This window comes from Tachypleus tridentatus, chromosome 4, assembly GCF_004210375.1.
Source record: "Tachypleus tridentatus isolate NWPU-2018 chromosome 4, ASM421037v1, whole genome shotgun sequence".
Lineage (NCBI taxonomy): Eukaryota > Metazoa > Arthropoda > Merostomata > Xiphosura > Limulidae > Tachypleus > Tachypleus tridentatus.
Window position 1 is genome coordinate 72,325,306 of NC_134828.1, and position 126,160 is coordinate 72,451,465.

At 33.1% G+C, this 126,160-nt stretch overlaps 1 protein-coding gene across 1 annotated transcript; it reads left to right on the top strand.

The window, feature by feature from the left end:
- The first annotated feature begins 2,430 nt into the window (after positions 1 to 2,430).
- Positions 2,431 to 119,527, top strand: LOC143249416 (cell adhesion molecule CEACAM5-like). Its single transcript, XM_076499235.1, has 15 exons — positions 2,431 to 2,542; positions 28,492 to 28,628; positions 62,641 to 62,982; positions 63,400 to 63,510; positions 65,713 to 65,916; positions 76,880 to 77,176; positions 77,430 to 77,720; positions 79,130 to 79,417; positions 80,227 to 80,526; positions 82,163 to 82,294; positions 94,408 to 94,438; positions 100,771 to 100,859; positions 111,064 to 111,188; positions 115,492 to 115,641; positions 119,082 to 119,527. The coding sequence occupies exons 1-15, from the start codon at positions 2,505 to 2,507 to the stop codon at positions 119,127 to 119,129; spliced, it is 2,583 nt and encodes an 860-aa protein (XP_076355350.1). The 5' UTR covers positions 2,431 to 2,504; the 3' UTR covers positions 119,130 to 119,527.
- The last annotated feature ends 6,633 nt before the right edge of the window (positions 119,528 to 126,160 follow it).

Consider the following 126,160-nt stretch of genomic DNA (forward strand, 5'->3'; position numbering starts at 1 on the left):
GTTATTCAATCTTTAAAACGTGAAATCAGTCATTAAAGATTGTACTATTCTTAAGAAAAACTGTAAAAAAATAATTCTTTTGAGGGGAAGTATTACTGTGTATTCAATATCATACTGGTATTAATACTTTTCGATATTTATCTTTTTGATAGAAAAATTGTATTTACATGCTTGCTCTTGAGTAGAAAACAGGTTTTGCAATGAGTTTATTCATTTTTTTTGTCCGATAATACAGCATGATCGTGTGTTTATATGTTTTACAACGAAATGCCTTATAAAAGATTCAGTATCGACAGGTTTATAAAACAAACACAAAACTACATTAAGAGTTATGAACGTCTTATAAACTTACTACTTTGTCATGAATTCTCTTATGATAAAAAGTTTACAATTTCTCGTTTAAAATGCTCACTCGTTATTTTTATAAAGTATTCATAAATAGATAATTATCATCAGAAAAAGATAATATAACATTAAAAAGCAGCAAAGCAATCTTGAGTCATAAATAAATAATTATCATCAGAAAAAAGAGAATATAATATTAAAAAGCAGCAAAGCAGTCTTGTGTCATAAATAAATAATTATCATCAGAAAAAAGGAGAGTATAACATTGAAAAGCAGCAAAGCAATCTTGAGTCATAAATAGATAATTATCATCAGAAAAAAGATAATATAACATTAAAAAGCAGCAAAGCAATCTTGAGTCATAAATAGATAATTATCATCAGAAAAAAGGAGAGTATAACATTAAAAAGCAGCAAAGCAGTCTTGAGTCATAAATAGATAATTATCATCAGAAAAAAGGAGAGTATAACATTGAAAAGCAGCAAAGCAATCTTGAGTCGTAAATAGATAATTATCATCAGAAAAAAGATAATATAACATTAAAAAGCAGCAAAGCAGTCTTGAGTCATAAATAGATAATTATCATCAGAAAAAAGGAGAGTATAACATTAAAAAGCAGCAAAGCAATCTTGAGTCATAAATAGATAATTATCATCAGAAAAAAGGAGAGTATAACATTAAAAAACAGTAAAGCAATCTTGAGTCATAAATAGATAATTATCATCAGAAAAAAGATAATATAGCATTAAAAAGCAGCAAAGCAGTCTTGAGTCATAAATAGATAATTATCATCAGAAAAAAGGAGAGTATAACATTGAAAAGCAGCAAAGCAATCTTGAGTCATAAATAGATAATTATCATCAGAAAAAAGGAGAGTATAACATTAAAAAGCAGCAAAGCAATCTTGAGTCATAAATAGATAATTATCATCAGAAAAAAAGGAGAATATAACATTAAAAAGTAGCAAAGCAATCTTGGTTCTCTCTGCAGAGAATATCTTACGAACACCGATTAAACGGATGCGTGTCGCATCTAGTTAAGTCTTACTTTCAGAATAAACCTTCCAAATATCTTCTGCACAGGGATAGTCTAAAATACATACATCTCACGGTTGTATCTTTCTTTCAGCGAACGTCTCTCCCTTCTGACATCTATTACGCAAAGAAAGGGAGTACTTACTAAAACATAATACGACTCTACATTACTGATACTTACTAAAACATAACACGACTCTACATTACTGATACTTACTAAAACATAACACGACTCTACATTACTGACCTATCTATTAAAGAAGTTATTTGTTCTGAACACTTAACGCACAGTACACAGTTGTAACCTTTTCTGACAACACGCAAACTTTTCTTCTTAAAAACAACAACAAATTAAACGTTCATATAGCACATAACATCTAGAACATTGTCATAGAGAGCAGTGTTAGAGTGGTCAGGTCACGTCACTATTTCTTGGGTGTCTTGAGACATGACCTCCAAACGTTTTTGAAAATTTAATATTATGAAATTGAATTTTGAGTCATTTTAATTACAAATACTGCATACCCACGACGTAATATATTGGATTAAAAGAAGCGAGTTTTAATACATAAGTTGTAGCTACACATGCCATGAAGTAGTGGTCAAGCCATGTCCTGACTTGCCTTACCGCTTCCTGTAGAGAGTTATCGTCTCACTACCGACCTTTATACCTATTAATTTGATATAAAGAAACGTACATTACAATCATGTACTAGTGCATATTTGTGCTTGCTCCAAAGTTTAAGAGTTTCAAATGTAATGAGCACACACACGTTTGATACGTGTGTTAGTTAGCAATTGTTAAATGACGAACTGTACACAGTACAGTAAGGGGACTCACACAAGTAACTGTTTACCTACAGTAGAGCCCTGACTCACGAAAAGGCTCTCTTTAGGCAAATTAGCTTTTGTTTTTGTAAGCTCAAATTAGTTGGGTCCTATCGTAATCGCCGACGTGTAAAAATTAATTTTAGTTTCTTCATAATATCACTAGAGGGAGTTGTAAAAGAAAACGCACAATAAGAGAGCTGGATAGAAGCTTGAAACGTACAGGAGACACCAGCAAGCTTGGTTGCATACTAGATTGCTGCTAAATGGCTTATCACAAAATTTAGTGAGTTCTTAATGTTGATATTTATTCTACAAGTGAAGGGTTTGGTTCTGTAAGTAGTGTTTTGTTTCCGATAACTATAACAATGCTTTTCTTTTAAAATCTTACATATATATTAATATACATTTATGTTAGAAGACAAACATTTCTTAATATTATTAATTAAACGTATTTCTACATCCTTTTGTTAAACTTAAAACTGGAATCAAAAGCTTAAAAATATTTCGTGTACAACAAAAACTGACTAAACTAGAGCTGTAACTTTAAGATATTCGTGGAGCGAAAACAATTTTTATCGGAAAATTAAAAAGTCAAGTACATAACATTTTCACAACATTAACAAAAAATTCATCGATTTTTATTTACGTACAGAATCACTATTCTTACAACTACATATTTTACTGTCAGTAACTAAATACTGACAGCGATCAAGAAATTATTACCTTAAATTACATTGTTTGAGAACACAATTACATTGTACTATCTGTTGTGTCCACCGAGGAGGAAAATAAGCCCCGAATTTTAGCGTTGTATGTTCGTAGACTTATCGCTGTCCTACTCGGAGACATTACTTTAAATATTTACTGTGCCTGGACCGTGGACCATATTAATGAGCAAAGTTTCGCCTCCAGGTTAGTTTAGAAATCGCATTGGAATTTTGGAAATATGTTACTTTTTCAGCACTTGAAAAACTAAAGAATAGTTAACACTAAAATCTAAACAACCGTTTTGTTTGTTAGAGTATCTTTAAAGGTTTTCTTCATCAAATGTTCTTGGCATTTTTTTGTAAATCTGTGTTACTATGTTTCGAAAGAAACGGTCTAAGAACGTTATTTTATATGTAAATTACTGTTTTTGTAATTCTTATATCTCCATGATGTGAAAAAGGTTAGCTTTTATAATATGACGATTTGTTGTATAGTGCCGATCTGTTTTAGGTTCTGTAAAATTTATATTATTCAAGATATTAATTGGCTCACAATAATATTTTACGTTAAAATATGTTTAAAATACTAGAAAGTACAAGTAAAAAGTCTTAAAAGTAACTGGAAAAAATTAGTACGATATTTATTATTATCCTTTATACGAAGAGAAATGTAGGCTAAATAAATGAAAGCAATCTCATACAGTAAGCCGAAGTCTTGAAAAAAATATAATTATTTAATGACGCAATTTGAGAATGTATTAAGTTCTACAAACAATACTGCTGTAATTGAGCATACCAATTAGTTTAAATCGAGTTCTATGCTTTAGGACAAAGCCACGTTGAGCTATATGCTGTGTCTACCGCGGGGAATCGAATCTTAGATCCCAGTGTTTGAATGCCAAACCCTATTAGCGTAATGCAGTAGAAGGTAATTTACCAATTTAAAAATGTCACAGTTAATGAAAATTGTGCAGTTTAATACAGTTTATTAGTAAAACATTTTAGTCAATTTAAAATCTACAGAGAATACTTAGGAGACTAAGTGGGCAAATAAACTCAGATAAATTTATTACCACTCTTCAGTTATTTAAGATAAATAAATAATTTACCAAAAAAAGTCAAGTATACATGAGTTCGTTCTTAAGAATATACTTTTTGTTTTTTAATCGTATGGGGAAGAAACATATATTTTGTAATAAAAACCAAATTGTTTTTAAAATATTTTGCATAAAACATAGAGACTATTAATGATGTGATAAACTTCAATGATGAAAGCAGCAACATGTTTATCAGTATTTAAAAACTTAAAACAACAGCACAAGTTTAAACCTTTCATGAACTACCTTTAACCATTGTCAGAAACTGTTTTTTGTTTTGGAGGTGATTATAAGCTTGATTCATTGCTTTTAAGGCTTAAGCCTACATTGAATCAATTATATACCTTACTGAAAAGCTTTTAGAAAAAAAGCCTGCTTTACCAAAATTAGCTTATTTTGTCAATCCGTTTCAAAGATTTCTAATTATACTACATTAGATATCAATAATTAAACTAGCTATAAGTAATTACATAAGTCACCAGAAATTAAGCTGGCTGTAAATATCTAATTTACAGATGTGCTACTTTTACCAGTGAAACAAAAACGAAAGAAATCTTTAACTAGCTTTTAGTTATTTTATATTTTTAGTCAAAACTCGAACAAGAGTTGATTTTGATACATTTTCAAGTAAAATGAATAGATATTTCGGTAGCCATCAAAAATCTAAATGTTTCTCAGGCTGTAATGAATACGCATGTTTCTCAAGCTGTCATTAGCACTACTATTTCTCAGGTTGTCATCTATGCTCATATTTCTCAGGCTATCATCAGCCCTCCTATTTCTAAGGCCTTATCTAACTATACTCACGTTTCTCAAGTTATCATCAGCACTCATGCTTCTAAAGCTGTCATCAATATTTATGTTTTTCAGACTGTCATGAGTAAACAACTAAATTATAATAAGAACAGGCTAACATTACAAAGATGAGATTTGTCATTTGGAATTTGATTCTTTGGTAAGAGAGAGAAATGAATTACGTAAGTAGAAAACGAAACACATTGGTATTATACATTACTTCTTTGTCTCTCTATTTTTACTCGATAACTGAAACACAAAATTGCATAGAATCAGAAAAAATAATGATAATGTTTATGTTCAGTGGCAAATTGATTATTGGTAAAGCATTTCACTAATACGAAGATTCAAATTGAATCATGTAGTTATAAAAGGTTTGAAAAATCGATATATTATTATTTGTTTCTATATTTAATTAGTTTTTCCACAATGTTTACACTAGAAAGTTTTAGTTGAAAACTATTAGTTGAATTTATCTTTAAATGTTATTTTATTTAAGGATAATCAGATGGAGAGTTCTACGTCTTTGGGTGATTTTTGTGCTTAGTGTTTAGGTTTGTGCTGTCACATGTTTTTGCTGCATTTGACGCAAAGCTACTGGATTGTTTGTTTATTTTTTAATTTCGCACAAAGCTACACGAGGGCTATCTGGGCTAGCCGTCACTAATTTAGCAGTTTAGAACTAGAGAAATGCAGCTAGTCATCACCACCCACCGCCAACTGTTGGGCTACTATTTTATCAACTATAGTGGGATTGACCGTTATGATATAACGTCCCCACGGCTGAAAGGGCGAGAATATTTGATGTTGCTGAGATTCGAACCCCCGACACTTAGATAACGAGTCGAGTGCCTTAACCCACCTGGCTTTGACTAGCTACAAAGCTACTGGAAGGTTATCTTCGCTAACCATCTTTAATTTTGAAGTGATATATCAGAGGAAAGGCAGGTAGTCAATACCATCTCGTAGAGGTACACTAAACAAATAGTTGGTTTTGACCGTCACTCTTATAACGCACCCACGGAGCACGACTTCTTTTTATGGCGTTAACAAAGCGTGAACCACAGAACCTTGGTACTATAGTCCGGAATGCTCTGGGCCTCTCTCGACCAGCTGCTGTTAAACGTGGAGATAATCTTGATTATGTTTCATAATTTCAATATAAAACTAAGGTCCATAACTAATAGCTAACACTATTAGTTAAGCATTTGATGAATTTATTTAGTTTGCAGGTAAATATAATCATATCTTCAGCGACGGTGTATTGTTTTGATCATCACAAAAATACCCTGTTTCTACTTAAAATATTTTACAATATCTGTTTGGCCTATTAAACTCTTATAATACAAGTAAATAAAAAATACCGAAATAAAAGAAATGTATTGATGGCTAATACTAGTCCTTCTAAAAACAATACTAGGAAGGATAGTATGAATGTCAGTCACATCATCCCTTATATAACAGTACAGACAAGAATTAACATATAGCAACATATATATATGACTATTCAATAACAGTTAAGTTTTTTTTTTTGTCTGTTAAAATTCTAACGGTCCGGCATGGCCAAGTGTGTTGAGGTGTTCGACTCGTAATTTGCGGGTTCGAATCCCGGTCACACCAAACATGCTCGCCCTTTTAGCCATGGAGGCGTTACAATGTGACAGTCAATCCCACTATTCGTTAGTAAAAGAGTAGCCCAAGAGTTGGCGGTGGGTGGTGATGACTAGCTGCCTTCCCTCTAGTCTTACACTGCTAAATTATGGACGGCTAGTGCAGATAGCCCTCTAGTAGCTTTGCGTGAAATTCAAAATAACCAAACATTCTAATATACTGTGTACCTGTTTTATTATGTGTGGTTGATGTAAATGCCATCAATACTATATTGTTTCTCAAGAAATGATTTAGTCATCTCTACAGTTACCTCCTTTTTTTAAAAAAATTTACTTATTAGATTATTGTTGTGTTTTAATGCAGTATTTCAATATAAGTAGATAAGTTGTATTTATAAGCAAATCTTAAATACAGTTAAGTTTTATTTGTGATATCTATTGTTTATCCATTTTGCAAAGTATTTTCCTATGTAAATACAATGACTACATCCTAATTTTTGGTGTAACTTCAAAGCAGGAGCAGTTATATGTTGCAGGTACGGGAAGATGTAAGTAAAATGGGGCTCGGCATAACCAGGTGGGTTAAGGCGTTCGACTCGTAATCTGAGGATCACGGGTTTGAATTCCCGTCGCACCAAACATGCTCGCCCTTTCAGCCGTGAGGGAGTTAAAATGTGACAGTCAATCCCACTATTCGTTTGTAAAGGAGTAGCCCAAGAATTGGCGGTGGGCGGTGATGACTAGCTACCTTCCCTCTAGTCTTACATTGCTAAATTAGGGACAGCTAGCGCAGATAGTCCTTGAGTAGCTTTGCGCGAAATTTAAAACAAACAAAGAAACAATAATAAAAAAAAAACACACAAGAACCTTCTCTGAGAGTTTCACTCCAGAAGCTGGTGTCCCTCAAGGAAAGGTAGTTAGCCCTATCCTGTTCATCATGTACGTGAATAATATGCCTCTAAAAGATCCAATTAATGGATACTTATCACAGTTCGCAGATGATGTAGCAATCTGGAAACGTGCACTAACACCAGCAATAGCAGCCACAAACATTCAACCACAATTAAATAGAATAAGTGAATATTGCCAAAAATATAGAATCAAAATAAACACAACTAGTAGTATTCAATAAGTTAAAACATAAAAAAGCACAACCACAGATCTATAGGAATGGAGAACTACACCAGACTGCTACATCAGCAAAATTCTTAGGACTTATGTTTGACTCAAAGCTTAAGTGGGTAAACCACATAAATAATATTAGAACAAAACTTTGGCGAAGAACAAACTATGCTAGGAGTCTAACTGGCAAAAACAGTGGAGCTACGGCAGACAATATCATAAAGATATATAAAACATGCATTAGATCCGTCATTGACTATGCAGTCCTTGTATGGATAAATGTAAGCAAAAAACTACTTCAAACAAAACTACAAACAATACAAAATACACTATTCACAACAGCTTATAAAGTACCCAGAACAACATCATCTGAATTTATGCATAAGTACGCACACGTGGAAACAATAGCAGATAGACTCCTACATGGTACAATAAACTATTTTGACAAAAATTGGAGAAAAAATGAACTAGTAAGCGAACTTGATAGGTATTTTTTGCATGATGATGATAGACCTAAGCACCTTTCCGCAGTGAATATATATTTTCTAAATAAGTTTAAAAAAAAGGCTACCTCTTAACTAGACTCCACATTAGATTAGCGATTAATTACAATACATTGAAAAGGTTTTTTGGTGTAAACGTTTTATGGTTCATACCTAACTGATGAAAGTGCAAATAATCTTTGGAACTGTAAGAGAAATGTTTTATTTGCACCAAGTGTATGTATAGATCATGCATGGACATCGCCCTGGAAGGGGCCTGAGTAAGTGCGGGTTACTCTGGCCCTCGTGTACTATATATAAATACACTTGACAATTACAAAGCCAAAATTTGAAGGAAAGAGAAAGAGGTTAACGAAACCTGACCCTCCTGGGTAGATAAACATCAATACCCAAATACCAATATAAAAGAGAGAGAGAAAACGCAAGAAAGTCAAACTTTTTGCTGTGATATTTACAGACATCACTAGAACTTATGTGTCAGTCATTATACCGATATTATTATAAAAGAAAACATTGTACAGTATTGTAAAGTTTTGATGAGCTATTGAAGAGGTATTTAAAATATAATTTAGATGAACAATTCGAGCTGTCCCTACATAGACAATTCCTACCTAATAATGGTTTGTTTTGTTTATTTTTTTTGTTTTACTTAAAATTGTTTTAAATACTGTATTCCTTGCTTGGTATGGATAATTAATTGCGCTCGTGTGGTTCAAGCAAATAATCTTAAATATATATAGGAAAACTGCTGTTTCACTGAATGTGGTAACTGATGTATCAAAGCCATTTGACGTCGCAAATTTACAACGTAGGAAAGATATGATTGTCTCCTGTCATTACGGATAAAAGTTTATGTAAAAGACTTATCCTAGAGAGAGATTTCATTAAAATTTGAAATATCAAATCTATCTAAAAACTAGAAAAAATGACTTCTATTATCCCTCTTTTGTGTCATACTGTCTCTTCATTGTAACAAAACATAAATAAATCTGCTATTGAAAACAAATTACATAGAGATATATTATCATAGTAGCTATATAGTAGCTCAACGTCATTTTATATACGTTTCACTTCTTGTTTTAGTTACTTGAGTGTTCAGTACGTTCGTAGATTAATACGCTCTAACTTAAGTTGTTGATCATTTCTCTAATTTCGCGGTTATAATTGCTTAATCAAAACTGTTAAGAAACCCAAACGTTAAAAATAATGTAAGAAAGTATTGTGTAGAACCAACATTAATAAACATGTCTGTAGATGAACTAAAGATGCAGTACTCTCTGGTTTGTTGCTGTCGTTGTTTTGTAAAGAAGTGATTTCTCGTTATGAGTAACATTCAATATTGTTTTTCCTTTGGCTTTTTAACCTCAACATATTCATTTTCAGGACTTGTAATGGAAAAATATATATCTGAGATCATTTGTATTATCTAAAGGCTGTAATGAATTTTATCTCCTTATTCGCTCGAGCTATCGCTTGAACAAAGAAGCAACTAAATTACATTTTTTGAACGCTTTGCGGGGGTTACCATCTGCTCATGTCATTCCGGTTAACCAACATGAAAATGTTCAACTCAAGTCTATTCTTTCACTTATCGTTGCTATCTAGGATTGTTGTATATCATATGAAAGCTAGGTATAACACTGCTTCATCAGTTGATGGAGAAAATATTGTGAAGAATATCATGTTATTGACAGACGGATTCCACATTTCGTTGTTGTTGTACACTTGGAAAATAATAGAACAACACCCACTTCTACATCACGTATATACACACACACACACACGTACACACTGAAAATTAATCTAAGTCTACAACGCAAACGACAAGAATATAACCAAAAACTAAACAAAAAACTCCATGTTTTTGTTACTGAGTTTACTTCTTATCTTCTTAGCTGTCTCGCCAGTAAGTCTAACAAAACAAATTTTTACCTCATATTATTGTAGGGCGCCCTCTACACCTACATTAATTTTCAAGGTATCATATATATTTGTATCTATATAAAATGAAAAAACAACTTGAAAATACACGTGACTATACTTCAGAAATATATCTTTATGGAAAGATATAATTCACTTTTTATCGAACAGACATTTAAGTATCTTTCAGACGTTTATTAGTTCTACAAGACTCTTAGTAGCTGCTGTATTTATTTTTAGGATGAAAATAGTGGTATTAGATAACATATAAGAGATGTTATAAAAATGAACAATTGAAATTTGAAATAAAATTACTGAGTCAATAACATTTTTTTTTCAGATTTTATTATTTTAAATATTTAAATAACTCTGAAACTCCTTGGTGAAAATAAAACAACGTTGAAGTTACACGTACGCATATAAGTATAATGAATCTAATTTATATGAATATATACATATAAATCCTGTTTTTATGCTTAAACTAAAATAGTTACTTTGTTCACTGTCCCGAACGATGAATAATGGTTCTTACTATGAAACAAACTTGAGTACATTTTGAAATTATAATTTTTGTTCCGAAACATTGGTGGCTGTGAAAGTTTGTTTGTTTGTTTTGGAATTTCGCACAAAGCTACTCGAGTGTTATCTGCACTAGCCGTCCCTAATTTAGCAGTGTAAGACTAGAGGGAAGGCAGCTAGTCATCACCACCCACCGCCAACTCTTGGGCTACTCTTTTACCAACGAATAGTGGGATTGACCGTCACATTATATCGCCCCCACGGCTGGGAGGGGGAGCATGTTTGGCGCGACGCGGGCGCGAACCCGCGACCCTCGGATTACGAGTCGCACGCTTTACGCGCTAGGCCATGCCAGGCCCAGGTCTGTGAAAGAATAATGGAAATTATTTAATATACGCATAAGAAAATATAAATAATACGTTTTGGTTCTTTGAAAATTTTACTAATGAAGAAAACACGAACGCAAGTATATGAAGCATTTGTTAAACGTTTTGAAGTATTCAGAATTCCATCTTTAGTAATATAACAGTACGAAACAAACAAACAAATTCAAAAATTTATTTTCCAAAAAAAGGAATCGGTTATTTAAAAAATCACTATTTGTGTAAAGTATTTTTACTGATTTTATTTTTTGAATGATTCTCAACGATTGAACTCTATTTTCATGCTACATTCTTTTATTCTAACATCTGTGTTTTCTTATAGCAAAGCTACATCGCGCTACCTGCGGAGTTCACCGAGGGGAATTGAACGCTGAATTTAGGGTTGTAAGTCCGTAGACTTACCACTGTACCAGCAGGGGACATAGTAAAATATATATTTTTTAAATTTAATACAAATACAAGAGGCCAGGTGGTTGAGGTGCTTGATTCGTAATCTGAGGTTTGTGGTTTCGAATCTTCCTCACGTCAAACATGCTTACCCTTTCAACCGTAGGGGTGACATAATGTAACAGTCACTCCTACTATTTTTTAGTAAAAGTATAGCCCAAGAGTTGATGGTGAGTGGTGATAACTAGCTATATGGCTGATATATTTCGTCAACGTTCTAACATGAGCATTGAGTCATAATATGTATATCATTTCTTAACGAGTAATATCTGATATAAAATTCACGTTTTAATAGTTGTATATAAATATTTTATTACATTAATCCGATTTGTTTCAACGTTGTTTATTAATTATGAACAAATTCAGATCTCCTATGCATGCATGCTATGACCCAAGTTTACTTGACACTTAGTGGTTGATTGCATCGGCCTGCGAATTTAAACTTCATAAAAGTTGTTTAGATTTTAATGACTAATTTTCCATGATTCAGCCACAGAGATTTCAAAATAACGTTCTTTTTTCTTCTATCACTAGTTTTTAACTAGCAGAGAAAAAAAACTGTTACTTATATCAAATTATTATTTCGTTTACCACAGTGAATATTACTTATTACTATGTTTGCTATGTTTTTGGTTCTAGAACGATCGATAAGACTCTCAACGTCGCGATTGGGCTAGAGAAATCTGTAGCCAGTGGTTGTCAAAAATTGAAGCAAAACAAAACGTAACCCGATTTCAATAAAAATGATTCATTTATGTAAAACTACATATTATATTTCGTAAAAAAATTGTACGTGATGGAGAAAATTAATATCAGGAATTACAGTAAAAAAATTACATGTGTTTTTTTAGATGCATAAATATTATAAAAGCTAGAAAAAGCGATTGTTGTTGTTATTTCGTTTCTGGAAATACTATTTTTACATGATATGATGACTTGAGCTACGCTGCCTTGTTCAGAATGTCAAATAACTTTTCATCTAATTGTTACAATACTGAAAATTAAAATTTAGATAAGCATAATCACCGATAGTTTTTATATTAACGTCCAGTGCTGATGCTAATCATTTTTTTAGAAATCAGTTTGTTGGAGAGTTAAAGATGTTAATTTTTCCTATCCAGATTTTTAATGTTCGTAGGATATAAAATCAGTACCAGCAGATGAAGTAAACTAAACAGAAAACTAGGAAAGCTCGATTGCTTAGGATCTCTTACATAATCGATATAATTCTTTAATGAATGTTTCAGTTTACGAGCTCTTATATTTTTAACATTAAATTGGACAGACAATTTTTTATCCAACAGATCTTTCCTGGCTTTCCTCCATTGCGCTGGGCATGATTCATGCTATAACTAGATGACTTTCACCATCTCAACCTTGAATGATAGAAACAAATAATTTTATTTGATGAAGTGAAACTTTCCTACTAAATACGACTTTTCCTGTATATGATAGTCCATTAGTTCATTAATAATGGAAGAGAACTAATTACGCAAGAAATAAAACCATTCGAGGTTTCTACGAGCTCTTAACTCTAAAGTTATGCCATGTAAAGATATATATTTCGTTTACTTTATAAGATAATAATTTGATGTCACTACTTCACTATAAATTTCTATATTTTTGGTTAAGTTAATCATAAATACATTGAAGTTGAACAACGCTCTATTAAACAAATACATATAGTTTCTTTAAAGCCTATAAGTAAGCTGATATACAAATATTAATCTTATTTAATCTCTTTCTTTATATTTCTTTATTAGCCTCCTTATGGCTCAGCAATAGGCTTGCTTGCGAGCTTATAACACCGTGATAAGGGGTTCGATCTCCACGATGGGCAAACACAAATAGCCCAAAGTGTGTCTTACTGTTAACAAGCAAGCAACTGTTCTCTATCATGTTAGGAACTGTTTGAACATTTTGAAACCTTCCTTCTTAAATAGAAATATATTATAATTAAGAATATTAGGCAGTACTGATATCACGACACGACAGAAAGGTTATGAAAAATTGATAATTGTCATTTCATATTAGTAAACAACCATCCATAGAAGTAAATGTTTTGCTTGAACTTACTACTGATAAACTATTGATAAACAATAACTATAAATATGTCTCGGTAAATAAGCGAACGAGATCGTAGGAAATAACGTACGAGTGGTTGAGTGAACTCGAAATGACACGTTTCAAATGGTAGCTTCACTGTGCGACCTCTTTGTAACCAGGAAAGTTCGAATTTCAGAATAATGTAGAAAGAGATGACCACAGACTACTCCATCTTGCTTTGGTTATGTATAATAGATGAGGTAAGTAACCAAGTTAAACGACACAATTCTGCGATCAGTTCTGACAAACAAGACAGGTTAAAAACAAAAACAGAAAGGGACATAAAGCAGCTCGAGATAAGAACAACAGCAGGAAGACGAGAAGGAAGATAGGAAGTTAGGCCTAGATTAGCAGGCAGGATGAAAAATAATTCAACATGGAAGGTATAATGGGAAATAAAGATCGCAGCGCCATATTAGAAGATTAGAATATCATAAAAAATTGAGATTATCCGGTTTTTTTTTTTTTTCTGATAACAACAACATAAGTATTCTCAAACTTAACGTTAGAAGACCCAACAAAACTATCAGCTTCATAAGAACAAAAGAAAAAAAAACAGGCATACAAAACCATTCAGACTTTTTATGATATTTGAAGTAAAATTCTTTATAACACCGAAGCATTTGAATATCTTCCTTATAGTTTCAAGACAATCATAGTAAACGAAACATACACTAGTTTTAGTGAAACTGTCCGTTTTAGCTCCGGAGATTTCGATATATATGAAGCTCTGTCAGTTATGATCCTCCAAATGGGCCGATATTATACAGTATTCGGAGATGAAAAAAATAGTTCTGTCAGAAACTATTATCGCAGTCTTAGGAACGATTCCTACAAGGACTGAACAATCAGTCACACCAATGCCTCAGCTTATTTCTGCACCAGTAACGTTTAAAGACTGTTGTATTCTTTCCTAAGGATCCAATCACCTAGTCTTAAACACTGGCACTTTTTGTGAAAGGTTTATCATTTTGTCATACTCAAAATGACAAAACCAGACATATATTGTCATTTTTGGTATACAGGTAAGAGTCATGGTTTATTGTCATGGTAAACATTCTGTGACCATGCTATTTGTTTATCATATAAGTTAATTGCATGCTTGTTTTATAAAGTGAATGTAAATGCATGTTTACAGAATCAAATGTCGATGTCAAATCAAGCTTACCTTTTATAGTGACGTTACGTCATAAGAACCATAAATGTCAACTGAATCTTACCCTGCATAGTGACGTTATATTATGAGTGTCAAAAATGACAGGTGAAATTTACGTTATATGTTGACGCTATGTTCTGAGAGACTTGAATATCAAGCGAAGTTGGACTTGTACACATATGAAAAACTCTAACAAGAAATGAAAATATCAAGTGCGGTTCACTTTAAAGAAAAAAACAGTTTAAGAGACTTCTGAGTGAACTGAACGTTACAGGTGAACTAATATCTCTTCTTATTATGTTATAAGGATTATTTTTGGCTTTGGTGTCATTCGATCACATTCCATAGCAAGTATACTATTTTCATGTTTCTTTTATTGTATGTCACACATTATTCTGAATGTTGTTGTCGTTTTTTATCTATTTACTTATGGTTTTTGACCGAAAACAGAAATATTTATTTGTTGAATTTCAAGCACAGCCCCTTAAGGGCTTTCAGTGCTAGTCATTCCTAATTTTGAAGTATAAGACTAGAAGGAAGGAAACTAGTAAACACCACGCGCTTTGTCCTTAATGATGGGTTTGATTTCCAAACTCGAGCGTTCTCTCTACCAGGCGAAGACTGAGAGAAAGTAGGAATAAAACAAAGATGACATATTAATGTATGTTTCTGTCAATTGGACATAAACCCATATATTAATTATGAAGTTGGAATACAAGTTAACTACTGAATAAAGTATTTTCAGTCAAGTCACACACTAATAAAAAATATCGTGAGAGGATGAGTAATATCTAAAAACAAATCAAATTTTAGCACTGATGAGTTATATAGCAGCCTATTATCGTAGCTCGGCATGACCATGTAGTTAAGGCATTTGACTCGTAATCTGAGGGTCGCGGGTTCGAATCCCCGTCACACCAAACATGCTCGCCTTTTCAGCCGTGAGGGCGTTATAATGTGACGGTCAATCTCACTATTCGTTGGTAAAAAAGTAGCCCAAGAGTTGGCGGTGGGTGGTGATGACTAGCTGCCTTCCATCTAGTCTTACACTGCTAAATTAGGGACGACCAGCGCAGATAGCCCTCGAGTGACTTTGCGCGAAATTCAAAACAAACAAACAATTTATAGCAGTGTGTAAATTATTTATTCAATTAGGAGACTCTTCATTTCCCTCCCTGTGGCTCAGTAATAAAGTTTATGGGTTTAAAATGCTAAAGTTTAGATTTTATTCTGTTGTAATTAAAAAAAATTGTATTTGATTCTTTGTTTTTAAACCATGGATTAAGAGCTTTCAGTATAAAAATCACATTTTAGAGGTTTATACAGAAAACCGTGATGTTGAAGTTTATAAACTCGCCAATGTTCATTATAGTTTTTAAACAAATCGAATTGTCGGTCGGTGGTGGCTATTTTAAGAAGCTCGGGACTCTTGTTACGACCAAGGAAAATTGGACGGACCGTCTTTTCTCTCTCTCTCTCTTTTCAAACCACTTGATCCGTCTCATATGTTTTAAATTTGTAAGGCATTTTTATATACCATAATAATTTGTACTAAACATTAATGAGAGTAAAACTTGGACTTCTAGAATCAATCTACTTTGCTAGCTGATAAAATCTTGCTCTGGATTTTAAACATCGTCAAGCCTTGAACTCTTATACAATTTCTCTCTAAAGTGTTATCTTAAACGTTTTTGGTTTCATAAGCATTAAAGAATAACTCAAGTAAGTCGTGATATTTCAATATATTAGATCGACATTTGCAGATTATAACCGTTTTAATCTGTCAGTGAAAAATGGTTTACTAACTCAGCCTCTCACATAATGGAGCAGAGTTGTTTAAATTATTCATGATTGTTTATGTCTTTGTACCCCTGATGTAGCTTAAAACAATGACAAATGTCCGATAAAATCTTGTGTAACACATTTGTTGCTGTTACCTCTGACTCGTACATACGAAATATTTAGCCAGTCCATGAGATTCTACAGGTTCTGGCTAATCTATTTAGGAATACAGATATTAAATACATCAATGAAAACGATTTTGAAGCCTCACCAAGTACTTACAATTTTTGTTACCACATTCGGTTATGCTCTCTCTGATACTGTGCATCTTTGAAAATACTTGTAGAGTAGTTTCCATTTGTAAAGTCTCTGTCGTGAGATTGTCATATTCAAAGTTCCTTTCGCTCTGCTTGAATACAACAGTTTCCACACTCCCATTTCAACATTACGATAACACAAAACTCCAGGTGTTACGTCTGGCGACTTGACCATTATGACCTGGTAGAAAATGAAACAAATGACTATTCATTTCATAGCTGCTTTATATTGAAAAATTTGAAATTGAAGCTGCTTGTATAGACGTAATGAGTGCCGCTTTTCTAGGCGAAAGTCCTCTTGCCTCTGAGATTATGGTGCATACCGTTTGTTATTTGGGGCATAAGGACGGCGTATACCACTGACCTCTGTCTTCCTGAATTCTAACTTCTTAGAAACGCCGCACACTTTGTTTACCACGACTAGGGGATGACTCGTATCAGGTCTCTTTCTGAACGGTCGTGGTTTCTCAAGATGATGTAAATTAATTTGGTTTCCAATAAAATTTAGTACGAGAGATACATCCATCATGAAAGTTCTAAAACATCAACTTGCACATTCCTATTATCTGAGTTTATAAGTACTGTGCGTCGGAAGGGGTTGTAACATATGCTTCCCAATAGCGACGATTTTTTGGTGACATTATATTAAATATGAAACGTCAAACAATGCCAAATTGCAGCTCTTATACAAACCTTTAAGCTGCCACTTTATATCGATCGTGGTTCTCAAGTAGTTTGTTAATTTGCATATTAACAACAGTTTTAATACAACGTACTGAACCATCTGTAAGGTGTAATGAACACAGTCGAAAGCTGCATGTAAGAGCTCAGCAATCTTTGAACATTTTTATATTAGATGGTGTACGATTTAAGAATAAACAGAAAATATAGTTCTTTGAAAATATTAATAATTATTTTCTAACTATTATTTACTAGTTTAAATGAAGCCTGTTACAGTATTTATTTTTATTTTTCAAATAAATATTTTGTTGTTAAAATTAAACTACAGCTCAGTCGGAAGTTTGTTCAAATATAAATATACGTTGAAAACATCATCCTCGACAGATCATATTCTATAAAATAAACAATAAAGACTTCATAACAAAAAACATTTTTATTCTAAAACGCTATAATAACTACAAAATTTTCGTGTGCTGTTATACAATGAATGTAGGTTTGTGCCAATCAATAAACACAGCAATAGAGACAGCATGCAGTGTTAGTTTCCTGTGACACCGACACTAATTAAATGTTAAAGTAAACACAAAAAACAAACATAGTGTGCGATACCGCGTTGGTTATTCTTTTATTCGTTGTTTTTTTCTTTCAAGTTACTCCTCTCTTCACTATCTATTGATATTCCAAATAAAAACAGTATTAACTGAGCCATTTTTCTCTTCACTATCTACTTATATTATAATTAAAAACGGTATTGACTGAGCTACTCTTCTCTTTGCTATCTACTTATATTATAATTAAAAACAGAATTTCCTGAGATACTTTTCTCTTCACTATCTACTAATATTATAATTAAAAACGGTATTGACTGAGATACTCTTCTCTTCGCTATCTACTTATATTGTAATTAAAAACAGAATTGCCTGATCTACTCTTCTCTTCACTATGCACTGATATTCTAATTGAAAAAGGTATTGACTGGCCAAATGTGTTAAGGCGTTCGTCTCGTAATCCCAGGGTCGCGGGTTCGAATCCCGGTCGCCCCAAACATGCTCGCCCTTTCAGTCGTGGGGGCGTTATAATGTGACGGTCAATTTCACTATTCGTTCGTAAAAGAGTAGCCCAAGAGTTGGCGGTGGGTGGTGATGACTAGCTGCCTTCCCTCTAAATTAAATTAAATCTTCCGTTAATACGTATTGTGAATTTAATGTTCAATATAATATAAAAGGGAGAAAAATAATCTATGTTTATATATATATAATTACTTCCATTACACACACACACAGACATACATATGCACACACACATATATAATTGAAGCTAAGAGATGTAATATCTGATCTGGACTTGTTATTTCTTGTTTAATAACCGACGAGTAACATCCATGATCTGATCTTTGATTCAGAGAATATACAGATATTATAATAGGATGGTTGGTTATGTAATTTGCTGCCTCTAATGTTCAACGCCCTAGAGTTAGAGAACAGGTAGTTGAACAAATAACATATTCGAAAACGGATTGCTGAGAACCTGATATAAACTTGTAGAAAATAATTATTATATTTTAGAATTTGTGTTAGTAATAATGACAAGATAGTTCCTAATTTGTCATTACTAGATCACGTTTACGTCTCTTTCATTACTTTAATTAACAAAATTTCACTATAAAAAAAAACGAAGTGTAAAGATCAAACGAAAATTAAAAATCAAAATAGTAATAATTTTTGGTAAATATACCTTGTTAGTTTCGCCCTCTATTCTTTAAAAAGGTTTAACTCATATTAATTTTACTCGTGTATGCAAATATACATTATTCAATATCTGTTGCTAAGTGAAGTAAAGCAGCAGAATTGATTAGCATTCCTTTTCTTAATTCTACATGTTATATCACAGCACTGCTACTTATCTGAATATAAACGAAGAATGTCTTCCAAGCGAGTGTTCTTACTTTGTTTTCCTTTAATAATTCCTTCTCATTATAATTTTGTTGTTTGCTTAAATAGACTATAGAACTGATTAAAAGTTATTCGAGTGAAAAACAATCCCAGACATTTAGAGAACAATGAATGAATATAGGAATGTTGTTTAAATATTTTACCTGTTATTAAGATGTTTTAATATTAATTGTTTACCTATGCTGTTATAGTAGCAGGTCTGTTAATAACTCAGCCTGTTTCCGTAGAGACAGCAAATGATTGAATTCACTTTGAAGTGTTTGTTCTAATCTTTCAATTAATCTCGCTTTTTGGTAAATTTTTCAATGTTACTTAAAAGTCTGAGTTTTTCAGTCATGTTGGAGCAAGCCTTTGACTATCATATTGATTTTTACTAGGGACTGAAGCGTGTATTTATTGTTAGCTACTTGGTTTTGTCTTTTAAGTTTTTGATTTTAATCTTACGAGAGCTGTATTTTCCTGCTGTACTTGAACGGTTCAGAAGTAGTTATACACGTTATTAATTTTAAGTTATATTGGACACATATAAGATCTAAATGTGGGATGCTACTCATGTGATTATCAGATATATGTTTTAAAACGCCAGAGGAACTAAACATAAGAATAACAATAACTTTAATCAGTTGGCATCACCTGTCATACAAAAAAAAAAATAAAAAATCCTAAAATAAAAGCTGTCAAACGACCTTCTGAATTTGACTTGTAGTCTCAGAGTGATTTGTTTGTTTTCAAATTTTACTCAAAGCTACATGAGGGCTATCTGCACTAGCCGTCCCTAATTTAGAGGTGTAAGACTAGAGGGAAGGCAGCTGGTCATCATCACCCACCGCCAACTCTTGGGCTACTCTTTTGCCAACGAAGAGTGGGATTAACCGTCAAATTATAACGCCCTCACGGCTGAAAAAGCGAGCATGTTTAGTGTGACGTGGATTCGAACCCGCGGCCCTCAGGTTACGAGACGAGCGTCCTGACCACCTCGCCATGCGGGGCGTGTGAGTGTGAAACGACAAGACATATTATGCATCTCACTACTCGCAAATAACAGTAAGAATTTACTGAAGTTATAACATTAGAGTATTATGAAAACTTTATAACATTAGAGTATCATGAAAACTTCAAGACGTTAGTTTGTTGTGAATGTTGCCTATTGCTTAACAAGTGAAGATAGAAAAGTTGTATAAATATGTATATACACAAGGAGTTGTATTTAAATTAGTGTAAACAATAGGAAGTTTAAACCATAAATACCAGAAAACATTTATTGCAAATAAATTCATACTGATACTACCAATTACATTAGCTTGAAACCAGGGAGTGTATTGGAAATGATAATGGAAATGCATATGTGATACACTTAGGAGTCAAATGATTCGCTGCAAAGAAATGGTCAATTTGTCATTAATATAACGTTATTACAGATAGTATAAAATAAAAACGAATAAATTTTACAATGTGCTGTTATTGTGTATTTATACACTTTGAGGTTACTATAAGTTATCAAGTTAAGGTTACGTGATATTGTTCCAGATGCTTTGTTCTTTCTCTCAATTCAACCAACTTATTTGTTCTCCCGTTTGACCTGTTGGTTGTCATATAAGCTCACTACTTGGACGTTTTGCAAGCTAAACCATGGTTGAGAGTGTCTTATCTATCCTTTATTCCATCTGGGTATCGTTTTTGTACATTTGCTGCATGTTTAGGATCACTGTTTTGCTAGAAAGTGAATTTTTGCCCAATATGCCTTGGTTCTATAGGAATGACACTGAGGACACAATCAATTTTGTGTAGATTTTTATAACCATTAGCCGTTATGCAACTAAGTCTTGCATTGGTCATCTAGTATTCTTTACTACAGGTGTTGTGTTTTAACTATGGTATTGATTTATCCTATTGCAACATGAAATTTCCCCTCAGTCTCTCACAATGTTGGATTTCAATGCATTTGTCATGCAGCACTTCTGTTCTGACAACTGCAATTGCACTTATCTTTCATAATGTGATTGCCTACACTTTCATAGCTGTTATGCTGACGCGGCATTCTCTAGTTGGCTGGATAACAGTCAGTCACAGTGTGAACTGTCACTACGTGATTTTGATCTGTCACAATTCATTTTCTTACAATAAAGGTGGATAATCCAATAATGTGTGAATTATACCAATTTTGTTCACGGTTTACGTAATTATTTCCAATAATGCACATAAAATATCTATATATAACTACTTGTTTGTTTGTTTTTTTGGAATTTCGCACAAAGCTACTCGAGGGCTATCTGTGCCAGCCGTCCCTAATTTAGCAGTGTAAGACTAGAGGGAAGGCAGCTAGTCATCACCACCCACCGCCAACTTTTGAGCTACTTTTTTACCAACGAATAGTGGGATTGACCGTCAAGTATAACGGCTGAAAGGGCGAGCATGTTTGGTGCTACGGGGATTCGAACCTTGTAATTTTGATAAATGGTACAGATGTATAAAAGTACATGTAAAATACGTTTTTAAAAACGACTATAGGCGACGTTATGACTTTGAAACCACATTACCTATCACATAACTTTATCAAAAAGTACGATAAACAATATGAGTTTAATGTCGTTTCATTCATTTACAGCTTGATTAGCAAGAGTGTTTAGAACTAATTAAAGATGTAAAAAACACATTAAACGTAACATGATGATATGCCTCGTGTTGCTGTCTAGAGTCTGTTCCTGAAACGAAAAAAGGGTATAGTGAACGTCTAGTGTTTCCTGTAGCGATAATGCCGAATCCTTAATATGGAATATTTCATATTATATATTGTATTTCATAGTCATCTTGCATTCTCACCTATGGTGGCTTTTTTTTTTAATCAATGTGTTTCGTTTATGTTGTTGTACATGTGTACCAATTCGCAAAACTATAGGTTGTGTGATTCTCTCACCTCCTATACAAAATATATTTTGGGACAGCCCTGTGTATATGTGTGTGTATATATATATATATATATCAAAATCATGCAAATTACAAAACACTGCAATACTTTGAATAGTATGTTTCTCTCTTCTTGTTTACTTGATTCGGGACTTCAAATATTACTCTTCAGATTGTAATGTTACTGAAAATCTATAACAAAAACAAATTAAATACCATTTGATCAATTAAGCGTAACAAACCTAAATTAAATACATAGCTTTTTTCAAAATGAACAAACATAAAACACGATTCTTGTATAAATTAATAATATGTTTAGACATAAATCAAATCAATCTAAGCTCATCAAATATACTTTGTTTTCATTTAATTAATTTATCTTATGCTGATTAAATTCCATTTAATTATATTTCATATTTGTATTATATAAAAGTAGTTTGTCTCTTTAATAATATAATGCACAAGTACGTAAGTCTTACTGACTTTATTGGGGTTTTTAATATTCAAGCATAATAAACAGGTTGTTTTAAACATTTCTTTCTAAATATCTCGGCCCGTCATGGCCAGGTGGTTAAGGCAATCGACACGTAATTTGAGTGTTGCGGTTTCGAATCCCCGTTGCACTAAACATGCTTGCCCTTTCAGCCGTAGGGGCGTTATAATGTGACGGTCAATCCCATTATTCGTTAGTAAAAGAGTAGCCCAAGAGTTGGCGGTAAGTGATGATGACTAGCTGCCTTCCATCTAGTCTTACACTACTAAATTAGGGACGGCTAGCGCAGATAACCCTTGTGTAGCTTTGCGCGAAATTCTAAACAAACTTAAGTATCATCCACAAAATAAGTTTCTGAAAGGACTTAAAGGAATGCTGATTATACTGGCCTTCAATTTTTTGTTTCTGGCACATAAGGGGATTTCTCAACCGGCTTCTTTACTATTATGAGAAATAGAGATTAAGAAATGTTTTGCTTTATGACATGGAGAATCAATTCCACAAGTTGTATCATTTTTATTGCGTTATGTTTCTCTACCACACGTTTAATTCTGTAATAATTTTTGAGCGAATATCTTTTAACCGACTTCTTGTAAAAACTCTCTCATTGCTAAGTTCAACCTCATAAGAAATTTACTTGATTTTTCTTTAAATACGACTGTTAAGCCTTATACGTGCGGAAGAAGGCTTACCCTAATCAATTAACGTATAGATTGCATATATCATTCTTTGCAAGTTAACGAATCAGTTGCGTGAATTTCATGTTTTATTAATCAAGCCAAGAAGTCAGACTTAGGCTAATTTTGACACACTACTCGTTCTTAGTAAATTAACTCACTCTTTGATAACAAAAGTTAACTTTAAAAACATCAGTTAATTTCAAAAATTCAAAAATCCAGTTTGTTTGCTACTTTAGTCATAAAGAAGAGTGAAGAAAATTCAGCTAGTTCTATTTGTTTTTCATTTTTCTATCTTTTGCTGTCTATGCTTTCTACCATTTATCATATTTCCACACATTCCATTAACTCTTTTAGAACGAATTTCTCCAAGAACTTATAAAGATAGAAAGTAATGACGTTAAACAATATATGCCAGACACCAAAAACGAAAAAAAAAACACACCAAAAAAGCGTATGCGACGAGTGGGGGAAGAGACAAGAATTGTTTGGTTTGTTTTGAATTTCGCGCAAAGCTACTCGAGGGCTATTTGCGCTAGTCGTTTCTAGCTAACAATGTAAGACTAGAGGGAAGACATCTAGTCAATACCACCCACCGCCAACTTTTGAACTACTCTTTTATCAATGAATAGTGGGATTGACTGTAACATTATAACGCCCCCACGGCTGAAAGGGCTAGCAGATTTGGTGTGACTGGGATTCGAACCCGCGAATTACGAGTCGAGTGCCTTAACCACCTGGCCATGCCGGCCCAGAGACAAGAAATCAATGAAAGATGTATTCACGACAATACAATTATCTGGTCATTACTTGAATTTTAGACAAAATTCACCTGCGCTACTTTATCGACTGATACGTTATACAGTCGTGACAGACTGCATCACCATAACAACATTTTTTTCCACATAATTCTACAGGGTAAATAATAAATATGGAAAAATATTACTAACTTAAATTACAATATTTAAAAAAAATTCCGCTTTAAGTAACAATTTTAAACGGAAAACTGGTTGTTGTTCTTTTCTTTAGAATTTTCGCTTAAAACTACGCTAGGGCCATCTTAATTCTGTGGTCAACAGAAGAATCATTAAATGATTTAGGGTTATTTCAATAGATCTCGATGAATGAAGCTCATCAAAAGTTCTAAAACGAAAAAAATTTATAAGAACTGCATATCAGTGAAAATATGGTAAGATAAAACTTGTTTGGATTATACTATGTCGCTACCATACTGGGCATTTTACCATCCTTATATTTACTCTTCATTATAAAAATAACATTTTAATTTGAGATTCGCTAGAGACATCATCTTGTAATAACTCATGCATCTGCTTTGACTTCAGTGTTGCAGCTTTGGTCTTAGTGTTCTGTTAGTTTCACAAGACATTGAAATAAGTGATTTATTATATATATTCCAATTCTTCTTTTTGAATATAACAATACCATTGTGCCTGTTTTATAATTCGCTGTCAATGCAGTAATCAATTAATGAGTCTATGATTCAGCTGATATATCATATCGATTGGGAAAGTTCCGAATAATTTCTTCCCTCATCCGTCTTGTACCTACAGTTTAGTTTAATCACTACACTTAACCGATCACATTTACAGCCACATGTTTTATTGACATATTGTTCTACTTCACCTTTACATGTTACCTTATTCAAGTTTGCTCTTACTATCTGGAGTCCAGTCATGGGTCTAGTCCAACGGTCAAAACTTCGGAAATAGTGCCAAATGGCACGGCTTTATTTTGACTAATCAAAACTATCTTAATCTTTTCTGGATTGACTGTTGTTGTTTTTTGAACCATATCAGCATGTCAAGCTCCATCGTTTGTAGGTTTTAAATACAAGATTGATAATTCTTGTTTTACTTGCAAATGTTCAACTAATCCTTACTTTTTATCAACCTAGCAAACGTCATCGTCGTAATAACGGTAGCAAAACCGAGCTAATAGGCTTAATACACCATTAACTTCAATAGAGGAATTACTTCTAATACGTATAAAAATTCGTTCAGTTTACTTTAAATCAAAATACTTTGCAGTGGAAAAGACGTAAGTTTTTTAAACCAATTTCAATATAAGCTCCACAGGGATTTATCATTAATTTAAATAACTCATATCGTGTTATTTGTAAGCAGTGTTTTCAAATGAACCAGAAACATCCAAAGAAAGTAAAATACTCCTCGTTTTACGGTTTATTGACTTACTAACAAGACCTTTCTATCTGCACTGTTAATTTACAATGGTAAGATATTCTTTGTAGACACCCATTAAAAATACGTTTTGTAATTATGATAATATTTTACGTAACATTAATAATGACAAACTAAGCAACAATGTATTTTTCAGATTACGATGGACTGAGTTCTACATAACTTTACGCACCCACTCATCGTGTTTTTATTGGAAAGTTTTAACAGATCTCAATTTCGAAACTTAACTGCAGATGCACGAAAAAACATTTTGATGCAGTTATTGAAACGTCCAATAACAAACTGTAGTAACGGAAAAACATTTAGGAGTTTCCACTATAATCGATCACTAGATTAATCTAAATGTCGCGGGTTCGAATCCCCGTTCCACCAAATATGCTTGCTCTTTCAGCTGTGGGCGCATTGTAATATGACGGTGAATCCCACTATTCGTTGGCAAAAGAGTAGCCCAGGAGTTGACAGTGGGTAGTGATGACTAGTTGCCTTCCTTCTAATCTTTCAGTGCTAAATTAGGAACGGCTAGTGGAGATAGTCATTGTGTAGCTTTGCGCGAAATCCAAACCATAATGGTTCGAGTGGTAGAAAAAAGTTACACCTAATTCTCTCAAACAAATACTTCATCAGAAAAGATACTAAAGGATCTTTATAATTTAACAAGAGATATGAGCAAGTAACTCTGATTTTATTTACAAAAAACAATTCTGTATTATAACACATCGCCTAGAATTCGTTTAGAATCTTCAACACCCCTCAGTAACTCAACGATACACTCGGTGGTTACAACAGAAATAACACATTGTGTAACTATGAGCAAATTAAATTCAAGCAATATTCAGATACTTTTGTCTGTACTTATGTTAAAGTCATAGCGAACGGTATTATCAAACAACCCAATAACATCTCAACAGACTTTACAGTATATTAGTAATTCCTAAACTATTATGGATTCCTATACGAAACTCTGTAAGTCACTTTATAAATAAAAGTTATTGTGATCAAAAACGCCTCTAAAAACTATCCATTTTAATACGTAAAGGCCTTAAATACATTAAAGAATCTTTGACAAAATACCGCAGAGTTATAAAAAAAGGCATTTATATTAATCATGTAGAATTATTCAAAATTTCAAGTTTGCAATTAAACGATGTTTTCCTAACATAAATTCCATAGGTTGTACTAAACGGTAACATTTCATAGACATTTAACACAGAGATCAAATGCCTCTATCATTTCATACCTAGACTCGTGGTGTCGCTATTTAGAGATACCCAAATTTCGTCTTGTTTTTATTTACTACTAAATCTCACAACTGCTCTTTTTTCTTCTTCTCATACTTCCAGTTTTATTCATTTGTTTATAATATTTGTAATATAACCTAGTACTCATATGTATATTTCTAATCATATACTTTGCTTAACGTAAGAAATGACAAATCAGTTTCTTCGGCCTTAAGAATAAAAAATTCTTGCACTGTGCCATGACATTATTGTACAACTGATTACCTTAAGCACCTATAGAAGATCGACTGATATGATAAAGAAAAAAAAATATTAACGTCTTAATCGCGTAGTTAAAAGTTGCTAGCATTGGAATAACATTTAACAAAAATAAATAAAAATATATGTTAATAATATCTTTTACTCTAGATTAAATATAAAATAATATTTTTCTGTGTTCTGCTCACCATGGGTATTAAAAGCGGGTTTCTAGCGGTATGAGTCCGCAGACATGCCGCTGTGTCACTAGGGGGAGTATTGAAATGAATACAAACTACTGTATTTTACGGTAATTTATTTTAATTTTAAATAATCCCCTAGCGTCGTTATCTAAAAACTCTTTGGTCTGTTCTTTTCGACATAACAGAATACAAAGATCGAAAATAAAGTTTAAACTAAATTCATTTATTTTGATAAGGTTTTGTTGAGCTGAATAAGAAGAAACTTATTTACGTGTGGTTAGTGAAGCAAATTGTGTTGCTGTGGTTCTTTGATTCGAGTCCCGTTACTATAGGAAAAAAAAACACAAATGATTGCGCTCCTGACAGCACATTCAGGTCGCGAGTGTGTTATAATAGTAATGGTGAAAAACAATTATTCTGTGTGACAGCAATAGCTCAAGATTAGGCGGTGTATGTTTTTGAAATCAGCTCGAAAGTAGTTAAAACTAATGCATTTGGCCTTAATCAGTGATGTCGAGAAACCCATTTGTTGAGAAATTTATATGCAAAAACGGCTCGTTTGGGTTGAGAAAATATTTTACATAGAAGAGCGAACAACGTTTCGACCTTCTTCGGTCATCGTCAGGTCGAAACGTTGTTCGCTCTTCTATGTAAAATATTTTCTCAACCCAAACGAGCCGTTTTTGCATATACATTTGGCCTTAACATACTTTACGTGAAATCTAACAAAAAGCAACAAAAACCTTTAAATGATTAAATATATCTTATTGAGATTTATCTCTTACAATACTGTTTTGATGAATCCTAATCAAAATACTTTCATATCAGGTTAAGTCGCTTTAGGAGTTCCAGTTTAATACACTAATAATTTATATATATATGGACACCTACATTCAACTCCGCTATATTAAATTTATTCATTATCATAAAACATTTCCAAGGACTATCTCAATGAAAAATTTAGTATAATATAACGATAAAGAATGTCTAAATTCATCGTAAAATCAGATAGAAGTAAAAAATGTAATGTACACTTTATTTACATTTACATATTTAAATGGATATTAAAATATCCGTATACGTTTGTGTGTCTTTGTATTTTATAAATTAATAACTTAGAAACAATGATTATTAAATATATTTGTTACGTATATAATAAAAACTGTGTTGAAGACGCCATCTACCAATTATTATTTCCAACTCTATTTTTTAGGTGTCAAGAAATGCGGCTGATGTCAGGAACTCTGAGACCGTTTGTGAAAGCTACAGCTATAAAAACAGCTCAAGGAAAGAGGTTTTCCTTTGAAGTAACATTTATCTTACTGGTTATGGTGTGGACAGTGTTTTCTGGTAAGTTCCAATATTCAAGTGAAGTACAAAAACTAAATTCAGAACTTTCAGGTACTTAGATTTATACCCATACCTTAAGTTGATTTTTTTTATCTTTTAGGCTGACAAACGAGAGCAAGATTGTGCATAATTTATGTACAGTAGTTTCAAAACTTACTTGTAAAGTATCCAAAAGACTGATCTAGGAATGTTTTTATTTTTATCGTGTCAACTTTGGATTACATTTATTATTCTGGTAATATAACATTAGGCTCTCACCCAACGGTGGACTGGATCTTTGTTTGTTTGATTTTGAATTTCGCACAAAGCAACTCGAGGGCTATCTGTGCTAGCCGTCCCTAATTTAGCTGTGTAAGATTAGAGAAAAGGCAGTTAGTCATCATCACCCACCGCCAACTCTCGGGCTATTCTTTTACCAACGAATAGTGGGGTTGACCGTCACTTTATAACGCCCCCACGGCTGAAAGGGCGAGCATGTTTGGTGCGACCAGGATTCGAACCCGCGATCCTCAGACTATGAGTCGAACGCCTTAACCAACCTGGCCATGCCGGGCGGAGTGGATCTGACTCTCAACTAAAATATTAATAATGGTAATCTAACAATACGATCATTTAATTTTCTGATATACTTCAATTAAGTGTGGTTGTTTGTGATATCTGTAAGCAGTTGTTTGTTAAACAATATCCAAATTATTCTGCATTCCAATACTTCCCTGACGAGTTACATTAATATTAAATAAATCGTCCTTGCATAAAACTTGCAAACATTTTTTGCCTAATATACCTGAAACAATTTTCACATTTTTGTCTGTGAACCAATGTATTTTAAATTTATGTTTATTTATAAAAAGGAATTACATTTGGTGGGAGTTTCATACAGAAAAATATTTTAGTAGCATAACTATTTCAGAAACTATTTCTTCATTATTTTCTTTATAATTCATGTAACAAGCTTTCTTCTCACTATCTTTTTTCTCGTTATTCTAAACTAAACTTTCATTTCTTAAGTTTCTGTGCATAGGTTTGCATCGCTCACTTCTAACAAATTGTAAAGATACAGAGGATAGGGTACATTATATTACAACAATTTTGAATGTGCAAATCAGCAAGTCATGTGACAACCATAGTCGATATAAATTGTTTGTTTGTTTGTTTGTTTTTGGAATTTCGCACAAAGCTACTTGAGGGCTATCTGTGCTAGCCGTTCCTAATTTAGAAGTGTAAGACTAGAGGGAAGGCAGCTAGTCATCACCACCCACCGCCAACTCTTGGGCTACTCTTTTACCAACGAATAGTGGGATTGACCGTAACATTATAACGCTCCCACGGCTGGGAGGGCGAGCATGTTTGGCGCGACTCGGGCGCGAACCCGCGACCCTCAGATTACGAAGCGCACGCCTTAACGCGCTAGGCCATGCCAGGCCCGTCGATATAAAGACGCAGTGAAACGGAATATATCAGAACTACGTTTTAAAATTGTTTAGCTTTTAGAGAAGGTATGTAACATCTAACACAAATTATTCATACATCCAAGTCATAAAGATGGGTTCAGATCACGAATTTAGAATTTACGAGACAGAAATATTATGTAATTGCATTAAAAAACAAAGGAACATGGATCAACATGGGATACCACGACTATTAAAAAAAAACGACAAGCAAATCAATTCTGAGTTGATATTGTCACACCTCGCTTAAGCCAATTCGCTTGATTAGCCTATCAAGATTACTTTTTTCAGCGAAATTAGTTGATGTCCTCGTAGAATATTAACGTCCGAAGATAATTTACTGAAATTGAACACTTTGTAATGTTTGAAATCTATAAACATTCCTGGTCAAATTCTGTAGTTTTTCCTATTAATAGACGTTAATCTCAATTATAGCTTTCTAGGCCTATAGCAAACTGATCATAGCTATCCAATAATAATAACAATCCGTCTCTCGGCTAAATGCTTTTTACAAATCACGTGAGCTTATAGACGTTTCAAAATTCTCCAGCATGTTTTCGTAAAACAAATATTGTTGATTTTTTCTCTTAAGAACTTCTTACAAATTTCGAGAACAGGCAAGGCTTACAGAATACACAGCCAATAATATACGTTACATGCAAAAGAGAAAACTATAATGAAACAAGTGTAGGTATTAAAATAAGCGCATAACGGTAAATCTGTTACTAGTGGTACCTGACATTTCACGTAACTCTTTTAAAGGAAATCATGATCATCATTGGATAAGTCAGAGGTTAGGAGTGTGAGTTCAAAAGTCAAGATGGATTTGCTTACTACCAAAGCTATATTTTGAAACTCTTGTACCACAAGAAGATAACTGCTTTGTGCAGAAGTAAGGCCAACAGTGTATGAGTTCACCATGATTACGTTTCCACTCATGACTCGCATTCAACTCAACCATTGCATACCTCAAACGGCCGAAGAAAGAAATGGGTATTCATTCTATTCCATTCAAGAACATACGTACTTGGCAACTCGATGAACATAGCATATTTGGATTTTTGCTTTATCAGACAGTCTAAACTTGAAACGGGCGCTAGAAATTCGTTGTCCTTGTACGCTAGATGGATTATGGAAAATATTCAGAGAACATTACTGTGCTTTGGACATGATAATCTTACGATGGAATATTTTGCAATGAAAACAACACTGCAAGTTTGTCAACAGATATATAGTTCATTGTTGGATGTAGTGACATTGACTGTAACGACGTTACAAGATTTCAAAGTTGTTTTAACATAAGTACTCATCCTATTGAAGCACTACAGAATTAAATATGTGGAACGAATAATTGTAATGCATTAGCAAATAGATAGTCAAAAATTGACTATCATTGATATACCAGTACCTTCCAAACAAAGTTATGAAAAAAAGGTAAATAAATTTGTAATCAATACAATAATAAAATTCAATCCCTACGACACTGGCTTTGAGCGAAATTCAACAAAGAAACAACACATGTATTAAAGGATTACCTGTACAGAAAAAAAATTTGAACAAAACTGATATTCGAATAATTTAAAGACACAGTAAATCTTTTCATAATATTTTAGTATATCCAAAAGATTCTTTTAATCTTGAAAACGTGCTCTTAATGTTTACTATTTCTTGTAAAGCTTTCCCAGGCTCGTGAAATGGGTGGACGATTTTGAACAAAATAATAAAAAAAAATTTCTGTTAGAAAAACTAAGTTTATTATGGAAAATTACACATCATGTTTGAAAGAAAATAATAAAATTGTAACAAAAACACTAATTACTTTCTACATATCTTTTATAAATCGTGGTGCACCCTTAAAAACATAAGGTACGCGTGAACACAGGCCCGAGCATTTATATTGCAATAGAACACCACGTGCTATTATTATAGTCTAATATCGACCATTTCATACATGGTATCGAAATGTATGGCAAATTTTTAGTTTTTGATTTTGATTATATATTTGTCTGGTCTTTCAATAAAGAGATTTAAAAGTATAATTAATATTACTTACAATAGGTTGAAAAAACTATAAGTTTCTATTAATTTTCAGTTTATCTTTTGCTGAAAGATGCTAAAGAAATTACGTGTAGAAAATAGCTGTTTAATAATACCCATTCCTACTTTTCATCTAAATATTGTTTACTGACGTCTCGCGGACCTAAACATAACTAACTTACCGTGAAATAAAAAATTTAAATTTGTATATTTTAACCACCATAAAAGTTATTAAATGCAAACTTTACAATAGTTTTGGATTTTGTTTTGTTTACTTTTTGAATTTCGCGCAAGGCTACTCAAGGGCTACCTGCGCTAGCCGTACCTAATTTAGCAGTGTAAGACTAGAGGGAAGGCAGCTAGTCATCACCACCTACCGCCAACTTTTTTACCAACGAATAGTGGGATTGACCGTCACATTATAATGCCTCCATGACTAAAAGGGCGAGCATGTTTGGTGCGACGAGAAATCGAACCCACAACCCTCAAATTACGAGTCGAACCCCTTAACCCACTGACCATGCCGGGCCGATTTTGGAGTGATACGATATTTAGGTAAAAATGTATGCCTTTTTTCAAATTACTGAGCGTTATTTTTGGATTTTTTTTTCTGTAGATATTATTTTGTGTGTAATTTTACATTTTCAAAGAGTTGTCGTTATTATTTTATTTGTACGAAGATATACGATGAGCTACCTGGACTTTGTTTGCCATAAGGAATCAAAGACATCCGAATTCCTAACAAACGTATATTTCAAAATATCTTCATAAAAGTTAGGCTTATCAGAGGTTGTACACAGAAGCTAACTGAAGATAACATTTCCTTTGTACAGACGATTTCAAATATAAAATTTTTTTTCTTTCTGATCTCTTGTAACCATAATTATTTAAAAGATATTATTCGCGACATCACTAATTTCACAAATTAAATTATTTACAATATACTATTCAGTTCTTGTTCTATATCAAAAGAACTAGGAAAATATAAAGAATGGTACAGAGAAAGTACATATTAAAGCTATTATGTGGTACTTGTTCCAATATATGTCTTTTTTTCACTCTCATGGTTTATCTGTAAAATTTGCTATATCTATATCGATACTGCTTTTTAACATTTTTATTTATATTTGTCTTAGAGTGAGTTTTTTTTTACCGGACAGACATATTAAACGGATCTTTACGTGAAATATAAATATCCTATCTCGAATAAGAATCAACATGATCAGTTAAACATTGCACTAATTTTAGCGAAATCTAAAAGCTGTTTGTTCACTTCAGGATTTTCGCGCAAAGCTGCACAAAACCGTTCATAATGTTGACTGTAAGGAAGACAAGTAATCAAAAACTGTCATTTACTGGACTACTCTCGCTTGACCGATTAGTATGATTTGACCGTCACTTATAACACACCAAGAATAGTAAAGTACTGATTGTACTCTTTGAGCAAAGTCATGAGTCACGAACTCTCGGATTCACAGTATGAGTTGTTAAGTACAAGCCACGCTTGGCCCAAATATAAACACAACGTTTACTTTCAGGCCTCAGAATATTGGTTAACGGTATCGTTAATGGCTTTGCAAAATGTCTAAAGCGTTGGTTCTTAACGGGGATATTATTATTATCTTTAATCAATTCTATTAATTTAGTGAATAAATATCATTAATTTATCTTTATTCTTTTTAAGTACATCTTAGTAAAACTTTACTGATGTTAAATAAGTTATTTTTCTTGTATAATATACATATATATATCTGCGATAAATATTAGGTTTTATTCAAAGAATGAACACTTGACAACTTTATCGGGGATTCGGACTGGCCGTTTAAATTTCGGAGCTGCCTAACTGGGTTCGGATTCATGCGATACCATAAAATATTCCACGCACTTTAAGCAGTGGATGCGTTACATGAGTAACACCCAATTCCTACTCTTGCCAGTATTTCAAATTAAGGGGCAACGGTAGACATCCATTGTATCTTTACCAGAAATACAAAAAAACCTTTGCAATCCACAAATGTTTGTTCCCAAGTACAACGACAGAAGCAAGAAGGAAAAAAGATCGAGGAAACAGAAAATATTTTCTGCATTTTAAAGAAATAATTAACGAACAGTCAATTGTATTTGTAATAATTTCCGGCTTCTTCTATTTTTAACGCTACATATTTCATTTATTCAAAAGAAGAAGAGAGTGTAATAGGATTTTAACCTCGCTATATTCGTCATATCCGTTACTGACGGCGCCTTTTACAGAACTTATCAGGCTGTCTGCGACACAACAAATACAAAATGCATAGAAATCGGAAAGCTATTTATAAAAGCCATTTTTACAATAATTGTTATAGTGTGAAATCTTTTTTTAGCTATCGAAATATTATTATAATTAATTATATCTGTTATAAGAATTACATATAGGTTTAACATATTTTTAACACTACATTTCTTATTCAGTCTCAACGAGGTTTTTCAAGAAGAATGACAGTGTCTATAACCGAATATAATAATAAGATACCAGAACTAACATACTGGCTTATGGTCACAAAATTTAGACAGCCAAACAAGAGTCATGTTATTAAAGATGAGCTTATATAGAAAAGAACTTATTTTACCCCAGTTTTAAGTCCACGAAAGTATAAACCTGAAATCCGACGTTCGAATCTCCTCGGTGAAGAGAGCAGAGGTATCCCACGGTGTTTTTTTTTTTTTACTCTAAAACAAACAAAGTTTTCCCTCTAACGAAAGTTAGTCTAAAACCCAATTTCACAGGAAACCTATTTTCGGAAAGTTGAAAAATATAGATAGAAGCGCCGCGTCTGAGGTTGATGTCTTGTTTAAACTTTGAGGCGGTTTTCTCTTTTTTACTGTAAGTTTTGTGTATAAAAAACATGTTGCTGACTGGTGGAGTTTTTTGTTCCTGGAAAAACTAGATTCTCATAGAAAAAACATCTTACTTATCAAATAGAAAGAAATAAGAACTCTGGTTGAAACCCAAATATACAGTAGATAACACAGCTGAAACTTTAATTGAAATTCAACGTCAGTATTAGTAGGACATTTGCAATAGTTATCCATTTAACTAAAATACATCAAGTTGTATTTAGCAAAAATGTTGATATGTTAAGAGTAAATCATCCGGAAACTCAATTGTATTTTATATCAAAATTTGATACTTAGGTTTGCAGACAACGATGAAAGTATACGTTAAGCTGTTAAGTCCAGAAACAATTCTTAACTATAGAGAATGTGGTTCTTATGATACCATAACAAAAACTGGGAGATCTACTATCAGTTACTTCAAAATTACCGGAAAGTTGTATCCGGCAGATGAATCACTTTGATAGTTACGAATCTGAGGATGAAAAATATGCAAAAATAACACCTCAGAGCTGAATTTCTTACGTTGTAATAAACTGTGTTTTAATAACGTTGAGATAATTGAGTTGTTATACAATTATATGCGGATTTTTTTTATTCTTCTGTGATAATATGGAGTACATAGTTAATTAGTTGTTTTGTTGTTTTGAATTAAGCACAAAGCTGCACAATGAGCTATCTGTGCTCTGCCTATCACGGGTATCGAAACCCGGTTTTTAGCGTTGTAAGTCCGCAGACATACTGCTGAGCCACTGGGGGCCCAGTTAATTAGTAAAACCGTCCTTTGATTTAACTGTAGCACCAGCAAGCGCCGATGTGAGCTAAGTCAAACGTCAAGGGAATTTATTTAGCAGCTGAATTAATAATCTATTGTAACTACATTTATCCTAGACACATTTAATGTTCTTAAGACAGTGAGATTTATCCAGCACTGGCGGGAGAAGCGAGACAAGGCTGAGTAGAAAAATAAGACGTTCTTCACGTATACACTATATGTAATACGTCATACCGGTGTGGTGAACATATCAAAGAAAACTATCTGTACGTCTGTCTGTAGACGCATCTCTTTCTAGACGAGTTGACCAATCCAGACAAAATTTAACAGGCTGATTGAATATTCCAAATGCAAGCCGAATTGACAATAGTTTTTCCAATATACTGAAATATATACATATATATTCTAGAGAATAACTCCTATATCATTATCAAAATAGCTGTGGTAAATGGCGTTGAGTTTGAAAAAAATCGCAATTCAAATGTTGCATTTAAATTATCAGGCATTTTGGCTTGTTTCCCGTAATAACCAAATTATGCAATAATTAAATACGGCTACGTTGGAGAGAATAAAGTTATTGCTGTTCTTTACGTTTCTTGATCTTTTCTGATTAACACCATTCAATTTCTGCTTTATACTTAGCTTAGAATAACCGCCTAGTTAAAGAAGTGTTTCATAATTAAAATACTTTTTAGGATATTTCATACTTCTTGATGTATAATAAAATTTTTCATATAGGAAACATTCAAGATTATTATTATATTTCATGTATTGAATGTACCAAATGCATACAGTAGAAATCTTGACCACATCTCTACTGTGAAATAGGCTGCTTTGAACAAAAGTGGCGCAACTGCTTTACCATCTCTGTAAAATTTCTTGACTCGACTGCTACATCTGTTACTTCCGATCCACTTCCCTTGTCTTACAAGAATTTTCTTGCAGAATGAACACTACTAAAAAATCTTTATAGAGATTTTGCTTATTTCTAGCAAGTGTTTGCGTGATTTATTCAAATAACCTGTAAAACATTTAAGGTAAGACATTTAAAGTGCATTACAAGAGTTGTAAAAAGAAAAGTCATTATGGATTTAGAGTTCACTTTTACTTGTCGACTTTCACTGGATCTATTGGGTTTCAGCGAGAGTAGAACTAGGCATACAATTTTCTGCTGGAAAAATTAGTCAAATTGCGTATCTACTTACGTTGTATAAATTGATTTAACATTAGAAAATAGCAGTGCGTGAGTTGTTCTTATAGTATTAATTATAGTTCAAGTAACTATGGCGTTTGTTGGAAGGATTTCTTTAACTTCGAAAATAATTTAAGTCTTTTCTTGGTCAATGACCCAGGAGTGTCTCACAGGAATTGGAGATGGTCTTCATCCAAAGATATTAGAAGAAGAATTCCAATGCAGTTGAGAATAACTCACAATATGATCAGTTAAGAAAAAGACAAACTGCCACGCTCTAATTACTATATAAAAGCATACGAGTAGGGAAGACAAAGGTCTTTCACGTCAGTTTATATATTAAAAGGAACTTACAATAAAATACTTTGTGTTGGGCCCAGAATTTTGTCGCGAAGACCCCAATTTGTCTAACTTATCTTTATTTTTCTTTATTTTACGTCTTTTATATTTTATCATATTTATTTCTTTGTTTTTCGTAACAAATTTAATGACATTTTTCTTCTTTCAAAACCACAACTCATTAATGAATTCACCTTTTCAGATAACTGTTTGTCTCACTTCAAGTTTGAAGGATAAAGAGATGGGGGTAGTCACTCAATCATCAATGGATTTTTTTGCTCGTTTCTTTGTTGTTCAGCACAATTAGGCTTTCTGTGCTGTGCCCAACTGGGTTAACTGAATCCGAGTTATAGAATTATAAGCCTTCAGGCTTGCTGCTGAGCCTCTGGGGACACAAATTATTATTATTTTCAACCATTACCAGATAGGCCTTGATATGGCATTATGTTTTGTCTTGTTTTCTTAATGTACGACTTCACAATTACAGCTTTTACTTTCGTATCAGATTTTTATATATATCCTTTGTCTACCTCACAAATTAGTGTCCTACTTCAGTAATCTGTGTATAAAGAAATTATTTCTTGACGTCAGTGATATGCTTTCTGGAATATTTAACTATTTTCGCTTCTCTATAATTTTTATCTGATATAGTTAATGTTATCATGATCCATTAAAAACGGTACATTAAAAAGTTCATTCATTTCATTTTATTAACCGTTTTATTTTTTTACTTCACAAGTTTACCGGTTTTATTACAGATTCCATTTTATCAGAGACATTTTTATCTACTTCTAAATTGCTTTTCTGATTTCTAAGAGACGTTTTTTTTATCCTACTAGCTACATCAATGACCTTGTGTCCTTATTGACGTCTTTTGAAATGAAAAGATTTATACCACCAGCCAATATGTTTGTCTTTATGTCAAATACAGCAGGTCCATGGAACTTTGATTCAGAATCCAAACAAAGAGATGTGAAAAAATATTTTCGCTTATCTCGTTTTTTTTATGTCCGTTTAACTCAATGCTTCCTTCTTGTTTTTGGCAAAAAGAACACATTTACCTACACAGTCAATTTTCAGTTTTGTTTCAGAGAAAGTTCTAATGCACACGTTCAGTCGCCATTTTAATTGGAGGTCCTCCAGTTGCTTTAAAGTTTGGGTTTTATAATAATTTCATTAAATCATGAAAAAAATGTGCACGTTTTTTTATTTGTCAGATAGTTACATATAAAGTTAGTTCGAGCTATGTCAAGAACGAATTTTTCAATAATATTAAAAAAAGTTTATTTTCCAACGAACATACCGTGTTTACTCGCTTATAAGACGGGGATTTTTCCTCGAGATTTTGGGCTCAAATTGGGGCCGTCTTATAGGCGAGGTCTACAGACATAGAAAATAAATTTAGTTCACTCAGAACTGTGCAGATATTTCAGACAGTGAAAATAGGGAAATAAATTTAGTTCACTCAGAACTGTGCAGATATTTCAGACAGTGAAAATAGGGAAGTGAGCTATCTTGTTATTATTAGATCTGGGATTGTGGAGAACACGGAGGAATGTGACCTATACGATGATGGATTGTCCGAGGAGCAGTTTTATGAACTGTTTGGAGATAGCGACAACGAATAATTTGAAGGCTTTTGAATTTCATAACTTGCATACTGATTTGCTGTGTTCTATTAAAGTGCAGTTTGCGTAAACTCTTTTAATACTTTGAAGAAATGTGGTTTAAAAGTTAGCATAAACGTACTTTGATACTGAAATATGTTGTGATAAGTTTTGTGCGTTAGATTGTTCTTTGTTATGTGTTTTAAATATGAATATTTATCATACAGTAAATAAAATAGTTGATGAAATTCCATTAAACACTTGAACACCGAGTTTGGATTTATTCATTTATTTTCACTTTTTTATCTCTTCTATTTTTCTCCTTCTAATCTGAAATCGAAATATCGTATACGAAACCCAAAATTAGGTTTCTATTAATTTCCATTTTTTTCACTTTTCTCTCGTTACCTGCTTTCCTTCCTTCGTCTTATAAACGAGTCTAAACAGAATATCGACAATCTCTCAGGTGAAGTTGGGACCCGTCTTATAAGCGAATCGTCTTATAAACGAATAAAAACGGTATTTATATTTCAGCATATAACATAAGTTTGTTATTTCCAAACATTATATGTATTACATATTAACAACGTTAGATAACATCTCTCATTATAATTCTTAGAAGATAACATAAAACAGGTAATAGTATTCGAGTGATAAGCAGATTTCAAGGTATCTTCTATTTTATTTTTCATCTTCAGCGTATCATTTCGTGTTTAATAGTAAACAACACAGAAACATAAAAATACATTTACACTAACATGAATGTTATTATGGTTATTTATAAAACACAACACTTAGCAGACTTTTGAAAAAATTACATTCTAAAGAAATGAACTTTACTTATTTAGTAATACTACTGTGATGAACAATAAGTCTGATATAAAATAACAACATCTCCAAATCATCTAGATAAACTACAATAATTATGAATGTTTCTTATGATCAAGTTCAAACCCACGTGTTAATGCCTCGGTTGTAATTCGTTTTCGTTAAATTTATGTGAGTTTTGAAGGCACTCATTTGATAATCACGTCCTCAGTTTATATTTTATTATTTTCACACAAGGCTTGATGCAAGTAAGGACAAATTGCAGTAAAAGTAATTACTTCTGATAAAAAAAAGTTAAATGTTCACGTTAAAGTTAAACACGTGATATAAATTCAATAACAAACCTGAAAGCCAATTTAGCCAGTGTTAAATCAGATATAACTGTCAAACTTCTGGTTAGTGTTATGAAACATTTTGTAAACTACTGAAGTGTAAAGTCATACATACTTATCAATTATAATGTTTTATAGATCCATCAAATGTAAATTCTTTGTTTGTTCATTATATCCACTAACTTACAACGATAAAAACGATTTTGATACCTCTATTGTCATAACACAGATAGCCCCTTGTGTGGCTTTGTGCTTCACTACAGACAAACAATTGTTCTTTGAAAATGTCGCGTAAAACTACACAAGGGCTATCTGAACATACCCATTCTCAGCTTTGAACTATTCAACTAGAAGATAGGCAGTCATCAACAATATCCACCGCCATCTCTTGGGACACTCTTGTCTGACTGAATAGTGGGCTTTGACAGTTTACGTTAAAGTATCCCGGGCCCAGAAGAGTGAAGCGTGTTTTTATGACAACGGTTGTCGAATCATGAACCCTCGGGATTCACAGGCTGGAGTTATGCTAATAACTAGTATAAAAATACCAGTATTGAATAAAATATATATTTAGCAACAGCCTACAGCAAATATAATTGTCATACTTTGAAACGTTCTTTATGCTAGAAAAATGTTTCGGGTAACAGTTGAGAGTGTAGTGTTAAAAACTGTAATAAGTTTAAAGTAGATTTTCACTAAATTCTTTGAAACGTTCTTTATGCTAGAAAAATGTTTCGGGTAACAGTTGAGAGTGTAGTGTTAAAAACTGTAATAAGTTTAAAGTAGATTTTCACTAAATTTTCAAAATGTGTTGTCGAACGTTCGTGATTTATTCAAAATATATTCATTGTACAAGTAGTCTTCATTTGTGGGTAGGCGTATGCAGCTTAAAACGTTTAATTTACAATTCATTAGTTTACAGGTAAGAAAGAATTGAGAAAGAGATTACGAAACTTTAATATACAGATAGACATTTTCTTTCAGAGATCCTTCGCATTTCATTGGATAATGAAATGCCGTGGATAAATTGTAGATCATTTAAGAAGTATTAAGAAAACTTAACATTTATCGTTAAACATTTAATGCTTTTCAGGTTAAATTATTCTCGTCCGTAAACATTTTGACGTTTTTTGTGTGGATTTTTCCTTTTAACATGACTGCTTAAGTTGCTTATTTTTATAACTAAATTTAATAAAGTTCTAAAGTACAATATAACTTTTCTGCTTAATTGTTTTGTATATTGTTTGACTGTTTTCGAATTTCTTGCAAAGCTACTCGAGAACTATCTGCATCAGCTTTCCTCGATTTAGAGAAAATAAACTAGGAGAAAACAGCTAGTCAACACCACCCACCGCCAACTCTTAAGCTATTTTTTTTAACTAAAAGTGGCATTCATCTTCACATTATAACGCTTCCGAGACTGAAAGGCTGGGCAGGTTCGCTGACAAAATTTGAACTCGCGAACCACAGATTCCAAGTTGAGTGCATTAACCACCAAAACATTGATATTGATGCTAAACCAATCTTTTTTTTGTTTAACTAGTATGTTCCACCCTGTACTATTGTTGATTGTGTTTTTTGTATATAGGTGGCTCTGTGATAAGAAGGGTGTTTTATATCAGCATTTAGAATATTCTAGAACCTTTAATGGAAAAATCAATTAAATTAATTTACAGATCTGTTAAAATTTACTTTCATACCGCTGTTTAGGAAGGCGTATAAAATAAACGTGTTATTATTAATATTACTGTTGAGGTAATCTTGATATACGGCGTTTTCTAACCTTTGGCGCTATTATTATAGGTACCAATTATAGTATATTATATAGAGAAATATACCGTTCTTTTCAACTTTAGACTGAGTCCTGATATCTAACAGTATACAAACTGAAATTGTTATATAAATTACAGTTAGCTAACTGTCGTGGAATCTAGGAACAAGTCGTTATGCTTTAAAACACCTTCATGCAATATGTTTACCTACGAAGTAGCAAAGAAAGCAAAGTTTTTCAAATCGAATTACACTTCAATATAACGACGCCTACAGGGAAACGTTCGAATACGACAAATTATAACAAAGTAATTAAGGCATTAATTTGATAAGCATTAAACAAATAATAAATAATATACTTCCAATAAACAACTGTTTTAAAATGGAGAAATGATAAATTAAGCGTTATGTTTTGAACAGTTACCTGTCTATTTAAATTTTATCTGAAGATTAAGTCATATTTTTATTCAAGTCTGTTCTTTCTTTTCCTGAGTGACACTACTTCACATTTCTCGTCCTTTTCAAAACACTAGGGATTAATTTGGATCTTCAAACTGCCAAGTAAATTTGTTTTCTCTCATTTATTCCGCCAATCCGGATCCAAAGGAGTTGCCATGAATCTAAAGATTCCCAGTGCAGTAGCATTAGGTCTTACTTTGACATACTTCGACGGGCGTGAACTCGAAGAGTTACAACTATTAAATATATAAAAATATACTCTCTCGTAAAGTAAAAGAATCTTTCTGTGCTTAAAGGCAATATTATTAACGTATTGTTAGCACGCGAAGGGCTCGGTTTCTAAGACAATTAGCATCGGTTGAGAGCACGGTCAAAATAAATCAAGTTCCTCATTTGACAAACAAAAGAAAATAACACTTCGAAAAGTAAAAAAAAAAAGATAATTTGCGTTAATTTAACTTTTGAAAAATAAAGATTTTGAAAAGTTTGGAGCGGTACCTTGATTATTAATAAACATACTTAAAGATTCATACTCTACTATTTATATTCTAGGTGGTGCATTCTTCGAATTTTCCAATTATTGTCGATGCTACTACAGAAAACAAAATGTTATTTTATAACTAGCTGGAGTACCAATCCCCTGGACGGAAGTTATGTAAATTCAGTATTAATGAAAGATTATCTCAGAATGAAAAGTTGCTTCCCTGATATGTAATTGTAGAAAACGCCCATAAAATCTGCAAAACACAAGATGCATTACTAAACATTTTTTATGTATCTCCCCAGGACCCAATAAACCTCCAAATCAAATTTGGTGAAAATCCATCCACACTCTGGTAAGTAGTAATATTGAGATACAAAATACAGTACTGTTATATTTATATAGATTACATGGAGTGTAAAAGTCGTTTTTTTGTTCTAATCATATTATCGAAATACGAAAGTAAGAACTGTAATAACCACATTGTAAGTTTAGTTATTTGTAATCAGAGACTCTAGTCATCCTAACTGATCATGAATTACGATTCGTGAGACCATTCCAAATTAAACAATTCAGCTTCCTTTATGATGTGTAGAGTGAAATTACCATGGTAAAATCGCTGATGATAAGTGTTAGTTTCAGTTTTTAATGTTCTTATAAACTTCCACATGTTCAGAAAGTTGAGCTCTGGCTTATTTAAGTAATATTATAATAATAATTTTAGTAATTGTTGCCACGCCATAGTCTTACACCACATCTCTCAAAGTATTGCCTATCCAGTAACACAGCTCAAAGTATAATATTCAAATTCTGGGTTTAATCTATGTGATAGGCAGAGAGGAGACTGCCCATTGTACAGCTCTGTACTAAAGCAAATATAACTTTCATTATTTTTGTTTCCTACTGATGAAAGTTTCGTATTTGTTTAAATAATAGTACTATTTTTAGATACATCTTTAGGAAAATAACATACAATATTGTGTAAAAGTGTTAAGACAAGAGACTGTTTGGTGATTTTTCTCCCCTTCACGGAACTAATTATTCCATGTTATTACAGAATGTAAATGTCAACACTATGTTAATATTCCTCAAGCTTTGTCAAGTATACCCTTGATAGTAAGATCAAAATATCTAAATTTGAAAATATGAAAGGCAGAACACCTGAACTCAACAATACTGATGTTAAGCATCCTCATTTATTTAGTCTTCAGGACTGAAGGAGGATTACCATTGATTGTAAATGTGAGATAAACGACCATGTGCCAAATGACAGAAAAGTGTTCAGATCTTCAGTATCAAGAAGACTTAACAAGAATGAAATATTTGGTTGTGTAGCAGCTAAAAAACTTTTACTTCGATCTCCAAATATTGTCAAGAGACGTAAATTTGCTGATAAGTACAAAAATTGGACTTCGTTTATTGGAACAGTGTGTTTTGGAAGGATGTGTTCAAGTTTGAAATATTCGGTTTAAAACATAGGTTACAACCGGCGGAAGAAACGTGAAAGATACTTACCTCAATGCAAGCACACACCATGAAGTATGGAGAAGGCAGTGTGATGGTTTTGGGTGTTCTTCTGCCGAACATTATTACATATTTACAAAATATATCTAATCATGGACTAGCACAAGTACCATCAGATACTGATCCGTCATGGTATACCCAGTGGTTTACACATTATTGGTAAAGATTCTACTACCAAGAAAATAATAATATCAAACACTCATCCAACCTACGCAGAAATTACTTAGCTAAGAAAGAAGCTACTGGAATCATTCAAATGATGCAATGACCCTCACAAAGCCCCTATCTCAATCCAATTGAGTAGATCTGAGATTTGACAGATTAAACATTTAACAAATCAAAAGTTAACAACCAAAGAAACTTTATAGAAGTGTATTAGAGACATTTGGAGTAAATCCCAATGGTCACTTTGATTAAATATGTTGTAACAACAACCGAAAGACTGTTTGAAGTAAGTAAAGCAAACGAGAGACACACAAACTATTAACTGTTTGCTGAACCCAACCACTTCCACTGAGTTTATGTTGTACTAAGTTTGAAGATTAATAAAAGTTTGATGTTTCACCTGTGTATTACTTTCCACTGTTCTTTGAAAGTAGCCTTAAATCGGTTTTTTGCACAGTACTGCAATTGGGAGAGAAAGAAAGGAAAGAAAACTTGGTTTTTCAATCAAACAATCTGTCACGACGTTGTTTAAGCATGTATAATGTTAGCATATCGAGGATGTCGGGTTCTAGACTTTCAACTGTGGATGCGTTATAAGAGTGACAAGTAACCAGGCTTTTTAGTCAAGAGCAGGCGTTTTAAGTTGTCTTTCTTCTGGACCACAGCTCAAAATTAGGGATTATTATGTTTGGTCCATAAGAGTCTCTGATTTTACCGTTTAGGTCACTGGCTGTATAAGGTGTCATTGAGGTAAACAAATAAGTTATTACAAGTGAATTAATTATTAAAGCAAATTGACTTGTTTTATACACAGAAACTTTACTCAGTGATCACATTTCAAATTTATATATGTGACATAATTTAAAGATATCTATATTAAAAATGATATTATATTAAAAATGATATTATTTACAAAATTTACTCTCTTGTTTAAAAGGAGCTGTTTTCTTATATAATTTTACTTTTTCGTATAAAACGTAGACCAATTTGCTTCATTGTTGCTAAGACCAAAGCGATACAATAAGCTGTATTTATTCTTCCCGCTACGGTTATCGAAATTTGATTTAAAGCCTTATAAATGTTTAGACTTACTGCTGAGTCACCTGAATCACGGTGGAAATTAAATATTCTCACTTCATTGATCGGGGTAAAAGTCGGGTTTAGATACCACTGGTGGTTCACAAGAGAGATAGCCTGTTGTGTATATTTGTGCTTAATTACAAACAAGCAGACTTATTTCATCAACTGTATCACTACTGATTATTTGTTTTGTTTTCATTTCTAAAACGCTAAACATACAAATAACTTCGGTCTACAACGATTACAAATAATTATAATAAATTAGCGTATTTCTTAAACTGAGTAGAAATAAGTTAGTCTTTCATTGTTGTTGTTCCCGTATTGGTCAATGGTAAGTTTCTGGTCTTAGAACGTTAAAACTCGAGGCTTGATTTCACGCAGTGGACAAACCATCGATAGCTAATTGGGTAACTTTGCGTGAAATCAACAACAATAATAGTTATTATTTTGTCTAAATAATACATTTTAGTAGTTTTATTGTGCGGATGTTTGTTCAATACTGTGGGTTGTTTTCTTACAGTGATTGTGACAAAGCGAGAAAAAACTTGTGTTTTTGAGCGAATCTTGTGTCAGAGTATAGCTCTTAATGGATAAAATAAACAAGTTAGGCTTATATATTTAAAAATTAACGATCTGAGTGAATTTTACTTTTACTGTAACGTCGTTGAAAAAAAAGACGCTCATTGTCCAATGCTTTCGTTTATGTTAGATTCCTCGTGGCATTTCTATGTCAGCACTTCGCTGGTTAGTCAGCTCTTGTAGTTTATGACTAACAGTAAAAACAACAACAAAAAGTAGTTCGTAAAACGTCTGGAAGATTGGATCTTGTTGTTGTTGCCTCGGTGAATTTAATGTTGTTATCTTGTCTCCGGAGATAGTCGCACTTGCAGTAAAAATAACTTATAAACAGAGTACCTTGTTACAACAAGATAAATATCAATTTTTAATATTGTAAACATTTACTTACTGTTTGATTAGATAACATTTGCTAACCTAACACTACATCCTGTTATTTGGTTAGAACAATCATAGTTTAACACGTAACTTAGTCTTTCTCTCCATTTATGATTCGCTTTTTTCTCCTTTCATTTTTTTCTTTGTAAGCTGACGAAAAAATAAAATCACCGACAATTGCCTAACGTTCTGGTTTTGTTTATAAAAGAAACTGTCTTAGAACATTCATTTAATTACTTTTACATTACTCGTCAAATTGTTTTGTCGTACACTATTTGGGTCGATAAATGTTTGTAATTTGATTTAAAACTTTCAATCATTTCAGTTTTAACTGTATTTTGAACTTGACAAATAACTTTTTTCTGTTTGTTTCTTATTAACCGAAAGCTACACAAACAGCTGTGAGGGCGTTATAATGTTTCGGTTAATCCCACTATTAGTTGGTAAAAGATTAGCCCAAGAGTTGGCGGTGGGTGGTGATGATTAGCTGCCTTTTTCTGGTTTTACACAGCTAAATTAGGGACGGCAAGTGCAGAGAGTTCTCGTGTAATTCAAAAAACAAACAAACGAACCAATAAAAATGAATTAATTGTCTGTGAGGGATAATTAAGAAGCTGTTTGAATTTTTGGCGTTTAGAGTTAGAGTTCAGAACATTTTTGATGGAGAATAACTGTTTACTAATTATTTTAATTGTTTCCTGAAATGAGATGTTAGTGAATAAAGAGTGAATAACAAATAACTAATTGGTCTGCATTAAAAGATTTAGATATCTCTTGAGCATAGGAAAAAGAATCTTTAACAGTAAATTCTTTCTTAATTAGTGAGCTTAATGCTGATACAACATAGTTAACAAGCTTGTAGGCGTTGGAACTAAGAGTAGATAGAAGTTTTCTGAGGAATAAACTATTTTTGTGTATTTTTGGTAAGGCATACATAAAACCATGGCGAGAGCTTGTTGGATAAAGTTATGAAAAAACAGAACCTACCAAAAAAGTCACACGTTGTCTCAAAATATTAACTAATTCTTATGATTCTTTTATTTGGCAAACTTATAAGCATCTTTAACGAACATTTTGGAAATGCACATATTCCATCTTCAGCATATCTATGAAAATAATTAATTCAAAAATAATAGAAACATATTATCCACAAATTAAGTTACGTTTAGTATTTACGACGACATTTGGAGTTAAAATACGTTTCAAATCAAAGACACACTACCTATTTCTATGCGCTCGTGAGTCGTATATAACTACACATGTGATAACTGTAAATATGTCTGTATTGGTAAAACGACACATCACCTACAAATACATACACACGAGCAAATGAGAATTTCATTAATTAATTAATTCACCCGAGTCTTGTATCTGATTGCACAGTAAGAGTAAAAACCACTCCGTCTCGGCATGGCTAGATGGTTAAGACATTTATTTGATTCATAATCCGAGGGTCACGAGTTCAGATCCCCGTCACGCTAAACATGCTCGCTCTTTAAGCCGTGAGGGCGTTATAACGTGACGGTTTATCCTACTATTCGTTGGTGAAAGAGTAGCCGAAGAGTTGGTGGTGATGACTAGCTGCCTTCCATCTAGTCTCACACTCTCAAATTAGGGACGGCTAGCGCAGATATCCCTGGAGTAGCTTTGCGCGAAATTCAAAACAAAACAAACTCCACACTTCTAGAAAACTTTCTAGACTTCGGAACCACAGATTATAAACTACCTCTTCATTTTCATTGATCACCCGACTCTAAATAATAACACCAACTCCTCTTTGTTGACATGGAAGTAATTAATTCTGGATGCTTAATGTTTTTACTTAATATTTAAATTGACTGGTGTGACAGGAGATTTAGGAGATTCTAAAAGATCAAGAAAGTTGGTGAAACAGGAAAATAGAGCATTAAGATTTGATGTAGAAGAAAATGTTGACTGAAAAAATATTAACGATAAGGATTTCTTTAGATATATTTACCGTTAACAAAATGTTATAATGGGGCTAAGACCCTTGAAGAATAGTAAAGAAGGCTAGTATCTGATAATAATGAAATGGCTGGGTTACTAAATTTTTCAGCTTTTACTAACAAAGATTGAAACAGAATTTCACATCTTGAATATTTAATAGGTAGAAACAAAATCGAACAAAGTTGCTGCATTAATTCTGAGTTGGTTAAGAAGTTGAAAAAACAACAAGTCTGCTGATGAAGATAGTATTTCCTCAAGAGCTTTCAAGGAGGTTAAAATTGGATATATGAGCCACTTACTATTATTTTTGTCAGTCTTTGAAAATAGGCAGGTACAAGAGGATTGGAATTTATCTCATGTAGTTCCTCTTTTCAAGAGTGGTGATAAAAATTGTTCGAGTAATCAAAACCCATCAGTTTTAATATGTTTTTTACAAAAGTTTTAATAAGTTATTTATTTGTTATTTTGAATTTCGCGCAAAGCTTCTCAAGGGCTATCTGCGTTAGCCGTCCATAATTTAGTAGTGTAAGACTAGAGGGAAGGCAGCTTGTCATCACCTCCCACCGCCAACTCTTGGGCTACTCTTTTACGAACGAATAGTGGGATTGACCGTCACATTATAACGCCCCCACGGCTGAAAGGGCGAATATGTTTGGTGCGATCGGGATTTGAACCTGCAACCTTCGGATTACATAGGCCTTAACTCACCTGGCCACGCCGGGCCACTTTTAATAAGTCTGTTAAAAGATGCTTTGGAAAGTCATTTAATATACTTTAGAATTTTATTTTATTACGTAAATGACGTAGATGAAGGAATAACCAATAAATCACTTGAGTTTAGGGATTATATTAAAATCTTGGATGTTGCTGGTTGTGAAGAGGATTCTGTTATTTTACAAAAGGATTTAGATCATTTAGTGAGTTTGGTGAATATATGGAAGATGTGTTTTAATTGTATTGAATGCACGATAATGCATGTGGGTTATCATAATTTAGTTACAAGTATAATTTCGATGGGAATTACCTTAACAGCTTTATGAAGAAAAGGAATCTTGATCTTGATGTAATAGTCGATCAGTCTCTAAGGCCATCCAAGTAGTGTGCTGTAAGGTCAATAGGATTGTAGAGTGTATCTACAGAAATATTCAATACAAGTCTAAAGAGGTTATAATTTCATTATATCTGACACTAGTTAGGCTACGTTTGGAATGTTACGTTCAGTCTTAGGCTCCTTACCTTAAGAAATACATTGAATGTTGGAATGGGTTCAGAGAAGGATTACTAGAATGATATGTGGGATGGAGGGGTTGTCAAAGGAGGAGAGGCTAAAGTCTCTCAGATTGTTTTCTCTTTTAAATAAAAAGAAGAGTTAAGGGGGATCTCATTGAGGAGTTTAAGATTGTAAAGGGAATTGATAACGTTGATGTATCATTTTTTCATATTTAGTAGCACTAAAGGACACAAATATAAATTTTAGCATGGTAGAAGTCACCATCAGCTAAGACTGTTTTATTTTTCTAAGAGGGTGGTTGACCTTTGAAATGGGTCGCTTTCGAATGTTGGAGCGGCAGTAAATTAAAAACAACAACAACAATCTTTATAAGTATATAAATGTTAATGTCTATCTTTAATTTATATATATGTATGCTATTTATTTCAATTTAGTTTAAACGATGGAACAACCTAAATGGACTAATAGATCCCATGTTGTCCCAAAACGTTATGCTATTATTTTAAAGATACAGTGTTTAAACGTATATTTAAGCAAATTTCTAAAATAGTTTCTATTAATAATGTTATTTATTAAACACGTGCGTGCTGCACATTTTATCTTACATTCAATTATATTGATATCGTTTGAACTTGTTCTTTCTAAATTTCGGATTTCATAGGAAAATTCGCTCGATACTAAAGTTGTTTTTTGAATTATAAACTCATACGTTAACGATGATAATGACATTTAAAGACATTCCGAAACGTCCATATTACAGATGTTTTTGGTACTATAATTTTTTCCAAAATATTTATTATAAAACATTTTAATATCTTAGAAGTACACACAATAGACATGGGAAAAATTCCGCGAAGGCATATTAAGTTACAGAAAACTTTTCGTGACGAAAATGTGATGAAATTTATCTAAAGAACAACTACGTAATTTTACAATTATAAAAAAATTAAACATATATACGTAGAATGGCTGGTTTGGATTGAAAAAAAAAATTTATGCAGAGGAGCGAACAACCTTCTTCGGTCATCGTCAGGTTCACAAAGAAAGAAAGAGGTAACTGACCGATAGCTGACCACATGTTTGAAGGGGGTTGTGTAACTCAGTGTAGCAATGTAGAGAGCGTGCTTAGATGTTTGGTTAAATAATCTCATGAAGAACATTGTCTTCCAGTACACTTGAATTTAGGCAACTTTTTTATTACTTAAACATCAACGAAAACTAGTTTGCACTTTAGGTTTACTACTGCAATCATTTCTGTTTTTTGGTGATCTTCAAGTTAGAAATAACGTTTTAACATTTTATTGAAAATTTAAAAGAGCGTGTCTAATATTATGTTTAATCAGGTAGTGTTTGAGCATTTTTTGTACCATTTTTGGCACTTGAAAAGTCAGAAAAGTCAAACAAAGCATAACCAATAAGTTAAAGCTATTGTTATACATATATATATAAATACTGGGCAAAATGTTAGGATGAAACCAAAATTAAATTCAGACAACTGTAAAAGACCAATGGAAGGTTATCCACAGGTGAGACATCAAACGTTTATTAATCTTCATATTCAGTACATTACAAACTCAGTGGTAATGCTTGAGTTCAGCAAATAATTAATATTTTGTGTGCCCATCTTGTTGTACTAACTGCAGACACTCTTTCAAGCATTGGTGCAACATATTTAATAAAAACGCTCTTTAGGATTTTACTTCTAATGTCTCTAATACACTCTAATAAAGTCTCTTTGAAAGTAACTTTTGATTTGTCAAGTTTTTGATTTATCAAATCCCAGATTTGCTTAACTGGGTTGAGATTTGGACTTTGTGAGGACCATTGCATCACTTAAATGACTTCAGCAGCTTCTGTCTTAGTAATTTCTACACAAGTTGGATGAGTGTTTCCAGTCATTATCTTTCTGGTAGTAGAATTCTTTACCAATAAAACACAAACTATTGAGTATACTATGATGGTACTTCTGCTAGTTTATCATTCCATCATACTATTGAGTATACTATGATGGTACTTCTTATATTCCATCTATTACCTGCTAGTTTATCTCCATTATTGCATACTATATCTTCTGCTAGTTTATCTTCATCTATTTTGCAAATAGGAAAACACCCCAAACCATCACACTGCCTCCTCATGCTTCATGGTGGGTGCTATATATATTGAGGTAAATATCTTTCACCCCTTTTTCCGCCGGACGTACAACCTACGTTTTGAACCAAATATTTCAAACTTGGATCATCCTTCCATAATACTCTCTTTCAATCAACAATAGTCCAGTTTTTGTACTTTTTAGTAAATGTAAGTATCTTGAGAATAGTTTGTGATCGAAATAAAGTTTTTTGTAGCTGATACTCTTGTTGAGTCTTCATGATAATGTAGATTTGGACACTTTTCTGTCATTTGGTGCACAGTCATTTATCTCACGCTTGAGATCAGAAGCAATCTTTCTTCTGTGTAAACGAAGATTCTTAACGTTAGTTGCCCCTTAGGAAGAAAAGTCTACCTTTCAAAAGCACTCGGGTTAGAGGGTTTTTATCAATTTCTATCAAGACTTCTTGAGCCTACGTGTCTTTCTAACATAATGAACTTCCTTTTTTATTTTAAAACTTACCTGTCTCAGTCTCACGATCTAGGGTGTACCTAACAGTGTCTACAGCAGTTCATCGCAAAATCCAATCAGTATCACGTAAAACTGGCCTGGCATGGCCGAGCGCGTAAGGCGTGCGACTCGTAATCCGAGGGTCGCGAGTTCGCGCCCGCGTCGCGCTAAACATGCTCGCCCTCCCAGCCGTGGGGTGTATAATGTGACGGTCAATCCCACTATTCGTTGGTAAAAGAGTAGCCCAAGAGTTGGCGGTGGGTGGTGATGACTAGTTGCCTTCCCTCTAGTCTTACACTGCTAAATTAGGAACGGCTAGCACAGATAGCCCTCGAGTAGCTTTGTGCGAAATTCCAAAACAAACAAACACGTAAAACTATTATGCGACATCTCTCGGTTCTTCCGACAATTCTCTATGCTTTTTGGCACGAAAACAAAACTGAATATGTAGTTTTAAATACTGTTTTTTTTTATCAAAGTTTGTTTGTAGAGTGTTATTAAACTGATTTCTTCTAGAATATACCGGTACCATACTCTAGCTTCATTCTATATTGTTGAGACACTGCATGGGATACCATGACTGTTATTTCAGACCCTGAATTTGATCAGTATGTTTATTCAAGCAGAACTCTTATGACATACCCTTGGTACAAGTATATGGGAATCTTAATGAATGATAAGTTTTCCCGCTCTGGTTCATCCAATTGTCAACAGGGATCAGTGAAGCATTACCATGGTGCTGAATTTACATTCTTTAATGGCGTGGAAGAATAAGACCCATAAAACTGAAAAAATGAGAACACATTAACTTGTCCTAACGCTTTTGCACAGTGCTGTATAAATGCAATATTAATAGGAATTGTTAGCTTAAAAAGGGGAATGTAGATTGTTAAAAAATACAGAAACAAGATACACTATTGTGCAAATTAATTGAAACAAGACGGAAAATTACGATTTTTTTTTCAATTTTTTGCGTTTTATTTCTGAGAATCCAAAAATTACTCACAAATTAATACATTATATGACCGCCTTTATTTCTCAGAAGATCATTAATCTGCTTTGGCATCAAGTTCACGAGTTGACTGCAATCTTTACTAATTTTTGGATCGCGGTACCACACCTCAATTATGGCTTCAATTAGCTTATATTTCATAGTACAGTCTTTTCCCCGAAGTCTTTCTTTAGAAATCGCCCAAAGGTTTTCAATAAGATTTAAGTCCGAAGAGTTTTCAGGCCAGTCCAGCACCTTTATTCGCGTTGTAGTCATAAAAGTTTTCACAAGGTTCGATGTGAAGCACAGAGCCAGATCTTGCTGAAAAATGCCAGATTCATCTTTAAATCTCTTTTTAAATTCTGGAACGACTCTTTTCTGCAAATCTTTGATGTACTGTGGCCCTCGCACCATACCTTCTACGATATCTAAGCCTCCGACGCCACAATAGCTGAAAAAGCCCCAAAACATTCTTCTTCAAGGGATGTCTTACGAACTGATTGATGTGAGATTTTTGAAGTTTCTCACCTAGAGATCTGCGAACATGCAGACTTCTTTGACCCTGTACGAAGAAATGAGTCTCGTCACTGAATAACACCTTCCTCCATTGTTCTTGCGCTCAGTTCTTGTATTTGAGACCCCATTGATACCGTTTTTTTTCATTGAGTTAGTAAGAAGTTGTTTTTTGACTGGTCTCCTAGCCCTACTAACGCTATTTCGAATTACGCAATATTACTCAAAATTTCGTCATATATCCCAAAAATAGATCAACCGTATTGTAAAACACAGCTAATGACGCCGTCTGTGTGAAAAAAATGACTATTAAAGGAAATAATCGGTTTCAGCGAGCCTACACCGGCCGCCATTCTGAAAATATTGTAAAATGACCATTTGTTTCAATTAATTTGCACAAGGGTGTCACTTGCTCAGAATGAAAATGCTGTCGCAAAAAACACACCAAAAAGTTTGTTTGTGTTTCTTCCAGCAAAGCTACAGAGGGGAATCGAACCGCTGATTACAGCGTTGAAAATCCGAAGACATACCGCTGTACTAGCGGGGGTCACCAAAAACACTTAGCGTTTGAGACACAAAATAAATAAAACATTTGTGAGTTTTAAAAACCTAAAAGTAGGGGCAATTATTTTATGTTTTAAACCCTTAGTCTGTAAGCACAATTCATTTGCTTAAGAATAAAAACTGAGTGGCCAAATGTTCCTCACTGCGCCTCCACTTAACGATATCTTTCCCTTCCCCATCTTGATACAGAAAATACATAATTCTATAACGATTTATTTAATTGTGGTTTAAGAATACAACACAAACACATACTTACGCTAAAGATAATCTGTTTTCAATATTTAACTTTACAGAGAAGTTAATTAAAATTATTAAATGAGAGATTGATCGCCATACTAATTTGAAATAGAATGCTTCAAGTTAGTTCAGAAAATCTGCAAAATATGTAATAGTTTTTTTTTTTAATTTTCAGAAAATTTAGCAGTAATGAACGTTTTTGGGTAAGTTTAAAGTTTGTACTCGCTATGTAAAATCATTTTAGGTCTGAAATTAATATTTAAAGATAACGGTAATTAGGGATGAAAGTAAAAAAATAAGACGTTTAACGTGTAATGTTTAAAACGTTATAAAACATTACGGTTCACCATATGCTCAGAGATCAGGAGTATATATGCAAAAACGGCTCGTTTGGGTTGAGAAAATATTTTACATAGAAGAGCGAACAACGTTTCGACCTTCTTCGGTCATCGTCAGGTTCACAAAGAAAAAAAGAGGTAGCTGACCGGAAGCTGACCACATGTTTGGAAGGGGTTGTGTAACTGAGTGTTGGAATGTAGAGGGCGGTGTTAGATGTTTGAATATATAATTTTATTTATTTTATTATATTAATATAGGTATAAAGGCGTTCCTTTATATTGGTTTATTTTGGATTAAGTTGTTGTATAAGTAAGGCTGCTTTAATTTTGCGTTTGTTTATGTTTGTTTCTTTATTTAGTATTTGAGTGTTTTCTATGGTTATGTTGTGTTTATTTGACTTGCAGTGTTCGAAAACGTGTGAAGGTGACTTTTTTATGTTCTTTGAATCTGGTTTCCATTTTTCTACTTGTTTCTCCAATATAGAAATCGTGGCAGTTATCACATTGTATTTTATAAATAATGTTGGTGTGGTGTTTGTCAGTGTAGTTTTTTACATAGTATAGACCTCAGTTTTGTGCCTGGTTTTGGAATAAATTTGGTATTAACTGGAATGTCATATTTTGTTACTAGTTTTTGCCAAATGTTGGTTATTTGTCTGCTGATGTCAGGAATGTATGGTATGCAGCAGTATATGGTTTCGTGATTTTTTGATTCGTGAGATATATTTACTTTAGTTGGTTCGTTTTGCTTTCTGTCTAGGTGTTTATAATGTTTTCTACGGTTTGTGGAGGAAACTTATTGATGTTCATGAAGTATTGTTTTATTTTGTCTAATTCGTCGTTAATTTTATCTGGCGAGCATAGTTTTATGTCTGTGTTTATTTGGTTTCTTAGTATATTGAGTTTTTGTTTTGTTTCATGTGCTGAGTCCCAAGGAATGTATAGTCCAGTATGGGTGATTTTTCGGTGGATTTCTGTTTTAAATTGTGTGTCGGTCCTTGTAATTTTGAGGTTAAGAAATGATATTTGATTGCTTTTTCCTGTTCACATGTGAAGTTAATGTTGGGATGTATAGAGTTAATGTGATTAAATAAATTAAGTATGTGTTCTGTAGATCTGAATCCTGCAACCGTGTCATCTACATATCTGTACCAGTATAGTGGTGGATGTAATGCTGTGTTAATTGCTTGTGTTTCAACTTGTGTCATAAAAATATTGGCTAGAACTGGTGATACTGGGTTGCCCATGCTTAGGTCATGGGCTGGAGGTCAGGAGTGTTCATATATATTTTAAAATATGGCTTTTAAGTGTATTATACATAAGGTTATGCTCAGTACCGCAAGGTCACAAGTACCGTGGTCTGTCAATACGTATTATAAAATACGAATCTTAGTACACCATACACTAATTTATGCTCAGACACTCAAAGTCAAGGGCGACCGAAATAAAAGTTTTGTGCAACTCGTGTGGTCCTCAACTCAAAATGATTGTGATTTATGTACTTTTAGAATATTTCTAGGTAAAGTATGCGGATGTGTGGTGTTATCATCTCTCTGCTAAAGCCTTCATCACGATAGTGAAATTAGTCTATCTCTACACTTCAGCCTCATATTTCCATAAAAGCTTAAAATCCAATAACTGTTAGTGACATATGTATATGTATATATGTGTGTGTATGTTTTCTTATAGCAAAGTCACCTTGGGCTATCTGCTATACAACAAATATATATATATGTATGTAAATGTGAATTTAAAAATATTTATTTATTCTCTTAATAAAATAAGAAATAAAGATTTTAAAAATATTTTATATTGTTTTATTTTTATTAAAAACTTTCTTCAGCAAAATATGAGTGTTTCCTTGTTTATATATATAATATTTATCTATACTTAAAGGTTGTTGTTATCTTTAGAATAATAAAGCATATTTATTCAAATATAGCAGAAGAAGCTGGAACGTCGCTAATAATGACGTCATCTCTTATGTTATTGGGAAGCCGTAATATCATAACTTCGGAATCCAGATTTAAAAAAAAAAACATTTTTTATAGAAATCTGCACACAGATATACAGACTTAATTGGTCACTATTTTTCATTATTACTTCTTGTTAATCTGTTAGTAACCATCAATAGCTACATTAGAAACACTGGTTATTTTTTTATTTTGAAAGGCATAAAGTGGATCCTTTTAGTTTCACTAATTTGAAATTACTTTGTTCTGTGTGTCATCCCTCACGAGACTTTTATTTGGCAACTGGAAGTACTTTTATAACACTGGTTGGTTAGCAATATAAAGACGTAAATACACGAAAATGTAACTTACAATTTGCTTCAGAAATTCTCTGCAAAAAACAACAAAAACTGTACAATATATCGAATAGAACAATGAGTTACTACACAATCGAAAACAATCTTTGACTCATCTGAATTCATAATAACCTGTTACGTGTCATATTCTAATCTTATACATGACTTTTTTGTATAGCCCACTTGTACTTGCATGGGAGAATTCAAGTATTTCTGTACGTTTCTGTAGTGTTTTCGATTCTGGGCTTTTCAGGCTGTGATAGCTATACTGTGATGTAGATGAGATGTTTTCATATGTCCTGCATCAGCAAGTCTTGGGTGGAAGAGTTTACTGAATGATGCAAGCCAACAGTCAGATTGTCTTGAGATGTAACCTCATTTTTTGTCATGTAAGCATTTTTTTCTTCACGAATATAGAAGCTGTTTCCTTTTAGGAAAATACGAGTATGGCTTGTCACATCGTGTTTTATTGAACTTCAGGTGTGATGAGTTGATACATTAAATACAATAAATACCACACTTTGATTCGCCCTTTCACATTACGATTTTTATTTCAATTTTAATTCTCTAACCTATTCTTTAGAACATAAAAACGTATATAAATAAACATAGTTTTGAACTGAAAACCGAGTGTTGTTTGTGTATTTATAAAAAAAATACAGCAGTGGTTCACACAAGCCTGTAATGTGGAAACATATGTTGTGAAATAGCGCAATGTTTATGTTAATTTACAACACAATTCTTTTAACAATGCATTACTGAAGGTTTGTAACTTCTTGTAAAATGTGTGAGTGAAGCGATCAGACTATAATTTAATGTATTAACCCTCAAAATGTTCATAAAAAAGATACAGATTTACTGGTGATAAATCTTGAAGTTATCAATATTTCCCTTCGAGTCCGTTTCAATTCTACAAATACGAGCGAATATCGAATTTGTGAATCTGAAGGTGGGACTTGAATGTTTTTTGAGCTCATCCAGCTTATCCTACGTGTATACAAACATTCTGCCATTCGATAAACTAAAACCTTTCATAGTGCTAATAATGCATTGATGCTGATTGAAAGCCCTGGTTTAGTGCTTATTGAAAATCTTCTATCCGTAGTGGCTCTACGGTAAGGCTTAAAAGATTTTGTGTGCTAAAGGGTGATGTTGCATTAATATCATACATTACATAGTTGTACTCTATTTGTGTATATAATATAATATCAACGCTAAAAGTATTTTATATTAATAGCAAAAGAAGGTATACATATTATAGTGTCCCCTGCTGGTACAGCGGTAAGTTTACGGATTTACAATGCTAAAATCAGGGGGTTCGATTCCCCTCGGTGGACTCAGCAGATAACCCAATGTGGCTTTGCTCTAAGAATAACACACTCATACTATAGTGAAAAGGTTCAGTACCGGTAATAAAATCGAATAAGGAACTTTTATTTTATTTAATTTTACTAATTTCCGTATGACATTAGTTTACTTGTACTTATTTGTTCGGCTGTAGTTAAATACAATTCTATATAACAAGCTACCTGTGCTGTGCCTACTCGTCTCGAAACCTGATTTCTATTGTTATAAGTGTGTAGTCTTACCACTGGGAGGGCTCATTACTTCAGAAACACATATAATTAAAACATACATCAGTATTTTAGCCAGCGATTTTACAATCATTTTCAATGATACAAATATTAGAGGTAGTATTATGATTTCAATATAATTCATCGTGATTATGTAGTTTCTGTTACACTTTTAATACACAGTTTTTATTTTACTTTCTTATGGTAGAAAATAAATCTCTGTAAATGTCAAAATGTTCATTTTGTTAGGAAAAATACTGATTTATACTATCCGTCACTAGGCACCGAATTTACAGCATGATAACCTAAGGAAGCGGAAATGACGTCGAAACTAAGTATCATTTGGAAATATTTTACTTCTGGCTCGGCCTGGCATGACCAGGTGGATTAAGGCGTTCGACTCGTAATCTGAGGGTTGCACCAAACATGCTCGCCCTTTCAGCCATGAGGGCGTTATAATGTTTCGGTCTATCTCACTATTCGTTGGTAAAAGAGTAGCCCAAGAGTTAGCGATGGCTGGTGTTGACTAGCTGCCTTTCCTCTAGTTTTACACAGCTAAATTAGGGATGGCTAGCGCAGAGAGCCCTCGTGTAGCTTTGCGCGAAATTAAAAACAAACAAACAAACTTTTCCTTCTTTTCTCGTAAAATTGACGTCTTATATAACTTGTGAAGTTTAACAGACGATTTACCTTGAATACACTTTTTAAAGTATTATCTGTGATCATATCAAATATATTTAGAAACGAATATCGTTCTATCGGGAAAATAAATTCCGGTGATTTTATTTGATAAAAATAACAAGGCAGTTAATTACACACCAATTAATTTATATTAATGATATAATTAAAACACATTAAAAAACTGTCACACTATAAGCCCTAATTAGTCAATAAGTAAAAGTTGGTTTTAGATTATTTCTAAGTATTCTATATACGAGGGCTGGTCAAAAAATACGCGGACTGTTTGAATTGCGCGGCTCCAGTTGGTTCCAGGGAATCCGCTTGGTGTCGCTAGGTTCGCACAGATCAGCTGATTACGACGCCATTTCCCGATTGCAGATATCTTCATTTGTGTATTAGCTACGCGGTTTTAAGTGAAGTGCGATTTTTTCGTTTGTCGGATTTCAGAATGAATGACCCGAAGGAGCAACGACTTGCTGTGAATTTTGTGTTAAACGTGGAAAATCTGCGACTGAAACTTTTGCTATGCTTAACACGGCTTACGGTGATGTTGCTATGTAGCGTACGGCATGTTTCAAGTGGCATGAACGTTTAAAGGATGATCGACAGTCCATTGAAGATGATGAGCGTCCTGGACGTTCTTTCACGTCAACTGACGACCCACACGTCGACAAAATCAACACCCTGGTGCGGGCAAATCAACGTCTGACTGTCAGGGAGCTTGCTAAAGAGTGTGGGATATCAGTTGGATCTTGTTACGAGATTTTGATTGAAAAATTGAAGATGCACCGCGTTGCTGCGAAATTCAACCCTCAGAACTCGTGAGTTTTTGGCCAAACACTCGATCACTGTTCTTCCCCCCCTACTCACCTGATCTAGCTCCTTGCGATTTTTCTTGTTCCCCAAACTCAAAAGACCCTTGAAAGGAAGAAGATTTGAGACGATTCCCGAGATTAAGGCAAATGCGACGAAGGAGCTGGAGGACATTACAAAAGAAGCGTACCAGGACTGTTTCAACAAGTGGAAACACCGTTGGGATAAGTGTGTGCGTTGGGGAGGAGAGTACTTTGAAGGGGTCCCAGACCTGTAACTTCTAAATAAAGTACATTTTGTTTTATGACGTCAGTCCGTGTATTTTTTTAACAGACCTCGTATCTATCTCTTCGAATAATTTCTCATTTAGACATTACTAATTTACTTCATTTTCAGGGCCACTAGTGAGCACTTTATGATTATTAATCATTTAAATTATAACTGTCTACTGAAATTTTTACTTTTCAAAAGTTGATTACAAAAATTCTAAAATTAACACTCATCGTCAGTGAAATCCGCCCCTGGATTGCCTAGTGTCAGTTCTCTTTATATTCATGTGTGTTTGTGTTTATGCATGTGGCTTAAAACGTTGTTGGTTGAGCTCTCGAACTTCTCTTAATAACCTTCGCAATTGTACCAGCTTTTAAGTTATGAGCGAACTTTCTTACTGGCTATTTCTACGTCCCCCCATGGATAAACGGTAAATTTTCGGACTTCCAACGCTAAAATCCAGGGTTCGACTACTCTTGGTAGATATTAGTGTGAAAACAAACAATAAAGCTGAATAACATATGTTAAAGCGATTGTAGTTTTCTACTTTGCGCCCTTCTTTATCGAAATAACATGACAAACAAGTGAAACAAACAAACACTAGACACTACATTCTTTATATTATGATAAATAACTTATTTCTCTATAAAGCACTTTAAGCTGTGACAAACAATTGAACTCACTAGAAAACACCTTCATTATGTTGTCACAAAAATTATAATTATCTAGAAAACACACTGATTAAGCTATGACAAACAAAAACACACTGATTAAGCTATGACAAACAAAAACACACTGATTAAGCTATGACAAACAAAAACACACTGATTAAGCTATGACAAACAACTATAATTACCAGAACAAAACTTTTTGCGCTATTATAGACTACTGAATTCTCTAAAAATATCTTTTTTACTTTATAAGAGACAGATAAATTCACTAGAAAACACCTTTTTAAGGTCTTTAAATGCAGTTGAATTCACTGTCAAACACCTTCTATATTCTGTTGATGATAGAAACTGTTGGATATACAGGATTATTAGGTTTAAGATTTGTTATTTAGTTCATTTTGTGATTTAATATTTAGTTTACTTTTCATAGCAAGATAGTTAAACGTAATATAGGAGGTAGCTCTGGTTGCGTAACTTGGTAAAAGCCATACGTTGTGTATAAAGATCAATTTATGTATTATTTATTGTTGATGCCAATCAATTTACTTGAGTCTTCGGTATTTTTCTCGTTACCTTAAGCTGGTATTGTTACATTATTGCGCACGTTCGCGTAGTTTATAGAAAGTCCGAGGCCTTAGTGAACAATATATATATATAGAGATGATAAGCCAACGCAAGTAAGGATAATTAACAGATCTAGACTGAATGATTTGGCAGTTTAGCTGTTACGAGCGATTTATAAATAATTTAGTTGTTTAGTTAGAAAACATTAAGTTTTCAGTCAGAAAATGTTAAGCTAGTTAAAGTAAAGTCAGATTGCGATATTGTTAGTTTTTCCTTAACGAGCGACATTTTGAAGTGAGTTCCATTGTTTAACAGACATATAGAGAATAAATAGTTTTGTCAAGTAGTATTTTAAAGTAAATTAACCAGTCTGTTTGGACTTTGACGAAAAGCAAACAATTATTTAAAGTTCAGGATACTACTGTGTTTGACCACGGGATAACGTAAGTGAATTATTCGCTTATAATATTGTGATAAGAGTAGGGAAAAATAATTCGTCTTGGCAACTGGATTCTAAAGTACTTGAACCAGCCTATGTGGATACTTGACAATAAATGATAATTACTTGGAATTTTAGACAAAACTTTGATTTATTAAATGTAAAAAAAATCTTCTGTAAATATGTTTGACTTGATTTGAGTATATGTTATTTAAAAAACAAGTGGATCGTGCACTGTTCGTTTATTTTCTAAATCAAACATCAACAAGGCACATACATCTATAGCAGAAGAATTCCAGTCCACTCGTGTTGAAAATCCTGACAGAAACTAGCAAATACGTAAAATTTACTAAAATAATTAATATTATTTAATATATTTTTTATAGAATACCCAGTGTTTCAATCTGTTGTGGGTCGAAGTGCTCATCTCTTGTGTAATGTCAGTGTTACTTCTGAAGATGACTCCATATCCTTGGTACTGTGGTACAAGCTAGGAATTAGTGCTCCAATTTTTAGTGTAGACTCCAGACATGGTCCACTGGAGAGATCCAAACATTTTACGAGTGTCTTTCTAGGGAAGAGAGGCTATTTTGACCCCGGCACTCATAGCCAACCTTCAGTTCTAACTATCGACCCCGTAGAGAAAAACGATGAAGGAAAATATCGTTGCAGGATTGACTTTAGATATGGTCGAACCTTCAATAGAATTGTAATGCTCAAGGTTATTGGTGAGTGAAAAACCAATTCTCACAGTGCATTCCATTTGATTAAACTAGATTATGTACACAGTTTCAAACGAGTAAAAAGGGATAATAAGCAAATTCAAATTGTTTATGCTACTAAATATAAAATATCAGGGACGCAGGTATTCAGTTACTACTAAAATGATAATAAGAAAAATATAACTGTGGTTTAAATATTCATTCATAAGATATTTTGTTTATACGTGAAATAGACTAATCTTCTGCTGATAGAAATCTCACAAAATATTCATTTTAGTTTTTCTTCATGAACATTACGCTTATATAATATCGCGTAATTATAAATATTAATCTATTAAAATAGATAAAGGTATTTTAAAAACATGACATCTTTGAGCCTTAATATAATTTAAGGTTTTAAAGTATGAGATCAATTGTTTTCAGTTCCACCTCAGGATGTTACTATAGTCGATGAAACTAATCAACCTGTGTATGGAGAAATTGGACCATATAACGAAGGTTCCAAACTAGCTCTGGGTTGTTTAGCTAGTGGAGGTGAGTTGCTCGTTATGAGGGTGAATAATAATAATAAATCTGCATAATGTGTAATTGAAATAATAATACGTTAAGTAATTTCAGTAGTTTAGATCATAGGTTTCAGTAATCTTATACATGCTTTAGTGCATTCATTCTTGCTTTGCATCGAAATCGTCTACGTCAACTTTCTTCAGTATTCTAAGTAATTTATTCATATTTAAAGTTTCTGTGGGAAACCAATCCCATGTCTGAATAAGTGATAAATCTTTGAGTTCATTTCATTCTATTCTGACAAAAGTGATACAGCTAACAGAATGTAAGTTTTTATATGGCTTTATTTCAATGAGAAAAACTGACAATAATGATATATAAAAGAGGTTATAATTTCTAAACGAGATGAGAAGTTCTGTAAAAACGTTTTTGATGATACTGCTCTGTTTAATTCAGTTCATTTTATTTATAAAGCCATCTTACGATGTAGATGATCCATTATGTGTGTGTGTCAGCATCCGTCACCCAGAGATGACTGGGTTGATTAATGTAATTTTTACTGTGAAAACTTAAAATTGTGTGATGGTGTACAGAGCTATCTTGTTTTAAGATTTTTACCGGCGAAAAGGGATAACAGGCCATCGAAATAAGGTACAATTTTTACTTTTTTTAAATAGACTTTTGGTTTGCATTACCCAAAGTTGGCTGGATCTATTACGTTATTTTTTTGTATGGTAACTGGAAACTGTTTAGCAATGTACAATGGCAATTTTATATTAGGATCTTTTTATCCGAAAAGAGGCATTATAAAGCCCCTGAAATAGGAGTAGAATTTCCCTTTTTTATAGTCTTTTGGCTTGCGTCATCCACAGTTGGCTGTTCGATTAGTGTAATTTTTTCTTTGGTAACTGAAAACCATTCGAGAAAATGAATAAGAAAGCACTATATGAAATGTGACATTTCTACTTTCTCGTTGACTTTTAGCATTGAATTCAAAGATACACGTACGTAATTAATTAAATGAATTAATTATTATCATCTGTCTACCCACAAAATAAGATTTATAATCAGACCATCAAGTTTTTAAAATGTAACGAGTTGTTAATCTGAAATCTCTTTTATTAGCTTATATTGTCGTTTATTTGCTCGTTCATTCGCCTGAACGAGAATTTATTGACGCAATGGGTTAAACGACTAAGTCGAAGACACCTACTGGAAAGTCGTCCCTAATACTGTGGCCCGGGGAATCACATAGCAGCACCCCTCGTCTGAAACTGTTGATCGAATAGCGAAATACTGTGGCTCTTGTATCGCACCCGAAGTTGAAATGCGAAGATGCGAACAAACGTCGTCTCAAACCCGAGATTTTCAAATCTCCAGTCCGATAGACTAACAACTAGGCTGCGCTCGGTTTTTTTTTTTTTAACTTAAGAGTACTTCAGATTCCAAGCAGTTCAAAGTCTGAATAACATACATGTTTAAGCTTAATTTAACTTACTGTTCTTGCATAAACATACTTCCTGAACTTCGGTAAAGTGAGTTTTGCAAAATTTTCAAACAACAATAAAGTTTTAATTTTAAATTATTTTGCACTTACATTCAAACAAAATAAAAAAATAACAAAGTTTAGGTGACAATATCTTTCTTAACAGATTTATATTATAGAGCGTCATGAAGTATAAATTTCCTTAAGCATTATAATTTCATCAAAATTGATGCTATATCAAAATGTGTTCGAAAATAAATATCATTTGACAAGTACCTTTAAGTAATAGTACAAAAATAATTATTGTATAATTAAATGTTCAGCAAGAATATGGCGTTCTGGTATTAACACTTGGTATGGTGAGCAGTTTATACGATTTCCTAAGCCTAATTATTTACAATGTTTCTTCATTATATATTTAAAAACCGGTGGTATGGGTAGAAAAAGCACTAATGGAGGAGCGAACAACGTTCTTCATGTATTAATTTTAAATATTAATATTAATTACGAATGAGCATGTGTTCCATGCTTCAGCTTATACCGCCTTTTTAAAATGTGTCCAAAAGAGTCATATATGATGATAGCAGCCAGGATTTCGGTCTGGTTTAGTTGATAGAGAAATAGGTATGTTAATATTTCATCCGGACACCCGTACATTGCTTTAGGTGTATTTACTATTGTTAATATGTTTTCGTTTTTTTAATTTTTTTTTTAGATGAGGCAAATATATTACTTTTATTTAGGAAAACCTCCCCCTGCTGTGACCTGGTGGAAAGATTCAGTACAAATTGACAATAGTTTCCGTAAGATACAAGAATTGGAGGTTCGAAACGACTATATTCTTCAGGAACTTAAACGTGATGATTTGTTGGCCAAACTAACCTGCCAGGCTTCAAATAATAACCTAACCTCACCACTGGTCGCCACTGTAACTATAGACATAAACTGTGAGTATGTATATTCTAATGGTGTTCTTAAGAATTACGTACGGTAATTATGACATAATTTGGTTTGTTGTAGATAAACAAAAACACGTGCTACTTTTTTATTTAATGTTTACATATACGTTTAGCGTTTCCTTCATTATAATAATTAAAAATAATTTATATTTGCTTCAGAATATTCACGCCAAGCTACACAAAGAAACTAACTGCGAATTGCGTGTCGTTCTTAATATTTAACTGATATACAAGAGGGAAAGCATCTTGTGAGCAGCACCTACCACTAACTCTAGGCTCAAAGTCCTGAGAGTTTTCTTTTCAGCAGTAATGGCAAGGGACGATGAGCCCTCGTGTTTACAGTTTCTTTCACGCTAAACACCAGGCAACACTTAACCAATTAAATATATATATATATATGTATACACAAGTAAAGCAAACACTTTTCAAAAAAGGGAATTAAATGAAGGCTAATATCAGTCTTTGAAAAACGACACAAACAATATAACGGGGTTGGCTAATACCAATCCTTCAAAAACAATACAAACAATATAATGGGGTTGACTGATATCAATCCTTCAAAAACAATACAAACAATATAATGGGGTTGGCTAATATCAATCCTTCAAAAAACAATACAAACAATATAGTAGGGATGGCACACAGTGTATCATGATGTTAACAGAGAAAATAGGATAAATTAAATCCATGATGACGAGAAACCTACTTGCGTAAAAATGTAAACTCTCTTTATACGAACCTGAAGATGACCTTAGAAGGTCGAAACGTTGTTCTGTACGTTATTTTAATTAAACTTTTAATACCCGTAGAAGCTGTCGTGAGAATACAGGATAAATTCAACTTAATTATAATTGAATAGTTATATATATTGCTATATGCTAATTCTTGGCTGTATTTTATCATGTAGAGATGATGTAAGTGCCATCCTACTATCCTTACAAGTATTGTTTTTTGAAGAACAGATATTTGTTATCCTTACATTTACTTCCTTATTTAAGTTTTTCTTTACTTGCTTAGTTGTTTTTAATGCATTGTTTTAATAGACACAGTAAGGTTGTATTTATAACCAAATTCTAAATACAACGAGGATCCAACTTTAATATTTGTTTATTCATTATTGGCTGGTATACCCTGTTTCATCCTGTCATCATTCGTTTTAAAGCAACACCAGATTTCTATAAAAGAGTTAATTTAAAGGTGTAACGATAACATTGTTTACACTAGAGTTATATAATTGTATAACTACTTGCTATTAACAATACTAATAAACGCGAACACTCAGTATGAAACTATAACACTTCTGAAAAAAATGTTGATACCATTGTTTTAGTTATCGTGTAATAAAAAAGAAGCAGAAGAAAGACGAACAAGAAACGCAAACTTTTTTCTATGATATTTACAGACATTATCAGAACTTGTGACTCAGTCATTACATAGTTATAAGTGGAGACACTCTATAGTGTTGTAAAGTTCTGGTAACCCATTTAAAATACCATTAATACCAACTAATCAGAGAAATCTCTACATAGGCAGTGCTGCCGTCTGTCTGATAATATAAAATAGATGCACGTGCTTTCTTTCTGAACAATAATAATACATTTTTTTTCATCTCGCACTTAAGCCTATTTTGTTGATTCGGTAACTTATAAATCACGTTCGAACTTTTTAATAATTGAGGTGTTTACGAACAAAAACTCCAGTTGTGTCTGTGTGTGTATATATAATTAATACTTAAATAGTTAAGCAAAAGTTAACATCAAAAGAAAGGACTGCGTTAAAAACAACAAATCCAAACTTGTGATGAATGACATTTAAATGAACAACACAGGCCCGAACTAAAAACAAAATTAAAGATGCTGCGTAGATTACAAGGATCTCCAGATTATAGGGTATATTATGAGATACAAATTGTGGCCTAGATTTTGGAAGTAGAACCCACATTACGATGAGGTTTCTCATTAGCACTGTTGCAGTTTGGTTTGTTGAGCTACAATTGTGTGTGAGATCATTAGCACTGTTGCAGTTTGGTTTGTTGAGCTACAATTGTGTGTGAGATCATTAGCACTGTTGCAGTTTGGTTTGATGAGCTACACTTGTGTGTGAGAACTGATATTTTTAGTGGAACGGGTGGAACTGTCATGAGTTGTGAAACTGTAAAACGAATTTGTGTATTTCGTAAACTGCTTTTATCTCATAAACTTGGATCAAATGAAATCAATAAGAACGGTAAAATCACTTGTTAGCTAACTAAACTAGCGGCACGCTTGTGCGCTTATAATATGTTGAATGATTACTTTGAAAGTTAGAAGCACGAGTCTCCTATCAATTAGAAACATTGAAAATATGTTTTCGTTCCAGTGGCGACCAGTTTCGTTAAAAACTGTTGATTATGTTTATTCCTTCAATGTTTATATTGTATCGACGCTTTTGTAATATTTTTTACTGTGTATCTTAGAATTTTTATCTCACATTGTAAAATATTAATTTGATTTTTTTCGTCTCCTTTTGTAATGGCATGGCCAGGTGGTTAAGGCACTCACTCGTAACCAGAGGGTCGAGAGTTCAAATTCCCGTCACACCAAACATGTTCGCCCTTTCAGCCATGGAAGCATTATAATTTGACGGTGAATCCCACTATTCTTTGGTAAAAGAGTAGCCCAGGAGTTGGCAGTGAGTAATGATGACTAGCTGCCTTCTCTCTTGTCTTACACTACTAAATTAGGGACGGCTAGCGCAGATAGCCTTCGTGTAGCTTTGCGCCAACTTTAAAATAAACCTTTTGTAATGGGTGTATATACAGCAAGCATATTGCTAAAAATCGGGTTTCGACACCCGTAGTGGGCACAGCACAATATCCAGCCCATCGTGTAACTTTATGTTGTAAACAACAACTTTATATATATAGTTTTTGTTTGTTTAAAATTAAGCACAAAACTACACAATGCGCTATCTGTGTTCAGCCCGTTACACGTTTCGAAACCCGGTTTTTAACAGTGTGAATCTGCAAATATACGGCTGTGCCATAGGGAGACTATATAAACAACAGAGTGAGTTATTTATGGCCATACAGAAGATTAAAAAAATATACAGCAAAGTAAAAGACTTGTGAACACGTTAAACATTGTGTATGTACAACAGAATGAGAGGCTTGTGAACACGTTAAATATTGTGTATGTACAGAAAAGTTACAGACCTGTGATCACGTTAAACATTGTGTATATACAACAAAGTTACAGACTTGTGAACACGTTAAATACTGTTTATAAACAGCGGAACGAGAGATTTGTAAACACATTAAAATTGTTTTTATACAGCAGAGTGAGAGACTTGTGAAGATTAATTCGAGTGCACTTACTGAGAATACTTATCATTGTTTTATTGTTCTGAAGACGTAACTCTGTGCCTTGATATGCAAGATTTTTATTTGATGTTTTTATAGTTTCAATGCATTAAAAAACAACACTTTTCGTCATTCTAATTTCAATACACTTGGTAGTAAATAAAAATACTTTTTAGAATTTGTGTATTACCGTACAAAACCTCTATATGTTTTCTTTAAAGAAGGCTTAATAGTTTTATTTTGTATCCAACCATCTGATGCTCTAGCCGGTTTTAGAAACAACCTGTTTTATTCGTTTTTCTTAGTGACGGCAGGCTACTATCTACTTAAAGCATGAGCTATGAAAGCAACAGCATGGAAACCTCTAAGGAATATAAAAAATACCATACAAAAAATTCACACGCACGTAAACCAATTCTTAAGCGAACTACCGTGTTATGCCTTACATAAAATGATATAAAAAAAGTTTATTAAAATGTAACCCGTGCAGATGTTGCTGTTAAGTAATGCTATAAACAGCTGACGGGCAAATACGTTAAAGCTCCCATATTTTAATGTTAACTTTGGCAGTTCTATTGGACTAACATAGCGTCACTGGTAACATTGCGAATCACTTATTCTGTAGAATATGTATAACATCTTCTACACGTGCTACTGACCTTTCATAGAGGTTATGTCACCTAACATGTTCAATTTAATGCAAAGCGTTGCAAATATTATATACAAATTTACACTGGCGTAGTCTGTCCTTTCTAATGCACGTTCACTATATAATAACTCTTTTAAAATTCTCGTATTTGAGCTGAAGATTTAATTGTTTTGTAATTAGAATTATGATTCATTTGAAACATTAATAAGAACAATTTCCAGATTAAACTTTATCAAGTTATTTTACTCTTAACTTTTAAGTCAGTTTTTGTTTTGATATAATTTCTCATTACTTTTGTTAAAACAAACTCCGGTTTTAAAACAATTAATTTCTGAATATATTTTAAGAAACATACGTGTACCTCAAATACAGGTCCAGAATTTGAGCTCAGAACTGATAGAAGAGAATATTGAAATAATATAATATTTAATTTTTGGTTGTGTTTTACATAGGATTTGTGACGTATTTAAAAAAGGACCTATTTTAAATATGATTACCCAAATACGTCTCTTGCAGTAATGGATACAAGTATTTTGATAACGCGTGACTTTGAATGAAATACTAGTTAATTTGCTTATTTCAGATATTTTATAAACCTTAAAAGTTCTCGAAACGTAAAGAAATATTGTATATTGATATAAAAACTTTTTACGTTAATTACAATTTTATATTTTCTACTCTATCCTTTTTCGTTTTGTTAATAAAATATTACGAGGAACACTTTCTGCAGTTTCTTCCTTGAAGAGTATATTTCTTAGAAAGTAAAAGGTGCTGAAAAAACCCCAAAACATTAGGTTTATTCATTAATAGAAAATACAATAAAAATGAATGCAAAAACTAGGTCCTCAGATTTACCGCTGAGCCATCATGGTATTAAAATAAAAACTAAACTATTTCATTCTAGTTTAACTGTGTGATTTGCACACAGCTTAGACAACGTACAAGCTCAGTCGTTTCAGCTTAGTTATATGACTTGCACGTAGCTTAGAAAACGTACTAGCTCGGTCTTCCTCGATCGGTACTTAGAAGGCTTCTTTTAGAAGTATATAACAGTCATAGTTATTCAAAAACATCTTTGGCAGAGTAGCATATAACATTCTAGACATTTAAATGTCTAGTTTAGATGTTCGTTTACAGAATGAATAAAGGTAAGTAAAAGTTGATTTAGATTAGATAAAAAAACCATTTGATTCTTGTAAGTTCGTGGAAATACAAAATATACTGGGCGCAAAACACAACCTCATTTCTTTAGTGGTTTTGAAACTTTTCAGTTTGGGATTAATTATTAAAATTAATTAATGTTTGTATACATATTGTCAATAGTCTTTGATCACACTTTGATGTTTGATTTGTAATACCACGTTCGGGAATGATTTTAACGACTGTTCTTCCAAGTACAATCACAAACTTTGAAGTTTTATTTCATTCCTCGTCGAACCTTCCAGTGTAAATAGTCTTATCAAAACGGGTATCTTTCTAAGTTCCTGCGGGCAGTTTCTTGTTTCAATGTATTTTTATTTTTTAAGATGGTGAACTGGGCTTCTTTAGATAACTCTACTTTTATGACAGAAAACACTTCATGGGTTTCATGCTTGCAAAAAGAAGCACACATCCATTAATTAATATATTAAGTTCCCCGGCGGCTCCAGATTACCACACTTACGTAGAAGTTACTCAAAATGTTTGTACTTAGCAGACACGGCTAGAACTTTGTTTGTTAGCATATTTTTTTTTCTAAATTAGGGTCAATATTCAGAAAATTCAAGCGCTTGGAATCGAAAAAAACAACAGCCTGTATTTTGTTTAGCTCAACCTGGTGGTGAAAATAAACAACTCCAAAATATTTTATCGGTTTTAAAATGACGTTTATAATTTCAGAGACCGAAACGTTACGTTTTGTAGTCTTTTGACTTCCAAATATTGGAAAAGGCGAAGCATATTACTGTAAAGTTTTCGACTTTTATTTCTACCTTTCCAATTTAACATATACAAAAATCCAAGGTGAAGTTACAAATAATAATATTTGTTTCAATAAATATTTATGAATAAAACACATTACCTTTATCAGGATATTGTTTATTTGCTTTTTCATTGCAACATGCGTGTTGATTTTTTAATTAAATCTAAATTCATAATTACGAATCAATTTGTTTTTAGTTGCATATCTTTAAAAGATATAATTGTGATACTTTCATATCCTTTAAGAAGCTGAAGTTATGTTTGGGTTATCTCAAACAAAAACATAAATTTATTAAATTCACAGCAGAAGAGAATTGAATTCAGAATTTGTCGCTTTGGCATCAATATTGACAACAAAGGTAAATGATATTCTCAAAATGTTGAACAGTAATCCCAATTCTGAAAAACAATGAAAGTATTGTCCACATTGTTTTCTGTGTAAATATATATAAATTCTTCGAGGCAGGTATCGAGCCATTTCTCTTTGTGATAAGAAAAGAATACATTAGTTAACGTTGAACTCAATGGAGGGCTTATCACAACGCTCCCTACAAGCTCAAAGAGAGAACTGTTAGAAAGGAAATGCGAATTCTTCGTCGTTAGGTTCAACAAGGTCTTAACTTGAGATTCAGAAAACCATTTATAAAAAAAACTTTCTTCTTCAGAGCCATAAATATTTTTATTTAGTGACAGTTCTTTTAGGCTGAGATTTCATCAGATCTTAGTTTAGAATGTCTCTTAGTATCAAAATTATAAAATTTAGAAAACGCAAGTATAATTCTTAATGTTGTAGTTATATAATCACTGGATTGATCAAGAGTTCCTATACTATATCTACAAAAATCTCATAAATTTCTGTTTAGCCACTTGAAAGGATAAAGAATATGGGTGTGTTTTCTTATAGCAAAGCTACATTAGGCTATATGTTGAGTCCACCGAAGGGAATCGAGCTCCTGATTTTAATGTTATAAATTCGTAGACTTACCGCTGTACCAGCGGGGGACAGGATAAATAAAATTAATAAAATTAATTTTATCTAAATAAAGATAGAAATAAGCTATTTATCTAGGGCAGGTTTACACTGGTTGCTTAGACTAATATTGTTCAGGCTAACAATCAAATTGTCAGGATCAAAAATGGCAGCGATGGTGCTCGTGAAGCTACTCAGCTTCAAATTTTGGACATGCTGACGTCGGGCGATTTTTTAGGCGTTGTGTTGGTTGAACTTCTTCTGTAGATAGGTGTAGTCATACCCGATAACGATGTTTCTAAGGACAGTAGTGTAAATGACACTTATAATATAATGACAGTTATAATGAACAACACTGCTTAATAACTTAAAAAGGGACACATTCAAACGTTTTTGAATTCTACAGACTCCACTTTCAGTATCTAAAACACAATATAAAAAATTTACATTAATCCTTCGACAACTAAATCTGACTATTTGATTATGAATTTGAGTAACCTTACTCTAAGTAACCAGTGTAAATGTGCCTTAGCTAAAGGTCTTAAATTCTTTCTGCTTTTACGTAAACTGAATTTTACTAATTTTCTTTGCTCTTTGGAATTACTATACAGAAACGTTAACTATCTCCCTATTTACAATATATAAATGAATTGTTGATCAATCCCATGGTTGTTTCACTACAAAAGAATAGAAACTCTTGCTCTTTCAACATTCATTAATTTTGGTACTAAATGACATCCTGACCAAAGTCCTGATGAAACCTCAGCCTTAAAGGAACTGCCACTAAATAAGATTGTTCATGTTACACATCCCAATTAAGGCAATGCTGTCGCTATTTTTGAAATAAATGACCACGCGAATGAAATGCAGTCTAAAGACGAAGTTCTTGTTTCTAAGTAAATGTGATTTTTACGCATGCGTGATCGACTATCGAAACATCCGTTATTTCGTTATACAGTACGGCAGCATACGATTAAACTTCAACAATATCAACAACTATATCTAAACAATTTGATCAATTTAATATAGCAGCTTTATAAAGATTTCAGGAAATGCTAATGAGATTTAAAATCCCATATTTAAGGTTATTTGGCCTGCATAGCATTTGTGGAAAAAAAGATTTGTCCAAGGGGCCTAACATCTATTACGGTGACATTCACACATATCCTATCAAATGTCAAGACAATAAAAACTGTCGTCCGTTAGAAGCAATTATTATGTTGTTTTGTTGTTGTTAAGCCCAAAGCTACACAAAGGACTCTCTGTGTCCTGCCCAGTTTCTAGAAGTATAAGTCCGCAGTGTAAATAAGTACTCTTAATAGTAATAACACATTACTGTGTTGCTTGAACCTGCTGGTTTATACTTGCTATTATTTCCGACTATTCCACAAAAAAATGTTAGTTATGGAAACTGAAAAGATATCATAGAATAACGGAGTTACAAATACATGGTACTAAGTGTAAAAATAAAACTTTGTCTTCTCACATCCACGTTCAGCCTCCTTTTTCGCTCATCTAGTATTCTTTGACATATGATGTGAAAGTCAAAGGTCAAAATAGCAACACATTTATAAGTTCTTGTCACATTACGTACAAAAATGGGTCTGTTTCCACCCGAAGTTTTCAGTGTAAATTATTTACAGCTTCGAGGTTTTCATAGCTTAAGCCTTAAGACAAAATCGACATTATGTCTAGAATATTAGTAATGCTAATAAACTGTGTACTTGATACGAAACGATTGCTACAAACAGTTTTCTATTTAATTGGAATCTAGTTATCTATTTTAATCGAACATGTCCAAGTTATTTGCCTTTCTGGATCTTTCAGAAGGTGGAGGAATTAAAGTTTTGAAAGGTTGTTCGAAAATGTGCAAGTAGAATAGTCCTACAATTCTCTGGCATGGTGACATTGACGCACAACCTAAATAATAAAATAAATATGAAGAGATTTTAATTAGTTTTCAGGTTTAAGTAAATAAAAATGGCGTCACTGAAAAAATCGTTTCTTCTTGATGACTCTTCAGAATTCAAAATGTTTTAAAACTACCGTTCATCTCTTATCCTTTTACGTAAGAAAAACCTAAAGATATATGATAGAACTTAAAAACAAAAATATTGTATCTGAAAATGTTGCTGTTTTGTTGTATTCGAAAGGCTTTCGCCCTAGTATTTAATAAGGTATTTATAGAACTCACAAAGAAGTACCGCTCTAACCTTGGACCCATTCTATCCATTACTGGCACACATAGTTACAAACTTACCATATTCCTTGTGCCCATACTACAACGATTCATCATTTATCAATATATATATATATATATCACTGATTTGTTTCATCTTGGACTCGAACTAAGTAAGATATCTTCGTTTGAAAATGTCTTCATGGATAGCTTTGTTATTACTTCTCTTTTTTCAAATATACCTCTAAACGATACCATTGATGTTTTTATATCTGAGCTTTCACGTTAAACATTTATATAAATGGCTTTTCTGAATCTCAGATTAAGGCCATGTTGAACGCCACAACCAAGAATTTGTATTTTCAATTAACAGCGCCCTCTTTGAACAAATACATAACGTTATGATGGGTCCAATGTAAACTAATCAATTCCTCTGGTTTGAATAGGCTCTTCGCCTACCCTTCCGATTTTAGGCCTACACTTTACAGACGATGTGTGGTCGTCCGTTTTATTCTTTTTTCAAAAATGCAATTAATATTTAATTTCGAATATTTTATAAAGAATAACTTAGTTTTCATTCTAAGTCATGTGAATTTTCAATTGAGCAGTAACGTTATATATCACCAAAATAAAGTGATGATAATCAAAACTGAGTTACTAAAATAAGCTTTATGCTGAAAGTTGTAAACAGTCTAACAAAAAAATAAGCGAGAAAAATGGTGTCGCTAGCGCTGTCACTTATAATGTTTCACGTTATTCCTCGTGTTATCTTATCTAGCTAGACATACGAGTACACACACCCTCGCCAGTAGAGTAAAGAAAGTTATAAGAAAACACTATTCATACGTTAACGTGAGAATTATTTTCAAATTACAACTATAAATTCAGAGTTTGTTCAGAGGTTAGGAAGGAACAAATGCTCTAAAGCAATCACACGTTATCTATGGCATGTATGTAATATATATGATTGTCATCGATGTTCCTCGATTAGAATCTTTGAAACATGCATTATTAAAGAGCTCGCAAAAATAGCAACATAAGTTGTCTACGTGCTCGTGCGTGTGAAACATGAGTAGAGATAAAAGAGGTAGTTTGAATTAAGGAACTCTTCGCATCGACGAATCTTTATGTATTAAACTATTTCAACCATGTCTTTCAGACCAAGCCATAATAACTATACAAGTTTCGATTTATAATTTTAACGAGCCTCCAGTCAATTAGCAGTGAATTTTCAAACTTACAATGTTACAGAGATTCTATTCCTTCTAGTAAACATGTTGCATACTGTTCATTGTGTAGTTTTGCTCTAATAAAACAACGACAAGAATTCGAACGACACCAACTTCTGGGAATAACCGCACAGAAACAGCATTGTGGAAAGATACGTGCATATATCAGTTAGGAAAATTTCACTTATTTTAACGTTTTCTACTTATCTCTTCATTTCTGTTAACTACTTGTATCAACTTGCACTAAAAGTTTTTGATATAAACATACACTAAGTGCAAATGAAACTGCATTCATTTTACATTGTTGGCCCCCGGTGGCCTTGTATTACTTGGAATTATGAGCCTGCAGTTAAACTTATTGCGTATACAGCTTCACGCTGAATTAACAGATAGTATTCAATTAAATGAAAAGATGAATTGAATATTCATTAAAAGATTAAGTCTTTTCTTATCCTAGTCTGACTTGCTCCAAAACAAATTGAACACTTCATAAACAAAAAGACAGAATTATTTATTTCGGATGAAACAGAAGCAAAATATTATATTACTTTGGATAGTTGATTAAATTATTATGAAAAATATTTCCCGATATGTGAAACACAATATTTATTTTTATTTTCCCCAGTGAAGCCGTTAGAGGTCTTTATCATATCTACCTATCCTCATGTTTCTGCAAATCGACAATTCGAGATTGAATGCCATACAACTGGGTCTCGTCCCTCTTCTCACATAACTTGGTGGTTGGGGAACCGAAAGATGGAGTCAAGCATGGAGACATTCAGTGAAGGTGGAAATCGAACAGTCAGCAAACTGGTATATACGCCCTTTAGTGAAGATAACGAGAGTTACCTGTCCTGTAAATCAGAGAATCCTTTGTTACCTGGAAGAGTATTAGAAGACGGTATTACCCTGAATGTATTCTGTAAGAATAAACTTTGTGTCACTAAAATATATTTAATTTTTGAGAAATTCGTTGATTAGTAGTTGTTAAAAATAAAAAAAATAATTTAGAAAAACCTAGTGCCATTTGTACATTAAAATATTTATAAAATGTTTTGGAAACGGAAGTTTTGTTTGATAAAAAGTAAATATTTTCGGGTATGAACATTTTGAATTTCAGATAATTTTTTTATTCCACTTGTTTCTTTCTTAAATTCAAATTGTTTTCATAACAGATTCACCCAAAGTCTTGGTGAAATTGAGGCGTGGCCAGGTGGCGCAAAAGATCCAGACCGGAGATGACGTTTATCTTTATTGTCAATGTGATTCAAATCCGGAAGTGCTAAGTGTTCAATGGCTATTTGAAAATGTCTCTCTTAGAACCAATTCCCAAAAGGGAATTTTCGTTCGCAATCAATCACTAGTTCTAAAAAATGTGAGTAGAGATCATAGCGGCACCTATCGGTGTTTTGCTGAAAACAAGGAAGGGCGAGGGAACAGCGAGGGGTTTGAGCTATTCATGAAATGTGAGTTTAACAATCGTTCCTCATTACTAAGTTTTCTGATACTACTTATTATTATAAGCTATGTATATCAGTGCTTTGGTAAATTTATTATAAATTCCAATAAAAAGCATAAATGTGACAAAACTGCCTCAGCCCTGGTTGGTAATTTTAGAATAAACTAGTTTCAATTTATCTTTAGCGTATATTATTTGCATTTATTTCCGGCAAAACATTTTCAGTTCTAGACTCAAAAATTATACTTTATCATAATTAAATTCCCCAGCTACATTATAAGTTACACTACATTAGCTCTAGAATATCATGTTACTTTTAACACATACATTTTTCTAAATAATCTGTGCATTAAGTTACATGTGGGTCCATAATTTAGGTGCTTACAAAGTCCATAATATTATATCAGACATAAAAACAAACGTTAACATTAAGTTGCATGTGGGTCCAAGTTTTTGTTCCTTACAAGGTCGCTATTAATATATGAAACATAAATATAAATGTTAACAAGAATACAGTAAATGTAAAAATTATTACTGCTGGAGTTTTTTGTATATTTTAAATAGAAGTTGATTCGATTCCACCTAATATTTTTAAAATAGTCGTTTACAGTATGTGGATAGTTTACCGTGTAAAGACAACTGTAATATGATGGTTAATTCTGTATTAATCGCTGTCCTGATGCTGTTAGACGTTTCAAGATGTGAAAACCAATAGTAGACAGAATTAATGAGGCTTAACAAGTAGATGTTTTAACTAGCTAAACTGCTGCATTTTCAACGCAAAAGTGCTCAGTTTTTGTTTGTTCCTAGTGTGTTAAGACAGTTTTGTAGCTTGATTGGCTATACCGTCTGCTTGAAAAGCAACGACATTGTTTCGGATCTCATTCAATCCCAGTTTTTAGTTGCATAAAAAATTAAAGTGGATATACCAAACATCTCTGGTTACTGTACAATAAATCACAACTATTGTCGAATGTTAAAGGTTATCTATATATCTCAGTGGTGATAATGCTGTTAGCTTGTGGTTATTCAATTTATAAAGCTCTGAATATCTAAGTGTTGTTAAATAATTTTCTTAGGCAATCATCAAATCAAAAAATGACAAAAGAAATGTGTGTTATTTAGTATTTAATCTATAATACTTTCATCTAGACCCATTAATCAAATAGTGACGCTTATGACCACTGTCCAATACCAGCAGGAATTGGTTATAATGTTGAATTAACTACTATATACATTCGTATATATATACATATATATATATATGTGTGTATCTACTTTTGACTAATTATTATAAGAAATTTTGATATATTGAAAAATAATAAAAACAAAACATTGTAATTAATTTTATAGATCTTACCTTAATCCAGTAAAACGCAGTTTTCTGCCTTATAATAAAACTATTTCTTACACCAGACGCCCCTATATGTAAAAAGGGCCAGAAAATTGCTTATGCTGTCACAGTGGATGAACTAGTTGAAGTATTATGTGAGGTTGAGTCTGATCCTGATGACGTCATTTTTACCTGGGTGGTCAACAACACAAAAGGTAGTCGGGAACTTCTGACTTTCACTACCACTGGACTGCAGAGTATGGCTCGTCACATTCCACGAGAGGCAAATGACTTTGGGTATTTAGCATGCAAGGCTCAGAACGTGGTGGGTGAACAAACCGAACCTTGCATCTTCACTTTGATATCTGTGGGTAAGTTAACCTGAAGATGACCTAATACTTCAAGTGTATTCTTGTCATCATTAATGTCTGGATTTATATTACTATTGAATCAAAATATATCTTAGGATATTTTGGCAGGTTCTTGTATATTATTTTGTTTAGAGACTGCGTGGATAATTTGTTTTACCAAGTCTGGTGCAAAGGTTGTTATCTGTAAATTAAAAGAAGTATTCTTCTAACAGCAAGTCAGCGGAACAGGTCACAACAAAAAATTAATTAAAGTTACAAATTAAAATGATAAGTTAACCACATGTCGGTGTTTAAAATGGTTTAACCTTTTCATAATTTTATCAGTACGTTGTACTTCGTACTCTCTTTTGTCATTGAAAAAATTCAGAATATAATGAAATTAGTGGAGTTTTTAAAAAAATTAATCATTAAGGATGAAACCCAATATCATCCTTAGAAGTGACCAGTTGGAAAGGGATTTACTTAACACGATTTATTATATTTATGCTAAAAGAACGTAGATATTTCATAAAATATAAATGTCATATTTTACTAGAGAATTATAAAAAATATCCAGTTCTGAACAACACTTAATCCATTTAACAACAACACCAAAAATAAATTGTTCTGTTTAACCTATTTCTTTCACTCACTCTTTCAGATATATATTAAAATGCCTAAACTTGTATTTATTTGATTGACACATTTCCCCTACCCAACCACTCGGTGAAGTATTCTTTTACCCACTTACTCAAAATATTTCATCAGTTATATAATGTTGAGGATCAATTTGTTAAAATGTGTTAAAGGTATATTTATTGCTATTGCAGGTCCTCCAAGCCCTCCATATAACTGTAGCGTTTCGAACTCAACTAATTTGACTTTACTTGTAAGGTGTACTTCTGGCGAAGACGGAGGGTTACAACAAAATTTTCACCTTGAAGCTTACCTCTTACCCAGGAACCAGATTATAGCTAATCTTTCAAAATCTAATAAACCAGTATTTCTGCTTTCCACTCTACCCTCTGAAGCTCGCTTCTTCATCTTGGTATATTCTTCTAATGCTAAAGGTCGTAGTGATGTGGTAACACTGATAACACGAACTCTAGCGCTCCAGGCGACGAAATCAAGTAAGTAAAAAAATACACTTTAGAATTATAGAATTCTGTAGATTCACTCACACATAAACAGTTACAATACTTTCTAATACTGTGTTAATAGGGACAGCAATTAGCGTTTCGGTTACACATTTGGGTAACAACTGTTTCACTCAAATTGTATTTTGTTTGTTTTACAAACGTAGTAAAACATTATCTTTTAAAGTATTGCTTATGTTGTCTATAAAAGTCATTCACCCTACAGTTTAATGTTTATGCTGCTAATGTAATATTTTTATTTAAAAAAAAAAAGATTTAGAAACATAGCTTAACATTTGTAAAATTAAACTTTGGTAAAACAACAATTACAGACATACCAACGCATAAAACGTAAAATAGCAAAATAGAAATCTCGCCTTTCAGCTAGACTGGGCATAGCTTAGTGGTTAGTATGCTGAAGTTATAATCCAAGAGGCCAAGGTTTGAGCCTGTTGCCGCAAAATTTTATTCTGCACATCAGGGGCTGTGGGCGCCTTACAAGAGTGATGGTGTAATCCAACTATTCGAGTACAATAGCACCAAAATTTGCAGTGAATGCTTTCTGATGATTTTTCAATTCAAAGTTAGGGATGTATAGCGCAGATAGCCGTTATGAAGCTTTGCAGAAATATTCCAAACAAACCCAACCAAACCATTCTTCCCTGTTCCTCTTTCTGTTCTCACTCTTCAGGCTTAATGATAATTCCAAATATTTACTGTCGCATGCTTAGCAAGCTCTAAATTTACGGAAGTTTTATCGATAGAATCGTAAATGTTTTATAAATTTTTCGTTGTTGTACAAACGCTTTTTCTTTGGCAAATAAGTAACCGTTTACAACTAAGTTTATTTTTATCTCAACCAAGTGCAGTTGCATAATTTAAACTTGTTCACTGCGCAAAGAGCAGGCAAAGAAAAGCGTGTTTATCTATTATATATATAATCAATTTGGTAGATAATAGGTATACACTTTTAATACAATATCTGGAGACAAAAAATGTTCATTGTGTTTGTATTACTTTATATAAAATATATATGCGAATATCATTAATTATATTTATAAATCAACCATTATGAATATAAGTTAGAATTATTATTGACGGCCCAGCATGGCGAGATGGGTTAAGGCGTTCGATTCTCCATCCCAAACAAGTTCGCCCTTTTAACCCTGGGGGCGTTATAATGTGACGGTCACTCCCCCTAGTCGTTGGGAAAAGAGTGGTCGGTAGGTGGTGATGACTAACTGCCTTCCCTTTAGTCTTACATTTCTAAATTAGGGACGACTAGCGCAGATAGTCCTCGAGTATCTTTGAGCGAAATTCAAAAACAAACAAATAATTTATTATTGACAATATTTGAGAAATTAATTTTATCTTTCTATAATTTTAATGGTAATCGTAAATTTTCTTTTGTTTAATTTGAAATACTTCTCGAATTGTGTTTCTTGAATGCACAATATATGTTTAACTTGCATTACGAAAATCATCTGTATAAATAATATGAATGTTTTAACTCTTTTATCAGGTTTTGAAAAAAAGAACAACACTGGGCCTAGTTGTTATAGTATATCGTAATGATTTCGACCGGTACGATTTTCAGTTTCAATAACTTTTAAAAATATGTTATCTCCAGGCAGTCTCAATATTCCTCGACTAAGGCCACTTCTTGGAACCCTACTAGGAATTGTGGGAGCGTTTATTTTAATGGCTGTGATTTTAGTAATACTCTTCAGGAGAATGAAAACCGGAAAACAAACCATTAAAGGTAAGGATAACACAACGTGGTTGCTTCTATGAAAACTGTTTAAGCACTGGGGATGAGAGTAGCTCGTTTCGTCTACTAATGGGTTATCAGATGGTACATAAATAAAACAAAGAGGAACATAATTTATAAAAAGGTTTTATGTTGTGATTTACTTTTTATTTTATTATGGAAATAACAGGAGCCTATAAATACATAAACGTGGATATGTCAGTTGTTTCCCACATTTAAGGAATAATTATTTTGTGATTTCTGTAGACTTAACATGAAACTGAATACATTATAGTTAATATATTAAGTACGATGAAATGATAGATTTAACTGTCTTAAACCAACTAATGATTTTTAACAATACATATATACAACAAAATTACGTGTATTGTTGTTTTTTGTGTTTTCTTAGCACGAAGCTGCACAATGAGGTAACGTTTGTTTGTTTGTTTTTTGAATTTCGCACAAAGCTACTCGAGGGCTATCTGTGCTAGCCGTCCCTAATTTAGCAGTGTAAGACTAGAAGGAAGGCAGCTAGTCATCATCACCCACCGTCAACTCTTGGGCTACTCTTTTACCAACGAATAGTGGGATTGACCGTAACATTATAACGCCCCCACGGCTGAAAGGGCGAGCATGTTTGAGCGAAGGGGATGCGAACCAGCGACCCACAGATTACGAGTCGCACGCCTTAACACGCTTGGCCATGCCGGGCCCAATGAGGTAACATCTGTGCTATGTCCATTGCGGGAATTTAAATATTAATGTTAAAGTTTTATAACAATTCAAACGTGAGAAATTACACGTTTACAACTAGCTATTCATTCCTTCCCTTTAAAGGACAAGTAAATAACATCGGGAAGGCTGGTTGGTGGTTCAGTGGTAGGTTTGACGGCTTATAACGCTAAGAATTGAGTTTCGATACTAATAGTAAGCAAGGCACATATAGCGAGTATTCTATCATAGCGAAAATAACGAATAAAGAGTAATCATACTCCGCACTGTGTATTAATAAAAAAGAAAGACTCGAAGCAAAATACTATAGAAAGAGAATTCAAGATTTGATTCCTCGGCGAACGCAGCACAAATAACCCTTTGTACTGCTTTGAACTAAAAGTGAAAACATACAGAATACATATTAATGAAGACAAGACTACTATTTATAAGGCTATTATGTAGCAGTTAGTAGATTGTTAATTTATTGATAAGTAAATTTTAACACACTTTGCAGTAATTATTATAATCATTTGTTCAAAAACACTCGCCAACATTTCTTGTAACTTTATCTGAACATTTTCTACAAAAAATATGACTATACTAAACTTGTTTATATGAGCCATACCAAAAACGACGCAACACCTCTCCCCCCTCACAAGCCAGAGGTAAGTCTAAGGGTTTATAACGCTAAAAGTCTGGTTTCTATACCCGCGATAGGAAGAACACAGGGATATAAGTTATCGATCAGCTTTGTGTTTAACAGGAAGCTTTTCTAATCAATAAAACATACATTGTGAACTTATTTACCATTTATATAATGTGTGTTTTCATATAGCGAAGCCACATCAGGCTATCTGCTGAGTCCACGGCGGGGAATCAAACCCACTGATTTTAGGTTTGTAAATCCGTAGACTTACCGCTGTACTATCGGGGGGGGGCGTTTAAATAATGAAGTCTCTGTAATAATTTGTAATTAGTTCGCATATTGAAGGGCCTGAGGTTTAAGACGAAATGCAGCTGAACAAATTCAGTGCTTTCAATTTCAGGAGTACGTTATTGGGATTAAAAGAGCCGGATAAAAACCTTGTGGCGGCTGGTACTGCTGATGAACTATCTTCAGTAGATCAAAATATAGTACAGCTGTATTTGAATCTTTAGGGTTCTCTGAGATAATCATTTAGCCCACGTGTGCAGAAAATATTCTTCAGGTTGTAAATTTCATTTCCATCCCTTTATTAAATTAGTGTCGCAGGTTCGAATCCCCGTCGCACCAAACATGCTTACCCTTTCAGCAGTGGGGACGTTATAACGTGATAGTCAGTACCACTATTCGTTGCTAAAAAAAGTAGCCCAAAAGTTGGCGGTGAGTGGTGATGATTAGCTGCCTTCCCTCTAGTCTTATACTGCTAAATTAAGGACAGCTAGCGCACAAAGCTCATAGCTTCGTGTAGCTTTGCGGAAAATTCAAAAGGCAAACAGACTCATTAATTTAGTGTTCCTGTTACATCACTCTGTACCTAAGACACACCTTTAGGAATCATAGCAAACAAATGCAGCTATAGCACGATAAAATCTAAGTATAGCAAAAAAATCAATATTGCTGAAAGGAAAAAAAAAATATCTGGCTAATGTTTCGGTCAAATGAACATCCCCCTTGTGGCACAGCGGCGTGTCTGCGGACTTATACTGCTAGCTACTGGGTTTTTGATACTCAATGCAGTCAGAGCCCAAATAGCTCTTTCTGTAACTTTGTACTTAATAACAAAGAACAAAAACAGATCCCGACTAATGTCGTTTGTTTGAAACGTGTATCATGGGTTTTTCTTCTCATACAGTTGTGATAACCTTTGCTTCATTCATGTTTCAGATCTGTTAACAAACCACTAACACTTAAAAAATTGTGTAAATACAGACACTAATGAAAGGATGTTAAAAAGGGTTAAGAAAGATTAATAATTCCTCTGCGTGACATGAACTGGTCTCTTAGTAACAAAGTCTCTTTATTGGCTAAAGGGCAAGGAAAAGTCTACTACATTCATGCCAGAATCCCCCTCCAGAAATTTTCCTTGTCTTTGCAACAAAACAAGTGTAGAAAATTGAATAAAATGATCACTGTTGACCATAAAAACGGATACAACTAAAATAAATAAAAATATCGAACTCTAAAAGTACTTGAGACAAAAACACAGAATGAAGTTAAAATACAAATTAGAAGAAAAGCTTACAGCATAAGAAGCCTCCTTCTCCCCAGTGGCAGAGCATTAAGTCTGCTGCCTGTAAGGCGAGAAACCGGGATTCGACCCTGTGGAGACAAAGCACAAATAACCCTTTTTATAGCCTTGTGATTATTAACAAACAATAATACAAGAAAATGAACATATCACAGCGCCATCTAGCGATACTCTGAGAATGAAAACGAAAAAGAGTGAGTAGTTGCGAATTTTAATGTAATTCCGACTTAAACAAATACAAAAAACACCAACATGATGGTCAATAAGTGAAATATATTTCACTAAAGCAAAGCTTAGAACTAAAGGATACATCTTGCAATTTGTACTCTTATTTTCATCACCTTCCGAAACGTGTATGGATCAAAGTGAGAGGTAAAAGTAGGTATGAAAGAAGATAACGAATTCCTCCAAGTTAATTACATTACAGAATTAGTTTGTCTTCAAGGAACGCAACTTTTATTAAACGAAACAGTCTTGAGGTGAAATGAAGTAAATTCTTCTTGAATTCAAACAATCTAATTAAGTGCTGGCTTCGGTTTTCATTACCATTTTTCTGAATTCCAAATACTTTCTTACTGTGGAGAATTTTCAAACACCAATGTTTAAGAGTTTCCTAACAAATACATAATTTAATAGATAGTTTTGTCTGTAAAATATATAACGTTATAGATTAAAGCTACAAACCTTATATATCATACTGAATTGCTTAAAACTCTAAATGAATTAAGACATGTAGGATTTTATTGTTTGCAAATCCTAATTAGTGGCTATGATAATTAAAAGTGAGCGGAATTCTCAAAAAAAATATCTTAAAGATAAAGTCTGTCTTTAACACGTACATTTGCTTTGACTGTGCAGTTTATTAGAACCTCCTACATACACTCATATTTATAGAATAATTCATTTATTTGTATGTGCAATATTTATTGATTATGCGATGTGTCAAGTAGATGCTTCAGTCTTACATATATTTCCTTATATTTAAGCACAAAGGTGCACAATGGGCTCTCTGTGCCCTGCCCACCACAAGTATCGAAACCCGGCTTCTAGCACTGTAAGTCAGGAGACATTTTGTTGTGACATTTGAGAAGGGGGCAGGTTTGAACCCAAAATGCGATAAGTAAAAAGAAACTCCAGGACTGAGCCTTGAACACATGACATTTGAGCTACTCAAAAGTACATATTATTCACGCATAAGATTTTTCAACTATGTCTATGACAATTCAAGTTGCTTTGTTGTGGTCAGACAATCAGTGAGTTGATTTACTACCAAACATTCACATATACATACATATATTTCTGTTACTTTATTTTCGTTATTTAATTAATATCACTAATAAAAACTAATTTAAGTGAAAGAAAAACATCCCGCTGCGCAAAATGTACAATCCAACTTTTCTCCTTTCTCCCAAAAAGCCTTTTAAATACGAGTATGAACTTCATACTACTTATGATTGTTGTGATCAGACAATAAATTTACTTGTTTGCCTTCAGCCGTTCAAAGTCTAATTACACCACTACATGTGTGTATACATCCATTTATTTATTTGTCATAATTTAATACATATTATGGATCAATAAAAGGAAATTTCAACAAATATTTCTTGAATAGCTCCTTTGGTGAAGTATCAACCCGATTAGTACAAACAAACTCCTGGGTTCTAGACCCACTCCTGGAGTTACTTTTTACTATCAATTTTTTTCACTTACAGTATTATTTGCCAGAGTGTTTGTTTTCATTGATTCATGATATGAATTCATAATAACAACAATATATGTATATGTATGCGTCAGCCTATTCAACCTATCGTGATTTGATTGGGCGATAGTCAACTCACGAATTGCATGACCACTTAGCTGAATTCTGCAGTTTAAAAACTTATGTCATACATCTTAATTGAGCTCTAAGGTTTTATAAATTTCTTATTTCAGAGGTCAAGCTGCAAGTCGGCAGGTCTAAAACTCATGGCACTGTGTCACTGAACATGTTCTCCAGTTTCAATTGTTTGTACGTAAATTCCCTCATTTGGTTAAACTTTTGAGGCGGTGAGTGCTATTAACTGGTCATTCGTTTAACGGCCTGGCGTGGCCAGGAGGTTAGAGCGCTCGACTCTCAATTTGAGGGTCACGAATTGTAATCCCCGTTCCACCAAACATAATCGTCCTTTCAAATGTTATAAGGACGTTATAAGGAGCAATCAATCCCATTATTCGCTGGTAAGAAAATAGCTTAAGAGCTGGCGGTGGATGGTAATGACTAGATGTCTCCCTTCTATTCTTACACTGCTAAATTAGGGAAAGCTAGCGCAGTTAGCTCTCGTGTAGCTTTGCGCAAAGTTTAAGACAAATCGAACTTTAGTTCAAAATTAGAGAAGCCTCAGGAATCTCTAATCTAACCATTTAGTCTAATTGCGCATAAGATCAATTCAGGTTGAAAATCCAATACCTTATTTTAACCGTAATTTAAGCACGCGTTTTCTTGTTTTATCTTATATTTTTGTGCTATTAATATTAAAATAACAGTTTTAATTGAGATTCTAACACTGCATTTATATTTTACAACAAATAATATTAGTATCGAACACAATAAGTTCATCACAAACAAATAACTAGTTCAACCTCAAGCTCTGAAGACCGAAATAGCCAGGTGGTTAGGGCCTCTCACTCGTAATATGAGGTCAGGTTCGAATCCCTGTCACACCAAACATGCTCGCCCTTTCAGCCATGGGGGTGTTATAATTTGACGGCCAATATCATTATTCGTTGGTAAGATTGTAGCTCAAGAGTTAACGGTGGGTGTTAATGACTGACTAGCTGTCTTCCCTCTAGTCTTACAAAGCATATATAGCTCTCGCGTAGCTTTGCGTGAAATTCCAAACAAACAAAAAATGAGGCTTTGAACGTGACAACATTGGTCCTTTAATATATTTGAAGAAATTGCAATACAATTTACACAAAAGATTATTATTGTCGAGAAGATAAGTTATTGTTTAATGACAGCAAAGTTCAAACGATATATTAACATACATATCTACAAGAAATAAGCAGTGAAAGGCAACACTGAAATAACATACAAGAAGAGCATAACAACAAGCAAGGCAATATAAAACTACTGTTATAAAACTGCCACGTTTTTCATCAGCTAAACATGTAAGAACTGCTAATTTGTAACGTACTTAACTAAGAAAACAGACAATTTAATAAGATTCGGCAGAACATTTAACAACCAAAATTCCTAAAAATGTCTTTATACAAATGTCGCGTATACGAGAAGGATGTTATATCCAAACACATATTTCTTAGCGTATCTAGCTCTTTACGTTTCTTGGAATGTTAAAGCACATTTACATTAAAAGGACATTCGAGATCGTTTTATGCAATTACTGGATTTAAACATGAGCATGTAGACAAAAATAAGGCTATGAAATGTTACGAGGCGACTTTTGTGTTTTAGATTAAATATTCGTTTGGCTTTGAAATTATTCAATATGCAGCTGATATGGTATTAGTGAAGATTAGGCTATACAGGTGTATACATGTGAAATTAAATTTTTGTTCTCACTCGTTTCTCTGTCAAATGTTTTAGCTTTTTATAATTTAAAGCAATATTCAACGTTCGAAAGATGTTGAAATTAGGATGATAAAAAGTATCAACACAACAACGTATTTAAATTCCATTTTCAGATATGATTTGTCTCTGCCATACCTAATTTAACGTAAACTTTGAGTAGTATTATTTATAAGTTGAGAACATAGCAACGCTTAATTGAGCAACTTCGATTGCTCTAAACCAGCTGAAGTGACGTTCAGATTTACGTACTTTAGGCACATTATATTTGTAAGGATAAGTAAATGTAGTTTAATGAGTGAGTTTTATGCCTATAGAGATAAGCTATGTTTATAAGAATGAGACTGTATTGTTTAAGTGACGTTTAGATCTATAGAGATACTTTAGGCAAACTATGTTTACAACAACGAGTTAGTACCGTTTACTGAGAGGAGTTTAGATCTATAGAGATACTTTAGACACACTGCGTTTACAACAATGAGTTAGTATCGTTTATTGAGTGGCGTTTAGGCTTATAGAGATATTTTAGGCACACTATGTTTACAAGGATGAGACTGTATTGATTATTGAATGACGTTTGTACCTAATAAGATATGTGAGGCACACTATGTTTATAAAGATGAGTTAGTGTTATTTGTTGCTCATTCATTAAATAATTACTGCATATTCATTTTATCTTAATATATTCGCTGCTGCTATTCCCAGCCAAATACTGTTCTAAGTTTGTAAATAATTTCTTAGGTTTTGATAAATAGAATATGCTGTTATGAACCCAATGATAGGGGCTACAACGCTAAAAGCTAAAAGTTAGTTTGTGTTATATTTGAGGTGAATTACTGGATTTTCATATTCTAAGTCAGATATTAGATACTACAAGTCTAAAATAGTCAGTTGTTCTAATATTGTAAATTAATTAGAAGATTGTGATTTTATTAAACAGCTTATCTTTTGAATTTCATATTATTTTACCTCGGCTACTAAATTAATCTGAGTGATCAGTAGTTTCCGATATTTAAATTTGTAAACATGTTATACAAGTCTAGGGCTGTTAATAGTTTCTCATGCTTAAATAGGTGAACCGGTTCTGCAATTGTGGAGTGGTTATGTATATCATAATCACATAAGATTAAATGACGCTTCAAACTTTTCGAATACCAACGGTGTCCCAACGGACAAAGACAATTATTTTAAGCTTTAATATCAGTGTATAGGGGAGTCGTAAATGAGTTTCATGAAGCTAGAACTAAGTCAGCAAATCTTGTGTTATATGATGATTAAAATCTTGGAAGGATGGCTTCTAGCTTTTATTTCAGTCTGATACAACGTTAAACTTTGTACTTCTGGGGAGACAGTAGACTACGTTTTAATCAACAGTAAACTGTGGAGTTGTGTTTATGTTGGGTAAGGATAGAGAATACTATTCTTATGCCCCATAAAATATACATTTTATTACTTCTTGCCATTAAGAGCACGTGGGACTAACAGCTAACTTTGTTACTCTTATAAAGTTATTATAGAGGGAATCCATTACAGGATTTATTGCATATGTAAGAATTTGTAAAGGTCTAAATATTTTATAATGTAGATAAATAAATATAGAATTCCTTTCCGACAATGCTTTCAAATTTTTCTCATACAAGAAGAATTTATATTCATGTTTTGAACCCGAATAACATCATATACACAGATAAACTAAACGGCCAGATCACGAAACCCTAGTACTCGGACATAGCAGTTCATAATTGTAAAATATTGATATTAAGGAAGACATCCAACTTGTATCGTCGAATAACATGATATTCCCATCACCTTTATGACGTTTTTTCAGCGAAAGTGCTGAAAGTGTTCAGTGACATCATTGTGGCTCGAGCTTCGGACCTCCTGATAAGTAAGCATGATAATCATTAGACGAAGCCTAGTCTTTTTTGTTAAGTTACATTCCGGACATGTAATTGTGACAAAAATAGACAGCTTTCGTCGGCTAGTCTTAGTAATGTAATACTTATATCAATCTAGTTGGTGTAAAATTTTGGTTTGGAAGTTTTGTATGAAACTAACACCTTCACTGTGTCAGATAGTAGGAGGTTGCACAAACAGAGTGATGCAACTAATTCCATCAGATTCTTAATTTTTACCATAATATTGGAGATTGTTTATGGTTAGGCATAAACCCACACGAGTTACCTAACCCATCATAAGTATAGGTACCTGATTTATAGCTTTATAAGCCCACGGTCTTACCGCAAGTATCAGCGACTCCTTCCACAATTTTTTTGCCCACAGTGCGTGAAACTATTATCCTCAAAACGTATGAGGACGTCTCTTGTTCTTTTCCCCTTCAAACAGTTTTCAGTTTTACGTTCAAACAACTTTTTTAAACGTTGATAAACAGTAAGCGTAATACAACTTATGTGTTGTAGGTGAAAAAAAAAGGCCCGGCATGGCCAAGTGGGTTAGGGCGTTTTATTCGTAATCTGAGGGTCGCGGGTTCGAATCCCGGCGCACCAAACATCCTCGCCCTTTCAGCCGTAGGGGCGTTATAATGTGACGGTCAATCCCACTATTCGTTGGTAAAAGAGTAGTCCAAGAGTTGGTGGTGGGTGGTAATGACCAGCTGACTTCCCTCTAGTCTTACATTGCTAAATTAGGGACGGCTAGCGCAGATAGCCCTCGTATAGCTTTGCGCGAAATTCAGAAAACAAACAATGTGGAAAAAAACCATTTAACAATCACCAAATCGAAACTAATAACCAGGAATAAGTTAACTTTATAATAAAAAACAAGTATGTTTCAGCAGTCAGTACTTCATAATAAAGACCGAGTGTGACTCAGTGGTCAGTAATGTACAGCAAGAACCGAGTGATTAGTACTTTATAATAAGGACCAAGTATGACTCAGCTGTGCCAAAGTTTTCAACTGAGGTTCCGATGTTTGCGTAACTTAACGCCAAGGAAAAGAACAATCACATCTACCACTTTGGAAGGGTGGATTTGTTATAATATTCATGGTCAAATATCGCTATACTGTCTGACAAGAGTAGTCCATGAGCTGGCGGTTTGTGGTGTTTAGGTAGCTGCCTTCCCTCAAGTCAGTCAGTAGAAAATTAAAGACATGAAGCGCATGTAGCTTTCGAGTGGTTTTGCGCGAAATGCAACAAAAACTAAAACTTTATAGTAAAACACTCTACGTATATTATACATCCTGTCATTTATAACAACTAGAAGTAAACGTTTACATCATTAAACATTAAATGTATCTTTATAAATGAAAAATAACGTAGCAATAAAAACATGTCTGGCGGATAAATATTTAGACTCAGAGGTCAGCCAACTATAAAATTCAATCTTACGAAAAGTAAACAGCCGTTAAAATAATATCATGAAACTTTGTTTTAAAAACATTTTTGGAGACATAACTTCAACATTTTATTTTCTTAACTTATTTCTAAGCGTGGCCTAATGGTTTAAGTGCCAAGCTGCGGATATAAAGGTCTGGAGCTCATAACATGACGTCTCTGAAAACGTTTAGTACTTTCAGTTGCAGATATATTATAAAAATGATTCAATGGTGGGTGCTGCTGGCTGACTGGTTTTCTTCTGGCTAACTGGTCAAAATTGAGGATCTATATAACTGTGCATAAAATTTTGTTCAAGTTGAGCATTCTAAACCTGACTCATAACTCCTATCTTGATCGATTAAATTACACTGTTATTTATTACTTGTTTGTCAGATATGAATAAAAAATTAACAACACATTAGCAATACCAAGTTATCATAGCATATCTGACTTACTTAAAGCGAAAAGAAATCGTGGGGCCCGGCATGGTCAGGAGGTTAAGGCGCTCGACTCGTAATCTAAAGGTTGAGAGTTCGAATTCCCATCATATCAAACATGCTCTTCTTTTCAACCGTAGGAGCGTTATAATGTGACGTCAATTTCACTATTGGTTGGTAAAAGAGTAGCCCAAGAATTGGCGGTGGGTGGTGATGACTAGCTTCTCCCTTCTAGTCTTACACTGCCAAATTAGGGACAGCTAGAGCAGATATCCCTCGTGTAACTTTGCACGAAATTCAAAACAAACAAACAAACAAACAAACAAACAAATAAACTTTCTCTTTGAATACATAACTCGATGCTACAGCCTATAAGCTACTCGGTCATCATAGCTATAAATGCGAGGTTCTTGTCTCAAGCATGAATAATATGAAAAACTGGTTTGTAAGGGTATAGCAATTAAAAATTATTTGCTCCATATTGCCGAATATGGATTTACTGGTAGTGCGAGAATAAATTAAATCTAAGTAAAATAACGCACGAGAGACAGAAAATCCCCAAAATCACAAAGCAAGTAATATTCTGAGCCACGAAATGTGTTCCAAGTAACAGGAATCAAGTTGAGATTACAATGTATCAACACTTTATATAAAACAAATACTAAAGGAAACACAAATGCCTCTCCCAGAGAACGGGATAACAGACAGAAGATCAGAACTTCATTTAAACACACAAGTCACGATGGAAGAGAAAGTGTACATGAGAAACACTAGCAAAACATACGAATAAAAATAAACTGTTGTCGAAGCAAACTGTTATATTAAGTAGCTGTCGAAACTCACCGTTTTATTTAAATAGCTGACATCGCAATGTACTGTTGTATTTAAGTAGCATACATCAGAATGAAATGTTGTATTTAAGTAGTTGTTATCGTAGTGCAGTTGTATTTAAATACCTGACGACGGAATACATTGATGTACTTACGTACCTCACGTCGGAAGACACTGCTATATTTAAGTACTTTATGTAAAAATGCGCTGTTGTTTATAAGTAGCTCCTGTCATAATATACTGTTGTTTATAAGTAGTTTCTGTCAGAATATACTGTTGTTTATAAGTAGTTCCTGTCAGAATATACTGTTGTTTATAAGTAGTTCCTGTCAGAATATATTGTTGTTTATAAGTAGTTCCTGTCAGAATATACTGTTGTTTATAAGTAGTTCCTGTCAGAATATACTGTTGTTTATAAGTAGTTCCTGTCAGAATATACTGTTGTTTATAAGTAGCTCCTGTCAGAATATACTGTTGTTTATAAGTAGTTCCTGTCAGAATATACTGTTGTTTATAAGTAGTTCCTGTCAGAATATACTGTTGTTTATAAGTAGCTCCTGTCAGAATATACTGTTGTTTATAAGTAGCTCCTGTCAGAATATACTGTTGTTTATAAGTAGTTCCTGTCAGAATATACTGTTGTTTATAAGTAGTTCCTGTCAGAATATACTGTTGTTTTTAAGTAGTTCATTCTGATATACGCTACTTAAATACAACAGTGTGTTTAAGCATGTGACGTCAAAATACACTGTTGTGTTTAAGCATGTGACGTCAAAATACACTGTTGTGTTTAAGTAGCTGATGTCAAAATACGCCTTGTACTTAATCATCTGACGTCGAAATGTACAGTTGCATTTAAGTAGTTAACGCCATAAAACACTGTTGTGTTTATTTCAATACTTTGTAAAACAAGTAAACAGTTAAACGGGGCTTCATCTCAATGAAAAATTAGTAAAAGTTTTATTCATAGTTCTGCTTTTAACTCTGTTTTTCCCTATTTTTAGCTGATGGACAAGACCAAAGAAAAATTGAAAAGTAAGGATTTTTATATTTATTTTATTTCTAGAATAATTCTTGTGCGTTTTCGTGATATTATCTTTTTCAACCAAAGCTTCTCATGAAGTTCGTGAACTTGCTTGTAAGTGTACTTGTATGCTGATGATAAATTAATTCAATAAATATTGTCGCTATTTAAAAAACGTGCCACCATGAAACAATATTCAGAATGAACGTGAAAGTAAATATAAATTGCGAAACGTTTCACATAATGTATCCAGTTGTCATTAAGCAACTTTCTGAGTAAGATGGTGTAGAATAAATCTACATGTGTATTAGCAGCATGTTTGCAGCTTTAAACAACAAAATACTTTTTTTACATTAGTAGTTTTCCAGATTGTTCACCTATAAAAGGAGGTCATTTCAGTGGATGGTCGCCAGGTGAGTGGAAATCTGGATACCTCATGAGGTTTATATAAATATAATGTACTATGCCAACACACGAGGGTTACATAGCTGTTGCGTAATATGATGACACCTGAGGGCTGCCGTAAGTGTTACATAATATACACCCAAGGGCGCTGCTACCATATTTGCACTTTGTCGATTATCCTATAAAGTATGCATTTTCCGTAGTAGCATCATCCGCCTATAGAAACAGCATCTGCTGTGAAAATGTATGCAGTATATAAGCGAAACCTAAAAAGTTGGTGTGATTAAAAGATCAAATGTAATGTCTTAAGTGAAACTGTAATTGTAGGCTCGATGTTAAGTAAATTAAATTAATTTTAAGACACTGTTGCTATAAAGTTGATCTTTTAATCACACCAACTTTTTAGGTTTCGCTTATATACTGCATACATTTTCACAGCAGATGGTGTTTCTATAGGCGGATGATGCTACTACGGAAAATGCATAGTTTATAGGATAATCGATTAATCAATGATATTTTATCTTATTTCTATATATCTGTCCTGAAAACAATGGATTTTGATATCATCCCAAAATATCACTAGTTTAGTTTTATGGATTATTTATATTCGTATGCTATTCCTCTACCTATATAAATATGATTTTTATCATGTATAAGAACACATGATTTCTTGAGAAAATATTTCATTTTACAATAGTTACTTTATAATTTCACTTACATATTTCATATGCTTAACCAAAGCTGGCAGTGCTCCTATGGGTAGATGCTGTTATTATTATTAGGATAGTATTACTTGAGGTGGACCAATTAACTAGGCAGTGTTTCTATAATTTTTACCATACCATGCTTGCTATTTTACTTTAACAAGTAAAATAATTATTTCAACGAGACAACTTTTTTAACACAGCGTATTACATAGATCAGTTTTTGTCATATATATTATCTTAATTTATCCATTATCTCAATGAGGCGAGTGTTATAGCCAATAATATATCCCACATACGTTTTACAAAACTTCAAAATAACTACTACACTGTGAACATATGAACGTATAAAATATTGGATTACCTTTCATGTAAATTTTTCTACATTATGTCCATATTACTATATCAGTTAGAGCTTATACTTTCATTTGTGTAAAATTAGATGAAAACAAACAGTGCATTTATCACGAAACTTTGTACTAAAGTCCTATCACTGCATAAATAGAAATGAATTGAAACTAAACATTTAATATTTCAGATTGTAGGCACAAAAAACATGTATATCGGCAATTTCAAAGCAGATATTTTCCTTACCTACACTTTTAAAAAATGTTTTGCTAACACGTGACTCACTATCTTTCAGTTACGCATTATAAAACGATAACCAAATGTATATCAATCAGTGTTCTGTAATTTTATTATATAAAACTCAGGTTTTTTCGCAATCCAATATGCTATTATCGTAAAATCGCAGACTTGAGAAGTATACTGGAACAATTATTTATAAAACTTTAAGATACACTAATATACTATTTATGTAAGCATCCTAATTTATAAAACACTTGATTATAATAGGCCAAGCCATAGATTTAAATTGGAAAGCAAAATAAGAGTGTCTGTTATGTAAAACGGACATGAAGCAAGAGGTTGTGCTGGATCAAAGTTATTTAGAAAGAAAAAATGTGGTAAAGTATGAAAGGATCACAAAAAGAAAAAAATTGTTGAAAATAGTAAAAGAAAACACATCATTAGACGTAGAAAACATGATGTTGTGTAGGAATAAAACTTAAAACTGAGGTTAATGTTTTTAGTAATAACTTAAAATCGAGGTTAATATTTTTAGTTTTCTTACTCGCATGTTTGGAAGTAAGCACAAAGCTACACACGGGTATCGAAAGTGAGTTTCTAGTGATGTAAATCCGCAGACATCCCACTGTACCATTAGGAGCAGTCTTTTTAGTAAGAATTTAAAACTGAGGTTAATATTTGAATAAAAAACACCTTAAAACTAAAGTTAATGTTTTTAGTAAGAACTTAAAATCGAGGTTAATGTTTTTAATAAATTTTTAAATTGAAATTGTTTTTAGTAAGAACTTGAGATTGAAGTTAATATTTTTAGTTACCCTGATGCAGTAGAAGAACAGGGTTGGTAAAAAAATAATTAATTTTTGAGGGGGAGATTTTTTGCGGCAACTAAGGGATTGAGTATTCAATAGACAGCTAAAATAGACGTATCTAAAACACACAAGAAACATTTAACCTCTCCCCACTTCAGTGACTAAGCGATAAGTTTGAAGACATACAATGATAAAAAAAAACGAGTTTCATTACACAAATAATCCATTGTATAGTTTTGTACTTATGATTGGTTGGGTTTGTTTTGAATTTCGCGCAAAGCTACGCGAGGGCTATTTGCGCTAACCGTCCCTAAGTTAGCAGTGTAAGACTAGAGGCAAGGCAGCTAGATATCACCACCCCCCGCCAACTCTTGGGCTACTCTTTTACGAACGAATAGTGTGATTGACCGTCACATTATAACGCCCCCACGGCTGAAAGGGCGAGCATGTCTGGTGTGACCGGGATTCGAACTCGCGACCCTCGGATTACGAGTCGCGTGCCATAACCACCTGGCCATGCCGGACCATGTACTTATGAGCAGAACAAGCAAACAATCCAAAATGAAGGAAACCAAACGTTCTTATTTTTTGATATTCAAGGAACATCTGAAACGTTTGAGTGGAAAGGTTATGTTTACACTACATAATACTCAGACAGTGAGTAAAGCAAAACAGGTGTGTTTTACTTTATACAGGTAATCACTCGCTATTCTGTACTGTTGAACCTACTGTGGTTGGTGTCCAGTTTGTATTTATGTGTGTGTGTGCGGAGGGGAAGACGATTTGCACCAACTTTATAAAATGGGATATTCAAAAATGCTGATTAAATCCAAAATCAGATGGTTCGGATATGATAGACTTCATTTAAACCTTTTTATTATTTCATTTATTATTCATTCAGAGTGACCATCAATAAAAGGTCTTTTTCTCCCACCTATGACTGATAGTTTGTTTGTACACAGTTCGGTATTGTATTTTATAAGATCACGTTTCTCTGATGCTCCTGGTGTGTTTTGCAATGTCGTAGTGTAAATATCGTTTCGCAGTGCAATTATGAGTAAATATTGCGTCCGCCATATTGTAATTTTACGATGGCCTAACTTTTCTTTTCCCTGAAACGTCAAAACCTTAGAACTCGTCGTATGGAGTTTTATTCTGTTGTGAAAGTTTTGAAAGAAACATAGATGATACTGTATAAATAATTTAGTTTCTTTAGAAGTATTTTCGAAGAGGTCTTCGAAATACGTCATTTTTTGCCAAATACACACAGAGATCAGGTTATCAAAAACAATATTAAACAAACAGAATAAAAATCGACTTTTAAGTGTAAATGGGTCTTTAATATAAGCTCAAAACATGCGTTATTTCTCTTGGAATTTTGTTCAACACAATGTTCTACTATTATTTTAAAAGGCCCCGGCATGGTCAGGTGGACAGGGCGCTCTATTTGTAATCCGAGGTTCACAGATTCGAATACCCATCACACCAAACATGCTCGCCTTTTTAGTCTCGGGGGCGTTATAATGTGATGGCGAACCCCACTATTCGTTGGTAAAGAGTAACCCAAGAGTTGGCGGGAGTGGCGACATCTAGCTGCACTTCCTCTAGTCTTACACTGTTAAATTAGGGACGGCTAGCGCAGGTAGCCCTCGTGTAGCTTTGCGCGAAGTTCAAAGCAAACAATATCTTAAAAATCTGAAATAGCAAATATAACAAATTATATCCCACAAAGCTTTCATTATAAATGCGCAGTTACCAAATATCAGGTTTGTAGTACACTATACAAACTTTATATTATACTATATCAACAGGGTGTTATATTATATCAATTTCATTGTGCGACATATCAACTATACATTATATTAACGACGTAGTACGTTATACTAATTAGGTTGTACATTGTGTCAACTTTGTATTAAATTACAGTATATGATCTTTGTTGTGCATAACAGCATCTCAGTAGGAGGTCATTCAAAATTAAAGCAATATATCTTCCTCCTTGGCTATTTCACCCTCACAGGTTGTAGCACCTATAACATATTATGTAACACCGACCGATCCATTTCCTTCCATTGGTTCAGAGGTAAATCTGAAGATTTATAAAGGTAAAAACCGGTTATTGGTAATTATAGCAGGCACAGTATAGACAGCCCATCTTTAAGAGGTTTTTAAGAAATATTTGATTTTCACTCTACAGTAAGAAGTTTGATAGACATTAGTTACACAACCATCCAACTCTGATTGTACACATGCCTTTAAGAGTTTTTCTTTGAACATTTAACTTTCTACACATAACGAGAAGTTTGTTTAGATGTTATCTACACAAGTAGCTAACCCTTCCCTCCTAGTGGCACAGCGATATGTCTGCGGACTTAAACGCTAGAAACTGGGTTTCGATAACCGTGTTGGACAGAGCACAGATATCCCATTGTGTAGCTTTGTGCTTAACTTCAAACGAACACAAGCAGCTGACTTTAATTCTACACACATACACATCTTTAATAGGTTTTTATGAAATGTTTAACTTTCGACCTTTAGCTGGAAATGTCTAGACACTATTTAGAGAAACACCTAACTCGGGCTCCATACAGCAACAATTCACACAGCTTTGGTTTTGTCATTAAACCTAACGTACGTGTTTTATCAATATTCATAAAAATGCAGTTAATGTATATTTGATTTTGTCATCAAATGTTTCACATGATGATAAAGATTAAAACTAAAATTAATACATCACATTTTCAAATCTTCCACGTAAAAGTAGGATTTGCTATAGTAACAACCTGTACCTATTTTAAGACAATAATATAGTTTTATCATTGTTTTATTAGGATAGGCAACAACCAGTCAATGTTCCATAAAAGATGAAAGTGGTTACGGAGCTCATTTTAAAATATAGACACCATAACTTGTTTTTATCAGATACATTAGGCTTGGCCTGTAAGTCCGCAGATTCAGGGTTTGCACCCTTTGCTGCAGAAACAACATTCTGCACTTTGGGATCGCGGGTGAGATATAAGAATGATGGTAAACTCTCATTATTCAGCCTTTCTTATAGACTATAAGTTCAAGGAAAGTTATACGTAAATACATATAGTTCTCTTTGTAACTTTGCGTAGCACTTCTTTCAGTCTTTTATTTTTTCATATTTATTTCATAATATTGAAATTGTAAATAACTTACCTGTTTATTTATGAAAGCTAAGATTTGTTATGAGCATATTTGCAGTTTTATACAGTTAAAACTTTTGAAAATCCCCCCTGGTTTGCTTCTTTCTTTTTAGCTGATCTAAATATCTTTCTCAACTGATAAGTGCTCATATGAAGATTACTTGTTTTTATTGTGGTGGTAGTTTTCTGCTACATTTTGTGTAACGAGGTATCTAACATTTCGCCTATTATTGTTTCATCGTTGAATGTGTGTTGTTTTTTAAGTCTTCGTGTTTTGTGGTATTTGATGTTAGTTACATACAGTGTTGTAAGAAAACACTTCCTTTCCAACCACTAACAAAAAATGTTTTTCTTGTACTCTTACTTAATATTTATAAAGTCTCTTTTTTAAATCCCTTTTTATATAATGCAATATTATTGTTATATCTATTAATTACATTATCGTAAAGTTAGATATGTGTTTAAATTATCTCTGAAGACAGTCGATATTGAAGCACATCAAACTGTTTAATTCTGTGGCCTGACAGAAGATATATAGTTTTGTTATTTAAACCCACATTGCAAAAAGAAAGCTGTTTCGGTTACAGTGTTTACTTATCCTAAGTTAAGCATTCGCTTTATGTAAATAGTTTTTAACGCATCTTTGTATTTTCAATGTAACACCCAGGTGCACGTCATTGACTCAGAATTTCACTCACAATGAGGCTGTGACCTCCAGTGATCCTGATCTAATTAGCCTACACACTAATTCTCCAAGTAAGTACAGCTGAGAGCAAATACAGATGTGCTGTCTGAGTGATGTAACTACTGACGTATTTCAAAGTTAAAGGTATCTAAGCACAGCACCAGATATTTATGTTTGTTACATAATTTCTATTTGCATTATATGAAAAAAAAATTCCCCAAAACATGACCAAAATAAGTTGTTCATACAAAACTTTGAAATAACAAACAAGTATTAGCATACTTTACTGCCTTATTATTCAGACATTACAATTAGAATTTAACTCAAGTTCTTGGTCTCTTGAAAAAGTAAACTTATATACTCATTTGTAACTAAATATTTGTTTCTTTTCTCAAACATGCACTTAGCATAAGGACTTCTTCAGAACAAACATGTCTCTCCAAAGACTTCATTAACAAATACTAGTGTTTGATCGCACTTTATAAAATCGATGTTCCAGGTCCCATAGTGCACTCAAAACTGTTTACTCCATCAACAATCGTGATCTACCTGACGACCAAAGTTTGTGAAGGATTATAAGATTAAATCTTAGACAACTTATTGACAGATCCATCCGCTGCATAGGAGCTTTGAGAAGGAAGGATAGCTGTGATTCCAATTTCTTCTACCATGTTTTTCTCAGAAAAAAAAATTATTTCTTGATGTGGCTGGAAGATGGCACGCTTTTTGCTTTTGGCCTTCTTTAATTGTAAATCGTTGTCTATTCTACTGTTATCAGAGTCGAATGATATGCCTAATTTCATTGCAATGACTTTCTGGGTCAGAGGATTCACTTTCATAATCCCCCTAATTTCGCTTTGTAGGCAAGAGTTGCTCAGGTTTGGGGTAGGGTCTAATTTCAATGTCCGTTGCAGTCTTAAATGTTTTGCTGTGCTAATGTTTTAAATCCATCGAGAACAATGAAGGTTTCGTTTTTTAATAAAAACATGCTCACTACACATTAGATTCAAATATTAAATTTGGTTATGATTTGCTTTGAATTTCGCGTAAAGCTACGCGAGAATTATCTGCGCTAGCCGTCCCTAATTTAGCAGTGTAAAACTACAGGGAAGGCAGCTAGTCATCATCACCCACCGCCAACTCTTGGACTACTCATTTACCAACGAATAGTGGGATTGACCATCACATTATAAAGTCCCCACGGCTGAAATGGCGAGCATGTTTGGTGTGACAGGGATTCGAACCCGCGACCCTCAGATTACGAGTCGCGTGCCTTAACCACCTGGCCATGCCGCAAATATTAAGCGCATTAATTACTGTAATAATTCAATCCTGTTAAATAAAGAAAAGTACCTCACGTTTCCTAAACTCATAACAGCAAACAATAATTTTAAAGGATTTTTAATTCCAATATTTTTTGTTGTAAATGTCTTTTTATGTTAATCATGTGTATTATATTTCGATAATTATATATTAGCTGCTTTTTTGTGTGTGTATACAACGTTTCTTGCACCACCTGTAGACAAATATGGTTATTATTTAGAAAAAGTGCTGAACGTCATCAAGGGATTAATAGAATACAAATAGTAAAGTTGGTACAAGATAACATACAAATAGTCTACATATTATGAAACAAGTAGTGGTAAGCATGTATAATGTGGAGCTTGAAAACATAAAGAGCTTTTGAAGGATAAAAAAACATGCATATCGTGTGCTTGTGATGTATTAACTCGTCTTTCTAGTTTACATTTATATTCGATTTTAGAGCATTCCTGGCTTGTCTTGTGTTTACAGCAAAGAAACAAAAAAATCAACCAATAGTGAAATTTTCTCGATGCTCTGGAGAATACTTTTTATTCGATATCCACGTTTCTGGAGAGAGGGATCGCTTTATAAATGCCTCTTTCTGCATTTTAGCATCAGAATATTATAACAGATCCACTATTTATGTTGTTTTTATATAAAATAGTATTAAACAATTCAATATTTGTGTCTAAAAGTCAATATTATTACCTTCAAAATAGAAACGAATATTTGACAAATTAGTAATTACGGAAGTCTTTGACTTTACATCTTTTGGATTAATAAACACAGTTATTGAGAACTTATAGATTCGAAGACTTTCCAATAAATATTTGAACTAAGGACATTGTTGTTCAACTAGTGTTGCACTTCTATAGACATCTCTAAATTCCCGTCTATTTTTCTGTTTTAACGATAACATGACTTTTGAACTTCCATATTTTTGACAAAATATTTTGTAATTTTTCACGTTGAATTTTACCCTCTCTGGTTACAAACAAAAATGGCTAGGTGGGTAAGACTCTCGATTCATAATCTGAGGGTCGAGGGTTGGAATCTCCGTCACACTAAACGTACGCGTTCTTTCAGCCATGGGGGCATTATATGTGACGGTCAACCCCACTATTCGTTGGTAAAAGAGTAGTCCAAGAGTTGACGGTGGGTGATGATGACTAGCTGCCCACCCTCTAGTCTTACACTGCTAAATTAGGGACGGCTAGTGCAGTTAGCCCTTGAGTAGCTTTGCGCAAAATTCAAAAGAAATAAACAAACAAACAAAAGAAAATGTTTGCTTTCAAAGCATTTGCGAAAAATCGCCAGAAGTGAGGGATAAATTACGTTTTTCAAGTTTAATGTTTAGTTGAGCCGATTTAATTAATAATAGATGCCCAGTGGTTAGCGAGTCAGCATATCGATCGGTTGTTCCATCAATTCTCTTCTGTTACCGACAAAAAAATATCGTGCTCTGCACTTAAGAGTCTTGGTTGCCTCACAATGGAGGTCCAGAATGGCGAGGTGGTTAAGGCACTCGAGTTGTAATCTAAGGGTTGTGGGTTCGAATACCCGTAACATCAAACACATTTTCACCTGTGGGGACGTTATAATGTTACGGTCAATCCAACTATTCGTTGGTAAAAGTGTAGCCTAAGAGTTGGCGGTAGGTGGTGATGACTAGCTGCTAAATTACACTGCCAAATTAGGGACGACTAGCCCAGATAGTTCTCGTAGTTTTGCGCGAAATTCAAAACAAACAAATAAACAAAGCGTAATAATGGTGACTATCATATCCAACCACTCGGTAATACAAGAGTATCCCAAGAGATGGCAATGTGTGGTTGTTCACTAGTTATCTTCACTCTTATTTATTATTTCCAAATTATGGACGGCTGGCGCAGATATCCCTTTTCCGTGATGTCCGAAATGAAACAACAAACAATTTGTTTGTTTGTAGGTAAGCACAAAGCTGCACAATAGGTATCGTACTCCAGTTTTGAGCGTTTTAATTCTGCAGACGTACTTTTATACCACTAGGGGTAGTAAACAAAAGAAATAATTGGCAATAGGTATTCACATGTAAGGAGAAGCTCAAAATAGTAATATAAATGTGAATATTTTTAAGTTTTAATTTCATCACCTATAAGAAGTAAGGGAATTTTTGATATGGTACGTGATAAACCGCAAAAACATACTTAAAAACTGTCAAATTATATGAAAGGTAATTCAAATAAGATGCGCATATTTTTATGTGGGAGTTTTTGGTGATTCCTGTGAACTTTCACGGGTAATCTACTTGTGTATATATATATATATATATATATATATATATATTGCTACTATGGGGAACTACTTCAGGGAATGTAGTTACACGAGAGTTTATTGATTGATTTTTTTATGTAGTTTTAGAAAATAGCACTTATGTGTCAGTCTGATTGAGACTCTGGTGGTCAAACGGGAAAACTGTGTTAAATGTTTCGTTACTAAAGAGGCCATCATTATAAGACAAAAATAAAAATAAGCAAACCTTGCCATACATAAGGTTATACTAAAAATATAAACCTCATGTTCTAAGTCCCGACTTTATAATAATCAGTTATAAGTAACAATGTATTAACAAGCATTTTATGTGCCAGGTAAACTTAGTTTTTGTTTAAAATATCTACTTGATTTACCTTAGGGCCAGTTTCACTACATTGCTACTTCCTAACCTGTGTACATTTTTGCTAAGTATTTTTATATGTAAATATAATGACGACATCCTAACTTTAGGTGTAACTTCAAAGCAGGAGCAGTTATATATTGCAGTTATGGGAAGATGTAAGTAAAGTAATCTGAGGATCGCGGGTTCGAATCCACGTCGCACCAAACATGCTAGCCCTTTCAGCCGTGGGGGCATTATATGTGACGGTCAATCCCACTATTTGTTAGTAAAAGAGTAGCCCAAGGTGGTGATGACTAGCTGCCTTCCCTCTAGTCTTACACTGCAAAATTGGGGACGGCTAGCGCAGATAGCCCTCGTGTAGCTTTGCGCGAAATTCAAAAACAAACAAGTAAAATGTTTTAAAACTTCCAGAAAACAGATCACATACTACTTCTTTAGTAAAATATCATTGTAAACTTACTTACTTTCAACTAGAATGAACAAGAAGGAAGAGCACACTGAACTAAATCGAATAAAAATATTGATGTGAAGTGAGAAATAATGATGAAGCTCTAATGATTTCAAAAGATACACACACGCATATATATTATATACTAGTGAATTTAAACAAATAAATTTAGATGAAGTTAAATAAGTAAAGAGGATCATGAGGAAGGATTGCGTTAGAAACAGCAAATCCCAACCTCTGATTAATAATTATATTATAACGATAATTTTAAATTATTAGGGTAGCTTGTGCTCTAGGATTTTTTTAAATGACGCGTATTTTGTTTAGTTTTAATGTGTTTTGTTTTGACTTTATGGTTATATTATATATAATATATATTATATGAGAAAATGCACAGTCAAACGTTTTATTATTATACTAGCCGTAGTACACAGTTTTCCCCAGGTTATAAGATTGATAATGTGTGTATTCTGAACCCATTTTAGCATAAAAACATAACTCAGATACTTTTATTGCTAAGCAACATGACATTAAAACCTATTGTTTGAACCATTTGTAGCAAAACGCATTGACTTCCTATGAAATAGAAGTGTTGGTATATTAGGAGCCACATCTTTTTTTTTTTTATCCTTAGCTTGTCACATTGAAAAGATCTGCTTGAGCATATACACGTGAATTAGGCAAGTAATAATACCCAGGTGCGCACTCTCAGGTACAAAATTTTAGGTTTCTAGATTCTCTCATCTCGTAGCTATGGCGATTGTATTTCTTTACTATATAATTCCTCTGGAACTTGCTTCATTAAAAAGATGTGCATGCATGCACACATGTAGATTAGTAATACTACTCAGGTATACACTTTCAGGGTACACTTTGTACGGTTGCAAAATTTCCGGATTCTAGTAGCTAGCATTATTTTCTGTGATTTTTTTTTTGTTGTCATACCCCATTTAAACCTTTGCTTGCGCATGCTTGCACGCACGTAGATAAAATAAGTGTTAATACCCAAATACACATCCTCAGGATTCACTGAATGAGGATGCAAAATATCAGGTTTCTAGGTTTATTCGTTTTAGAGCTATAGCGATTATATTTCTTTTCTGTGTGTTTTTTTTTCCATAAAATGTCGTATATGCATGTAATAAGTAATAGTACCCAGGTACACACTCTCAGCGTCCACCAGTATGCTTGTAACTTTTCAAGTTTCGAGGTTATTTGATTTTGAAGTTATGGTGGTCACACAGAGACAGACAGAGAAGACACGCCGTTTTATTATTATAGATTAATAGTAATTAGAGTTTTGACACTGGTGATGAGTAGAGCACAGATAGCCTTAGTATAGTTTTGTGCTTAATAACAACAAATTAATGTAGCTTATATTTTTCAGCGATGTTCTTCAGTTTCATAGCAAGAGCATTTTTAGAAAATCTACATAACAGTTAAAAAATTTTTATTGAGAACTTTAGAAATAAAATAATTTTAAAAAATGCTGTTTTACTTTTAATAAAGATATCAAAGTAGAAATAAAGCAAAGTATTAACTGTCTTTGTATTATATTTATTAAAGTGTTTGTTATCATAACAGGTAGTGAGCAATTATTTGCACGTTTGGCATTAGATTTGTGTATGTTTATACTTAAACGCGTATTTGTAACAAATACAAGACAATGCATAAGTAGCATTAATTGAATGAAATTTGAATCCAGAGTTTATGAGAAATAATTGAGTTACACGAGAATCTAGTATCGATGAAAGATATTTAATTACCAGTAGAGCCTAAAATGCATTTACTATATGCAATACAGCCTTTCCAACAGGTACAAAATTTTGTTTATTACATGAAAGATAGATACATCAAATTTAAATTGACTGACATATCAGGAGACTTAAAAGGTACAGAAGACCAAGAATGTTATTGAAACAGGAAAGTAGGGCATGGCAATAATATATTTAAAAAGGTTGGTTGAAAGTGTAAAAATTAATAGTAAGTATTTCTTTAGATATATTAAGGGCGAACAAAGTGTTAGAATAGGGGAAAACCTTTGAAGGATGATAAATACAGGCTTGTATCTCATATTATGAGACGGCTGTGTGATTTTAAATCCAGCATTTTTTCAGTTTTTACTAACGAAGATCTAAGTTGTATCTCTTATCTCTCATCTTGAAGAGTTGGTAGATGGAAACAACATCGAACAAGATGATTGAATGTTAAGAAAAATTGTGAAGTTTAAAGTATTTGGATCAGATAAATTTAGCCCAAGGGTTTTGAATGAGGTTAAGTATTGGCTATGTGAGCTACTTTCTTGAATAGTGGACAGATACCAGAGGATTGGAAGTTAGCTAATATCACTGTCTTATCAATGGAGGTGATGAAAATTATTTCAGTAATTATAGACAAATTAGCCTTACATCACTTCGGTAGGTCAGCAGAATGTTAATGGACTTTCATCATTAAAATCCAATGTTTGATTTTTTGCGGTGGACACAAGCGATAGTTTGTTTGTTTGTTTTGAATTTCGCGCAAAGCTACTCGAAAGATATCTGCGTTAGCCGTCCCTAATTTAGCAATGTAAGACTAGAGGGAAGGCATCACCACCCACCGCCAACTCGTGGGCTATTCTTTTACCAACGAATGGTGGGAGTGACCGTCACATTATAACGCCTCCACGGCTGAAAGGGCGAGCATGTTTTATTGCGACGGGGATTTGAACCCGCGACCCTCGGATTACGAGTCGAACACCTTAACACGTTCAGCCATGCCGGGCTCACAAACGATAGGCCTATATACAACAGTTTAGTGTTTAGTATGGCATCACGTCATTGGTTTAGTTATTTTAATTTTTGCTCAATATTTTGTTTGCATATTGACGATTGGTATATCTTATTATTCTTATTACTGAATTTCTCAAGTTAATCAGGTTTACAGTTTAGTTTTTAAAGAAGATTTCACTTTATTCATTCCTAGCTGTTGCTTGGTCTATACGCTTTGTTAAGTGGCTAATGTTAAGATGGGGGTTGTAGGACAATTACAACTATATCTTCTTTATATAACTCTGTGTAGTCTAACTTTTTTATTTTATTACAATATTCAAAATTTAACATGAAACCTATGTTTTTCTTTTCTTAAATAGTTTTAGATAATTTATTATTTTAATAATTATGTTTGTTTCTTATTTTTCTACTTTGCTCAGCGATAATAAAATATAACAATATATGGCTGCGGGGAGGAACAATTTTCCTAGGGGGCAGTTGTTAACTTATCCAAGATGGATATATTTTTGTTAGACGCATCCTATAGTACGTTTAACATGTTGCTTTCTCTGTACTACGTTTAACATTGCTATGCTTTAATTACAAAAGCCAATGTTATTAGCGATTTATTGTACGGTTTGAGGTATTCATTTAATTCTGTATTCATTATCTTATAGTTTCATAAACATTATTTTTTGGCTGTACTTTTGATAATGTTCTGTTACTTAACTCCACACCTTAACATTAACTTATGTCTTGCAAATTTATCTCAGATGCTACATTGTTCAAAAAACATTTGCTTCATGACAGATCTTGAAGCAAACAAGTATTTTTTCTGTATTATGTTAGTAAAGTGTACACTATTATATCTTTTTTGTCACTTTTATTAACAGTATTGGTTAGAATGTTCAATATATCAAATTTTATTATTTAGATTTAATTTTATACTACTATATTTGTATTATAGAGATTGTCTCGCTTTGTTAATTTAACATTTCTATTCAGAAGTATCCTAAATCTCATACAATGGCTGAATCTCGTGAGATATTGTTAGGTTTACGGCCAAAAATATCGTTAACAGCGAGAGTACCCAATTGAGAAAACACTGTATTCTAATCTTAATAAGTACTAGCGTAGAAACTTGATTCAATAAACTACATTCTTTACAAGGCTGACGTTTTCGTTTCGCTCTAAGTCGCTAGCTTGCACTGATCAGAAGTTAATTTCTATTTTAGCGTATTTTATTTTATAACTTTTACAGTAAAATTATTAGTAACATCACAGGAAAACGGTTTATTTTCATAACCTTTAATAATTTAGTTAAATACCCATTGGTTACTTTACAAACCTTTATGTGATTCCTGGTAATATTTGTAACTGTTGCCCAATTACAACTAACTATATTTGACTAGTATTACTTCTGCCCTCTATCTATTTAAATTGACATCAAAATAATAATATTTTATGTTTATACCACATGTCAAAAAAGGGAACACATGAAAATATGATCTTTCAGAATTTCTATATTTGTTCGTAATACATTTATTTAAAATACTTTGTTTGTATACACTTTAGAAAGCTCCCCAGTGGCAGAGTGGCATGTCTGCGGATTCACACCGCTAAAAATCGGGTTTTGATACCCGTGGTGGGGAGAGCATCACTAGCCCATTTTTGGTAGCTTTGTGCTTAATTCTAAACAAACAATTAAAATATTTTTCGTTAATAATTTATTTAATTGCAATTCAAGGAATGTGACACATCGTTTAGAATGTGTAAACTGTAAAAATTCTATGTTGATTAAATTGATAATTTAAGGTTAAGGATGAATTTATAAGGATTCTATTTTAGATTTCTCGGAGAAAATCCACGGTATTCACATATATATCTATTTAGGTACATTTTTAAAATAATGTATTTATTTCATCTTACTTATTTTTAGGTGGTAAAACTGTATATAGTTTTTTCACTGATTATTTTTAAAATTACATTCTGCAAAACGATATTTGAACCTAGGTAGCCACGAAATCAGCGAAGGAAATAAATACAGTAAAAGATAGAAGTTAGAGTATTATTGTTGTTTTTATTTTCGTATCCACAGGCTGGAACCTGGTTGTTAGGGAGCTCGGACTAGCAATATGCAGGTCTTAGGTTTGAATCCCTGTCGCCCAATATGCTTCCCATTTCACCCAAGAAGACATTATAATGTGACAGTTAAATCGATGGTAAAAGAGTAACTTAAAAGTTGGTGGAAGGCGATACTAGGCAGCTGCCTTCCTGCCAAGTTAGAGATGGCCACGTAGACAGGAGATGAGCATCTGAGGATCGCAATTGATGTCTCAGCATCTGAGGTGCTCCAACAGTCGTAACAGCTTTGAGATTTAAAATAAAAATTCCACAGGTTGAAGCTTATATGCGTTTTCGTTACATATGCGTGTATATGTGTGTGTGTGGACACTTTACATGTTTAAACAAATAAGAAAAGTGACATCAGGCGCAGAGCTACTGTCAATACAGACTGTTTTGATAATAGTTATCTTGAGTAACTTGCGCTGGATAATTTATTTTCCCATCAATTTGCCCTTTTTCTCGGCAAGAGAGATGACAGTCGTTCTTAGGCTTGTCACAGCAAGATATGAGTTTTCCCCAAGGCAACAAGGACCATCTGACAGTCCCTAATAAAATGATTTTGTGGTGAACAAAATACAATGTACGTTAATCAGTCATTTAAAAGCTATTCAAACTGAACTAGATTTTTATGAAGCAATTACGCTTTGATTGAATAATAAAAAATAGATATTAGCAAATAAAAGGTATTTATAAGATATACCCCAAAGCTTTTCAAGTTATGCTAGTTCATCAGTATTTTTCTACCTTTTTAATTGGTTTTAGCTGAATAATCACAATGGTAAGTAGAAGTAAGTAGAACTTTAAAACGATATTTTCTGTAATGTAATACGGCAAGTTCATTACACATTTTATGTAACGTGATAAGAACTCGTCAAAAGCTTTTATGTATTCGACTGAATGACAACAAAAGTTCAGACCATTAGAAGCAAGTTTTGTAATGAAACCTTAAGCTATGGTATATTTTTATTTTTACTTATGATTTCTTTTAGTTCGAACGTCTCTACTTGTCCACAAGCAACTGAGTAATAGAAACATCAGAGGATCCATCGGCCACTCGGATCAATACGTGTTTCAATCAACAACTGCACACCAAAGTGAAGTGTTTAATTTTAATGTAAGAATGTCTTAAGTTTCTATCACTTCTTCAGTGCAACTGTGCACGTGTTTACAATATTTTCTTAGGAACGTTTGAAGACTATTTTCCTAACACACATTATTCAGGGTTCTTAACTCTGTGGTAGTTAAGAAAAACATCTTTGTTTATCCGTAAGGTAACTTGAAATAAGTAAAGTATTTTCGGTTAAGTAAAAACGTTAAATGGAGTAAAGATTTGAAACATTTTGAGTTGAAAAAATTATCCACAAAAAAAAAAAACTTTAAGTTTGTTTATTTCCTAATCGTTTCGATTTTACATTTTTATTAATCGTAATATTCTGAACTTAAATAACAATGAGTTTTTTTATTTTTCAACGTTTCGATTTTACATTTTTATTCATCGTAATATTTTGAATTTAACAACGAGTTATTTTCTCAACTTTTCTATTCTATGCTTATGTACATCTCTAACCTTCCAAAACAATGAGTTTTAAATTTTTTTGTCATTTCCATTTTACGCCTATTCAACTGTAGAAATATTGCAACTCTATTATTGTTTAAACTGCCACGTGTGCATGCAACTGACAGGGCACATACAAATAACCATCGTGTAACTTTACTCTTAAACAAACAAAATCTAACATTAAACAAACAAACTTTGCACTTACTATAGGAACATGGAATGCTAGCATGTGGAGTGGCCAATATGTTTTAGCTACTTTTAAATATTTTATAACTTGTACGCATTTCCTGTTGTCTCGGACATGTTGCGTACATGTGATCAGAAATGTTTACGTTTGGAGGTACTTCACTTAGCAACATACTGGATTTGATTCTCCTCTTCTTCAGGGCCAGACGTGAATTAGTGGTTAGCGTGTGTGGACTGTTAATCCAAGTGTTTGCGGCATGTAACTACTTGCTGCAAATTCACGTTCTGCTCTTTGGGGCTGAGGCTCAGGGGACGTTATAGAAATGACGGTAAAATCTCACTAATTAATCAGACAAGAGTAGCACAAAAGTTGGCTGTAGGTGCTAATGACTAGCGTCCTCTCTCTAGTCTGTCAGTTAAGAATGACAAACAGATAGTCCTTGTAAATATTTCTTTGTAAGAAATTACGATACAACTAAAAACTGTGTTGAGAAAGCCAAAGAGTTAGCTGTTCTCTAAGTGTTTGCGTAGTTTTCTTTGTTATTCTTTTTTGTGTTTACGTTTCCGACTACAGTTTTAATGCTGTTACTGATAAGTTAAAGTAATATTTACAGAATTTGTTGTTTATTTAACTGTATCTCATTTTTGACTAATAGGTGCCGCAACAAGTAGTATCTTTACTGAAACAGCATTTTTTTAAATACAGAATTTCTAGAGTAATACAAAAGAATTTTAACTGGAAACACTGAATTCTGTAGGTCCATTTGTTTTAGTCCGAACATTAGGACATTATTAATTATGGCATATATTCGATAAAGAGATAAATTAACACTGCAACTTGTGTACGTTTTCTTTTTTAGTTTAGTTAGGGCCAAACCTTAGTGCACGTAATACCGACGATAAATAATCTTCTAATATTATTCTACGACGTAAAGTTGGATTTAAAAAAATCTTTGATAAGCGTTTAATATGTTGTATAAAGTGTCTACTAAAGTATATTTATCTTTTTTCTGGCGTAACTCGAATATTTAACAAGGATATGATTTCAAATTGCGAAAAAGTAGCAACTTTTTGTACATTTTATTTCAAATATTTTTTTATCTTACGATCAGTGAAGACCATTCGCTTTTAAATGACAGTTAGTGCGTGACCGAGATACAGACAGACAGATACACTCTTAGATTTTTATGGAATTCCAAAAGGCTGTTAAATCTTTAAATACTGCATGGGACGATATTTAGTAAAAGTTTGTTCTCTTCGAACTTCTCAACTGTGCTATATATAGTTTTCAATTAGCAAAAAACGTAAAGTCACAAATATACAAATAAAGTAAACATAATTCTGGAAAACAAGTTGACGCTCAATTTGATGTATTGTTAATTCTTGTAGAAGGTCGACCTTTGCAAAATATTGCAATGTATTTAAAGCTTTAGCTTTATTTTACTTCCTCTAGTACACACAGATTTTTCTAATGTATTTACTAGTAGAAAGAATTCGAAAGTAAATATGAATGCGTAACCATAGAACTCTAACCCTCGCACAGAAAGCTTTTGGAATAACAGAAAACCAAATGTAATTTTTTTTGTGAAATATGAACTAGCAAAAGCAAATCAAACAATATTATGGAGTAACGAACGATTCTATATTTTTAAGTTGTTTACTTTTACGAATCTTGTCGTAAAATAAACTTTTTCACGATAAAAAATTGTAGTTTCTCTGAAGTAAGAATGACGTAAATGTTTGATTTATACAAAGGAAAAGGTCTTGCATGAATATACTGTAACACAAGAATTTATGGTGATTTGTACAAGAGATTAAAAATACAACAAAGATATTAAAGCCAAAACATTTCTAGTTTCTAAGAAATTTATAACCTGAAAGTTTACTGACAAAACTAGGATGTGATTAAAGCTTTACCTCTAACCACCACAAACGAAATACAATCCCTAAGGCTCAGTTTTTCCTTACAACGCAGTGATAGAAACGTTGTTATATTAACTGTTTGCCATTAAAATCTCGTTGAGATCAGATGATATCTCAGTGAAAGTAAAATCACACTGAACTTTTAGAGAAACTTCTATGAGAAACTTTCATATTAAATGAAGATTCTGCCAGGTTAAATTTATTTGTTGTTTTCCTCTAAGGATCTCTAAATCTCAAAAAAAATATTGAAAGTTTCACGAACCTTACTTTTAGTTTGAATAAAAAGTCAGTTTAGTAAAGCTACGTCTAGATACTGTTTTTAGTAACTCGTTCACAGTAGACATTTTAAAGTAAAAAAAGTAAAAGTAAAGAATTGGTAGAGCAGCTTTTGGAAAAGCGTTGCAGTTGTTTGTGAGTTCAAACTAATGCAAACAGTCCAAGTAGAAGCCTACAGTTTGTGGACGGACATAATAATCCTTATATTAACTATTTCTTATTTTATGACGTCAAAACTTTCATAATTTTCTGCTTTTAAGGATGAGATATGTTTAACAAACGGTTGTTTTTTTTTTAAAGAATTTCAACACAATAATTTCAGGTTCTAACAATTTCAGTAAAATTGGCTTGTGTATGCGTGGGTTTCTCCGAGTTCCAAGATGAACTTGATTAGAGAGATAAATTTTGCAACAGAATCATAAGTAAAAAAAACCTCGATAATTCTAGGGTTAATATACAGATTTTTGGCACATGCTGATGCAGAAATTAGTGGTACATCAATTTTGTGGCATGTCATTTCGCGTTTCCATTTAATAACTTTGTGAGAAAAATGTAAGTAAAGCCTCCTCTTTAGAATCACTCATGAAAAGTAATAATTATTAAGCTGCTTTTGATACTTTGACTGGAGTTAAAATCTCTTGTGCAGATCTTCCATAGATTAAAGGTCTAAAGATAATCATTGTTACAAAAGCATCTGTCCTTTCTATGCCAAGTACAACAGTCTAGTTGTTTATTACGAACGACTGTTTTCTCTAGGGAAATTTCCAGTAAGAAAATTGTTAATTAGAATAACGTCGAAAAATAATTATTTTCCATCGTGCACATATATTCAAGAACCTTTAAGAAAAGCTCACGAATGTAAGCCTTCAGATTTCAGCAAACTGATGTAACACTAAATTCAATAACATACCAAAGCAGTTAAGTACACTAAGCAAAAACAAAGCGCTTAATATTTAAACAAATACATTAATTATTTGTTAAAGTGGTGTAAAATTCAAGTTCTCTAATACTGTTTTTCTCCTAATCCACCTATTTGTTTTGAAGACTTTTCTTCATTTGATTGTTAGGCCCTTTTCTAAAACAAAATTTTCCAACGATCCAGGTTCAGGTTCTCCAAAATAACAAGAACAGGTATCCATTAATAAATCTTGTTATTTCTGATTTGGGAATTAATATATTAATTTTGTTGATTGGAACTCTGTAGTTTTAGTAAAGAGTTGAAATGTTAATTTCTAAAATTAGTTCTGTGTAAAAACAATGCATACTGTATTTATTATCTAAGTATTTTAATTTCCCCATTGTTTATGCCAATGCGTTAATGTTGCATACAAACATTTATATTTGTTTTCAACTTTGTCCAAATACGAATAAGCAAATTATTCCTATATACTTTCTCAACAGATTTAAACGTAAAATTTGTAAAATGTATTTATTACAACTAATTACGTTGTAAAATCTTCAAACTACGTATCAGGGGACAAGAGAATGGGCTATGTCACGGCTTAACCATCGTCCGCAAGAAAATCTGGAACTTATTGACATGGACATTTCTAGAATGGAACAAAAAGACAATGGCATTCAAACACACTACGAAAGGCTGAGCAGTTTGAAGCCGTCTTACAAGGTTTGACGAATATTGTTGTTTCTTGTCTTGTCAAGTATTTATAATCCAAATACATCAACAATGTAGTGAGTTAAGAAAATAACCCACACCTCGAGCACTTTCATACAGTTGACTATTCTTCTTTATTCTGAAAAAGAATGGTCAAGTATTTCAAAGCGTTCTGGTTCTGGGTCTATTTTTAAAATTCTTTTCACCTTTTGTGCATGACACTGTGCGTTGAGCTCTTATCAGAATTAACAATGTAGATTATATGTTACTTATAACTTTAAGCCGACATTGAAAAATTGCATTTCTTTGTGTTTGACATCACCCGGATAGGATATTCCATCAGCATCCAAGTACTAGCAATATAATGCATGATTTACTTTCTCATAACCATAGGAAACTTTTTCATAGAATACAAGAAACAAAATATTTTCTGTATTTTATCATGTTCGTTATACGTGTTATATAGTGACTTGTTTTGTCTCTTTTTTTTATTTGAGAAATAATTTTTCTTCCATTTTTTGAGTGTACCTTTAGCTTTATTGTCTCAAAAGATGTATCATGTGTTTTAAGGGCGTAATAATGAATTTATCCCTACTGTGTATATACTTTTAAAGTCGATCGAACAACCACAGAAGTGCTTTGATTTACTTTATAAAAACTTCTCTTAATAACAAGAAAAAGGTTTTTAAAGCATTTCGACACACAATACAAAACTACTTCATTAGCATTGAAACTCATACAAATTTAAGCTTTTACATTGTGCTCAAATTATTCCTTCGCAAAAAAACAAACAAAAACAGTTTATTGCTGTTCTGGAGACATGTTTAAATCAAGCAAACCGATGTTAAGTTTGTTGTAATAATGAACTAGTATATTCTCAGTGTCTGGCCATAACATAACAATAAAGGAAACAAAATACAGAAACACATTGTACAATAGTCGACTCTAAAGATACGTTAAAATTAACGAGCAGTAACAATATCTAACAGTAACAAACTATGACATTGTTAAACCTTAACAAATACAAGATAGAATATTACACTATGTAATACAAATTTTGTACCTGGATAGTATGTGTTATTTCTTAATTGCTTATGTTGTAAAAGTACAGAAAATGACCATTATTGCTTTTGTGACCTGGATAATGAAGTTTAGAAATTAACCTATTTTCTATGTAAAAATGTGCAAATTTACACATTTACATAAGGTCTGAATAAAACAACATATGAAACAAGCTTTACATGTATTTATATTAGACTTATACAAAAATGAACAAAAATGTTTAGAAGTGAGTAATTTTTCGAGATTTGCGTCTGTAATGTAAATCACTTTCACGTATCAGCCCCCAAATATAGTCTCCCATCATGTTTTCGCTATACGCTCTTTGGTAGCGACGTTTAAAGTCCAGTATATCTTGGTGGAAGCACTCGCCCTGCTCCTCTGAGTCTGATTCCATGTTCTTCTTGAACTTGTCAAGGTGAGCGTCAAGGATATGGACTTTCAGGGACATCCTGCAGCCCATTTTGCCGTAGTTCTTCACCAGAACCTCAACCAGTTCCACATAATTTTCGGCCTTGTGATTGCCCAAGAAGCCCCAAACAACTGCGACAGAGGTGCCCCAAGCTTTTTCTCTCTTCCTATTGAGCTTGTTAAGGAATTCTGTACACTTCAGGTTTTTCTTTATTTATGGTCCAACAAAGACACCAGCTTTGACCTTTGCTTCAGACAGTTTAGAGAAGAAATCTCGAAAGCACTTGAAGGCTGCAGACTCCTTATCAAAAGCTGTGACAAATTGTTTCATGAGACCCAATTTGTTGAGCAATGGTGGGAAAAACACCTTCTGGAGGTCCACTAGTGGCTCACACCTGACATTGTGCCGAGTGAGAACTCGGTCCGTTGTGGTCAGTGCTTCTTCTTGTAATGCGCTGCGGTCAAAAATACACAGATAACACGGAAACTTGGTAAAACCTCCTTGGAGACCCATCAGGAATGTCACCATTTTGAAGTCTCCGATAACCTCTCACTCATACTCATCATACATCAAGGTCAAGGTCTTGACGCTGTTGTATTTGTCTTTGAGGTGCACCAAATTAGCTAGGGGAAGAGACGGATACTTATTGCCGTTATGGAGCAGCACAACTCTGAGGCTCCTGGATGAGCTATAAATGAAGAGGCGCCACTCGTTCGGACGACAGGAAATTCCAATTGCCTTGCACAGACCGCATACGTTGTGGCAGAAGCAGAGTCAATCTTGATGAGTGAAGAAGCTTGAAAAATGTCGAAGACGTTTCCTCTAAAATGCGACTTGCACTTGAAAATTCTTACAAGTTCTACAACATTCTAGAAAGTTCTTGAAAATTTTTGCAAGTTCGAAAAACTTCTCTCTCAGCTACTCAGCACTGAATCTACCTAGAATATTCTGGAAAAATGGGTAAATTTGAAAATTTCATTATCAAGGTCTCAAAAGCAAAGTTTGAAGAGAAAATAGGTCTTTTCCTTTTACTTTAGGCATAAGCAATTGGGAAATAACACTTGCGGCTCAGGAACAAGAAAAAGTAAAAATTTTGTTACGTTATGTTATCAGAGTTCGTTTATTTTTACATAACGAAGGAAGTGGGGACACTGTAACTCAAACTTATGTTTCAGGTAACTTTTTTTTATAAATTTATATATTGTGAAATATATAATAATATATATAAATATATTGTGAGTGTCTTTCCTTTCATGTATATCCATATGATTTGCTTTGATAATATTTTTCTACACACTGATATATGGTTTATGTTTAGATTATTTTTTCACTTAGTATATCTCCATATGATTTGATATTTTCCGTAGGTTTACCTACGCGTTATGTTTTGGATGATTTTCTCTTCATGTGTACGAAACGTATTCTTTTGAATAGATCAATAAAATCTACCAAAAGTCAATACTTTATTATTGGTTCCCTTGACATTAAATAGGTAATGGAGATAGAAATTCCAGAAGGTCGAACCAATTATACAGATAAGTGTCAAAAAGGCAAAGCAGAATAATACTAGAAAAATATTTTTTATTTATTAAAATAATCGACCACAATCCGAAAGAGGCAACAATTAATTTTTGTATAATTTTAATTAATGCAATTTGTTTTATTTTATAATTCAGAGTAAGTGCGTTTCACGAAAAGTAAAAGTGCCGAAGCAATTATCGAGAGGCATAACATTATTTTTCCGCATTAATTTTTACGCGCTGTTGTCTTTAACCTAACGTCGTTAATTGGAAACAAAGACAATAAAGGTTGATGGATACATCGCTGTTTAAAATTTCTTATGATATTTGATAAAATACGATTTTAATACATTTGTATCGCTTCTAGCTTTTGATTTTACTAACCAACAAATAATTTATTGTATGTGAATCAGTGAATTTTATTAGGGCAAATTATGAGGTTTATTTTTATTATTTTTCAGGGACAAGTATATCCAGTAAGGGAATATAGAAGATACACTCCGGTTTAAAATGTTTCGGAATGTTCTTATAATTATTCTTAACAAAGAATTATGTCGTCTTACCCGAAGGAAAGGTTCAGGTCATCGTAATGAAAACTAATACAACTTCATTTATGATATAAACTTCTCATCAGAGTCGAGATATCTTCAAATCATTTTCTGTAACACGTTTACTTACGTCTTACCTTCAGATTCAGCTCAACTCATCTTACTCTATGATGAGGGAACTTGTAGCATCATGTTCTAATACATACACATGCTATGGTATTGTGGTGCAAACAACTGACTATTTTACAATACAATATTAATCAGACCATCTTATTCAATATTGATATGGGAATCTCATTTTTAGATCTTCTTATCGTGGAATAAATGTCGACCATTTTCCTCTAACAATGATAAATTGATGTGGTTGTTGTTTAAAATGCTAATCGTATGATGAATAAAGTTTTTGTCATTTTAATGTAATATGAGTCTTGTTCCTGCAAACTTATTCTAAAATCGTGCAAACGTGGAGCAAACTTCGTACACTTTGTGACACTAAGAAACAACATTGGAATCGCCTCGTATCAGAATGAAGCTTGAATTATCTAACCATGAGAAAAACTCTGGTAGTTTATCATATATCCAAAACATACCTCGTATAATCTGGAAGAAGTTTCAGACAATTTATTTTATGTTTGTATAAAAAACAAAAAAGCAAATGTAATTTAACCTGGAGCAACCCTCAGTCAATTAATCCTATTTTGGTATGGAACAAAACATGGGCCGTCTAGTAGTGGATCTAAACAGATATATTATTTACCATACATCACTGTGGAACAAAACGTTTGTCATCTAGTAGTGGATCTAATCAGTTAGACAATTTACCATACATCACTGTGGAAAAAACTTGAGTCATCTTGCCATACAGCAAACCTCAGAGAGGTTATCATAAATCAAAATGGAAATTGTTATTTATACAGTGTGGTATTGTTCATATCATAATATTGATTAAACATATTCAAGTTGTTTTTTTAACATCTAATTTGGAGCTACACATATGTGTTGAGAAAGGGCTAACTCATTACATATTACATGAAAAACAATATCTAGAAAATTTTAAACTAAAACAAAATTTATCATTTTAATGACGACCTATCAGCTGAAATAAATGAGATACCCTTATGGCTTAGAACTTCTGCAACACAATTTTATCTCAGGTTCCCTGGAGGGGTTTCAAAAACCATAAGTTACTATGAAAAGAAAGCTTCATGATAGGGTGACTTCTACGTTTTTGCTTTGTGAGGTTTCCAGAAAAATAAACCCTTGTAATTTGATTAAGCGAGGTCCAGCATGGCCAGGTGGTTAAGGCTCTCCACTCGTAATTTGAGGGTTGCGGGTTCGAATCCCCGTCATACCAAATATGTTCGCCCTTTTATACATGAGGGCGTTATAATGTGACGATGAATCCCACTATTCGTTGATAAAAGAGTAGCCCAAGAGCTGACGATGGGTGGTGATGAGCAGCTGCCTTCCCTCTAGTCTTACACTGCTAAATTATGGACAGCAAGAGCAGATAGCCCCCGTATAGCTTTGCGCGAAATTCATAAGCAAACAAACTCTTTCCAAGCAATTGTAAGTTGTCCAACAGAATGTGACCTCTCCATAAATTTTCATGTAACTAAAGATAAATAAGTTTTAAATTAGGCCTTAACCACTACTTTAAAAAAAAAAAATTCTTTAAGGTGTCGGTAATTTTACGAAATATAAAAGCTCATACTCATTTAAAAATCAGACCCTTAATACTAGAAACAGTTACGTACACTGTATTTTCGCAATACTATAATACCATTCCATTCGACAAAAGTTTCTCATGCAGAAAGATGTCGTGTGAGTTTATTTTCATTCAAACTATGGGTGAACACAGATATTAAGGTGCCTGACATGATACAGTGTGGACTAACATGTTGATATACAGGATTACTTTCAGATTCGCCAGTCTAGCAGCGGACAAATTATGTTAATCATGTGAGAATTTGATCCTGGTTTTTGGTTTTAACCCTATAAAATATTACTCTTTGAATTTCAAAATTTTTGGCTTCGGCGAGCCTTAAATTGTATCCACACTGCACGTGAACAGCGCAGAAGAATGACTTTATACACCGATCGTAAACTACAAGTAATCCAAAAGACTAGAAATGATCACATGACCCTGCCTGTATATCTTTATACAGGTGGCACCACTGATATCGGTGCTTCCATTTACTGCAGTCATTTAAAAAAAAAATTCGTATATGGTTTAGATGCAGCTTTTGTATTCAAAGCTAAAAATAACCAGAAATAACTTATTATATATTTATTTTTGTGAGAAAAATAACATTATATAATAATGTTTCACCAGGGTGTCATTATTCGTTTTCCTCTAAATTGTTGTTTGAAATTCTGCGTGTTTTCCTAACTAACAATGTTGTATAACGGTATTTCCAAGTTAAGAAATTTATATTTCTCAAAGAATGTCTCAAAATAAAGTATCCAGATCTGATTAGTTGTATCAAGTACTCAACGTATTGTGGTATTATTTCTCCTTGATATTAAGAAGAAGCGTGGAAAATTACCTACCACTAACACAATCGTAATAGCAAGCTCTTCCCTTACGTTTTACTTTATCTAGGGTTAGCCTTTACCACAAAACTGTGGAGTCTAATAATATGTAATTTAAACCGTTATTCAATATAGTAAGTACCTAAAACATAAAATGTATAAATTATTTTATGATTTTAATGTGTAATTAGCTCTGTATAGTTTTGTGCTTTAGTGAAACTTTTCATTACAGTTTTTTTTCTTTTGTATCTTTAATGCAAGTTATGAAAGTGATTTCTCGTAAACACAGACGCATTGTTACAAGACGTGTTCCTTTTTTCTGACCTTTTGCAAAAGTAATAATCATGCTGAGAGGATATTACGGAAAAGCGTCATAATATTATCAGAATAAAAATAACTTGAGATAAATAACTTTCTAACGTATTTTTATTTTATGAAGTCAATATCAGATACCTATGGACTTTAAACAATACAAAAAATAAATATGCCCCCCGCTAATACAGTGGTAAGTCTACGGATTTACAACGCAAAAACCAAGGGCTCGATTCCCCTCAGTGAGGCCCCCCGCTAGTACAGCGGTATGTCTCCGGATTTACAACGCTAAAATCAGGGATTCGATTCCCCTCGGTGGGCTGAGCAGATAGCCTTTGTGGCTTTGCTAAAAGAAAAAACACAAAACCCTCAGTGAGCTCAGCAGACAGCCCGATGTGGCTTTATTATAAGAAAAACACAAATATATAAACATGCTATACTTTATGCATACTAGTAAAACATAGATTTATATAAAACTCTATGCCGTTCTAACAAGCACTATTGCTGATGTCTTGATTTAAAAATTCATAATAATAATGTATCGTTTTCTCAGTCCGATTTAAAAAGTGGCTTGTTTTTCATCCATTATGGTAGCAATAAGACTAAATGATTTTTAAAAAATAAATATTATTGATAAAAATGAAAACAAAGTAAATACTCGCGCATAAAGAAAGATTTAAATGCATTCAAATTTGGTAATATAATTAAGTATTTGATTTTTTCCTTAATGCGACGAGTCATTGGTAAATTTATAAACTTACAATGTTGAAGATTCATGACTACAGTGTAAACATTTGTTTATGATGGGCTTTAATTGAGTATTATGCAATAATATTAATAGTAATATGTTTGTTTTATAATAAGGTTTATTAAATTCATTAAATCAAGTTTAAATTCAAAAAGTTATCAAATCTTAACAACTAGTTTAGAATTATCTTAACACAGCTTATCCTCTGTAAATACGTAGTAACTAGATCAAAATGATGACTTCATTGCTTATAAGAAAGTTGCTATAATGATTTTTTGTTTCTAATCCGAATCCTGTCGAATTATCATATATGTGATCTAACTTGAAGCTACTAGTTTGTGATTCATCTAGTTATGTCCAGTCAGTCACCTCTTATAGAGTTTGTTTAATTATTCATATTAGCCTTAGAGCTATTTCTAATTATTCACATTAGTTGTAGAGCTTTTTCTAATTATTCACACTAATTTCACAGCATTATGTAATTATTTGGAATGATTATAGAGCTTTTTAAATATAATTAATGTTAGTTATAGAGCTTTTTATAATAATACACACTAGTTGTAGAGCTTTCTCTAATTATTCACATTAGTTGTCGAGCTCTTTCTAATTATTCACATTAGTTGTCGAGCTCTTTCTAATTATTCACATTAGTTGTAGAGCTCTTTCTAATTATTCACATTAGTTGTAGAGCTCTTTCTAATTATTCACATTAGTTGTCGAGCTCTTTCTAATTATTCACATTAGTTGTAGAGCTCTTTCTAATTATTCACATTAGTTGTCGAGCTCTTTCTAATTATTCACATTAGTTGTAGAGCTCTTTCTAATTAATCACATTAGTTGTCGAGCTCTTTCTAATTAATCACATTAGTTGTCGAGCTCTTTCTAATTATTCACATTAGTTGTAGAGCTCTTTCTAATTATTCACATTAGTTGTCGAGCTCTTTCTAATTATTCACATTAGTTGTCGAGCTCTTTCTAATTATTCACATTAGTTGTCGAGCTCTTTCTAATTATTCACATTAGTTGTAGAGCTCTTTCTAATTAATCACATTAGTTGTCGAGCTCTTTCTAATTATTCACATTAGTTGTAGAGCTCTTTCTAATTATTCAGATTAGTTGTCGAGCTCTTTCTAATTATTCACATTAGTTGTAGAGCTCTTTCTAATTATTCACATTAGTTGTCGAGCTCTTTCTAATTATTCACATCAGTTGTAGAGCTCTTTCTAATTAATCACATTAGTTGTAGAGCTCTTTCTAATTAATCACATTAGTTGTCGAGCTCTTTCTAATTATTCACATTAGTTGTAGAGCTCTTTCTAATTATTCACATTAGTTGTCGAGCTCTTTCTAATTATTCACATTAGTTGTCGAGCTCTTTCTAATTATTCACATTAGTTGTAGAGCTCTTTCTAATTAATCACATTAGTTGTAGAGCTCTTTCTAATTAATCACATTAGTTGTCGAGCTCTTTCTAATTATTCACATTAGTTGTAGAGCTCTTTCTAATTATTCACATTAGTTGTCGAGCTCTTTCTAATTATTCACATTAGTTGTCGAGCTCTTTCTAATTATTCACATTAGTTGTAGAGCTCTTTCTAATTATTCACATTAGTTGTCGAGCTCTTTCTAATTATTCACATTAGTTGTAGAGCTCTTTCTAATTAATCACATTAGTTGTAGAGCTCTTTCTAATTAATCACATTAGTTGTCGAGCTCTTTCTAATTATTCACAATAGTTATGGAACTATAAGACAATATTATGGCTTTCAAATATCATCACAGATAATTTCTAGAACTTTATGTAACACTTGAAGTCAGAAATTATTCGTGGCAATTCGTAATTAGTGAGTAAAATAATGAATCGTACCACGTGCTTTTTAATAAATATCCGGGATGAGGAACACAAGAATGAATATCAGCAGCTAGATTTATCTGTTACTTACTGTTGTATGAGACATACTGAAATCTGAACAAATGCTTTAAAATCAGTTACAAAAATCGTATACAAACAAGAGGTACTTAAGAGAACCACACATTTGAGGTCACTAGACGTGGCAGATGCAGTGTGGTCTGACATGCTGTTATACATTACTTTGCTTTTGCTCTTTAGGTCTACGAATTTGATGCTGTAGCTGTTTGAGCCGCTCATAAACAAGAAGGATTATTTTCAGACACGTCATTTCTATTGAATGATGAACAAACTTGTAAGTGACTTAAATAAATTGAAAAAATGACACTTCACCGAGTTAATTCAGTGCAACCCATAATAATTATTGTTTCGTTCAGTCTAATAATACAAAAAGCGTCTCAATTAGGTGAAAGGCACAGTGGGCCATTGAAAGGAATTTTTATATTTTATTATTTCTTTAAAATTAAGAATAATAACGGCAAATTATTTCTTGTAATTTATGGAAGAAACTGTCCTTATCACACACTGAAAAAGAACGAGGTGGATATCTATATATAAATCATTTTATCACTGAATCAAATTAGGCGGCCCACCTTACCCACCCTTCCCCTACTACTATGTCTGTTGTATCCCTCCGCCATGGCTCGACATGCCCAAATGGTTAAGACACTCGACTCATAATTCGAGGGTTTCTGGTTCGAATCCCCATCACACCAAACATGCTCATCCTTTTAGCCCTGTGGACGTTATAATGTGACGGTCAATCCCACTATTCGTTTGTAAAAACAGTAGCCCAAGAGTTGGTAGTGGGTGGTGACGAATAGCTGTCTTCCATCTAGTCTTACACTCCTAAATTAGGGACGGCCAGCGCAGATAACCCTCGAGTAGTTTTGCGCGAAATTCAAACCAAACCCTCCGCTCGTAATGAGCCCTGGTTTCGTTGGAAAAAGATGTGGCATGTGTAGTGTAGTTGAGACATTTTTTAAAATTTTTCACTTTTAAATTTTCGGAATCTTTCTTTAAATCAGAATCATCTTTTAAAAGAGTCCTTAATTATTATTTTACCTCAATTATTTATCATTCCATGTAAAATATGAAACGTCAATAAACTGGAACTTTAAATCTTTAGGCGAATAGTGTTTCTCTTTTTCTTCTATGTTTCAAGATAAATGTATGGAAGTAACAGTGAGATAATATTAACCGAATGATGTTCTTAGTATTTTTGTTTTAGTTCTACAAAATTCTGTTCATTAAACTATATTAATTTAAATGAAAGCCTGCTTTAAAACTAAGTTTACCATGCGTTTCTAGTGCATGTTTTTTGTTAAAACATAATTCTTGTGTGTGGTATATCTCTGGTTTTAAAAAGCTGGTTATCTTTCCTGTTTTCATTACTCTCTCTCTCTGTGTGTCTGTCAGAAACAGCCGAATGAAATCGGACGAAAGCTGTTATACATTTGGGCTAGTTTTTTGGAGTTCAAGGTCACA

What these genes read in the sequence shown, in the direction of transcription:
- LOC143249416 (XM_076499235.1), top strand. Translation starts at nt 2,505, where the DNA reads ATGTTGATATTTATTCTACAAGTGAAGGGTTTGGTTCT. An exon ending in GGTGTGGACAGTGTTTTCTG is followed by an intron (nt 28,629 to 62,640) that starts GTAAGTTCCAAT and finishes TATTTTTTATAG; the next exon opens with AATACCCAGTGTTTCAATCT. An exon ending in TATTACCCTGAATGTATTCT is followed by an intron (nt 77,177 to 77,429) that starts GTAAGAATAAAC and finishes TTTTCATAACAG; the next exon opens with ATTCACCCAAAGTCTTGGTG.